The 121896-nt window shown below is 57.1% G+C and overlaps 5 protein-coding genes across 5 annotated transcripts; 3 read left to right on the forward strand and 2 right to left on the reverse strand.

Moving 5' to 3' along the window:
- Positions 1-17068: 17068 nt before the first annotated feature.
- MED11 (mediator complex subunit 11) lies at positions 17069-18521 on the reverse strand. The gene is made up of 3 exons (XM_067553870.1): positions 18316-18521; positions 17724-17854; positions 17069-17629 (listed from the first exon to the last, which is right to left on the reverse strand). The coding sequence occupies exons 1-3, from the start codon at positions 18398-18400 to the stop codon at positions 17492-17494; spliced, it is 354 nt and encodes a 117-aa protein (XP_067409971.1). The 5' UTR covers positions 18401-18521; the 3' UTR covers positions 17069-17491.
- A 22800-nt stretch (positions 18522-41321) lies between these two features.
- On the forward strand, positions 41322-80011 carry KIF1C (kinesin family member 1C). Its single transcript, XM_067555046.1, has 22 exons — positions 41322-41537; positions 65033-65192; positions 70794-70870; positions 71224-71403; positions 71589-71654; positions 71776-71954; positions 72058-72169; positions 72663-72740; positions 73149-73214; positions 73698-73776; positions 74038-74116; positions 74242-74381; positions 74595-74758; positions 75145-75224; positions 75583-75658; positions 75938-76017; positions 76105-76199; positions 76888-76971; positions 77084-77264; positions 77391-77463; positions 77659-78264; positions 78817-80011. Exons 2-22 carry the CDS (start codon positions 65087-65089, stop codon positions 79540-79542), a joined length of 3327 nt encoding a protein of 1108 aa, XP_067411147.1. The 5' UTR covers positions 41322-41537; positions 65033-65086; the 3' UTR covers positions 79543-80011.
- A 1846-nt stretch (positions 80012-81857) lies between these two features.
- Positions 81858-89158, forward strand: PCOLCE (procollagen C-endopeptidase enhancer). Its single transcript, XM_067555054.1, has 9 exons — positions 81858-82060; positions 83282-83390; positions 83718-83976; positions 86476-86600; positions 86673-86809; positions 87153-87418; positions 87584-87655; positions 87760-87930; positions 88121-89158. Exons 1-9 carry the CDS (start codon positions 81951-81953, stop codon positions 88273-88275), a joined length of 1404 nt encoding a protein of 467 aa, XP_067411155.1. The 5' UTR covers positions 81858-81950; the 3' UTR covers positions 88276-89158.
- A 24-nt stretch (positions 89159-89182) lies between these two features.
- FBXO24 (F-box protein 24) lies at positions 89183-94362 on the reverse strand. Its single transcript, XM_067561694.1, has 9 exons — positions 94276-94362; positions 93480-93666; positions 92949-93187; positions 92165-92393; positions 91460-91618; positions 91026-91147; positions 90619-90750; positions 89909-90079; positions 89183-89516 (listed from the first exon to the last, which is right to left on the reverse strand). The coding sequence occupies exons 1-9, from the start codon at positions 94360-94362 to the stop codon at positions 89196-89198; spliced, it is 1647 nt and encodes a 548-aa protein (XP_067417795.1). The 3' UTR covers positions 89183-89195.
- A 1306-nt stretch (positions 94363-95668) lies between these two features.
- On the forward strand, positions 95669-121591 carry LRCH4 (leucine rich repeats and calponin homology domain containing 4). The gene is given in 20 exon segments (XM_067555068.1): positions 95669-96099; positions 112113-112257; positions 112433-112559; positions 112817-112922; positions 113280-113416; positions 113805-113923; positions 114365-114461; positions 114656-114743; positions 115307-115389; positions 116651-116718; positions 117112-117231; positions 117339-117398; positions 117775-117823; positions 117922-117985; positions 118228-118255; positions 118258-118340; positions 118502-118602; positions 118935-119072; positions 119311-119388; positions 120150-121591. Coding segments are annotated over 20 exon segments (2085 nt in total). The 5' UTR covers positions 95669-95918; the 3' UTR covers positions 120363-121591.
- Positions 121592-121896: the final 305 nt, after the last annotated feature.

The raw sequence follows: 121896 nt of genomic DNA on the forward strand, positions 1-121896 counted from the left end.
CGCAATGCCGCGCCAATGGGAAATGCGTATCCATCAACGCAGCACTGCGTCTTTTTTGGAGGTGGTCTTATTAAATCGACTTCTGGGTCGATTTATCCGGCTCGATTGAGAGGAAGTGAAAACCGGCTCAATCGATCTGACGGCAAAGTGAAGACGTACCCTAAGGCCAGAGGTGCCCACTATGATCATCTAGTCCAGGGGTTGGCAAACTGCGGCGTGCATGCCAAAGGTGGCACACGCAACAACTTTGAGTGGTGCCCTGGCCGGAGCCATGCTGCTCCCGGCCCCAAGCAGTGCCACCACTGCTGACAGGAACAGGGCCACCGACCCCCACCCCCCACCCCCGCTGCTGCCACTGGGCCTGCAGACACACACACCCCACTGCTGCTGTGGTACTGGGGGGAGGGCCGTAGATTTGGCATGACCCTTGCTGAAGGTTACCCTACTTCAGAACAGGATTATAAAGAGTACACTAATTAAAATGAATGTCATAACTAGAATTGTACAGATAACTGATTTTTTTTTCTTGGTTTGCTGGCCATTCCAAAAAAATGGTTGGGGGGGGATTAATTTTGGGCTGAAACAAGAATGACGAACTGAACAGTGGAGGGGGGTGGAATCTCTCTTTTTAAAAAAAAGAAGGGGGAAAAAAAAAAGTTTAATTTAACCCAAATTGTAACACTTTGATTTTTTTTTTTTTTTTTTCAGCAATTCAAACATGCAGTAAAGTTTGGAACAACATAATTTAGAATCGAAACCTTTCATGTTTTTGGAAAGGTCAAAACAAACAGTTTTAGAATTGGTTTCAGGAGTCGTCTTTCACCAATGTGTGGCGACAGTATAATATCTAGTGACCGGCACTCGCCCCCGCTCACCCCCTCCCGCTCGGCAATTACAGTAGACCTGAGACCTGACCTTATCGGGACCTTTACTGACTGACACACCTAAGATAGCACGTCTGAAATGGCAAACAATGGGACGTTGCAAAAAGCCCAGGGGCAGCCATCGGCTGTTACAAATACTGCACACCTCTCACGAACAGGGGCAGCCATCGGCTGTTAGAATATTGCACACCACTCATGTACCAAGCATAGCCCGAGTGCATAATAACTGCTGCATTTCGGCGGGCCTGGCAGAAGAGCTGTCGGCCCGCCAGACTGATCCCCTGGAGCTGCTACCTCTTCCCGCCCCCGAGTCCTCTGCTGGGCGAGAGTCGAGTCGAGTGTAACCGGTCCGAGTTTTGAACCCGAGCTTTTCTCGTGTCCCCCATTGGTCAGGCGTCATGACCCTGTTCCTCGTGGTGGTAAGATTTTAAATAGTATTCTTGTTATAGTTTTCGGGTATTAGTAACATTAATTTGATTATACTTTTGAAACTCATATAATCGTTATCTAGTGTACTCTGTGTCTTGTTCTTCTAATCTGCTTAAATCCCCCTGTTAAGGAAAGTAGATAGTTCTGTTATATGTATTGTTCCTTTTTCCCTTGTAAAACCCCACATCCCCTTTGCCCCAAATAAACTTGTAAATAGTTAAGAAACTGTTTCCTCCGCGTGGTGCTTGGTAATCAGGGGATCCCTTTACCTGTCAGCAACACAATGTTGCAGTGGACCCTAATCTGCATTTGTCGTCTTTGGCCAAATATTTCAGACAGAAAAATTTTACCCAGCTCTCATAGTGCCAGTTTGGCATCTACACGTGACAGCCGCGCATGGTCCCTGGTTAACCCGGTTCAGCTTGACCATCTTCTTCCCGGCAGCTCTGTCGACTCATACTTCTTCTGATCTTAAAATGATCCCTTGACATGTGGTTTTCAGATCGAGACCGTGGCCCTACTCACCTAGACGTGCTCTTCTCCTTTGTCACCTCCGAGGGTGTGATACTGAGCCTAGAGTAGTTTTTTGGTGGCATCTTCTAGCCTGCGGCCCAGAGCAACACACGGGGCAGCAGATCTGTGATTGTGTGTGTATATGGCTCTGTGGCTATTTGGTCCTGAGTTAGATAGGGCTGAGACTGAAATGAAGGCCCTATCACCTCTCAGGCCTGAAAGGGTGAGTGAGGTTTGTTTTCCTAATTACCCCAAATTACAGAAGGGGAAACTCCCTCCCTCCTGAGGCTTGCTGTGGATGGGGGCTATAATTGCCCAAGATGGGGAGATGAGTGACACCCCCAAGGCAGATTGAAACTTGACCGGTCCTTGGAGATCCCGACTGGCTAATGGGCCCCTCATGACCGATTATGGCTGCTTGTGCTTTGTGCCTGACAGGAAACAAATCTAGAATAAAAATAAACAGGGATGTGGACTTTTTTTTTTTTTTTTAATTTTTTAAAGAAAGAAAAAGGAATGACCCAATTTGGGGAGCTTGTGAAGTGGATTTTTTTTTCCATCTGTGGCCTTCTCACAAGAAGGCGTAAGTAGGTTGAAGACCAGAAGGGGCTGTCAGATCATTTAGTCTGACCTTTGGCAGAGCATGGGTGTGACTTTCCCCCACCCCCCTGCAATCTGGACTGGTGTGTAGCTGTCACCCCAATTCTGCACTCCTGGGCCCCGACTTACCCCACTTCGCTGTGTGAACTGCCCACTCGGGTCGGCTCACGCCCTGCATGTAATCGGTCCCTCACCTAGCAAAGGAGTGCTCTGGCCAGCCGCTCATGGGATAGACCCCCAGCAAATGCCCCCAGTTCCAGGTGCAACCCCGGGAACACTGCACCCTGCAAGCTCGTTTACACTTGTCCGTCAATTTATCAAAGAAATTGATATGCACCAGCTCTGCCACTCTTAAGTGAGCTCTGCACACACTCAATCCACTTGCACTGTTTTAGATAAATAAGTTTATTGACTACAGCAAGATTTTAAGTGAATCTAAGTCAGATTATGAATAAGTCAAGGAGTTAATCACAATTAACTAAAAGATAACTCGCGTATTAACCTAAGACTAACGTGTCAGTCTGTATTCAGCTTACCACACAGGCTGGTTGCGATGCCTCTTACAACCCAGCCCCACCTCCCGGGGGGGTAGATTCTCAGTCTTTGGTGTTGCTTAGAAGATGGATTCCAGGGGGGATCTCCCAGACAAAGACGCCTCAGCTTTTAACAAGTTTCCCCAACATCCCCTGGGGTCAGGTGATCGGCCCTGTCCTGCCATGGGAATGATTTCTTCTGCTTGACCCGAAGCGCTCACAGGTGCTTAGGCCTGTCCATGGTGCCTGTATGCCTGCCTCTGCGGGGCGTGGAAACACAGCCTTGTGTTGGTCTGCATCTATTCAAACCACGTGAGACACACTTCAGGATATGACACAGCAGAGTTTCATATCTATACCTCTGCATGACGTTGCAGGAAACATGCCACCATAACAAAAATGTTCAGTATGCCATGAGCATTCCAGAAAGCCCTTACACGGCATGCTTTGTGTCAGACCGTGCACAGTTACACTGTAAGGGTGGACATGAATGATACGCAGATCACACCATAAGGGTGTACATGGGACACAGTGTGTCACAACGGGCCAGTCGATTTCACCCAGCTGCTGCAATGTTGAGCCCACTGATTTCAGTTAGACCCAGGCATGTCAGCATGATGCTAAACTGGCAGAGAGTGAGAGACACCCAGGTGTCACCAAAACCCAGGTTCCCCTGCCATGGCAGGGAATTGACCACAAAAACTATCCGGCGCAACCATCCCCATGCACAGGCCTCAGAAGCTGGCTTAAAACGTACCTTTCACAAAACGAATCTTGTCATAAAGGCTCCAACAAGGGAGAGTCCATTGAAATTTCACCCTCTCTGGTATTTGCCTCCCAGCTCATGGGAAGAAACCACTGCTTCTCTAGCTATTGCTGGAGATTTCGTGCCTTAACCTGCTGGCTTCAATAAGGTGGCGTCTCATACAGAAGAGCCTCAGGCCTGTGCACTGCATTTCACCTACATTCCTAACAGGAGGAGGCTGTTTTCTGATCAAAGAATGTAGGCTATATTTACATGCTGGAGGACTCTACCCCAGAAAGCAAGGACTCTGAAAAAGATTTGGGTTTTGTGGTGCATAATCAGCTGAACCATGAACTCTGCACGCAATGCTGTGACCGAAACGGCCAGTGCAATGCCTGGATGCGTAAGCAGGAGCAGCATGGGTAGCAGTAGAGAGGTTGTTTTACCTCTATATTTGGGATGGGTGTGACTGCTGCTGGAATGCTGTGTCCAGCCCTGGCATCCACAGTTCAGAAAGAATGTTGATAAACTGAAGAAGGTTCAGAGAAGAGCCACAAGAAGGATTACAGGGTTAGGAAACCTGCCTTCTAGTGAGAGACTCAATCTATGTAGTTTAACAAAGAGCAGGATGAGGGGTGAGTTGATTGCAGTCTATAATTATGAACACGGGGAACAAATATTTAATAATGGGTTCTTCAATCTAGCAGAGAAAGGCAGAACATGCTCCTGTGGCCGGAAATAAAAGCTAGACAAATTCGGACTGGAAATAAGGTGTAAAATATTAACAGTGAGTGCAGTTCATCATAGGAACAACTTACCAAAGGGCATGGTGTATTTTCGATCACTGACCAGTTTAAAATCAAGATTCAGTGTTTTTCTAACTTCCGTAGAAATCGCTGGGAAGTTAGGTGCTTAAATACCTCTGAAGATCTGAGCCTACATTTCATTGACTTCCAATGGTTCCTAATTCACTTCTAAGCTGTTCAGAAGTTCCTTGTGCTGAGAAGTTTGGCCAACTAGCCCTGCTTGAGAGAGAGGTGTCAGAAAGGAGGGAGTTGAACGGAAAACACAGCCTCAGTGAAGCTATAAAAATCCACCCGTGTGGCGCTGTGTGACATGCATAAAAGAAGTACGTGCATAAAAGAGCAGTGTAACTAGGTCAGATTTCAGCTCACAGAGGCTAAGCAGAGGGAAAGAGAGCTGCGTGCCATCCACAATAATTCCATCGCTCAGGTCTCTTGCTGTTATAACATGGACTTGTATATTATAATACCAGGCGGGACCATGGTGGTCATATTCTGTATAACATGCTGGATTCTGATGGGTGAGAAGCCTCCATCTCTTTTCCTGGGCTCTATTTATTGTATGCATTTTAGATTTAAAATCAGAAAGATGCTTTTCTCAGTCTCTGATGCACCTTAGCATCATATCATTCAATTAAATCTGAGCAGTGTTAAAATCATTGCTTCACAGGATCTCGGCTAGCCAGCCACCTACCCCTTCATCATCCAGGAAGCCATCTCTAGAGATCCTACCCAACAAAGGTCTTTTGCAGCAACCCTGGACAGTCACTGAATTTAGGCTATTCCAGATCTTCTTGGGCTGTCTCTGAACCAGGAGTAAATAAGTATTTGAGTACAAGCAGATAGATAGAAACACTCAGCATTAAAGAGCTTGAAGGACGTTTAAAAGGAAAGAAATGACAAACTTCTCCCAGCTCTCTGGTGTCTAAGAATAGGCAGCCGTGCCCGTTCCTGCCCCTTTCATCAGGCGCTGGAAGACGTCGTCTTCTTGCCCCCTTTCCATCAATACAGCTAGTCCTAGCTCTTGCTCTCTCTATGTTGTCTCAATTAAGATCTTTAGGTGCAAATTTTCCCATCTAAAGGTAGACCCCCCCAAGTCCATATGTACGCACTGTAACCAGAAATCAATGGAAGGTACAGGACTCTGAACATTACACCAGTTGTTTTTGTCGCTAGTTGTGCCCTGAAGTGCCTGGTTTTAGGTACCCAAAATGTTGACTTTTTGCCTCGGTTTCAGATTTCCCCATCTGTAATATGGGACCAGCGATGCAAGAGTTAATTAGGAAGACATAGGCTAAGCCCTACTGGAGCTAAAGCAGCCTGCCATCTCATCCCTGTGACGAAGAATTTCCCACTGTAGGTAGATATGAGATAATCTATCCCTCACATTCCCTTCGGATTCTTTTAGGGAGAGTTTGGTTTAAACCCTAAAGCGTGAGGCATAAGATCTCTTACAACAGTGAAAGTGAATCAGCTGTGGAACTCTGAATATTCTTATTATCTATATGAATGTCCAAACCTTCCTTGAATCGTGCCATGTTTTGGGGCTCAGTTAGTACCTGAGCCAAGTTTTGAGGGAGTTCAGAGGTAAAATTTTAGAGCAGGGAGATGCCCTGACAGTAACCAATGCAGCAATGCTGCCTGAGTATGCAAAGAGCCCGTTCCGATTGCTCTGAGATGGGGGAACTTTCCCATTCATATCAATTACCCCCAGAGTTTGGGGATACTTATGACTTTGGGTGGTAACTTCAACACTGTGTGGTGTTTTTCCAGGCAAAACCATGAGAGCCAGTGGGAAATGTTTCCACAAGTTTTCTTTGGAAAATGTCAAAAGCAAAATTTTGTGGGAAAGGCTCCGTTTGGACAAATTTCTCGATGCGAAACACTTTTTTTAAAAGTTCTGAATTTTTCAAAACCGAAAAATGTTGTCTTTCTGGTTTGAAATGGCTTTTTCATTTTGAAATTCAAGCTAATTAGAATACACAATATATATATTGTGTATTCTAATTAGCCTAAATTTCAAATTATATATGGTTGGAATTGAAGTGAAACGTTTATAAATGTTTCAATTGACAAACTAAATTATTTGGATTTTTAGTTTGCAAAACTATTCAAGTTTTGTTTTTTTTCCCCCTGATTTGGAACTGGAAAAATTTCCAAACTCTCACAAATGTTCACAGACCACAAAAAGCATTTCCAACCCAACTCTTAAAACTGCCTGTAACTTGGTAGCTTTGCCTGAGTTTCCTCAAAATGTAAAGTGAATCTCAAACTCAAAAATAAACTCCTCTGAGCCACACCAGTCACGTTTCTCAAGCATGATGATTTCCCAGAAGCATTCCCTCTGAAGCATCTGGCATTGACCGCTCTCGGAAGACAGGATGCTGGGCTAGATGGACCATTGATCTGATCCCATATGGCTGTTCTTCTGTATGTGTATTTTTGGAAGCACACACATTTCTATTTTGAATCCTATTTAGCTGTCTTTATAAGCACCCCAAACATTTGCTAAACATTTTACTGTCGTGCAATAAAGCAAACCTCTTAGCTGTTTAGAGGTTACTTGGTTAGAAGCCGTATTTAAAGACCAGCAAGCTCAGAATTATACAATAAAATCTGTGTTAGCGATGGATCAGCCAAAATCAGCAGCTGTAGCAGAGTTGAGCACGTGTCTAAACATCCGATGTCTCTATATTGGTAAACAGATAGGAATATTTTAAAAGATGTTGGCACTTAGCTCATCCTATTTCAAAGGACTGTGCAACGGAATCAAATAAATGTCTTTCTTCGCTCAGTTCCTCTCTGCCACCTAGTGGGTAAGTAGACACATTAATTATTTATAAGCGTTATTTTTTTAAGTGTTTTTCGATTCGCTTTATTATTTTTGTAGTGTATAGGTTCTAAAGCCAGGCGGCCCCACTGCGATCACCTCCTCTGACCTGAATTAATCCCTGATGGAACTAGAGCCGATCCTTTAGAAAAACATCGCATCTTCATTGGAAAAAGTGCCACCGATGGAGAATCGACCACAGCCCTTGGTCAGTCATTCCAAATGGTTAAGTCCCCCTTGCTGTTAAAAATGTGCACCTGGTTTCCAGCCTGAATCCGTCTGGGTTCAAATTCCAGCCATTCGATCTTGTTAGACCTTTGTCTGCTTAAAGGGCCTTCTGTTTCCCCACGTAGGTACTGAAATTTCTGTTTCCCTACGTAGGTACTGACAGACTGGGATCGATTCACCCCTTAATCTTTGCTTTGTTAAGATGAACATAGTGTGCTTCTGGAGTCTCTCGCTATAGGGCATGTCTTCCAATCCCTCAGTCATCCTTGTGGCTATTCTCTGACCCTTTTCCAATGTATTCATAGCCTTCTTCAACTGTGTATGCCAGAACTGGACACACGATTCCAGCGACGATTGCACCATTGCCAGATGCAGAGGTACTAGAACCTGTCCACTCCTACACGAGGCATTAAGCAATTCTGGCCACATTGTTGCATTGGGAACCTCCTTTGACAAGTGTTTTTCATATCAGTTCTAAAATCCACAGGCTGGCCAGGATTGTCTTGTAAAACGTTATACCTCACGGGGACATAAAGTTTAGTAATCCTAATTTGAGATCATTTGAGAAAGGGGTTCCTGAGATACAACCACAAATCACGGGACATCAAGATGTTGCACTTCTGTTTTGAATGAACTGGGGCTCAACCCATGATTCTGGATGTCTCTACGGTGATTTAACCTGCTCAGTGTTGATCCCTCAGGCCAGGCCAGGCCACCATAGACGGGTATATAAGAAAAAGCCTGGGACTATCTCTGCGCTAGTGGGACATCTGGTCTCCCTTCTCCTTCCCAGCAGATCTTGCCGATTTTTTCCTGTCCCCCCCTCAGGTTTTCCCACCTTTTCCCAGCCCTCAGGCTTGCGCACTCTGAAGTGAGGAGAAGCCCCCACCCCGCAGCTGCTGGCTGCCCGTGTGAGCCCCCCCACACACACCCTGTCCCCATGGCCGTGCCTGAGGGGTGAAGGTGTGGGGGACAGGGGCAGCCCCCCTCATAACGACACCCAGCCCTGGTCCCCCCCATACAGCGAAGGGACTCAAAGGACTTGATCCCCTGACCCTCCCCCCACAGGTGCCCCTGAGGTGTCGTGGAGGGGGTGTTAATGGCGTGGGAGGCACACAGAGGGGGTATTAGTGAGGTGGGGGTACCACAGAGGGGGTATTAATGGGGCCAGGGGTACCGTGGAGGTACAGTCATAAAGGGGGCAGGCGCCACTCAGTCCCCCTCTGTCCTAGGGCCCCTGTGTCAGGGCAAGGGGCCTTGTGAAAAGTGGGGTGTGACCCCCGGCACAGGATGACCCACGGCGCAGGGTGACCCATGGCGGAGGGTGACCCATGGCACAGGGTGTTTTATCGGGTCTCAGCAGGGGAACATTCTCTAGGGAGGAACATGGCAGGGTCGGGGTGACTTACAGGGCTGCCCTTATACACAGCTGTGGGGCACCCCAGAGAAGGGTCAGTAAGGGCTGGGGAGGTGACCGGGTGGCCCCTGGAGTCTGCTGCCAGCCTCCACGTACGCGTGACCCCGTGTTATTGTTTTCCACCCTGCAGGTTTAAGGGGACCCCCAGCGTGGTAGCGGGGTGCGCTCGTGACTTGGGAGATAAAGGAAAACCCTGAAGGTAACCCCAGCAGCCACCAGGCATGGAGGAGGAGACCTGCGCGTCCCTCGTCCCATTTGCTAAGTACGTCCATTAATGACCACACAATGGATTCGAGTCAACAACAGTAGATCTGATAACGAAGCTTTTAATGTTGTAACCTAGATATTTAACTTAGTTTTGTGTGTTTGCTCTCAGACACGCTCATGGGATAGATAGATAGATGGGGCGTGTATGGGGATAGCTAGCTAGCTAGCCAGATATTGTGCGGGATGAATGGATGCATATGGAGATGGAGAGAGAGATGTATGGAAAGAAGGGATGGATAGATGGATGGATCAATTTATATGTATTTGGGGATGGAAAGATAGATTGGTAGATGCGTATGGGGATTGATGGATCGATCTGTCTGTCTGTCTCTACACACCCCTCTCTTTTTATCTGTGTCCTGCATGTCCGTCTGTCTAGGTGAATGATTGTCTGTCTACCTAGACAAATATCTGGACATCTGAGAAAGTATTTAAGAAAAAAAGTTGTTCACATTTTCAATGGGAAATATTTCCACCAGGTGGCAGAACGAGTTATGTCCGGAAAGCAGACTGGGATTTTTTGCAGTGAAATACAGGGCTGTCAGTGCTAAGAGTCACCCGCTTTCAGTGTCACTAACTCTAGCTTAACAACCTGATTCTCATTTCTGCATCTAGGGTGACCAGATGTCACGATTTTATAGGGACAGTCCCAATATTCAGGGCTTTGTATTATATAGGCACCTCTTACGCCCCACCCCTAGTGCTGATTTTTCACACCCTACCTGCATGTTTTCTTTTGTCCAGCAGTAGAAGGTTCATAGATTCAAAGGCCAGAAGGGAGGGACCGTTATCTGATCTAGTCTGGCCCTCTCTATAACACAGCACACAGAATTCAACCTACTTCCCTCTGTATAGAATCCAATCACTTGTGTTAGACTCAGACATGTCCCAGACAAGCTCCATTCTGGATTAAAAGACATCATGTGTTAGAGAATCCATCACTGCCCTGGGGAGTTCGTTGCACTCGTTAACCTTCCTGTCTGTGAAAGAATTGTCCCTTGTTTCTAATTTTAATTTGTCTGGATTTAACGCCCACGCCAGGTCCACACCAGAAAACCTTTGCTGGTATAGTAATGTAGCGTAGGAGTGTGATTTTTTTTACAACATGTCTATACTGGCACGAAGCCTAGTGTACATTCAACGAGCATAGAAGCGTTTTTGCTGATATAGCTTATTTAATAGAATCATAGAAGATGAGGGTTGGAAGGGACCTCAGGAGATATCTAGTCCAATCCCCCTGCTCAAAGCAGGACTAACCTCAGCTAAATCATCCCAGCCAGGGCTTTGTCAAGCCGGGCTTAAAAACCTCTAAAGATGGAGATTCCACGACCTCCTAGATAACCCATTCCAGTGCTTCACCACCCTCCTAGGGAAAAATTTTGCCTAATATCCAACCTAAACCTCCCCCTCTGCAACTTGAGACCATTGCTCCTTGTTCTGTCATCTGCCACCACTGAGAACAGCCTAGCTCCATCCTCCCTGGAACCCCACTTGAGGTAGTTAAAGGCCGCTATCAAATCCCCCCTCATTCTTCTCTTCGGCCGACTAAACAAGCCCAGTTCCCTCAGCCTCTCCTCATAAGTCTTGTGCTCCAGCCCCCTCATCATTTTCCTTGCCCTCCACTGAACTCTCTCCAATTTGTCCACATCCTTCCGGTAGTGGGGGGCCCAAAACTGGACACAATACTCCAAATGCGGTCTCACCAATGCCGAATAGAGGGAAATAATCACTTCCCTCAATCTGCTGGCAATGCTCCTCCTAATGCAGCCCAATATGCCGTTAGCATTCTTGGCAACCAGGGCACACTGCTGACTCATATCCAGTTTCTTATCCCTAGATCCTTTTCTGCAGAACTGCTGCCTAGCTCGTCGGTCCCCAGTCTGTAGCCGTGCATGGGATTCTTCTGTCCTAAGTGCAGGATTCTGCACTTGTCCTTGTTGAACCTCATCCGATTTCTTTTGACCCAATCCTCCAATTTGTCTAAGTCACTTTGCATCCTATCCCTGCCCTCCAGCGTATCTACCACTGCCCCCAGCTTAGTGTCATCTGCAAACTTGCTGAGGGTGCAATCTACCCCATTTTCCAGATCATTAATAAAGATGTTGAACAAAACCAGTCCCAGGACCGACCCCTGTGGCACTCCGCTTGTTACCGGCTGCCAGCTAGACATGGAGCCATTGATCAGTACCCGTTGAGCTCAATGATCTAGCCAGCTCTCTATCCATTTTATAGTCCATTCATCCAACCCATACTTCTTTAACTTGCTAATAAGAATACAGTGGGAGACAGTATCAAAAGCTTTGCTAAAGTCAAGGTATATCACATCCACCGCCTTCCCTACATCCACAGAGCCAGTCACCTCTTCATCGAAGGCAAATCAGGTTGGTCAGGCATGACTTTCCCTTGGTGAATGCATGTTGACTGTTCCTGATCACCTTCCTCTCCTCCAAGTGCCTTAAAATGGATTTTTTGAGGAGCTGCTCCATGATTTTTCCAGGGATTGCGGTGAGGCTGACCGGTCTGTAGTTCCCTGGATCCTCTTTCCTCCCTTTTTTGAAGACGGGCACTATATTTGCTTTTTTCCAGTCCTCAGGGACCTCCCCCAACTGCCACGAGCTTTCAAAGATAATAGCCAATGGCTCTGAAATCACCTCAGCCAACTCCCTCAGCACCCTTGGGTGCATTGCATCCGGCCCCATGGACTTGTGTATGTCTAAGCCTTTTAAATAGTCTTGGACCTGTTCCTTCAGCACTGCGGGATGTTCGCTTCCTTCCCATTCTGTGCCACCCAGTACAGCTGTCTGGGAGCTGACCTTGTCTGTGAAGACAGAGGCAGAAAAGGCATTGAGTACCTCAGCTTTCTCCACACCCTCTGTCACTAGGTTGCCGCCCCCATTCAGTAAGGGACCCACACTTTCCCTGACCTTCTTCTTGTTACTAACATACCTGTAGAGACCCTTCTTGTTCCCCCTCACCTCCCTTGCTAGCTGCAACTCCAATTGTGCTTTGGCCTTCCTGATTTCACTCCTGCATCCTCGAGCAGTGTTTTTATAATCCTCCCTAGTCATCTGACCAAGCTTCCACTTCTTGTAGCTTCTTTTTTGTGCTTGTCACCAAAGATTTCTATGTTAAGCCAAGCTGGTCACCTGCCATATTTGCTATTCTTTCTGCACATCGGGATGGTTTGTTCCTGCGCCCTCAATAAGGTTTATTTAAAATACAGCCAGCTCTCTTGGATTCGTTTCCCCCTCATATTAGCCTCCCAGGGGATCCTGCCCGTCAGCTCCCTGAGGGAGTCCAAGTCTGCTTTTCTGAAGTCCATGGTCCGTATCCTGCTGTTCTTCTTTCTTCCTTTTGTCAGGATCCTGAACTCGACCATCCCAGGGTCACTGCTGCCGTTTCATTCAGGAAACTGGTAAAAGTAGTTCTTGGAGTGTTTGCTCATGTCCATTCCATTATAGGTGAGTGCACGCCTCCGTGCATGGCTACCGGAACTTTTTTCCCCTTAGCAGACCCCATAGGGCTGGCTTCGGCACCCCTTGGAGCCCCGTGCACATGCTGCGGTATATGAGGTGCTGCCAGCCCTACGCCCTCTCAGTTCCTTCTTTCTGCCCGGGGCAGTCGCTGGAACTGCCTGTTCTTGCATCGCAAATGCTTAATTCCCCTTGTTTTGAACTTTAAGCCTGGTTGTTTGTGTTAATTAGTTAGTTAGCTAAGTAACTGTTATTAGTGGTCGTTAGATACTTAGAGAGAGTCCCAGCTGGGACTTTGCCGGGAGCGAGGTATGCCGCTCCCGGGAGCCATCACAGCGCACTCAACCAGAGCTCAAGCCTTCTCTATAGCTTTCCCAGCGAGAATGCCCGTGCAAGACATCTGCAGAGCCGCCACCTGGTCGTCGGTGCATACCTTCACGTCCCACTACGCCATCGTCCAGCAGACGCGGGATGACGCATGTTTCAGCAGAGCTGGGCTGCGGGCAGCCGATCGGTAACTCCGACCCACCTCCAAGGCATTGCTCATGAGTCACCTACAGTGGAATGCACATGAGCAAGCACTTGAAGAAGAGAACGAGGTTACTTACCAGTAACTGCTGTTCTTCCAGATGTGTTGCTCATGTCCATTCCATAACCCACCCCCCGACCCTGCCGCCAGAGTTGGCGGAAAGAAGGGACTGAGGGGGCGTAGGGCCAGCCGCACCTCACATACTACGGCATGTGTGTGGGGATCTGGGGGGCGCCAGAGCCGGCCCTACGGAATCTGTTAAGGGGAAAAAAGTTCCGGTAGCCGTGCACGGAGGCGTGCACTCACCTACAGTGGAATGGACATGAGCAGCACATCTCGAAGAACAGCAGTTACGGGTCAGTCACCTTGTTTTACATGGGGACCCCTCGCCCAGCGCCGAGGTGCGGCTAACTCGAGTGGGGCAGCTGGTTATATGGGGATCTCTCACCCAGTGGTGAGATGCGGCCAGCACTGGGGCGGGGTGGCTGGTTATTGGTTACAAGGGGCCCCTATCCGGCGCTGAGATCTGGCCAGCTCAGGGGTGGGGTGGCTGGCTATATGGGGACCCCTCGCCCGGTGCTGTGATGCGGCCACCTCTGGGGTGGGACAACTAGTTATTGGTTATTCGGGGACCCGGCACCAAGATGCGGCCAGCTCTGGGACAGGGCCAGTGGTTATTGGTCACATGAGGACTCTTCGCCCGGCACCAAGATATGGCCACCTCTGGGACGGGGTATCTGGTTACACAGGTATCCCTTTCCTGGTTCCGTGATGTGGCCACCTCTGTGGTGGGGTGGCTGGTTATACAGGGACCCCACGCTTGGTTCCGTGATGCAGCTACCTCAGGGTGAGGTAGTTAGTTATTGGTTACGCGGGGATCCCTATCCCGGTGCCGAGATCTGGCCACCTCTGGGGCCGGGAGGCTGTTTATTGGTTACACAGGGACCTCTGCCTGGTGTCAAGATCCGGCCAGCTCTGGGGTGGGGCAGCTGGTTATACGGGGACTTCTCGCTTGGTGCCGAGAGCTAAGCAGTTACTTAGAAGGCTGTGTACAGGAATGGCTTTTTTTAGAGGCCCTGCCAGGGAGTTTGTTGATGTTTTGGTCTGACTGGCAGCCCTTTTTGCAGAGTTAGGTGTTGATGGAGCGTGCTTTTTAGTTTAAATAATGAGCTTTTATATTTTTTTATAAATAATTTGTATTTAATTATTTTTTATTTATTATTATATATGCTAATTACTTACATTGGGTTTTAATTTTTAATTACATTTTATTTTTATTATGATAATTGGAGTAATCAAAACAGCATCTGTGATAGGAGGGGTGGTGTAAAAATATGTCCCTTGGCAATAAAACAGTATACCCCCAGACGTTCAAGGATAACTTCTTGTTCCCATCACCATTATCTATGTGCAGCTGCAAGCACACGTTGTGTATTTCATCTTGTTACGTGCTGAGGTATGCAGAAACTGAGACATCCACACGGTTACTCAGTCGTCTTATTCATCTCTGTCACCTGGAAGATGTCATGCGACAGGGGTCAGAATAGCCAAGCAAGTCACTGAAGCTACGCTAGCTATGCTATGGTCAGGCAATGAAATTGTACGGGGCCTCCAACAGTCCCCTCCTTGGTGGCCACAAAAGCATGACTGGCCACCACGACAACTCCTTGATACACACCTCCGACTATAGCACAAGGCACCCCAGCCAGGGTCCGAACAATTAGCGGGTATATTGGCAGCAGGGTATATTGCAGAGCGCCGCCTTACTTGTATACGGGATTTTTTTTAGTTTTTTGCGTTGCTTTAGGGATCTTTTAGTCCACCAAGAGAGTCTCACTGCAGCCATTATAGAAACTGTTTGCAACACACATAGGATCACAATGGGATGCAATGCCAGATTTAAAATTTTAGTAGGGTTCTTTAACCGGTTGTGCTTTATGGTAGCTTTTGCAGCATTTACGACTTGGATTATTTTAGTTTTATTATGTTTGATTATTAAATTTACGGGTTTTCATTGTTTTTGAATGTGTGTAAGCAGGCTATTATGCTTGAGTGCACTAGCATGCAGTATATTAATTAGTATTGATTTTTAATATTATGGGTTGAACGTACTTTATAATATGAATATTTATTATTAATAACAGAAATATATTTTTCGATATTTTATCAATTATATTCTATCATTTTAATACAGCAACATTGCAATGACATTTGTTTTGGGCAGGATTAATTTTTTTAATAAATGGTTTTAATTATAATTTGGGTACATTGCGTGCGTACACAAAAACAACTTTGTTCAATGTACACAATGGTAGAATGAATGCTATTAATGGGTACTAAAGCATATTGATAATTTGATATATTTAATTTTTTTTTTTTATAAGGGGATGTAAATTGTGGTTTTTCCCCGTCTAGCTTTCTCTTTGTTTCCCTCTGCATCGCGCTGAGCGTTAGAGAGCAAATTAGCCCGCGTGAGCAGTGGAACGCTGAAGATTCATCCTCTATTTTTAGTTTGGTACTTGACCATGGCATGCTATTGTTCATGCAGCTCCTTGGGGTTTTTTGGCTCCTTTCCCTAACTCTTCAGTAAGGGTTTTAGATACTAAAACGAGCCCATGGAAAGCAGCCAAGCACTTTTTCTTACGAGCAGGCTTTTTCTCTGTGAATTGTTCCCACTGGAGCATTAAGTCTGCATGTGCTGCTTTACCCTTAAATGCTCCTCCAGACCATGGGTCTTTTCCCAGGTCATCCACAAAAGCTTCCATATCCGAGACTGGTTCTAGCGAAAGGAAGGCAGGAGGGGCAACCCCTCGACCGCTTGACTCACAACAGGTTCCTTCCCAGGCCTGTGGGGCAGAGAGGCCTGGACGCTGCCCCCCCACTTGTGACGCTCTCAGACCCCCTGTCCTGTCCCCGGGAGTCTGGACCCTGGCCCAGCCCGGGAGCTGGTTTACAGCCGCGGTTTGGCTCCCACCTGACCCGGGCTCAGCTCGGTTGTTTATCACAGTGATTTCCGGCTGCTGCTTGGAGTGGTTCAGAACCGGGCGTGGAAGATTTAAATCAATGCAGGGGGTGGGGTCTGGCTGGACCATGAATTATTTTGCCGTGACGGGCTGAGGTGCAGCTAAGCAGGACCCCGGTTTCTCTAAACACTCTGAGGTCCCACCGGAAGTTCTCTGAGCCCAAACTCCAGGCCACAGCCCGAGCTCAGAGCGGCCCGACCTCAACGCCCGGCCAAGCACATCATGCAGAAGCTGAAGCCCCCAGATGACCTGATCCCACCCGGCCCCCAGGAGACGTTTGTCTGCCCCATGGGGAGCGGGGAGTGTTGGCCACTCAGCGGGTGGGTCTGGTTGGGTGATTGTTAATCAACAGAGAGCAGGGACGCTGCTGTGCGAGGCTCCTTCGCTGGGAAAAGATCCAGCAAACGCACGGGGACGGGGCGGGTGGGACACTGGGCGCTGGGGATCTCAGCGCCACCCCCAGCTCGGCAGACAGCTCCACTTCGCCGGCCACTGCAGTTCCCCCCCGCAACCATCGTGGGCACGATTCCCCCCCCCTTCCCCGCTGGGCTGCCAGCTGCCTCCTCCGGCACCCCCACCTCCCTCTGGACCCCCTCTTCGCCATGGCACCTCCAGCCCTCACATACAGCCCGACCCTCTGCCCCCCCCCCCCCCCCCCTGCTGGCCACCTTCCGCCTGACAGAGGCAATTTGGGGTTTTACACTTTTATTTAATACACAGTAGAAAAGCAACATGTGCCCCCCCCCCCCCCCATCAGCTGCCCCTCCTCCCACACTGTCCCCGCCCTGCCCAGAGTAAGCCATGGGGAGCCTGCGTCTCCCACACAGAGCCGGGAGCCTGGGGCCATGCATGTTGGAGCGTGTTCCCGTGACAGGGAGGCCAGGTGCCCAGCACAGCTGGTGGGGGGGCGAGGTCTCCCTGTCGGAGCCTGGCCTGGACGACGTGCAGATCCCACACGGCACCATGCGGGGTCGAGAGCCCGTGTCCACGTGTCCTGGCATGTCGGGGCCAGACACCCAGTGCAGACAGCGCAGCACGTCCCGGGAAGACAGGGAGCTGCAGGTCCCGCTGGATCCCGGCTCGTGTCTCTCACGTAACCGGCCACCGGCACAGAGACCCTCTGCCCAGGCGTGTCACGACGCGTCCCATCCACGGGCCGGTGCGTGGCAGAGCGTGGCCCGTGGCCGGCGGGGTCCGTGGCGGGGTGCAAGCGGCCCCTACTGCTCCAGGGTCTGCTCGCAGGTGTAGGCCAGTTCACCCAGCTTGACGCGGGCATAGTCGATCCGGTTCAGCGCCATCTGGCAGCCCTTGCGGGCTGAGTAGCTGGAGCCCTCATGGGGCTGCCCCGTCGCCACCTGCAAGGAGGGCAGAAAGAGGGGGTGAGTCTGAGCGACCCCAGCCCCCCCACACACACCCCACCCCGCCCGCCACCCCCTCCCCCCCACCCACCTGGGTGAGGTAGCGGATCTGGGCCGACAGCTCCGACTCCACCTTCTGCACCGAGGCGCTGAACTGGGCGGCCTGGCGCTCCAGTAGCCGCTCGCTGGGCTTCTCCTTCGACAGCTCCAGGGTCACGGTCCCTGGGGGGGAGGGTGGAGAGTGAGGGAGGGGCCCCCAGAATCCCTCCCCCCCCCCCGTGGGAGCCTCACCCGTGCGCGGGATCCCGCTCAGCCCCTGCCTCCGCCCCAGCGCCCCACCCCCGCCCAGCCGCTGCAACCTGCCCCCGGTGCCCCACCGGTGCCCCTCCCCCAGCTTCACACCCTCCCCCCAGGATCCCCTCGGCCCCACCTAACTTACCACGCCCTCCCCCCAGGAGTTCTGCCTCCCCACGCACCCCTCCCCCCGAACCTCCCACGCCCCCCATCGCCCCTCCCCCATCGCCACAACCCCGAGACTCCCCGGGATCCGCCCCAGGAGCGCCCCCGAACCTGCCACGCCCCCACCAGGAGCCCCCCCGACGCCCAAGCAGGAAAAGGGTCCTTGCCCGGGCCCCGCCCCGAACGCCTGGAGGCCCCGCCCCCGGACGCTGGCCCCGCCCTACCCGCGCTCTGCAGCGAGGCGCCGATCTCGCGCTCCAGCTCCTCCAGCACCCGCAGCCGCTCGTTGGCGCCGCTGTAAGTGGCCATGTGGCCCCGCACGGCCGCCGTCCGGGACCGAACCGCGCGCGCTGAACCCGGGCCGGCACCTCTCTCCTCCTCCCTCCTTGCTCTCTCCGCGCGTGCGCCGCGTCCGGCCCCGCCCCTTCCGGCCTCTCTTTTGCGCCTGCGCCAGACTCCGGCCCCCGCCACCGCCCGCCTGGCGCCGCGTCCGGGCCCTAGACTACAACTCCCGGCGGACCGCGCGCGCCCTGTCCCCGACGCACGTGACCCAGAAGCGATGGCGGGGCTGGCCCCCCCGCGCTGGAGGCGACCTGTGCGTCGGGAGCGCGAGACGAGGGGGCGGGGCCTGGCGCTGGGCGGGGCCTGTCGCGACATGGGGTGATTTCCCAGAGCTGCTATCGCGATACCGGCCATGGCCCCGCCCCTGTCGCAATAAGTGGGGGGGGGCCTGACACCGAGCCCCTGGCCTGGGCCCTGCCCCCACCTGGGACCCACTGGCTGTGCTTCTCTCTAAGGCCCGGCCATACGCCCGGTGCGTGGTTCTCTGTAGGGCCTGGCCCCGTGGAGCACAGTACATGGCTCTGTATGGGGCCTGGCCCCGTGGACCCACAGTACTGGCTCTGTATGGGCCCTGGCCCCGTGGACCCACAGTACTGGCTCTGTATGGGGCCTGGCCCCGTGGACCCACAGTACATGGCTCTGTATGGGGCCTGGCCCCGTGGACCCACAGTACATGGCTCTGTATGGGGCCTGGCCCCGTGGAGCACAGTACATGGCTCTGTATGGGGCCTGGCCCCGTGGACCCACAGTAGATCGTTTTCTACATGACCTGCAGGAGACGGTCCTTTATAGGGCCTCAGGATACGGCTGACTGCATGGTTTTTCACAGGGCTCGTTCCTTTAGCTTCCACAATGTGGTCCCCTATGGGGCCTGCCTATATGGCCCCACTGTACACCATTTCCTACAGGTCCCATCACTGTGGCTTCCACCCTATGGTTCTCATATGGCCCGCAGTTCTCTGTAGTGACCAGCCATATGGCCTGCAGCGTACTCTAACACACCCAGACTGATTCCCCGCCCATCCACGGGCCTCGTCTCACCGCTTTCGCCCAGACCAGGCCAACACAAAGGGCTAACGCACCGGTTCCATTGTACAGCCGCTCGGCCCGTATGTGAGTCACGGGCGACCCAAGGCTCCAGGCAGTGAGGAATCGGAGCCAGTCGCCCCAGAGTCTCCGGTGCTCTGTTTCTGGGACGGGGGCAGAGATGGGATGTGGTGTGCGCTCTCTGCATTCGGTCTGTCCCTGGGTGTCAGCGAGAGCACCCACAGGGCTGCTCTAGCACACACAGAACACTCCAGTCTCCGCCGTGCTGTGCTCTGGGAGCAGGGTCGGAGCAGAGTCCTGGAACCCCCCTGCACTGGGGTGTCTGGTACATATCCCACAATTCCCCACAAGAAAAGCCCCAGAATGCACAGAGCCTCAGCAGAACATTGCACTGCGGGATTTCTGCCCAGAAGGCCATGTGCTTCTTTCAGAGAAGCAGAGCGCTTTGCGGATGGGAAGGGACCCCTGGGTTCTCTTCCTGGCGCAGCTGCTGGGTGACCTGGGGCAAGTCAAGTCCCCGCCTCGCACCTTGGTTACCCCATCTGGGAAATAGGGATGAGGAGACACTGGCGCTCTTTTTGGCCGAGGTGCAAATGCTGCTGGAATCCCGTGCCGGTTCTAGTGCCTTCAATTCAGGCCGGATCAGGATCGATTGGAGAAGGGTCAGAGAAGAGCCACAAAAGAATGAAGGAAGGGTTAGAAAACCTGCCTTAGAGAGAGAGACTCCAGGAACTCAGTCTCTTTCTCTAACACAGAGAGGGTTAAGGGAAGGGGTGACCTGACCACAGTCCATAAATGGGGAACAAATATTTAACAACGGGCTCTCCGGTCCAGCCAAGAAAGGCATAACACGATCCAATGGCTGGAAACTGATGCTAGACAAATTCAGACGGAAAATAAGGCATACAGTTTTGATGGTGAGAGAAATTAACTGTTGGAACAACTTACCCAGGGTCGTGGTGGATTCTCCATCACTGACAATGTTTAAATCGAGGTGGGATGTTTTTCTAACAGATGTGGCCACCTCTGGGGCGGTGTGGCTGGTTATACAGGGACCCCTTGCCTGGTGCCAAAATGTGGCCACCTTTATAGTGGGGCAGCTGGTTACATGGGGATCCCTCACCCAGCACCGAGGTGCAGCCACCTCTGGGATGGACGCTTTGTTATACAGGGACCCCTTGCCCAGTGCTGATGTGTGGCCACCTTTGGGGCGGGGTGGCTGGTTATTGGTTACACAGGGACCCCTCACCCAGCGCATTACTTAAACCTTCAAATCAGAGCTGAAGTGCCAGCTCCTCTGCGAAGGAGTGACTCAGACCCTGAAAAGCAGTCAGCAAGAGCGGTGAGAAATGCTGGATAAGAGGCAGTGTGGTCTAGTGGGCTGGAAGTTTGCCATTGAACTGCTGTGATGCCTTGGATAAGTCACTTTCCCTCTATTTCCCTTCTCAGCCATTGTCTGTTCAGCCTGGAAGCTCCTCAGCGCAGATTCAGTCTCTCGCTATGTGGCCGTGCAGCACCTGTCACAAGGGGGCCCGAGAAGTGCTACCCTGACAATAATTTGGCTCTGGAATATTTATCACTTATTTACACAAAGCTCTTTTGGTAGGAATAAAATGTAAACACTGCAAAGTGTTTCCACTTTGTTTAATGGTGCAGATAACAAACAAGAGGGAACATTAAGATACATTTTCCATAACTAGTACAGGATAGTACAACAACTGTCTAAATAACCTTTTGAGACAAGTTGAGCTAAATCTTCGTCACCAGAAAGGAGCAAAATCTATACAAGAATTCTACAACAAATTTGGCATAGGGTCATTCTATAGTGAGATTAAACTAAGGAATTGTCCTCACCGGGAGAATAACTCTTTAGGGTCACTTATCCTCATATATTTGAACAACAGAGCTCTCTCGATCCCCGTTGTTAACTGTTACTGAACTTCCAAAGGTCAAAAAGTATACATTACATTTAATGGAACAGTAAAAACATGAATCATTTGGGTCTCGATTCAGCTAGGTACTTACACGCTTTGCTGAACATCGATCGGCTTCAGCACATGCTTAAAACTAAGCATGTTCTTTACTGAACTGGCACCTCAGGTATTATTGTACAACATAGGCCCAGACTGCAATACCCTGACTCAAACAGATGTGCAGCTATTCACACGGTCGCCGACCCTCTGATATTTCAAGATACTTGTAATGGAGCACAAGCAGAATTTCAAAACCTCTCCAAAAGTAAGTTACCTGCAATACAGAGATGTCCCAGTGCAACTAGAATAGTCAGGGCACGCTATTGTGCAATGCCTTCAAAACCTAATGCTTATTATTTTGCAGTGACGATATATGTTATATTTAAATATTGCCAAGAACCGGTGCTCTTATAATATATAGCATGGGGTCAGATGCAATTGCGGAAATAGGCAGGGATGAAACTCAGCCGCAATCCTTGCTGAAAGATGCAGCACAGTTCTAGGGAGGGAGAACTTTCTCAGGCCCTGGTTAAAAAAGAATATGGGCTTGTTTTCGTTAAAAAAAAATAGAGAGAGATTTTGTATTATTAAAAATTTGCAGTGGGGTTTTCAAAATTACCTGCATTCCTTTGGAAAAAACAGCCTAAGAATCCTGGTTGTTCTGTTTGGGAAATTCACCCCCATTCAGAAGGGCCACAGGACTGAATTTCACCCTCGCTGTTTTCATTCACATCGGCCTTCCAAAATGAGCCAGGAGGGCTTGTGTTTTCAGAAGAGGATTGGAGGGTCAGACGTTGGACTCCTATTGATTGGCTCAAGGTGGAAGTCGAGGGTGGCCACTGGTATTTCTGAATTTATAATTCATTACTGTGAAACTAGGGACAGGTGAATTGCGGGAATAGAATAAGAACTGGTCCAAATTTCCATCCCTCTTCCTGACATGATGTTTTGAGGAAATCCAGCTGTATGGCCCCACTCCATGCTCCTCTCTACACTTACCTCTCCTGGATGGATCTTGTTGGGGAGAAGAGAGGTATATCCAAGTGTCCGGGATCCTGCTATCCATGGCTTTTGCCTTTCCCGCAGGAAAAGGGGAGCGCAAGCTGTCTCCCACCAAACCAGTGCATCAGAGGGTAGTTCTCACCACCAACACAGACTTCCACCAGGCACAGACAGATCTGTAGATGAAAGTCTGAGGAGAGAGGTTCCAAACTGCATCTCAGATTCTGACAAGCACCCAGGTTGGAGGGCTTCTTTGAATTTTTTTGGAGTGGGATGGCGGCCGAGGGAGATTTCTCTGACACAGCTTCAGCATTTGTTTCATTGAGTGTCAAAGCAGCGCATCGTTTCACGGTCATCAGACACAGTTGCCTGGGTTGGTTTGCTCTCTAAGTGTTGGATAACTGAAGCGCACCGCCAATATGTGGTGGGGAGGGGAAATACAGACAGTCTCCTCTTCTATTCAACTCCTGTGACATCACTATGGAAACAATCCTGAAGTCTCTGCTGGTGTTTTTCTGTCTACAAAGCGCAGACTGAAAACACAGAGAGCATCAAGAACTAAGCAGCTGCTTCCTTGAAAAAACAAGGCACAAAATAACCAGGAACCAAAGAGGCTCAGGGAGTCCGTTTCCCCTTCACCAATGTCAGAAGAGGAGATGGAATCCACTCAACATTTGGCTGCGAAAGGGTCGGGGGATAGCCACTTCCCTCCCACGCTAACACTTAGCACTTTGAAAAAGCTTGCTCTCCGATGATGGACAGGGCTGCCGCTGGGATCATTCCTCCGGCTGGTGTCCAAAGCCCCAGAAGACGTCCTGAGGCAGGCACCTGGCTGGCGGCTGATGTCTGTCTGCCGTAGCCACACGGCTTTCCGGGGGCTCTCCCACGCTGGGGCTCCACTGAGGGTAATGGAAACAGAAAGGGTTGCCAGTGTTCTTTCAGAGGGCCCCTGAGGGGCAACAGACACCTCAATTATCCTTTATGAGGAAGCATCTTGCACAGGTGTACAAAGGCACAGTCAGAGTTTGCAGCCTACATAGGCCAGACAGGCCAAGGGGGGTGGAAAAATCAGGATTATGATACAGATGGGGAATCGAAAACAGACAGATGCAGGGACTTGCTCAGGGTCAATTCCTAGCCCAGAAGGTCTAAGGCCAAGTCCAGTCTCTTATCCATCATGCCACACCTCCACTGAGGGTAGACAGATAGTCCACCCCCCCTTCCCTCCCTGAATTGCAACCCCCTTTGGGGTGGAACACGGCTGCTGTGTCTCTGCTCACATCTACACTCCAGAACATCCCTGCCCATCTTCCCTAGGACTTCCAAATTATTATAAAGCTGGCCTTCTCCCACGTGTTGCTGTACAGGTTAGGGCCCAGTTCACAGAATCATAGAAATGTAGGTCTGAAAGGGATCTCCACAGGTCATCTAGTCCAGTGTTTCCCAATGACTGGTCCGTGGACTGGTGCCGGTCCCCGAGATCTCCCTGGTACAGTTTAGAAAGGCAGCAAGCCGTTCCCTGTTACCAAAAAGATTGAGAAACACTGGTCTAGTCCATCCCCCCACGCTGAAATGAAAGCCAAACTCCTATTTACTTTGTACAAGGATCAGATTTCCAGAGATTGCCTGGATCTGAAAACCCAGCTAGGTTTGTTCTGCTTCTGACATCATCAGAATGAAGATTTGCCAATTGGGATTGAGCTGGCGGTTTTGTCGGCGATGTCAGAGGCAGAACAGGATGCAGCTTGCGCTCTCCTAGCCGCGCTGGCGCTGCAGTTCTAAGAGGAGTGAGAGCTTGAGTGTTGCTGAAGTTGTCCACAGAGGAGAGACCATAGGTGTGCATACTGGGTGTGCCGGGTGTGCCCAGGCACCCCCTAATGTAGGGGTGTCAAACATTCGGCTCGCGAACCTTTTTGATGAGACATGTGGTGCCATCTCGCTGGAGGGTAGAGCTGCCGTCGAAAGAGTGGAAGGTGCACGATTTTTCGGCGGACAGCAAGACACAGCGAGCTGCTGCCGAAAAAGAAGGAGCTGCGAGATTTTGCGGCGGATGGGAACATGCTGCCAAAATATTCCTCGCGATATTTCTCGGTGGAGACTAGGACACGGCGAGAATTCCACCGGCAGGTAATTCAAATGTGGCCAGCCGGTGGAATTGAGTTTGACACCCCTGATAAAAAACATGAAAAGTCCCTGGGTGCACACCCTAATGAAAAGTCCCTGGGTGCACACCCTAATGAAATGTGCTGCGCACACCTATGGGAGAGACAGGGCTATAGTTACAAAACCACTTGAAAAGATCATGGGAGGAATAAGAAGGGACGTGATTACAGCTGGCTGATGAAATTTTTGTTTTTGTTTTGTTTTGGTTGGTTGGTTTGTTGGTTGGAAAATGCCAGATCATCAGAATCAAAACTTTTTGCAGGTTTCAACAAATTTCCCATTTTGAAAAAATTGGGGAAAAAAGTTTTTAAATTGTGAAAAACCCATTTGGACATGTTCCAAATGAAGGTTCAAAATTACTTTTTATTTTGAAGTTAATTTATAATTTAAAATATGTTAAAAAAAAACCCACACAAATAGTGAAAATCAAAATGAAAGATTTCAAAATTAGCGAAACAACACATTTCAATTGAACCAATTGTTTGGGTTTTTTTTCACATGTTCAGTTTGCAAAAATGTTTGAGATTTTGATTTTTCATCCTGATTTAGGACAGGGAAAATTTTCAAAATCTTAAAAATTCTCACTGGACTGGAAAACCATTTCCCGCCTTGCGCTAGAGGTAATAAAGGTATACAAAATGATGAATGGGAAATAGATTGAGCCTTTCCATTCATTTATCCATAATACAAAAACAAGGGGCTCTTCAATTAAAAGGTGGCCAATTAAAACTGATCAGAGGGAAAATTTGGCTACACAACGCACAATGAAGTCTGTGGAACTCACTGCCACAATATCTCATTGAGGACAAGAGCTTATTATTGTCTGTAAGACACGGGAGGTAATTGCTCTGGTCTATATGGCACTGCGGAGGCCTCAGCTGTCCAGTTTTGAGCATGACATGTTAAGAAAAATGTGGACAAATTGGAGAGAGAGTCCAGAACAGAGCAACAAAAACGATATACGTTTTAGAAAACCTGACCTATGAGGAAAAGTGCCAAGAACGGGGCATGTTTAGTTTGGAGACCATAAGGCTGAAGGGAGTGGACCCAATAACAGTTTTCAAATATGTTGTTAGTTGTTATAAAGAGGACAGAGATCAATTGTTCTCCATGCCCACAGAGATCAGGACGAGGAGGATTCGGCTCAGTTTTCAGCAAAGGAGATGTACTTTAGATTTTAGGAAGAACTTACTAAGTATAAGGATATTAAGCACAGGGTACATAGGGAGGTTGTGCTTGTGGAATCACCATCACTGGAGGTTACTGAGAACAGGTTAGACAAACACTTGTCAGCAAAATGATCTAGGTTTACTTATTCTTGCGTCAGCGCAGGGGGCTGGACTAGATGATCTCTTCAGGTCCCGCACAGCCCTATACTTCTATGGTTAACAGGATTTGGGTGGATAATGAGAACATTTTTGAATAATCAGGATTTCAAAGTAAACAAGAGGTTTGGATGGGTATGAACCCTCCAGCTTCGAGGCACGAGTTGATACCCAAGTAATTCGGGGTTAGGAATATGGTTTCTATGGGGTTTCTTGTTTCACCATTGGAAAGAGGTTGTGGGACTGGCTGGACCACAAGCCTATTTCTCTATGTTCTGAGCGTGACAACACTGTTGATTGTCACCATTTTCCATCTGAACAAAAATTGATACGTCCACATCACACAGTGGACGGGAGAGTTTTTTTTTTTTTAAAACCCAATCCTTCACCCAGATTTGTGATCCAACATCCCACGCACCTGCCCGTTGCTGCTGCTGCTAAGAAAAGAGTCCTCTTCACAGAGACACCAAGGTCTTGGCTTGGTCAAGTGGTTCAGCAGATCTCTTCCACATTGCATTTCTTCTTCTAGAGAGATAGGTGCGCCTTCTAGTCCTTCAGAGTAGGCTGGGGATCCGTATCCACCCCATTTCAGCCTCTTCAACCTGTAGCGCACCATGCACACGCAGGAGACAGCACAGCATTTGCAAACACTTGAATATGCCCCAGAAATCGCAGTAGCACCTAGAGGCCTGAACTGAGACTGGGGGCCCTGTTGTGCTGAGTGCCATACAACACAGCCAGAGACAGTTTCTTCCCAGAAGAAATATGTTTAAATAGCAAGACAGACAAATCATGGGAGAAGGGAGAATTGTCATTCCCAATTTACAGATGAGGAACAGAGAGAGGCAATGGTTTGCCCAAGCCTGATGTAATGCTGAGAATTGGGAATGCAGATCTTAAAATCCTAGTCCTAGTCCGTGCATTACCACAGACCATCCGTTCTTTCCTCTCCCTTACAGCTAATTCCAGCTAGCTTTAAAGAGCCAGAATCCCTGGCAAACTCAGGATTATAAAACACTACCAAAGCCTCTCTGTGTTTCATGAAATGATGGTTTCATAGATTCCAAGGCCGGCAGAGACCATTGTGATCACCTAGTCTGAACTCCTGTACAACACAGGCCAGAGAACTGCCCCAACTATTTCCCAGAGCAGATCATTTAGGAAAACATCCAAACTGGATTTAAAAATTCACAGTGATGGAGAATCCACCACGACCCTTGGTAAATTGTCCCAATGGTTAATCACTCTCACAGTTAAAAATTTATGCCTTATTTCCAGTCTGAATTTGTCTAGCTTCTGCTTCCAGCCGTGGGATCGTGTTAGACCTTTCTCAGCTAGCTGAAGAGTCTGTTATTAAATATTTGTTGCCCCTCGTAAGTACTTATAGACTGTGATCAAGTCACCCCATAACTTTAATTACTCAGGTTAGAATTTGGCCGGGACAATGGGGTTCACACGGAACTTAAAAACAAATGGATTATGTAATGATTCCAAACACCTGGGAAGCCAATTCTGACACAGCACACTTCCATGTAGCATACGCTGGAGGGAGGGAGGAGATTACAGTCAGCACTAACTGCAAGGGGAGACAGCCCCTGCTGACCCCCCACTCTGCCCCTTAGCAGCACATGGCAGAGAGCACCGCCATAGCTTTCCGCAGTATTATAAATGCTAGTTGAAGTCCTCCCACCCAAACCGGGCTAAATCTGCATAGCTTGCAAGATTTAAGACACATAGCAGTCGATATTTAGCAAGTAAAACGCCATCATAACGTTTTATTGAGGAAAAAAAGAAAAACACGACAGCCTTGAAATCAACAGCGACAAATGTACCTTGCCAGCTGCAGAAAGGAGGCTTTGAGATTTCTGACGGAAAGAGATTCAGTCCTACCAACCTTTCTGCCCCTCTGTTTAGGTAGCTTAGGTGAAAGTGTTATGGAACACGTTCTTTTGGGAACTTGCAAGGGTCATGGGGTACCACAGCAACATTTTAAACTCTAGTATGACCGGGGAGTCTGAATGCTACAGTGCGAAGCAACTGCAAACAACTCAACTTCTCCCCTCATTAATGCATGTCCATGGATCAACTAGCATAGCTGACACACTGCCAAGTAGTGAGCCAGTAGGAAGTTATCGTATCTAATCCACCAGACCCCACTTCCGTCCCACAGCCGGGGAGGGAACCCAGGACTCCTGGCTCCCAACCCCTGCTGTTCTAACCCACCAGACCCCACTCTCCTCCCACAACCAGGGAGGGAACCCTGGAGTCCCCACTGTCAGACCCACAGCTTCAACTGCTGGACAAAACACTGGCTCACTGGGAGTTGGTGAAAACAAAGATGAAAAATAATCAAGGAAATTTTGATCCTATATTTTTGTTTAAAGCCACGGGGAGAATTTTTATTCCTTTTTAAAGACCCTCTGCTCCACACTGGTAAAGTGTGATTGATTGATTGATTGATTGATTATTTTTGCTGATATATTTACACTGGTTTGACCTCTATGGTTGATATCCTGACGCCTACACCTGTAGTTTTCTTCTCAGTATAACTATGCTGGTAAAGAGTGTGATTGATTGATTGATTGATTGATTATTTTTGCTGATATATTTACACTGGTTTGACCTCTATGGTTGATATCCTGACGCCATCCTAGATAGCTGATACTGGCATAAGCACTTTTTTACCACTATGATGACCTCTGCACGAAAGGTTCAAGGGGTTGTACTACTTTAACTTATGGTTTAATGTATAGTGAGAGACTCCAGGAGCTCAACCTATTTACTTTAACAAAGAGATGATTCATGGGGCACAGAAATTTGATACTGGGTGCTTCCGTTTATCAGAGAAAGGTCTAACGTGATCCAATGGCTGGAAAGTGAAGCTAGACAAATTCAGACTGGAAATAAGGTGCACATTTTTGACAGGGAGAGCAACTGACAATTGGAACAGCCTCCCAGGAACTGTGCTGGATTCTCTGTCACGAGCAGCATTGGTGAGGCCGCATTTAGAATACTGTGTCCAGTTTTGGGCCCCCCACTACAAAAAAGATGTGGACAATTTGGAGAGAGTGCAGCGGAGGGCAACCAAAATGATGAGGGGGCTGGAGCACAGGACTTATGAGGAGAGGCTGAGGGAACTGGGCTTGTTTTTTTTAAATCAATTCTATGATCAGAGAAAGGTCTAACGTGATCCAATGGCTGGAAAGTGAAGCTAGTAGGATATTTTTCTGTATGATGCTCTAATTCAACCAGGAATTAATTCAGGGAAGTCGCCTGGCCTGTGTTATACAGGAAGTCAGGTGCCATGGTCCCTTCTAGCCTTCCAGGCTATGACTCCATGAAACTATAGCTAAACTTTTGTGCATTCACAAGGCCTTGTAGTTTTATCACTTTACTCAGATTTGTGGGCACCCCTCACTTTTAATGCCCTTAGGGTTTTGCTGCAAATATGTTGATTTATCGAAACTGTGCAATGCATAAATATAGAAACAAAACAAGTCCCACTCGTTCCCCGACCACATACACATGAGATCGGCTCCATACTCATCAATGCTGCTTTGCCTTTTCTTCAGGTCCTCCAGGTGGTAACAGACCGACATCACGCTACTGTTCTCCAGTCTCTTTCGTTTCAGCTGCCCCCGTCTCCTCCTGCACAGCTCCTGAGGAGAGGGGAGTGTCTGCAGGATGGGGAGCACCTGCCAGGAGCCTGCATCTTTCTGAGCATCGGGCCTGTGGATTGTAGAGCTGGACATCTAGGAGGTGAAGAGAACATAGGAATTGCCAGACTGGGTCAGACCCCAGTATCCTCTTTCAGAGGAAGGTACAAGAACCTCTCGGTGGGCGAATGTAGGTCTCATGCTGGTCTCTGATAGTTAGAGATTGGCTTAAACCCTGGAACATGAGGTCTAATATCGCTCAGCATTAGCTATCTGGATATTCTCATCCACATAAATGGCCAGCCCCTCTTTGAATCTTGCTCCTTTCTCTGCCCCGGTAATGCCTAGTGGCAAGCTGCTCCACACGCGAGTAGTGCGTTGTCTGGCACATTATTTCCTTTGATCCATTTTGAATCCACCCTTTTTCTGTTTCCTTGCATGTCCCTTCATTCTTGTGTTGTGAGACAGAGAGAACAAGCCGCACCCTTCTCTAAACCTTTCATGGTTTAGTAAATCCCCACTTCTTCACCTTCTTTCGACGGTGAACAGTTCCAATCTTTTCTGTCTCTCTTCGTAGGAGATTTTTTTCCAGGCTTTAACCAGCATCATGCCTAGACCTGGGCAGGAAATGTTTTTCCCATCTTAGGAAGATTTTCGAGATTTCAAAAGTTTTCCCATTCGGAGACTTTTTTAAATGTTTCTCTCTCTCTCTCACACACACACACACACATGAGAGAGAGACCTCAGGGTGTTTCTGATCTGAGTCGGGCAAAGCCAGGATTTAACCTGGGTCTCCCACAAGGTTCTGCTGAAACCACCAGGCTATTCTGGGGTCTCTCTCTCACCTCTGAGCCCCCACCAACATCTGCCATTGGCTCCTACACCTTAAAACCGGAAACCAGCTGGAAATTGAAACTATTAATAAACATTTAAGTTATGGGCGCTCCTTGAAGCAAGTCAGGCGGGAGCCCTGTGGTGCTAGGCACTGTACAAACAGAGTCCCTGCCCCCAAGCTAACAGACACCACAGGTGGATGGTGTGAAAAAGCAGGCCCTGGTGGGAGGCAGTGTAACAAAAATAATACGATGCATGCATTTCTTGGCCGGCCAGGAGCAGCATTTTCAGGCTGCTGTGTTCTGTTACGGAAGGGGTGAGTTTCGAGGAGGGACTTTCATCTTGGCACATGGAGGATCTGTCTGCCAGGGATTCAACCAGCACTCCATGAGCAGCACTGTCTGTACCATTGGGCCTACGTCAGTACAACGACATCCATCGGTGGTATCCACACATCCCTGAGTGACGTCGTTATACTGACCTAACAGGATGCACTGCACTCAAAACAGTGTCAGATCCCAGGAAGCTGTGGGAAAATTAGGTTTGCAGAAAGCTTTACCAGTCAGGATATATTCTATTTGTATGTTCCTATTTTTACACAGTTTATTAGTTCCACTGGAGTTGAGCAACTAATTAAAAACCCTGGTGCATATGTGAAAACGTACCAGCAGGGGTGATGCTTCCCTGTATTCTTCCATCCAGTGCGGGCTGAAAGATAAATATGCAGCTTCAGCTGTGCATTAGCTGTTACTTCATGGTTCCTAAAAGAGGTTCGTTAGCAGCATGGAGAGAAAATACATTCATTAGCCATCGGCACATGATGCAAAATAACCAGTGGGTTTGGACAAAAGTGGCTGCTCACATCTTGGCATATGCTTTTTAAACACCCACTGTGATTCATTCCAGCATCTGTAGAACTCCGGGGTGTTCAAACGTCGCAAACTAAGGGCACACAACCGGTGCCTAATTTGCACTGAATTTTGCATAACTCCTATGCCATTGGGCTAATGACACCTAACGTGAGAACAAACAGGAGCGTGAATATACATGGCATATAGAGAGCGATAATAAAGAGACATAGTCCCTGCTCCAGACAGCTTCCAAACTCTGTCTTTTTCTTCTGTGACGCCCCATCTGAATTCAGTGTCCCATTGTGCTGGGCATTGTACGTACACGGAGCCAGAGGCAGTGCCTGCCCCAGAAAGATTTGGCAACAGAGACAAATTGCTGAGAGGGGAAACTGAGGCATGGGGCGTGGCAGCAACTTGCCAAAGCAGCAGCAGAGCTGGAGTAGATCTCAGGCTGGGCTGATGAGAGAACGGAAAGACGGGACAACAGAACTGGGGCCCTGAGCTCAGGGGCCTCCCACAAATCATCTGTAACATCTGGGTAAATAAAGTGAAATGGGACAGGGTGGGGCCTCAAATTTCTCTCTGCAGGCCTGAACCCAGGTGTCCTCCCATGGCATAGCCACTTGCCTGCAGTCTCTCCAGACTGCAGTCTCCATTTCCATTTCGTGGAGACTGTACTTATAAACAAGCAAGGCCAATTAGCCCTGACATGTTTAATTTAAGAGTGCTATTTCATAAGGGACGGGGTTTAAAAAGCGAACCCACAACAACCCTGCAGCGATGCTATTGTTAGAATCCACCCAAGTGCTGCTGTATCATAGCAAGAGACATGCATAAAAAGGGCTGTGTAACGGGGCTCACTAGGCATGGATTCAGCTATCACCATCATAGAACAAGGTTGCGCGGAGTGATGGAAAGCTACGTAGTGTGTAGTCAATGTATCGTTCCGGACCTTGGCCGCTGGCTAAGCCTGTTCCAGAACTCATCATCATCATTACACGGGTCTTGCTGATGGCGGGGCAGCTCCGTGGCAGCAGTTTCTGGTTTATATCTGCTTACCATCCTGGACTGTCTAAAAGCAAGCAAGCATGTAAACAGGAAGAAATAAATAGAAGCAAATAGGGGAAAAGACTGGGAGTACGGTGCATTCGACAGGAAAAAGTCTCAAGATAAACTTAATCTATTTAAAGAAATCCAAAATAACTCCTTATCTGTGTCACTCATTAGGGCCCTGATTAGATAGATAGCTCCATCCACATCGATTGATCCAGCCCCATATATATCTATTGATCTATCATCTGCATATACATCCATCCATCCCATGCACCCATCTATCTGTTTAGCCACTTCCATACACATCCAACCATACCTACCAATCTGGCTTCGGACAGATGGATAATGCACGTGCATAAGAACCCTGGTGAATTGGCACCTGAAGCTTCCACACATTTGTGAGTTAGTATTATTCATAGATATAAAGCACAGAGAGGAGAGAAGTGATTTGCCTCTGCATCACAGAGCAAGAGGATCAGAGCTCAGGGGTTCTAGATACCAGCAGACGGCACTCACTTGCCAGAGCTGGGGGCAGAACCCAGGAGTCCTGGCTCTCAGACCCCCCTGCTCTAACCACTAGACATCACTCCCCTTCCAGAGCTGGGGATAGATTCTGTCTCGATTCCAACCACTCTTCAGGGAGGCCAGGTGTTGTGAGGCAGACCTGACTACTGAGAGTGTGGCGCATGAATATCAACACCAACAGGATCTTTCTCCTACTAGTCCTCACTCTGTAATAGGGGACCCGGCCCAACTTCATCACGATTGGGTGGTTTTCAGATGATGAAACCGTGGCTCAGTGGAGAGAGGACCAGATACAGATGACTTTTGTTCCACGTCTCTAGTTAATGCAACGTGAGTTTCTTCCTCTTCTGCGCTGTGAGAAAATTAATCTCATGCTGTTTCATCCTCTTTGGCCAACTACTTGTCCCAGTCAGTTACTATAAGCACCACCAGCCCTCCGTCCATGCCAAGTTAGATCCACATCCATTTACAGAAAGAAGACACTTAAAAAGGGCAGTCAGACCAGACATTCCCTGAAATTGGTTCTTCTTTGCCAACCGACAAACATGGCATTATCACAGAGGGGAAATCATTGAGCCAATAACAATGATTGTAATTAACTGCCCAGGTTCTTTCTTGTCAGAATGGCAGTGCTAAGCGCGCATCCCTAATTAACAGAACTGCAAAGGAGATGGCACAGAATAACACACAGGCAGTGGCAATCAGTGTGAAAATCTGGAAGCGGCCTCAGTTTCCCCACTTATAAAATGGGGTGGTGTCAGTGATACCTCCCTCACAGTGCAGGATTAATTAACTAATGCTTGTCAAGTGCTCTGAAATTCTTAAATGCTGATTCACTTTTCCAGCAGAAGTTGCAACTGCTTCAATCTAGTGGAAAAAGGCGTGACAAGAAGCAGTGTCTGGGGCCTAGTCTACAAAAGGTTTGCCAACGTAGTTACACTGGCAAATTCGTCTAGTGTACATACCTCTTACGCTGGCAAAAACGACTCTTACCAATTTCCTGTGTGAAATAAGCTATAGCAGCAAAAACGCTTCTATGCACATTGAATGTACACTAGGCTTCGTGCCAGTATAGACATGTTGTAAAAAAAAACCACACTCCTACTCTACATTACTATACCAGCAAAGGTTTTCTGGTGTGGACCTGGCGTGGGCGTTAAATCCAGACAAATTAAAATTAGAAACAAGAGACAATTCTTTCACAGACAGGAAGGTTAACGAGTGCAACAAACTCCCCAGGGCAGTGGTGGATTCTCTATCATTTGATGTCTTTTAATCCAGAATGGAGCTTGTCTGGGACATGTCTAAGTCTAACACAAGTGATTGGGTTCAATGCAGAGGGAAGTAGGTTGAATTCTGTGTGCTGTGTTATAGAGAGGGCCAGACTAGATCAGATAACGGTCCCTCTCTTCTGGCCTTTAACTCTATAAATCTTCTACTGCTGGATAAAAGAAAACATGCAGATAGGGTGACCAGATGCAAGTGTGAAAAATTGGGACTAGGGGTGGGGCGTAAGAGGTGCCTGTATAATACAAAGCCCTGAATATTGGGACTGTCCCTATAAAATCGGGACATCTGGTCACCCTACATGCAGAAATGAGAATCAGGTTGTTAAGCCAGGTAGAGGAAGGAATTTAAAATGTAGCTAAACCGACTTACAGTATCACCCATCCACTTCTAAGTATAAAGGCATAGCTGTGGCAGGAAGCCAAGAAGATAACTTTACTTAGGTCATACAGCCTTGTAACGCTACTTCTTCACTTCCTGTATTATTTTATCCAATCATTACATTTAATAATGCAAAATCATTAAACAAAAAGGGCCTTCCTACAGCACCACGTGGCAACGGTGGACCCTGCTTTATGCTGTCCAGTTCCATTTTTTAAAACGTTGGTTTTGCAGGTGGCTTCATAAATGCTGGAACTAGGGGTGCTGGGGATGCTGCTGCACCCTCCCCACCCCCCGGCTTGAAGTGGTTTCCATCCTATGCTCTCAGCATCCCTGCTATACAAATTGTTCTAGCATCCCTGTGTGGCTTCCACTATTCTGTGAACAGACAAATTAAGTCCATGCACTTTGCATGAGCATCTCCTAGCACGGCTTACTCGCAGTAGTGTTCCTCCACAGCTGGAGGGGAATGGGAAGATAGGCCTGCTTGCTGACATATGACGAATGGAGCTGGAAAAAGAAAGATGGTCAGGATTCAGGAGGGACCCAGTTGGGTGGGACACCCAGGGTTCAGCAACACAAGTTGGGTCGATGCTTCTAACACCCAAACTCCGGCGCCTCGTGTAAAACTGGTGACTTCACTTCATGGGTCTTTCTGATGGGGTCTGGCTTAGCATATTTAACAAAGATATCGTGTCGTTAATGCAACATGGGGAAAGTGGGATTTGCACCCCCCCATCTCTGAAGTGACCCTCAGCGTGTAACACTAGCACCTCACCAGGGTCCCACTTCTTTTATTGCTAACTGACACTGGCCCCGGCTGACTTCATCTTTCTTGAACATGGGTCACCAGAACTATACACCGTATCCCTGATGGGGTCTGGTCATTTATCATCTAGTTAGAAGCTGTGCTTGATCAGCTACCACAACAAATAACAAAAGCTCTGTCTTAAGCAACTAACCTACAGACCAGCAAAAATCAGGTGCTTAGCGGAGTTATGTGTCTAAGCAAAAGAGTGAATGAATCTATACTGGAAGCTACACGGAGATAATTTTAAAGTGCTTGAACGGAACAGGCAGTGTTGCCACCCCAAAGTGTTAATAAAAGGCATCAGTCAGGCCCAAAAAATCATGAGATTGGCTTAAAAATCATGAGATTTTAAAAGTATATTGATAAACTTTAGGACTTTTCATCTCATATCTGTTTTTTGAACCTTTAGGGTTCAGGTTTTCCAGCTGTTTTCTGCAACCATGAGGACCATAAATTGCCTTTAAAAAAAATGAAAGCTGAGCTTTGTGTGTTATAACATGACTCCAGGAACTGGAGCTGTAAAAAGAATATCAAACGTTGTGAGACTCATGGTAAGCTACCGAGAGTTAGTGACACTGAAAGCGGGTGACTCTTAGCACTGACAGCCCTGTATTTCACTGCAAAAAAACCCAGTCTGCTTTCCGGACATAACTCGTTCTGCCACCTGGTGGAAATATTTCCCATTGAAAATGTGAACAACTTTTTTTCTTAAATACTTTCTCAGATGTCCAGATATTTGTCTAGGTAGACAGACAATCATTCACCTAGACAGACGGACATGCAGGACACAGATAAAAAGAGAGGGGTGTGTAGAGACAGACAGACAGATCGATCCATCAATCCCCATACGCATCTACCAATCTATCTTTCCGTCCCCAAATACATATAAATTGATCCATCCATCTATCCATCCCTTCTTTCCATACATCTCTCTCTCCATCTCCATATGCATCCATTCATCCCGCACAATATCTAGCTAGCTAGCTAGCTATCCCCATACACGCCCCATCTATCTATCTATCCCATGAGCGCGTCTGAGAGCAAACACACAAAACTAAGTTAAATATCTAGGTTACAACATTAAAAAGCTTCGTTATCAGATCTACTGTCGTTGACTCGAATCCATTGTATGGTCATTAATGGACGTACTTAGCAAATGGGACGAGGGACGCGCAGGTCTCCTCCTCCATGCCTGGTGGCTGCTGGGGTTACCTTCAGGGTTTTCCTTTATCTCCCAAGTCACGAGCGCACCCCGCTACCACGCTGGGGGTCCCCTTAAACCTGCAGAGTGGAAAACAATAACATGGGGTCACGCGTACGTGCAGGCTGGCAGCAGACTCCAGGGGCCACCCGGTCACCCCCCGGCTCTTACTGACCCTTCTCTGGGGTGCCCCACAGCTGTGTATAAGGGCAGCCCTGTAAGTCACCCCGACCCTGCCATGTTCCTCCCTAGAGAATGTTCCCCTGCTGAGACCCCTGATATAACACCCTGTGCCATGGGTCACCCTGTGCCGTGAGTCACCTTCTGCCGTGGGTCACCTGCGCTGTGGGTCACCCTCTACCACAGGTCACCCTACACTGTGGTTTACCCTGCACCATGGGCCACCCTGCGCCGTGGGTCACCCTCTGCCGTGGGTCACCCTGCGCCGTGGGTCACCCTGCGCTGTGGGTCACACTCTGCTACGGGTCACCCTGCGCCGTGGGTCACCCTGCGCTGTGGGTCACGCCCTGCTCCTCACAAGGCCTCTTGCCCTGACACGGGCCCTAGGACAGAGGGGGACTGAGTGGCGCCTGCCCCCTTTATGACTGTATCTCTGCAGTACCCCTGGCCCCATTAATACCCCTTCTGTGGTACCCCCACCTCACTAATACCCCCTCTGTGTGCCTCCCACGCCATTAACACCCCCTCCACGCCCCCCACGACACCTCAGGGACACCTGCGGAGGGAGGGTCGGGGGGTCAAGTCCTGTGAGTCCCCTCGCTGTATGGGGGGACCAGGGCTGGGTGTCGTTATGGGGGGGCTGCCCCTGTCCCCCACACCTTCACTCCTCAGGCACTGCCAATGGGGACAGGGTGCGGGGGGGGCTCACACGGGCAGCCAGTGGCTGGGGGATGGGGGAGGGAACTTCCCCTCACTTCAGACCCCGCAAGCCTGAGGGCTGGAAAAAGGCGGGAAAAACCGTTGGGGGGGGGGGGGGGGAAAGGCGGGAAAAACCGTTGGAGGCCAGAGGGACTGTTGGGGGTGGGGAAAAGGCACAAAATACCATTGGGGGGGGCTGGACAAAGGCGGGTAAAACCTTTGGGGGGTGGAGAAAGGCAGAAAAACCTGGGGGGGGGGCTGGGAAACGGTGGGGAAAACAGCTAATGGGGGGCTGGGGAAAGATGGGACAATCCCTCACGCGCTGCCTGGTGCTCGGATGCTGTGGGGCCTGTGGTGGCTGTGGGGTTTTGCACCCTCCGGGAGCCAGCCCCGCTATTTGTACTGCGCCCGGCAGGGGCCGGGGCATAGGGTTAGGGTTAGTAGCCACTGCTGGGCTCATGGGTCGGCAGCCGGGCTCAGAGCAGTTGCAAGGCTTGAAAGCAGGGGAGGAGAGTCCGGGTCAGCGTCGGGCCGGGGTCAGAAACCGACAGTCAGGAGTAGCTACCTGGCTGGAGTCAGGACGCAGCGTGTTCACACACAGAATCACAGCAGAGGAGGGGTGGAAGGGACCTCAGGGGGTATCTAGTCCAACCCCTGCTCAAAGCAGGACCAACCCCGACTAAACCATCCCAGCCAGGGCTTTGTCAAGCCGCACACGCAGGTAATCAGGAGCAATGCTGTGTGCAGAGGCGTTCAGCCAACTAGTGTAAACGAGATCAGGGTCAGACCCAGATAGGTTAGCAGCTAGCCCAAGCTGCCAATGTCAGGCAGTGGCAGAACCAGGAGTCCTGACTCCAACCACTAGACCCCACTTCTTCCCCAGGACTGGTAAAAGAACCCAGGAGTCCTGAGTCTGTCTCACAGCTTGCTTGAAAGTATCTTGTTCAACACGTGATCTTTCGCCAACTTCGCAACACCTCCTAACCTATGATTACAGCATGTAAGATGAAGCTGTTCTTGACTTTTTAGGAAGGAGAGGCCTGTGGCCCAGGAGATCCAGGCTGGATTTCTGTCTCTGCCACAGACTCCCTGTACAACCTTGGTCAAGTCACTTAATTTCTCTGCGCCTCCATCCCCACCCTCTGTCAAGGGACAGCATTATTATTTTTTATCTGTATTGCAGTCGCACCTCAGAATCACGGTCCAGGACACCCACTGCACAAACACAGAACAAAAAGACGCTCCCTGGCCCAAAGAGGTCATAGTCTAAATCTCTCTTTTCCTTCCTAGGAAGAAGATATGTGACATGATATTTGCAGGGAATGAGTCAGGAAGAGATCAGAAATTCAGCATGCCAGTGCCAAAGAGAAGGTAGGAGCTGAGTCTCAGCACGTCTTATCCACATGGTAAATGTCATTCAAGGGCATTCTGCTCTGCTCTGCACCGGTGAGCCCGCAGCTGGAGCGCTCCGTCCAGTTTTAGGGGCCGCGCTTTAAGCCAGATGTGGCCAAATTGGAGGTGAGCAACAAAAATTATCAAAGATTTAGAAAGCCCAGCCTAGGCAGAAAGGTAAAAAAAACCCAAAAAACGCTGGGTGCATTTAACCTTGAGAAAAGAAAACGGAAGGCGGACCTGATCATTTCAAGGGCTGCTATAAAGAGGATGGTGATCAACTGTTCGTGCCTTACCTTCCGGAGACGTAATCAGCGTAATCAGCAGCCAGGGAGATTTAGTTTTGATATTAGGAAACCCTTGCTAGCTCTAAGAATAGTTAAGCACAGGGACAGGTGACCAAGAGAGGTTGAGGAATCTCCCTCATTGAAGGTTTCTAAGAACAAGTTAGACAAACCTTTGTCCAGGATGCTTTAGGTTTACATGCTTCCAGCTTCGCACAAGGGGTGGCCTAAATAACCTCTCGAGGTCTCTTCCAGCCCTCCGTGTCTATCATTGCGTCTACACTGACACTAAATCGATTTAACAAATTTGAACTAGGCGCTATGCCACTTGCAGACAGAGGTGGTTTTATTAAATCGATTTTACAGGCGCCTTAATTCAAATTAACAGTGGTGTCAGTGTAGATGTGGGTGTAATTAAATCGAATTAAGGGAGTTTAAATCAACCTAAGTCGCCACTGTAGACCAGGCGGATCCGTTTCATTCTGCGCACAGCGCAGAGGCCTTGGGCAAGCTCTAGGCTCAGGTTTACTGGGATAGCTGTGTCAGTTAGGGGCGTGATGTCAGACCCAGTGATATTAGGATCCAAGTGCTTTTGCCAGTTCCCTGAACCAGCATGGGCACTTTTGTATGGTTAGGACTGTTTCTCCTTCTTGCTTTCTCCCGTGGTGCCCTTCCTGCTTGGGAGGCGACCCCAGCAAACATCCACGAAGCTGCCTCATGATCCACTCTCAAAACCTGAAAACTCTCCTTTGCCGTGATGCTGAAGGTGAGGCTGCCGGCATTCTGTGACCCCTGCCCATCACGCTGACCCCGTGATTCCCCCATCTGTCTCCACTTATTGTCTCTTGTTCTAGACATAGCTTGGAAGCGCTGGGGGGCAGTGTCTCTCTTTTGGGTCTGTGTTTGCATAGTGGCTGGCGCAGCAGGGTCCTGGTTGGAAGGGTCTGCAGGCTTGATGGCAAAGCAAATAATAAAATGAATAATAAATAAGACAAACAATAAAATTATATGTTAATAATGGCCACAAGATCTATTAAATAGCACAGGGTAGAGTCTCCGGGCCCCGTTTTTCACAGCCCGCGTGCAACACATCAGGACAACACCAGATGGCAGCCTGTCTCTAACACAACAGCTGACACCTTATCTATTCCAAGCACTTTACAAACCCTTCCTGACTTCCATTGTATTTTTCCATACTAGGAACATTTTCGACTGGCCCATAGCTGTGTTGTCCAGGATGAAAGTGGGCAGATCAAACCCCCATAAAAAAAATTATTTAGGTCGTTATGGGGGTGCTAAAATTGTGAATCATGGAAAAAGCAATAAAACTCCTAAAGAGGCGGCTGGCTTCCTATAAATACAGATATTCTTCCTCATTTCTTCCGGAGGCGCGAAGAGTTGTATGCTGGCTGCAGCGCGAGACTGGCGTTGCTTTAATAAGGCCACCCCATGAAACGTCCCTCCTCCACCCCCCATCCCAGCTAGTCCTTTGGGGCTGTGCCGCCATGCTGCGGGAAACACTGGGGCATCCCCATAACACGACGCTTCCTCCCCTTTCTAATGGGCTTGGACGAGCAGCGAAGTAGCGCTGACGTTTAAAGACTTGTCATTGGTGTGAGTGAGCGCGGGTCGAAAGGAACGGGGCCGCTCCCCCCTTTCAGAGCAATGGGTTGCAGGCTCTCGGCAGACTCAGGCAATCGGTCCCGGCTCTCAGCAGACTCAGGCAGCCCGGGTCAGTTTCCCTCCTTTTGGAGCCAGGGGCTGGGCTCTCTGCAGAGGTGGCTGTTGCTCTCACACGCACCCAAGGGCGTTGTCTGCGCTGGAAACGTGGCCGCGGTGCGCCCCGGAGGGGATCAAGCCGTGGCTGGGTAACCTCCCTCCCAGAGAGGTGGTAGCTGGGTCGACAGAAGAATTCTTCCATCCAACTAACCTGGCTGGGTCTCCCCTTCTTCCACCCCCTGCATCACCCGTGGGGGGGGGGCTCCCCTAATTCCGCCCCCTGCATCACCCGTGGGGGGGGGGCTCCCCTAATTCCGCCCCTTGCATCCCACCCGGCTGGGTGCTACCTAGGGCCCCCTCCCCACAGACTGAGCCGGGGGACCCCCCCTTGCCTTGCCCCTTTAAGGGCTGCTCAGCTCCCAGGGTGGGGCCCGGAGTTTTCCCGTCTCGCGACATTGCACTGCCCCCCTCCCCTTCACCCAGCCCAGCCCGGCCGGCGCCGGCCGCCCCAGCTGCTTTGCTGCTTTCCCTGTGCCCCAGAGCCAGGCTGGGGCGGCCCCCCCCCCCCATCCTCCCCCAGTTCCCTGCAGGGATTGCACGGGCCCGGCCAGGATGCAACAGTTCTGCTGGAAGCAAAAAGGGAGGGGGTAGGAAATTGCAACTCGACTGCCTCCCCCCCCCCATCGCACCCATGGTGTGGGGGGGGCCGTTGGAAGGAGAGGTAAGTAGTTGGGGGAGGGGCCGTGCATGGGGGAGGGGGACCCCTTGCTGGGCAGTGCATGGGGGAGGGGGACCCCCTTGCTGGGTATTACAGAGGGACGGGGGGCCCCTTGCTGGGCAATGCCTGGGATGGGGGGGCAGTGCATGGGGGGAGAGGGGGACCCCTTGCTGGGCAATACTTTGTGGGGCCCAGGGTTGTCTGTTGTGCCGTGTGCGGGGAAGGAGGGCACGGGAATGCATGTAGCTGGGGAAGGGTGGTGGGAGGGGGATTCCCTTGTAGGGACTGGGGGGGCCTTGACTGGGAAGAGTGGCAGATTGAGGAATGGAGGGAGAGGTCGTGTGCTGTTCACACGCTGCTCCAGGAGCAGATAGGGCAGGTGAGCGGGGGTGCGGGAAAAGTGGTTAACTCCCTTTGAACGCTGCTTTAGGCGAGTCTGTAATGGGATCTGCGAGGGACAAGGCTGTCTGTGGGTGTGGAGGCGGGGCTGGGCATGGGCCATGTATCCCGTAGGGATACAGGTGAAAAAGGTGCATGGGCTGTGATTGTGAGCATCAAATCCTCCCCTATTGGGGGAGCCGTGTGGACGCTTTGTTGGGGACGTGAGGTTGCACCCTGCGTCTGGCGGCGGCTTTCAGGAGAGAACTCGGGGTTTTTGGGGAACATACGGTTACATTATCAAGGATTATTTTTAGAAGTGTGAAGTGAGTGCACCCCCCCCTTGCCCTGTGATTCACAAAGCCGGAAATGTGTCATCTAGAGAGAGGGACACAACTCAACCTTGCCGTGCTTCTTACACTGCCACAGCGGCGGGGGAGATCGCTGAGTTCGGACGACTCTGGTGGTACAGAGCGGTGGTTTTCAGCTTTTTTTTTTATTTGAGGACCCCTACAAAACTTGGAATGGAGGCACAGACGGGCCCCTTTGGAAATCTTAGACATACTTGGCAGGCACCAGGGGTCCGCGGACCACAGGTTGAAAATCACTTTTCTGTAGTAGTAACAACCTTCCGCAGACCCCTTAGACATCGTCTGCTAACTCCCAGGGGTCCGCGGACCACAGGTTGAAACTACTGGTACAGTGCTTAATTTGTAATGAAAGGGGCCGGGGCTCAGCCCTGGCACAAATTAAGCACTGCAGTGATCTAGAATGAGATCCAATGGCTGGAAACAGAAGCTAGGTGAATTCTGGTTAGAAATAGGACACCCATTTTTAATAGGGAGGGTAATTAACCATGGAGATGTGGTGGATTCTCTGTTGCTTGGAGTATTTAATCAAGACCGGTTAATGCCTTTGTAAAAAAATCTGCTTCCACTCAAGGAGAAGTGGCTAGAATGGTGCAGGAAGACTAGGGGAAATTCTCTGGCCTGTGCCTTATAGGGTAGGAGAAGGATCCAATTGTCTCTTCTGGCCTTTAAACTCTACGAAACTTTGTGCCAGCTGATATTTTTTTTTAAATGGCAGCGATTTACTAATTCTCAACAGCTTCAATTTCCAAAAGCAATTTAGCAATGTAAAAAATAAATACTTTTCTTTTTTTTATTTGAGTCACCATTGAGGGACTGGGTTTTTTTCAGAAAATACTTCGCACTTGACCTCTGAAAATTGGATCCTTGTGAAAGTGTCTCAGAAAACCGACACAGCAAGGATCTGTCATCACTTCGGGAATTTTAACATGAAAAAGTAGGATGTGACTGGTGGGAAATCTTATAACCATTGGTCAAGCTTTTAGAGATCAAACACGCTTCTTTTATCCTGCCCTCATAGAAGTGAGTCCTTTTTAAAAACCCAGTGCGTCTTATAGTGTGCATGCACTATTGCTAATTGGTGTGTTGTTGTTGTTCTGACCTCTGTCTAGTTAGGGAGAGAGGCTACTTCAGATTTCCATGCTAGGAAATTTCCCCTGATCTTTAACCTCTCCTTTCATCCTAGCGCTGCACTTCACACAGAGAACACACCAGAAGGGGAGTCCCCCTGACCCCACGCCACCCTCTGATTTTTGTTTTTAACTGCTGATGCTCTTTGCAGACTCACTGCGTTCTTGTTATCCCCATTTTACAGATGCAGAAACTGAGGCAGATAGAGGCTAAGGCCATGTCTACACTACAGACCTTACAGCGGTACTGCTGCAGCTGCGCTGCTGTAAGATCTCCCATGTAGCCGCTTTATCCTGATGGGAGAGAGCTGTCCCGCCAGCGTAATTAAACCACCCCCAACGAGTGGCGGTATTTTTTTTGGTGGGAGACCATCTCCTGCCTACACAGCGCTGTCCACACTGTGGCAGCTTTTGAGGGTGAAACTTACGTCGGTTAAGGGTGTGGTGTTTTTTTCCCCACACCCCTGACCGACAAAAGTTTTAGTATAGACAAAGCCTAAGAGGAGGAGGGAAAAAATGCATTACTTAAATTAATCACTTTCAGTCCAGGAATTCTCCATGTCGCTTTCCCATTTCTCAGCCAGCTTTCCAGGGCGAGCTTTGTATTATTGTTCTGCCCTTAGCAAAGTGCTGTTCTGTTTCTCCCTTCGTTTCCACCCTGACTTTTGCTTACAAGAATGTGTTATCAGGTTGACTGTTTTGTTTGTTTTTGAGTAGGCTGGTGAGTTAATATAACTTTGAAACAAACTCTTTCTGTTTCTCTTTTCCAAGCGGTTTCCAGTCAACTTTGATTTGTGGCTTTAAGCAAGAGGGTGGCGGCGTGTTTTATCTGCGCTGCGTTTTCCATGTTTCTTATCACCTCTCCTTTTTGTCAGGCATTCTTGTCTAACACTGCTGGTTTACTCTGAGCATGTCTGATCCTCCTCTCGTGACTGGTTTTGAGACTGCAGCAGCTGTTCAGATAACTCCTGCTTTGCCAGAAAACTTCAGGATGGTATAAACAGTGACAACCTATAAATGTGGCATGTTGTGCTGATTTGAAGAAGGATTTCAGATTTGCCATGGAAAGCACAGCGATCCTCAAATGTAGGAAATCTCCATCTTTCTTTCTAGCTTGCCTTTATTGTATCAAATCCAAGGAGTGTAGAATGTGATTTAGAATGCAACGCCATGATAGCTCTATTTTTATTTCACAAATTAGTAATGGCGTTCGGTCCTTGGCACGGTTGTCTTCTGAGCTCTTTGTTACATGTCCCATTTATGTTTTGGGTGGAAATTTTCAAAGACGCTCTGCATTCATGGATCAGAAGGTATCACTGTGACCATCTAGTTCAGTGCTTCTCAAAGACCGGTCTGTGGACCGGCGCTGGTCCCTGAGATCTCCCGTGCACAGTTTAGGAAGGCAGCAAGCCAGTCCTAGTATCAAAAAGGTTGTGATTTTGGTCTGACCTCCTGTAATAAAGCAGGGCAAAGACCTGCCCTGAATTAATTCCTGGCTGAACTAGAACAGATTTTTAAGAAAAACATCCCATCTCGATTTAAAAATGGTCAGTGATGGAGAATCCACCACGACCTTTGGCAAGTTGTTCCAACTGTTAATTACTCTGACTGTTAAAAATGTGTACCTTTTTCCAGTTCAAATTTGTCTCGCTTTGGCTTCTGGCTACTGTTCTTGTTAGACCTGTCTCTGCTAGATTGAAGAACCCCCTCTATTATGAAATTTCTGTGCCCCATGTAGGTTTTTACAGTTTGTGACTGAGTCACTTCTTAACCTTTTCTTTGGTAAGCTAAATATGTTGCGCTCTCGAGGCTGTCATCAGAAGGTGTGTTTTCCGTTCCCTCAGTCGTTCTCTTGGCTCTTCTCTGAACCGTGTCCAGTTTATCAACCTCCTTCTTGAATTGCAGACGCCAGAACTGGACACAGTACTCCAGCAGTGAGTGTTGCACCGGGAGCTCCTTTTTTACCTAGTCTAGAAAAACCCAAAGTGTGTTAGCTGCCATGTTTTCGCTAACACCAGCCTTTCCCGGGTATGGATGTAGGCTTCTATGCTCAATTTTAGCTGTTGCTAAGGAAAAGGTAAATCGTGTTAACTAACCTCAACCTAATCTTGACACCTCCCCCCACTTTTCCTATTGACTTCTGTGGGTTTATCACTTAAAAGTGATCAAGGTTAATTCACTAACCATTGGCATCATTAGGAGCGGTTAGGCCAACAATAAATGTTTTTATCTGTCCACCAAACTTCTTCAAATTGCTCTCGCCTTTCTCCCATGGCGTGTCTGAACCTCAAAAACCACATGGTCCATAGGTCTGTGAACATTCTTTGCATGACTGTAACGTGAGATCAGTGCCCCATGGTTGTGGGCACCGTATAAAGATAGTAAGAGACAGTCTCTGCCCCAGGAGAGCTTGTCTACACTAGTGCTTATGCTGGCAAAAATTTTGTTGCTCAGGGATGTGGGGAAAAAAAACAAACCCCCGGAGTGACATAAGTTTTGCCAGCATAAACGCTTGTGTGGACAGCGCTATGTCGGCGGGAGAACGTCTCCCGCCCATCTAGCTCCCACTGCTCGCTTAGGTGGCTTCATTATGTCGGCAGGAGAGCGCTCTCCTGTCAACATAACACGGCTACGCAAGTGGTCTTACAGCAGCACAGCTGTACGGATGCAGCTGTAAATTTAAAGCGTAGACTAGCCCGGAGGCCTTGTCTAAACACAGCAGTTGTGCTTCTTTAGCTATCGCAGTATGGTAAAAGCAGTGCAGCACTCGAATGTGGACACTGGTATGCTGGTATAAAGGTGCCTTGGGGCTTGTCTATACAGATACGCTCAGGAAATTTAATTTGAATTCACTTTCAAAGTGGCTTAAACTAAACTGAATTAAGGCCACGTTAATTCTGAATCCAAGCCTCCACCCAGGGTTTTATCTAATTCACTCTAAATTCACACCTTTTATTTAAGTTGTATTAAAAGTGAGTTAGTTAAAAGGGGTTTAATGCAGTTTAACTAATCCACTTATAACACAAATTAAATAAAGCTGTGAATTTAGGGTGCATTAGATAATTGCATTAAACCCCTGTAAGGACGCTCTGATTAAGTATTAAAGTGGCCTTAATTCAGTTTAGTTTAAGCCACTTTGAAAATTAATTCAAATTCACTTTTGTGAATGTCCCTGTGTAAACAAGTCCTTATATCTGTTTGGGAAAAGGAATAAACTATAGAAATATAACTCTGTGTCTACACGAGGGGCACAGTACCAGTAAAGTGCTCCTTGTGTAGACTCCCCTTATGCTGTCAAAGCTGCAGTTTTTTGGGTATAATTAATTCCTCCACCCCCTGAACAAAACAAACTGTACTAGGGAAAGCAGTTTTGCCGGTATAGCCATGTCTACACTACATTGCGTCATTCAGGGATCATGCCTCTTCAGATGACTAAGCTCTGTAGACTATTGCACCGGCACAGCTACTCCTGTACAAAATCTGTGCGCCAACCAGGCCTTCATAGACAGTCTAGAGAAAGGAATGCTCGTTAACACTCATCTACATATATAGGGAAACTGAGGCACTCAGTGATGATGTGATTTGCCCAAGGTCAGATGGGGTATCTGGGGTGAGTGGAGCTGAGAATTGGAACCTGATCTCTTGAATCCTGGTGCTTTGTGCCCAAGACCCCCATTATTTGCCGTTATGAGCCCTGCTGGGTGCTAGCTGACTATGGGGATGGCAGGCAGCAGTAACTGGTTCGCGGGAGCAGCGCTCAGATGGCACGCGTGCTTGTCAGCGTGAGAGCATTTGGCTAGGCGAAGGTGGAAAGCAAGCGCCGATGCATTTGTTTAGGGGTAAAAGGAGCGCTGATAAATGTAAACAGGTCGGGTTTTGCAGAAGTCAAAGACAGCATGCTTTCACTTGCACAACTCAGTGATAACGTGTGACTCTCCCAAAGAAGGGAACAGGCTCGTTGTTTTTTCTGGCTGCCTTGCCAATGTGTAGGTTCCCCCACCTTCTGTGAATAGAGTACCAAGCCAAAACCCCCCAGGGGAGCTCAGCCATCTGATCAGCTGTTCTCTTCTTTGCACCCCTCCTTGCCTGGCAAGACGGAGATCTGGTTTCTGTTTCATAACCGTTATCCTCACGTCTGCTTTCGGTGCGTGGATTCTGCCCCCTGCCAACTCCCAGATCTCTCTGCTTGGGGGTTTGCAAAACTTGACAGCTCCAATTTCCCCTGAAACGCTGATGAATTCTGATGAATTTCCCCCTCCCCCAAATACCTGCAAAATAGCCAGATCCTTCAGTTTCAAAGCACCCTTTCGGCCAAGCCTCTCCGCAGTGATTTATAATTAACAATGTTGACACTCAACCGTCATAATTGAGCTTTGGAAATGTTCTTGATGCTATTGTCTCAGCCTGTCTGGCTGCGGAGCGATAATTAAACGCAGGAGGTGATCCCAAAATTTCCTAAACCTCTGATGTGTGACAGTCCCCATGTGCACTAGACTGTCTCTGTTGGAATAAAAGTTGCTTTAAGCTGTGTTGTTACAGTGAGGCACCAGGCCTGGTAGTGTGGGTTCTGAATCTTGTTCCCTGTCTATAGCATGTCACCATACTGCCTGGGAGCCCCAGGCGTGGACCAGCACCCTGTCGTGCTGAGTATAGTACAAACAGCATAAAAAGAGGGGCCCTGTCCCAACGAGCTTCCAGTCTAGGTATAAGACACAGCAGACAGATACAGACGGGAGCATGAGGAAACATGAAAGGCTGGGCTGTCAGCACACCAGCGGCCTAACGATTGTCAAGTTTTTTTGTTGGCATCATGGCAAAGGAGGGTTTGGAGGAGGAGCGTGAGGTAGATTTGCTGATATTTATCTCTCGGAGATGCTCCCTGTAACGTTCACTCTGTGTGTGTCTGAATTACGTCTGGGCTGAATACAGAAGTGTGCTCTTTGATATCTCTGCTTTATCCAAGAAGAAGGCTGCCTCTGAACCAGACAAGCTATATGATGCGGAGCTCCGGTTCTTGTTGCAAAGATTTGAGCAATGTTAACTGACTTTTTGGTTTGAAAACTGTCTCTGCTGTTCCCGATGGGATTTAAAGGTGCACAAAACTATTTTGTGACTTTAAAAAAAAAAAAAAAAAAAAGTCTCCTCCATCCCTTGTAGCAGTTGGAGCAGCAATTGTGAAGCGGTGTGTGTAATTGGAGTAAGACGCAGACAGGCTGGGAGCAGAGCTGAAACAGCAAATGTTTTAAACACACAGGTCTCTGCTGCTGTGGAGCTGGGTGAGGGGTGGGAAAGACGATTCCAGTGTGCAGTGAGCTGAAGGGGGCAGATGCTGAATGTTAAATACAAAGACACTTTCAAAGCAAATTCCAAATTGCTTCTACCTGCCAAGAGCAGAATTCAGGTCCTGCAAGAGGTGAGAGCTTATACGCCTGAGCCTGTCTTCTGCTGATTTCGGCTGTAGCAAGAGAGAGATTTTTAAGGCCGGAAAGGACTGTTGTGATTGTCAAAAGGTGAGATTTTAAAAAACACTGAAGTCACTTTTGAAAATGGGATGCAGGTTCCTAAATCACTTCAGTTCTTTTGAAAATTTTCCCCTAAATCTGACCTCTTGTATAACATGGGCCAGGGAATTTTATCTAGGTATTCCTGTTTGTTTCCTGTCTGACCCTTTCTGTCTTGAATCCATCACTTCTGGTTGAGCTACAGGATGCATTTTAGAAAGACTAATCTTGACAAGAAAGAATGAAGAATCTGCCACTGTCCTTGGTAAGCCAGCTCTTTGGTTAAATAGCCTCCCTGTTTAAAATAAGGTGCAATTTTTATTTACTATAATTCAGTTCTGTCATGTAAAACAGGGAAATAATTTCACGTCCTTAACTTAAAAAAATCCTGTGTTTGTAATTTCTACTTCCGCCCCTGTAGGCCGAGATTTCCGAAAGTGACTACCGATTAGAAAGACAAAGGATGATGCAGAATTTAAGGCGCATTCCCAGGGAGACCTGGGTTTAAGTTCCTGCTTTACCACGGATTATGAGAGAAGATTATAAGCGAGAGAAACTTGGGGAACCTGGTACAATTGTCTTCCTTCTTGTCAACTTTGCTTAGATGCTATGGAAATGGGAGCCCTATAAATATGTTGGGTAGATCTTTGAGTGCTCAATTGAGTGCAGAAATTACTGGGTGAAATTCTCTGGCCTGCGCTGTGTAGGAATTTAGGCTACCCGAGCAAACGTACCAGGGGAAAGTGCTTCCCTTTCCATCCAGAGGGCAGTGAGCGAAGCACATCTGTTTAAACAGTCCAGTCAAAGTGCCTTGTTGTTTTCCATGAGCTTCAGCTAAAGTAGAAAAGTCTGCTGCTTGCAAGGCAGAGGGGAGGTTGTGTCGATCTGAGTTGAGGTTGGAGCCACATATGAATAGGGAAAGTGGGATTAGTCCTACGCTGTTGTTTACACGGCATTGCGAAGCTGGAATCATACTCTTGTAAGAGATCATCGCAGCCCAGGAGAGACGTGAAGGCTTTTGTCGACCCTAGGCAAAAAGATGTTGAAACGGTGCGTGTCCTCCAGTGCAGAGGCCACTGGATGGACAGTCAGGAGACCTGGCTTCCACTTCTGTCTCGGCTGCGTGCTGGCCTTGGTCAAGATGCTTCATTTTGTTTCCTGTCCAACCCTTTCTGTCTTGCGTCTTTTGATTGTCAGCCTTTTGGAGCCGGGACCGTCTCTGGCGTGTTGTGCAGTGTAGTGGCCCTGATCTTGGTTGTGGCCTCCGAGTGGAAAACACCAGTGTTGTTTACTGATTTGCATCGCGGTGGACCCTAGGCCTCCCGGCCACGGATCAGGACGCTGCTGCGCTAAGCGCTGTACGAACACAGAGCAGACAGACGGTCCCTGCCCCAAAAGGCTTATGGCTGATTGTAACAAAGCTTGCTGCAGCGCCTGGAGATCCCAGGTGCTAGCAATGTGGGTCTAAGGTCTGCGGAGGGAATGGGGCAAAGAGCAGATGTCTTCTCTCCAAGGAAAATAGCCGGCCCCATGGGTTGCCGGGTCAATGGAGTTGCCTGGGCTTGGGGCACTTCCGGTCAGGACGACTCTTTCTAGGAAGCAGGCTGGCTCTTTTCCGTAATGCCACACTTTCCAAGAAAGGAGCAGCAGTTAGTCGTGCAAGGCTGGGTGGCTATGTGGTCTCTGTGCTTTTTAAAATAGGGTCTCCAGAAAAGAAGACGTGTTTTGCCAGTACGTCCAACGAAAGTGGGCTCTGCTGTCCCTGATCTGGTTTAATTAAGTCCTCATGGTAGAGCTTGGATTTTACTGAACTAAATGGGACCTGAGACGTCCTCGAGAGGCTGCTTTAAACTGGTCCCTGTGGGTGACCAAGTCGTCCTTCTGAGGAGAAGGGGGCAGGAGCAGAGCTGGGGCATGGACCGGTCCCTCGTCCCGTGCTAGAAGAGCGCCAGCCAGTAGGCGCGGTGCCAAAGGTGCCTGTGTCTGGTCCCTTTCTTCCACCCCTTGTCTGTCTGCTCAGGGGGTGCATTGACTTCACAAAGGTGCCTTTGCCTGCAGCTATGGGTACTCGGCTCCGCTCAACAACTTTAGTGGCACCGACAGGCAGCAGAATTTAGGGGTCTTAACAGATTTATCTTCTCCTGGTTTCTGTCACTGTTTATAAAGCACAGACACTGTCAGGGAGAGGGCATGGGGTGGGTGAGTTTAAACATACAGTTGCCAAGCACTACATTGCCCCAATCTCCGTTGAGGCCGCTTTGACAGCAGCGCAGGACGAAACGTGAGCTCCTGGTGAGAGTCCTCCAAAGCGTGGCCGGGGAACCCAGTTGCTTGGTAGGGTGCTGGGCCGGCGATCTGTTCTGTTTTCGTTCTGCTCGCTCGCTGCCGCCCGCCTGCCTGAGGAAACCAACTCCCCTGTTTTCTGCAGGGGAAGTCGTCCTTCTGGGAAGGCAGGCTTTTCCGGCACAGCCACACCTGCTTTCAGTGTTGTCATCCCTCTGTGCGGGTGAGAGTGCGCGTGCCATAGGAAACCCACTGTGCTCCAGGCTTTTCCATAAAGCATAAGAGCAGGTTACATGGACACCTGTCGGGGATGGGCTAAGAGGTATACTTAATGCGATCTCAGCGCAGGGGGCTGGATGAGACAACCTCTTGCGGTCCCTTCCAGCGGGACTTTTTCTGGACATGTTCCAGCCTCACCCAGTGATTCCTGTTTGAGCGATAGCATCTCATCCTGTCCTGATTTAAAAACCTCTGCAAATCCTCAAGTGGCAGCTGGCTAATACAGTATCATTGGCTGGCTCTGTAGGTCTGTTGGATCAGGGATGGAAGTCAGGACACCTGGGTTCTCTGCCGGTTTGCCTCCTTTCAGGTTAGTTTGTGTCTCTAAAATTATTTGTGGCGCTGTTGGTGACCCCTGACTGAGATTAGGGTGGTGATCTGAGGGCATCTCCCCAGGGGCTGCACACCTCTGGCAGAGATCGGGGTGGGGGGACCCCAGTGTGCCAGGCTCACTGAAGAGCTGGTGCTTTAAGTAGACAAAGGGTGGCCAGAAGGATTGTTCTATTTTACCGCTGGAAATTGAACCCCACTGTCCCGGGTTCCCCTCTAGTGCCTTCACCACAAGACGGTCCTTCATTCCCACATGAGGATACATGCCTCCCCCCTGGGGCTGACTCTCCCGCAGCTCCCAGGTGAACGTGCAGCGCTTGGAGAAAATCAGTGCCCTCGGAGACTGCGCGGCTTCCTCACATCATGGGTTTGTTGCAGGAATTTGAAGGGGAGGCGATTCACGCAGGAGTTCAGATTATATGGTCCCCGTGGTCCTTTGGCTTCGCATCTACAAATAACTGAAAGTGCAAAGGGTATGCAGATGAGAGGAGGGGGAGAATTGTGCTTCCTGCAGTCGCTTTATGACGCAACTGTTTGCTCTTGGTTTAAAGACCTTTGCTCTGCTTACACTCAATGCCCAGATGTCTGTCTTTCCAGCCAGCCCGGCCCCCCCTTCTTCAGGAGGCGATGGTAAAAGTCATGCCCTCTGGCAGATCGGGCTTTCTTTGTAAATTGAATGTTTGCAAAACCTGATGTGGAAACCTTTTTGGGGGAGTTTAAAAAAAAATGTTGGGGGGGGCAGCTTTTTATTTAGGTTTTAAGTGTTTGTCCCCTGCAAAGCAGACGCAGCCACACATTTCGTACGGGAATCTATTTATCACAGGGTTATATGCTGCTGCCACCCATTTCCAGTGTAGTATGAGTGTAAAACTTGTAGCAGTGTCCTTAGTGGATTTCATGGAGTGTCTGGCATTCTTGAGATTTTTAAGACTGGAAGGGATCCTTAGATCCTCTAGTCTGAGCCCCTATAAAATATAGGAACGTAAGCGTCAGACCAGGGTCCGTCTTGCCCAGATCCTCTCTCCAACAGTGGCCCGTACCCGAGCTTCAGGGAAGTGTGCAGAACAGAGCAGTGACGGAGTGACCCACCCTTGTCTTCCACTCTGAGCTTGTGGTTGTCAGAGGTTTAGTGTTGCTCTGAGCACAGGTTGCATCCCTGACTTTGTTGGCTAATAGCCATTGATAGACCTGTCCTCTTTGGAACCCAGTTATGCTTTTTGGCCATCACAATAGTCCATGGCAATGAGTTCCACAGATTACTTGTGCGTGGTGTGACCACGTATTTCCTCTTGTTTGTATTAAACCTGCTGCCTATTCATTTCACCAGCTGACCTCTCATCTTTGTAGTGCGTGAAAGCATAAATAACACTTCTCTATTCACTTTCCCCACACCGGTTATGATTTTGTAGATCTCTGTCATATCCTTCTTAATTGGGGCCGTTCAGCTTGGAAAAGAGACGGTCTTTTTGGTCTCTCCTTGTACAGGAGCCATTCCATGCCCTTGATCATCTTTGCGGCCCTTCCGTGAACCGTTTCCAGTGCCACTGTATCCTTTTTGAGAGAGGGCAGCCAGAACCTGAGCATAGTATTCACGGGGAGGGTGCACCATGGGTTTATATAGCGGCGTTATGATATTTCCTGTCTTACTTTCTAGCCCTTTCCTAACAAACTGTTGTCAGCCTTTTTGACCGCTGCTGCCCACTGAGTGGAAGTTTTCATAAAACTATCCACAGTGACTCCAAGATCTGTCTCGAGTGGTGACCGCTAATTTAGACCCCTTGTTGTATATGGCTAGCTGGGATTCTGTTTTCCAGCGTGCGTTACTTTGGACTTATCAACATTGAATGTCATCTGCCATTTAGTTTCCCAGTCAGTTTTGTGGGATACCCTCTGTAATTCCTTCCCATGAGCTTTGGACCTAATTATCTTGACTAAAAAAAACAAGAATCCTGTAGCACCTTAAAGACTAATAAATTTCTGCAGGCGTAAGCTTTCGTGGGCTGCATCCCACTTCGTCAGATGCATGAAGCGGAAACCACAGATAGGAGGTATATATATACATCTGAGGGTAAGAAACATAACAATGGGGAGGGTAAGTGTTAGCAAAGTCCATTCAGTTAGAGTAGATGAGGCCTATTCACAACCGTTGATTAGAAGGTGAGAATGTGTGAACAGTGACCATAACTGTGATACCCTTGATTCATCCAACAATATTGTAAATCTATCCAGCTATCCACTTAACCCAGCAGAAGAGTCTGTCTTGTCTTGGGGACTCTCTTTCTGCCCCACACACAAGATACAGTTCTGCGGTGATCCGGAACTCATTACAAGAAATAATTGTCACTGTTCACACATTGGTCCCCGTACAGATCCTTGGGGGACCTTGTTTGTCTCTCCCCACTGTGAAAACTGACCATTTGTTCCTATGCTTTGTTTCCTATCTGTCAACCAGTTAGTGATCCATAAGGGGACCTTCCCTCTTACCCCATGGCTGCTTAGGAAACGTCTACATTGTGCAAAACCCCTCCAAATACACAGCGCAAATTTCAGCGCCTGGATCAGTTGACTCGGGTTCCTGCTACAGGGCTGAAAATAACAGGGTAGACGTTGCCTCTCGGGGTGGGACCCTGGTTCATTCTATAGCGATCATGCTTCCTGCGTGACCTTGCGCAAGTTACTCAACTTTTGTGCTTCAGTTCCCTTCCTGTACAGTGGGATAGCAGCACTTCCGTGCCTCACAGGGGGTTGTGAGGATAAATTCATGGAAAATTGTGAGGCTTTCAGATACTGCAGTGATGGGGACCGGATGAATATCTTCCCTAAATAATGCAGAAAATAAACAGAGAGCAGAAATTATGGAAAATTAAGCTAGACTTCTAATGTATCTAAGGTTGTTAATAACACGGGGGAGAGAGAAGAATATTTTTTCTTAACTGTTTTCTTTTATCTTGCCTAAAAGAAAAGGTTGTGCTGCTAAAGTGGTGTATCCCCCCAGTGTAGACACAGTTACAAGTGTATAATTTATTCCTGTATGGGAATGAGCTATACCAGTAAGTACAGAGCTGGCAGAACTGAATTTTTATTTTTTATAATTTCAATGGATACTATCAATGTTTATTTTTAAGCATTTTTTTTTTCAGTTTTTATCAATTTAGCGTTTGACAGTCGTGCAAAATTATGGGTTTTGAGCATTCTGGACTATCTATTGATTTTAAATTAGCACAGTCAGGAAATTAAGGGATGGGGTCAAACAATCATTAATGACAGTAGATGCTGATATTCAAAACGTTAAAGCTTTATAACTTTAAAAACACAAATTGTCAACATCACATGTAAAAATATATGAAGTAAATATCCTTAGATCAAATTCCAATTTCTGAAGCTCCCTTTTTATGGTTCTTCTGCCTATCTGGAAATTTCAGTTATTATTGATAGAATTTTTTCCCTTTAGTTTTGTGTGACTACAGTGAAATTTAACATTTACCGACAAAAATATAATCCTTCCAAAGCTAAGTCTATGTCACCTTTTGTACCAGTCTAATAGCTTCCATGCTGGGATTATCTGGTATAACTATTGGTTAAAAAACCACACCCTTAACAGACATAGTTATGCTGGTACAAACCTACTTTGTAGGTCAAGTCCTGGTTGCACATGCAGTTTGCACATGCTCATAGAGACTGCTTAGTGTTCAACAGCTAAATTTTAGCCCTGATCTTGGGTGGCATGCTACTGGGACATAGGACTGAATGTCCAGTCCCTTGCTGTCACAGGCAACCCTACCCGTAATGCCATTAATAAATTTATCAAGCCCCATCTTCAGACAAGTTATTTTGTAGACAGATGATAAGGGCGTGTCAGAATTCCCCTGAATTAAAACCCTATAATGGAGTGGAGTGCACGTGACTTGAAAAACAGTGAGAGCTGGCGCTAATGCTCTAAGCTGGTACCTGATATAAAGAACAAAGCTTTAAAGGAACTTGGTTGGAAGGGAAGGAATTCAAGTCTACACAATAACTCGAAACCATCCCTAAGGATGTTTACAAATCGTGGCCGTGTGGGGTCAGAGATGACTGATCTTTGCAGGGTGGTGTGGGTAACTGTGCATGCTATTTTGTACCTGTCTGGAGGTACAAAACCCTACTTTGTTCTGCTGGACTGTCAACCCGTTGTTAAATTTGCATGAAAACTATTGTAAGATGGCTCTAAATACATATTTAGCTGTGAGATCCACGTGTGTCTGGTGGTGTGTTTTTCTCTTTGGTCCCCCACACCCACCCCGTTCTACACTGAGAACAGCTGTATAACTAAAAATAATTTCTCTAGATGTCATCCTTCAGCATGTGTGCTAATGATTTTCTCTGCCCCATCCCTGGGCCGCTGAACGTCCTTGGAGTCACATTCAACCAGGCAGTGCAAATCTGTGTGAAAGTAACTTAGAAACTTCATGGGGATTTTACAAAATAATCTCCAGTTTTGGAAGGACATTGACTTTTGATTTCTTAGCTTGGCCGGTGCTGCTGCTAAGCCTGTCTTTACTGGAGGGCGGGGGAGGTGTTCGTAATTTAACTTAGCTAAAATCCCAGTGAAGGCCAAGGCAATGTGTGGCTTCTTTTCATACTAGGATTTCACTTCGTGTTAGCTGCCTCCAGTTAAGAATGCACCTTTTCCCGCCCTGCTACAGACAAGACCTAAAGAAGACCTGGTCAAAGTTAAGGCGAGGACGTAGTCCTAAGTGGAGTCTCAGTTCGAAATGAGTTAAGTGATTCTCTAGCTTGCTACTCACGGGCTGTGTTTATAGGGGCAGAGTAGTCCAGATCTGGGGTTCAGGTTGAGATCACCATTGTCACCGGAGCATCCTTCTCTCTGTTCGTGCTTATCTTTGCAGCACGGCTGTTGATCCAAAGGCAGGAAGCTGAAGCTAGATAAATTCAGGCTAGGACCACGGGGCAGATTTTTAACAGAGAGGGGTACTAACCACTGGACCAGACCCCCTGAGGACACGGTGAATTCTCCATTGCTTGGAGTCTTTACATCCAATTTGGCTGTTGTGTGCTAGCTCAGCCATCAGATATGGGCTGGAAAGGGGGGTTACTGAGAGCAGTTCTCGCACCTGTGCTATATGAGCATAATTTATTGTAAACTCCTTGTGGCAGGGGCTATCTCGTTGGTCTGTGTTTGTACAGCACCCAGCACAGTGGGGCCCTGGGCCATGGCTGGGGCTCCCAAGTGCTTCAGTAATACAGATGGGGGACACTGAGGCAGAGAGATGAAGTGAATTGTGCCACTGAGCCAGATACTGAATCCAGATCTCTCGAGTCCCCCGCTTGGCGCCTTAGCCCCGAGACCGCCGTCCTTCTCAGTTCCCAGGCAGCCCAGCGCTCCGCCGGGGCGCATGGGATTCTCTGAAAGTCACTTCTGGGTCTGGGAGGGGGCAGCCGCAGCACGTCCGTGCGGAGCGAGGTGACTCATGGCTTTTGTTCTCCCAGCCCTCGGCACGCTCTGCCGTCGGGCGCACCTATTCCAGGCAGCCCTCGAGATGCAATTCCAGCCCGGGCCTCCCACCACGTGGCTGGGTGGTTGCCTTAAGCTGTCTTGCATCAACCTCGCTATGGGAAGGGTATTCGTTTAACTGGGGATCCCGCCAACGTACGACGACAGTGCACGCTTGACGGAAGCAGGTTGACACAGCGTCAGCGCAGACCAAGCCTTGTTCACGTTGGAAGCCCCAGTGGTGCCAGGGAAATTGCTGGATTATGGGCCCCCCGTCCTCTATGATCTGGCGTGGAATTTGGTCCAGGACATAGGCTGGCTGTGTGCAGTGCATGGAGCCCGCGGAGATTTATCCGGATTGCAGCAAGGAGCATGCGTCCTGTTCCCGGGGCACCGTTTTTTTTCTTCTTTTGCATGTGATCAAGCAGCAAGATGCCGGATGGCTCCCTGGTCCGTCCCCTTATGGCAGTTCCTCTGACCTGACCCCGCCCAGCCGATCGGACCCTTCAGTTCCCAGAGCTGGCGCGAGGCCCCTTCTGTCAGGGTCTCTGCTCGGCTGTTTGAACTTGTGAAAACTCTCTGCTGCCCGAGGGAGTCCGGGTGCAGACAACACAGCCTGGCTCCCTTCGAGCGCTGAGTCCGAGGCGCTGCTGAGCAGAGAGGCTAAACATCACAACAAATGGAGGCTTCAGTCATCAGCAGCGAGGGCAGTGAGACCCGCAGCACCTAGCACAGGGGGGTCCTGGCCCGTGACGAGGGCTCCTAGGCCCTATAAATAACAATAATCCTTGTCTGACCTTGTGCCGTCACGGGAGCCCTCCCGTAAACCCAGCTGGCTCAGAGTGCAGAACATTGCATTCTGCCTCTGAGCTAGACGGCTCAACAAACCAAGCCACCTTCTATGCGGCTGCAGGGCTGTGGAATGAGCTGCCTTGAACTCTTGCACCAGTCACAGCTGAGACGCCGCTCTGCGCAGGGGGGATGAGCTGACAATCCCGCAGTAGTGGCTTTTCACCGAGGATTTCTCCTTTCCTTGTTGTGCTCGGTGCTGTACAAACACAACTGGGAACAACCGGTGTAGCCCGAACATACAGGACGGGGGACTCTCTCCTTGGAAGCCGGGACTCTGAAAGGGATTTGGGAGTTGTCGGGGAATAATCAGCTAAACGCAGACGCCCGATGTGACGCAATGGCCAAAAAGACTAACGTGACCCTGGGATGTGTGAACAGGGGAATCTCCTGGGGGCGGAGAGGTGATTTTTACCTCTGCGTTTGGCACCGGTGTGAATACCGCTGCCAGAATGCTGTGTCCAGTTCTGGGGCCCTCAATTCAAGCAGGGGATTGATAAATTGGAGAGTGGTCAGAGAAGAGCTGCAGGGGAGACCTAAAGGATTAGAAAACCTGCCTTATAGCGAGAGACTGAAGGCTCTCAATCTACTTAGCTTAACAAAGCAGGTAAAGGGTGACTTGATCACAGTCTGCAAGTACCGACACGGAGCACAAATATTTAACAATGGGCTCGTCGATCTAGCAGAGAAGGTCTAACCCGATCCAATGGCTGGAAGCTTGAAGCTAGACCAACTCGGCCTGGAAAGAAGGCGTAACTGTTCAACAGCTACCGTAATTGGAACAAGTGACAAGGGTCGTGGCGGATTCTCCATCGGTGACCATTCTTAAATCAAGATGGGCTGTTTTCCTAAAAGCTGTGCTCTAGGAATTGCTGGGGGTGGGGCAGTTCTCCAGCCGGTGCTACCCAGGAGTTCAGACTAGTTGATCACAATGATCCTCTCTGGCCTTGGTACCTGGACGGGGCAGAAGGAAAGAACAAAAAGACAGTTCCTGCATGAAGGCTTTTACAAGCCACGTCTCCAACAAGAGATGACCAGCGAGCCCGACGGACTGACGGGGGAGAGGGGTACAAAGAAGGAATGAGACGATATTGGTCAGCAGTCTGCCAATACGTTAAGGGCTGTTATAAAGCCGACGGGAGAGGAGGGGGTCAAGGGTTCTCCATGTCCCCCGGAGGTAGGACAAGCAGTGATGGGCTTAATCTGCAGCCAGGGAGATTGAGGTTAGATGTTAGGAAAAATTCTCGACCTAGAAGGGTCACTAAGCTCCGGAACTGGCTTCCAAGGAAGGTTGAGGAATCCCCATCATCGGAGGTTTTTATGCACAGGTCGGACAAACGCCTGTCGGGAGTGGTCTAGGTTTACCTGGTCCTGTCTCAGGGCAGGTGGCTGGCCTGGACGTCCCCTCCAGGTCTCTTCCAATCCGAAATTTCTGTGTTAGTCAGTGGTCTTAGCACACTCCTGGCCTAAAGGGGGGCAGGGGAAGCTGCTATCATGGGGCGCTGGGAGCTGGAAATCAGCCATGTATTTCTCGTGAGTGCATACATCTGTACTGGTATTAGAAAGGCCCCTTGATCTGAGCCAATGCAAAACTGACCACTGCAGCGGGTTCAGCTTTTCTAATGGATCTGGTGCAAATCTCCAATATAAACACACTTCAGCTGGTTTTAAGCTTTGCTGGAATTTGCTGTAGCTTGCCTCAGGAAATGAACTAAACTGTATTGCTGCCTGACCATCAGCTGGTGCAAGGATTGAGTCTGAATGCCTGTACAAGAAACACAGGCCAGAGGAGGTGTGCTAGGTTAAAGGATCTTCCAGAAAGGCTCCGGTCTAGACTGGAAGACACCAAGAGATGGAGAAGTTTGGTCCAATGATTAAATCCACACTGTGAAACATCTGCCTTATTTCTCATTGGAATGTGCCTGGCTTGAACTTCCAGCCGCTGGTTCTTGTTCTGCCTTTCGCCACTAAATTAAAGAGCCATTTAGTACCTGGTGTTTTCTCCCCGGAAACGTGCTTCTACACCGTAATCCAGTTCTCTGTCTCTCACTATCTCCACCCTCGAATCATTTTTGTAGGTGTTTTTTTTTTTTGTTTTTTTTTCCCCCCCTACACGCTCTTTGTTGGTTTGTTTGGTTTTTTTAATGCACTTATTTACACTGGTGTAATGCTGGCGAATTGTCGGTGGAGTCACTCCTGACTAATGCTAGTGTCAGAGGAGAGCTGGTGGTGTAGAGTATTTTAGATGCCTTTCTCTAGCGCCAGGAGTCCGTCCTCTGCAATTATCTCTAAACAGGCAAGAGGCAGGTGAATTACATCAACTCTTAACTGGGTTGGGGCTGGAACTCCCTGTTTGCCCTGGTTTGTGATGGCTGATGGTGAAGAGACAGACTATTTAATAGGTCTGGGTAAAATCTAGCCAGCTGCTTCTGATGACATCTGTAGAAACTGAAGAGGTAGGAGTGTTCTGCCTAAGCAAGCTTTGAAAGTGTGGGTCTGTAGAAGAATAAAGATCAGTTGAGGGAAATGATAAAGGAGGAAACCACGTCCGTTTTGATTGGGGGGAGGAGGGGGCTATAAAGTGAGGTTTTGGAGTGGGTTCAGTAGCAAAGTTTGTTGAGAAGTTTCATAGAGTTTTAAGGCTAGAAGCGATCATTAGACCTAGTCTGACCTCCAGTATGGTACGGGCCAGAGCACTTCACCCCAGTATTCCTGCTCTGACCCCGTGGATCTCTTAGACCAAGACGCCCAATTTCAATGCAGAAGGATTCCCAAGTGAGAGAGCAGAGAGCCCAGCCTATAGCTATTAATGCTTTTTGGTCTGGTGATTTGTACGGCTTCCATCCCTCTGGTATCTGGACTCCTCGCATTGCTTCTAGGTCGTTGGGTTAAATGACTGGCCCAAAGCTACCTAGACAAGTTAGCCTGGGGAGGGCTCGGCTGTAGAAGCTAGCTCGAGTGTAGCTTTTCTGGCCCCCCAGCCTGTGCTAAGATGCAGCTCTGTGTCGTATTTGAGGGGCCTGTTGTGAGAAGAGGTGCGTTGTACAGACAATCAGCCCTTTCTCGTTATTACGCGTGCACAACCAAAAGCATGTTGAAAAAGCGTTAGTGAGGTCGCAAAGCCACACTCTCAAAAGTTAGGAAAGGCCTGAATTAGGATGATTTGTGCAACCTTAATTTGGTCCCCTGGTGCGTATGCATTGTGACACCGTCTTTAATTCTATGACCCATACTGACTCCTCTCCTTTCTCCCCACTGGAGCATGCCCAGTGCCGGCTGACTCTTTGGAGACTTTAGCAGCTAAACGCTACGCTCTCTCTACCAAACATGTGCAAACTGCAATTCTTCAAAGGCTTATAACTCGTCCCAATTTGAGCGGATTTTTACAAGGCTGGGAAAGGGACATCCTGAGACCAAGGCCACCTTCCCTGCTGAATTCCAAAGCATGGAGGTGCTTGAGCTAGTCAAGAAAAAACTATCCTCTTTCTCAGAAACGGCTGAACCGTTATGGTTGAAATTTTCCAGAAAAATGCATCCTAAGGTGGACTCCTGGCATGGAAAACTTCAGCAAAGACCATTAACATTTGGCACCGTTATAGTCACCTGAAAACAGAATCTTATACTGGGAAATGTTAAGTAATCTTAGGAACAGGTGGCGCTTCTGGGCTTGTTACTTATTTGCCATAGTTTCTCACTATGTGCTAGGCACATTTTGAACACCCAAGGACCGTCCCTACTCAGAGCAGATTGTGACGGAGATAGACACCAGGGGATTAGCAGTAAATAAGTTGCATGAAGGCCAGAGACCAATGCACAAGGTTCTGCATAGGCAGCGTTGTAGGGGGATCGAAAGAGGGACGGAAACAAAGCGGGTGTAAGGGTCTTGGAGATGCTGTTGTACCAGGTGGGGCAGCTGCGTGAAAGGAGTCCAGGCGTTGGGAAACGTATGAGGGGGCGGATGGATGAAATGCAGGCTGCAGCGCCTCGACAAACGCAGCCTTTCTGCACTCTTCTCCACTGAGAAGGCTGCTGCAAAGATCATTCTGCTAGCCTGTAGCTTTGGCTGGGTCCCCCGTCTCTTTGCATCGCTCCGCTGGCTCTTCCTTCTCCGGTGCATCCAGCGTAAGCTGTTTGTTTTCCAGGCCATTCCTGGCCTGTCCCCGCCCCTTCTGTCCTCTCTCATTTGATTGACTCCCGCCTCCACGTGCTAAAAATGTGTGCGTGTTTCTCCCACCCTGCCACTCGTGGCTGGGAGGTGCTCCCTGCAAACCTCCACAAACTGGCCTCCTCATCTTTCTTCAGCACCCGCCTTCGTTGTGATGCCTGCGAAAAACATGACAAGAGCGAGGCTGTCGGTGTGGTGAAACCACTACCTGCCATGCCGAGCAGCACTGTCCGGTCGTTTCCTCGTACGCGCCGGTCTGTCTGTCTGTCTCTTGCCTTGTACTAGGCTGTCAGCTTTTCCGGGTGGGACCTTGGTTCTGTGTTTGTGCAGCAGCTGGCACATACTGGAACTCCTGGGTGCTCTGATAACGCAAATAAATAGTACTTGGGGAAACTGCCCGGAACAGCTATTGCACAGTAAAAGTCCCCAGGGGAAGCTGCCCTGGCCACTTTCCCAGTGGAAACAAGTGCTACGATGCGTGCTTCTCTGGAGTGGCTTGCCGGGATCTAGAGGAAGATGCTTCCCCCTCCATGAAGAACCTGCAAAAGCACTGAACCTGGGAAGACTTGCATCCGAGCATCCGTCCCGGGCAGTGCCGCTGGTTCTTTCTAGCCAGTGTCCCGCCTCCAATGCCAGCTGCTTCAGAGCAGGGTGTCAGAACCCCACAGTCACCCCGGGTGGATATTGTGTCTGTCCCCACGTAGGTCTCCTCCTGCTCTTGAACGGTTAGACAGCGGCTCCAGCCCTGAACATGTGGTCTAATCTCCCTCAGCATTAACTGTCCCAGCTCTGGAAATCCTCATTATACAGATCAACCTCCGATCCCCTGCTCAGTGGTATCCTGAGGCAGTGAGTTCCACAGGCCAATGACGCGCTGTCGAGATAGTACTGCCTTTAATTACAGCTATGAAGTCCCTACCTTTTTCAGTTCTGGGTGAAAGTCCCCTTGCTCTTGTGTTCAGAGACAGGGAGACCAGAAGCTCCCAGTCCACCTCTTCTATCCCAGTCGGTCTCCTGTCTCCTCTGCAAGGCAGATGCCCTCAATCTCTCCCCACAGAGTTTGTCCTGGCCCCTAATCATTCTCTGAAGCCTCGTTAATTCTGCTGGCTCCTGTTTGACGGGCGGTGATGCCAAATTATTCAGAGCAGGTGGCATCTCAGTGCGCTCAGGTGCAGAGAAGGGGTCCTAGGCCGCCAAGGGGGATGGGAGCTGATCTTGCCAGAGGAGAGTTTGTCTGCTTTAGCTGGCAAAATGCCGGCAGAGAGGGGAGGTGGTTGTTCTCTATAAACGTGGCAGGTGGTGGGGACCCCCAGGGTCGGGGGGGGGTCTATTGAAGCGAAAGGTTTGAGGGTGAAACTGGATCAGTTTGTGAAGGGGATGATGTGATGGGACAGCCTGCGACAGCAGAGGGCCATTCCAGGCCTGTGACTCCTCTGTCCATGCAGGCGGATCCTTTGCTGTCTTTAAAAACAACGCCCGAGCAGACAGACTGATTTCCCTTCTGGACTGTGCATCGCACACAGCAATGACATGGCGCTTTGCCTCGCGTAGACACAGATTAAACCCCTGGGAGGAAGGAGTGTGCATTCGTTTCGCATCCTGGGAAAGCGTGGAAGGCTGCAGTGGGAGAATTGGTGTTTGCAGTGGGATTAGAAGCCAGATGTTTCCAGTTCCCATGGGAGGGCAAGACACCCACTTACAGAGACACACCTGCCTTTTTCTCTCGCTAGCTTCGGCTGGTGGATTTCCGTAAGGGGGTCATCGCACTCTGGGATTGCTCATAGAAGAGGAGCCCGTCACAGTTATTTACCTTCCTGACTGCAGCATCCCCTGCTGACAGGACATTGAGGGTGACCATGGTAACCTGAGGAATCTGAAGAGCTGGGAGGGGAGTGAGGTCTACTGGGTTAGAGCAGGGGTGGCTGGGAGCCATCACTCCTGGGTCCTCTCCCCGGCTCTGGGAGGGGAGTGGGGTCTGGTGGGTTAGAGCAGGGGCTGGGGCCAGGACTCCTGGGTTCTCTCAATGGCTCTGCGTTGGAAAATGGGGGTACCTCAGGAACTGGGCGGTGTGGGATATGGTGACAGCTTTTGACCCGGCCTCTGTGGAAGCCGCGTGTCCGCTGGCAGGGTGTTGTGTCAGCGGGAATTTGCTCTCCTTGGATATTCTGTCCTGTATTGTGCCGGGTTTCCTGTGCTGCAGACATAGCGCCATTGTCCCGTGCTGCTGCCCTGCTGCTTTTACACCCCGCCCTCCCACAGTCTCGAGACGCTCCGGAACGGCAGGCCTGGGCTGGACATGAGTTTGCGGGGTGGGGGGCGTCCCCTTCCTAACAGGTTTACTGGTAGCACCACAGTGGGGCCTGGACGAGCCCCGTCTAGCTCCACAGAACCACTCCCTGCTTGGGTTTGAGGTCCGCTCCATTTGCTGTAGCGAGCCACCATTGTTGGGGTGAACTCCGTGGTGACAGTCCCTCTCTCTGAGGCAGCATCGAGGTACAGGTGGGGAAACTGAGGCACAGGGCAGGAGCGGGACTAGCCCAGGGTCACCTTGCTGGAGAGCCAGCAGTAGCTGTGAGGAGAGCTTTGGTGAGGAAGCCGTGGAGAGAAGTCACTGTTACTTGGAGAGCAAAGTCTTTGCAGCGGGGACCGGTTGGTTTATTCATACACCGCCTTGTGCAGTGGGGCCTCGAGCCGGGCTAACATTTTGCATCCCTTCTCCAACAGGACACTGCCACGATCTCCCGCTGCAAACGCCAAGGGTGACTGAGAGCTGCCGTGATGGCCGGCGCCTCTGTCAAAGTGGCCGTGAGGGTCCGGCCTTTCAACTCCCGGGAAATAAGCCGGGACGCTAAATGTGTGATCCAGATGCAAGGGAAAACCACCTGTAAGTACCCCTGCGCCTTGGGAGGGTGGATTGAACTCGAGCCCTCTTGGACAGGTGGAGGGGCCAGCAGGGTGCTTTCTCCGGCTGAAAGGAGGAGGTGCGCCGTGGCTAAAATACAAGGTGGGGCAGCAGGGTCTCACCTGGTGTCGGAACCTGCCTCAGTTTCCCCAGAGCTGTCACAACTTGCTGCTTTGAGAATCACTCTCTTGGGCACCGGCGTATTTACCATAAAGAGCTCAACTAGAAATTTCCAGCCCCCTTGTCCTGGTGAATCTCCCCCTGCACAATTGCCCAGCTATCCCGGAGGGTTCTTCGCCTTCCTCTGACGCAGCAGAATTGCTCACAGCGGGAGCTGGGAATGCTGGCCGGGCTGGGCCTGGGGCGGGACAGAGGGGCCCCTCTGGCTGGGGGTCAGGCTCCCCTGCTCGGGGTCTAACCAATCACTAGATTTGGGGCGGGGAAGGTATCGTCCCCAGGTCAGACTGGCAGGGATCTGGGGGTGTTTTTCCCCTTCCTCTGCAGCGCGGGGCACGGCTCACCCAATCGATTCCCTGCCACCTCTCCGGTTATGCCAGGCCTGGTTCGCAGCCACTGGGCTGCTCCCACCTGCCCTGCTCTCTGTGGGGCCGGGGAAGCCAAGAATGAACACCCTTGCCTTTCCAGAGCAGAGTCGGGAGCTGCCCTGATGCTGCGGTGACGGGCACCGATGGGAGGAAAGCCTTGATCCGGCATTAGCCCTGCATGGCCATTCCTCCCCAGCTCAGCGGAGCTCTCTGCTTCTCACCTGAGTTTAGCCCAGAGCTGGCCCGAGAGCCCAATGGGGGTGGGAAGTCGGGTCACGGTGTCTGTGAGGGGTGGGGTGGGTAAGTCTGGCAATCTCCCCTCTCCGCCCCTCAGCACAATTCATTTTTCCCACTCCCTGGGAGGAGGGAAGGTGTTTTATTTTTTCTGTTACGCCCCCCCACCCGCCCTGCACGCCCCGCAGAGCAACTTCAAAGCCACAGATATGAGAGCTATGCCTGGAATGAGCAGAGGCCTCCACGGAAAGAGAAGCGCCTCTCTCTGTGGGGCGCTAGGAGCGGCTGCAGAGGGGTCGAGTGGCGTGGCCTGACCGGGGTGTGGGTTTCTGGTTAACGCAAACCAAGATTGGGGTGGGTGGAGGGGGCATTGGGCCGGGCACCGCCCAGAACCCCTCTTCCACCCTGACTGAGATCGGGGGGGCCCCTATTGTGCCAGATGCTTCACAGACCCCTACTTGAAGAGCTTCGTCTATTGCTGTATGGCTTTGCATATGATCTCTGTCGGGGAGGTCTGTGCACTGGCCCCCTGGCACAGTGGGGGCCCCGATCTCTTTTTAGTCCTTCTGCAATACCAAAAACACTGGCGCTCTTAATGCCCGGTTGTGGGGCGAGTGGGCCGCAGCCAAATCACAGTGCGAGTCCCTTGCGGCTGGGGCAGGATCAGACAGGAACAACGGACTGTGGCAACACGTTGCCATCTGTATCGCCATCTGGCTGCATGCCCAGCCCTCGATGAATGCGGCTGGTGTGTGCTCCGGCCTCTTTGTGGAACGAACGAAAGGCATGCCGCAGGCTTTGTGCAGCCTGGGGAACCCACGCTTTAACGCATGCTCTGGGCCTCTGCCTCTGGTTAACCCCCGGCCTGCTGCTGCAGCGTCTCTGGTTGCAGCAGGGCCCTCGTAAATTACAGCGACTTGCATAGGAGAGATCAAAGCGGGGAGCTGACTCCTCCTGCTTGCAACAGCGCCACCCCAAGGAACGTAAATCAGTCGCAAGTTGGCGCTGTTGCATAGTCTTACAGATTCTCGGTGTGTGAGCAAGTGTTCAGTGCTTGAAGACATTCTTGCACTGTTGTTAAGTGAGGGTTTTTTTTTTTTTTTTTTTTTTTTTTAGCAGTGTGAGTTATTTGGCCAGCTCTGTTGTAAGCAGCATGAATGTTTGCTTTATGTCCTAATCTCTCCGTTCTCCAGAATCTGAAGGAGATGGTGTCATGTCTGAACCCCAAACAATTTCCACTCCTTGAAAGGCACAACAGAGCAGGGGGAAGCCGGCAGGTGGGGGTGGCAAATACAACATGGGCATGGTCATTAGCCGAGCAGGGGTGTCGATCGTAGCTCCCCATTGGCTCCCGGGGGCCCTGAGGTCTGGTAACAATCCTCTCTCTAGCTCAGGCAGAAGTGATCAGCTCAGTACGGCATTCCTGGGCGAGGTTCTCTGACCTGGGTTGTACAGGAAGCCAGACCTGATGATCAAATGGTTCCTTCTGGCCTCAGACTCAATCACTTACCCCTGTTCTATATCTGGGGAAATGGAGGCCCAGAGGCACTGTGAGGGCGTCCCCCAGGGATCGTGCTCTGAATGCCTCTCAACACAGCCAGACAGGACTCTAGTGCTTCGGAGTCTGCCCCCCAAGTCTCCACACTCCGGAGCAGTCGTCTCCCCCTGAGCTGCCCCTATGAGCCTCCTTCACTGGGACTCCAGAGAGCCCCATGCCCCCCGCCAAGGGGCCACGCCCCTCCCCCCACAGTCAGCAGCGATTCCCAGCCCACGTGGGAGGGCATCAGACAGGTTCCTTAGTTCTCGGGGTCACGGCGCAGAAGCACTTTGCTAGCAGCTTCGTGAGGAGTTATAGCAACGACCACCTGGAGAGCCCCATTCCTGGGGCTCCCTCCCTGCCAGCCCCCCGCAGGGGACAGCCACCCGTAGCCCCTCCCTGTCCTTTGTCTGCTTCCAGGGCGTGGTGCCCACTTCTCTGGGTGTCAACCTGTTGCAGTGGGTTGGGCCAGGGCAGGGGATCCCGGCCAAGTCTGCCTATATAGCTGGGGAAGGGCCATCTGTCCTCTCGTGGTCTCTGCAATGATCACACCCCCGGGTCCCATCACCAACGTGCATGAGTAACAGACGGGGGGGGGAAATTGAGGCACACACCCAGCACTCAGAGAAAGCCCCAGGAATATCTCCACCTCGTCACAGGGGCAGGGTCACAGAAGGAGTCTGGCAGAGCACAATAACTAGTAATACAGAGGATAATGATTGGATCCATCATGCTTTGCGTTCCTCCTTCGTGGTGGGCCGATAGCATATTCCCCACCCCAGATATTCCCAAAGCCCGAGTCCGGCCCGCAACGTCCCCTGGAATCTGAGGGGAGGGCCATCAGGAGAGTGGATGGCACGCGGGACCAGCTGCCGTGACAGACTCCTCCGCTAACGGGACGAGCTCCCAGTTAATTGGGGGATTTTTTTTTTATCTGCCTTTTTCCTCCTGGGCCTTTTAGCTTTGTTCTGCAACCATGAGAACTAGAAACCCGTGTCCTCTTTGCTAACACAAAAGCTGAGATTGCCCCGTCATTCCCATGACTCCGGCAGCTGGAGCTTCGACCAACAACCGGCCAGCCAGCACCGGGATAGGAATAAAGAGGGTCATAGCTGGTCGCTGTGGAGGCGTAAAGGTGCAGCGCAGAGCGCGTTTATAGGGGCGGTGAGGGTGGGAGCTCTTGGCGGGGGTGCAAGGAATATCTTTGAGTGGGGAGCATCCCCAGTTGTCTGATTGGGAGAGGAGGTGGGTGGCGTGGAAATACCCCTGCAGACAAAGCCGCTGCGCGCACCTCTCTGTTCCTGGCTTTGAGGACTCCCGAACGGTGCGATCTGTGCTGCCTGGCTGCCGGCCGGGGCTGGGAAATGGTTTTGAAAGTGGCTGGAGGGGAAACGGGAGGTGACTGAATGAGAGGTGACAAGATATTTCCTTTCCCTTGAGGGAAGGGGGGAGACTTGGGAGAAATGGAAGCACAAGAACTAATTCCATTAGCCGGCTAATTGCGCTGGCTAAGTGCGTCCTTGGGCTGCTAATTAGCTAAGGATCGACTAAAACTCAGAACAGGAGCAGCTCGCTCTCCCCTCCTCCCACGTTAGAGATGGACACGCTTACGCAGAGCAATTAATTGCCCTCCTGGGGTGTTCAAAGCCAGGGAGAGAACCCAGGAGTCCTGACTCGCAGCCCCCGGCTCTGACCCACCAGACACTGTGTATGCCGGTGAAATTGCTTCTCTCTCCTCTTTGTACGTCCAAGGATCCCGGTTTAGCTTGTGCCGCGGCGTTGTGCTGGGAGCTCGGCTTCAAAGGCTTGTTCACCAGAAAAAGCTCAGGAGCTGCGTGGGGCAGGGGAGGGTCAAACGGCGGCGCGTGCGGTGCTGCTCTCCACTGGTGGGGGTGTGTGTGTGGGGCGGGTCAGGGTTTCCACGCCACCTGTGTGCACTGCAGGCTTCCTCTCTGTGTTGTGGCATCTGGAAGGAACACAGGCTCGGGCTCGAGGCGGCCGTCTTGGGCGCAAAGACCCGGGAGAGCCGCAAGCAGCCGCCCCAGGTCACGGTTGTGGCTCTAACCAAATGGTTTGTGTCTTTGCCGAGCCAGTTTTACAACCGAAAGGGATGCGGACGTTTTCAATTGCTGGGCCTGTCGGGCTCTTCAGGCTGGGCCCGCTGTTCTCGCTCCCTTGTGACGTGCGCCCCGGAGCCCACTGCCTGGGTGGGGTTGGCGAGGGGTGGGACGACCCAAGCAGGGGGCTGAGATTCAGCGCCACCCACTGAGAGGCTGGAGGCAGCGTCCCCTCTCTTGGTGCAATCAGTTGGGCTCTCTGCAAACTCAGGCAGCATCGGAGCATTGGTCACCCCCCCCCCCCCAGCGCCGGGCTTGGGCTCTCTGCAAACTCAGGCAGGCATCCGGTCCCATTCTGATACTTTTCCTCCCACCCTCGAGGGCCAGAGCCACTTCCTTGAAGACAGGCGCCCGCCGGGTGTCCAGACTCCCGGAGCCGGGGCTTGTAGCACCAGGGCCCCTGGAGCCGGGCTGGCACCTCAGAGCCCCCAGCCCAGGCTGGCATTGTGCAGGACCAGCTGCCGTGCGGCTGGACGCCGGCTAAATATAGCTGGAGTGTCCTCGGCTTGTTACGGCCCCAGGGGCTGCCAAGACGTCACTCAGCCGGCCCCAGCCCAGGGAGCTGGGAGGCCTTTTAAAGGCAGCAATGTCCTGGCGAGATCCCGCCAGGCATCAGAGCCGGGGCCTGGCCGGCTTAAAGGGGAGATGCCAGGTTCTGGAGGCAGCCGGGCCCCACTGCGTGAACCCGAGCCGGGCGTGAGGGGCCTGGGCTGTGACACCGTACGACAGGCTGCACTCGGCTCCCCGTTCGCTACTCAGCCGCTGGCGGGTTTGGCTTAGACCCCACTGCCCTCCCACAGCCGGGAGAGAACCCAGGCGTCCTGGCTCCCAGCCCCCCATCTCTAACCCACCGGACCCTACAGCCTTCCCCGAGCCAGGAGAGAACCCTGGAGTCCTGGCTCCCAGCCCCCCTGCTCTCTCCCAGTTGAAAACTGGGACTGTTTATATACATGATCATCTCAGAGCAGAGGCCGTCTCTTCTCTGGCATGACGGGGGCTCCTGATCCCGGGCAGGGGCCTGTCCTGCCCCTGGCATGGGGGGGCTGTGATCTCGGGGGGCTGGGACCCGTGGGGCGCTGCTGTGCCATGTCGTGGCTGGCGCTCAGTGTGTCCCCGTGGGCTGGCTGCCCCGCACTCTGTCTCCCTGCAGGTATCACCAACCCCAAACCATCCAGAGACGCTCCCAAGAGCTTCACCTTCGATTATTCCTACTGGTCCCACACCTCGGTGAGTCCTCGCGAGAGGGGGAAGGGCGGACATGGGGTCCCGGGGCCAGCCTGGAGCTGGGGTAACGTCCTGGGTCCCATCCCCGCAGGGCGCCTGCGTCTTAATATCCTGGGAACGGCCGACACAGCATGAAACCGTCCCGGGACCTTTAACCATGGCCCGGCCCAGTTTGTCAGGCAGCGCGGACGGCTCCTTTTCATCCCCCCCTCTCTGTAAACAGCGGAGGCATTTCCCCCCCCACACACACTCCCTAGCCCTAGCCCCAGCCCCGCAGCCAGGACCCAGGAGCGGCTGTTGCTATGGCTGGGGCGGGGGTGCTCTTCTGACCGTGCCCCTGATGCTCCCCCCAGCAGGAGGAGGACCCCAGTTTCGCCTCCCAGCGGCAGGTGTACCAGGACATCGGGGAGGAGATGCTGCTTCATGCCTTCGAGGGTTACAACGTCTGTATCTTCGCCTACGGCCAGACCGGCGCCGGCAAGTCCTACACCATGATGGGCAGGCAGGAGGCGGGCCAGCAGGGGATCATCCCCCAGGTGGGTGCTGGGCGGGGGTAGCAATAGGGGTGAGAGGGCCAGCGGGGAGTCAGGGGGTGCCGAGCTGCACAGAGGGACGGTGGGGACCGTGCTGGGTGGGGGGCACGGGGCTGTGGGGGCACCGTGCTGGAAGGCGGGTCTGGGCCCCCCCGTTCCTGAGCTGCTGCCCTTGCTTCTCACTCCAGCTGTGCGAGGATCTCTTCGCCCGGGTCGCCGAGAACCGCTGCCCCAGCCTGTCCTACTCCGTGGAGGTGAGCTCCCCCCCACCCTCGGACCTCTCCGGCACCCCCCAGCCAGGGCAGTCCGAGTCCCCCCACCCCCTGGCTGGGTCTGCCCTCATGCGCCCCCCCTCCTCCCCCCGCTCCCTTCCAGGTGAGCTACATGGAGATCTACTGCGAGCGGGTGCGGGACCTGCTGAACCCCAAGAGCCGGGGCGGCCTGCGGGTACGGGAACACCCCCTCCTGGGCCCCTACGTGCAGGACCTGTCCAAGCTGGCCATCACCTCCTTCGCCGACGTCGCCGACCTCATGGACTGCGGGAATAAGGCCAGGTGAGGAGTCCTGGCGCGGGAGCTGCTGGCCGGGGGGAGGCTGGGAGCCAGGACGCCTGGGCCCCCCCTCACCACGCCTCCCCCCGTCTGTCACCCCTCCCAGGACCGTAGCCGCCACCAATATGAACGAGACCAGCAGCCGCTCGCACGCCGTGTTCACCATCGTCTTCACGCAGAGGAGACATGATGAGCTGACGGGCCTAGACGCCGAGAAGGTAATGGGGGTCGGGGGAGAATGCGGCACACAGCTGGGAGGGTGCCTGGCAGGGGTGTCTGGTTCTGCTCCTCTGGGGGCAGGATCAGGTCAGTCGTGGGGCGCGGTGCCCTGTGACCTATAGCGGGCCCAGCTGGGCTGGGAGTGGACGGGGCCAGGCATGGAATGAGTTTGCCAGGTCTCAGCTTCGTTCAGTGCAGCCCCCTGGAGAGCTGGGGGAGAGGGGACCAGGGCAGGCCATTGAGGGGGGCACCCCAGCAGGAGTGGTTGGGGGGCTGCCCTCATGCAGCGGGGAAGGCTTTGGGGGTGCCGAAGGGATCCATGCCCCGCAGTGGGGTTTGCTGGCAGAGCGATGGTGGGGGCAGGGTGGGAACAGAGGTGCAGGAGGGTTTGGGGTGGTGCTAACGTGTCCTTGCTGTGGGAGGCACTGGTGTGGAGATGGGGGGGGTGTCTACAGCCCCCCCTCCAGTCCCGCTCTCCTGCCCCACCCCCAGGTCAGCAAGATCAGCCTGGTGGATCTGGCTGGCAGCGAGAGAGCCGACTCCTCCGGGGCACAGGGCATGCGGCTCAAGGTGAGGGGGGGTTTCCGGGACCGGGCCTGGGGGCGGCGCTGGCTGACAATTGGCCTTGGGATTGTCCCAAGGGATCGCCCTTCCCCCCCATTCCCCCACACGCGCCCCCCCCCCCCAAGTGCTGCGCACACTGTGTCGGGTCTCAGCATCATGCCCCCGCCTGGGTGCAGAACGTCCCTGTGTTTCACATGGGGAACAAGTGCGAATCCTCCCACCCCTCACAAGGGCTCTCCGGGGCCAAGACCTCACACTTAGGGGGCCCGAGGGTGCTAAGACCCACCCAAGTAGGGGGTCTCCCGAGGGGGCGGCCGGCAGAGGCCCTGCGGGAGCGAAGGCTCATTATCCATGGGGCGTGGGGGGGGATGTCTCGGGTGCCCCTGTGATCCCCTTGCGCTCTCCCCTCCGCAGGAAGGCGCCAACATCAACAAGTCCCTGACCACGCTGGGGAAGGTGATCTCCGCCCTGGCCGAGATGGTGAGTGCAGCTGGGGGCCGTGGCCTCCCCCTGGGTCTCTGTGGGGACCGGTCCCTCTGGGGCCTGGCATCCAGCGGGGCCCCGGCGCTGGCCAGACCCACCAGCCCCCATGGCCGAGATCAGGGCCCCATTGGGCCAGGCGCTGACTTCAGCTGCCCTTTGCCCATGCTCCTCTCATGATCTCGGGGGGTGGAGGGAGGCGTCTGTCTCCGGCTCCGTCCGTCCATGGGGAGGGTGCCCGGGTCTCTGTCCCTGCCCCGGACCGTCGCAGCTGAGCCCTTGGGCCCCCGGGATCACTTCCGGCCGGCCCGTTAGCCAGCCACTAGTTCCAGTCCGCACGGCCCTGGCACTGCTCCAAAAAGCAGCTGTTTTTAACCCTGTCGGGCGGCAGTGCGGGGCACAGAGGGAAACTGAGGCACGCCTGGTCTTGGATGAATGACTACAGACAATCCCAGCCCTCACCTTCCCTTCCTCCCACCCCAGCAAAGCAACAAGAAGAGGAAATCGGATTTCATCCCCTACCGCGACTCCGTGCTCACCTGGCTCCTCAAGGAGAACCTGGGTAATGACCCCTCGTTCTGCAGTGGGGGGGCAGGACAGTGCTGGCCGGGGGCGTGGGGTAGGATGTGGAGGGGGCAGGACAGTGCTGGCCGGGGGCGTGGGGTAGGATGTGGAGGGGGCAGGACAGTGCTGGCCGGGGGTAGGATATAGGGTGGGGGAGGAAATGGGGGGAGAGGGGGAGCGTCCCTTGGAGAGGTGCGTGGGAAAACAGGGGAAAGATGGAGGCAGGGGGCCCCCCACTAACCTCCCCGCTCCCCCCCAGGGGGCAATTCCCGCACTGCCATGATCGCGGCCCTGAGCCCAGCCGACAGCAGCTACGAGGAGACACTCAGCACCCTGCGGTGAGCGCCCGCGGGGGGGCAGGTCGGGGGGTGGGGGGAGCAGGGAGGGGTGGCCGGGAAAGGGACGGGAGTCTGGGGGCGTCGGGGGCGTGCTGACCGGCCCCCGGCGCTCTCTGCCCCCCCAGCTATGCGGACCGCACCAAGCAGATCCGGTGCAATGCGGTGATCAACGAGGACCCCAACGCCCGGCTCATCCGGGAGCTGAAGGAGGAGGTGGCCCGGCTGCGGGAGCTGCTCTTCACCCAGGGCCTCGCCAGCACGCCCCCCCCGGCCGTGAGTGGGCCTGCCCCAGCGGGCAGAGAGAAGGGGGTTGGGGGGAGGCCGGGGTGCCCCCATTCAATCCTGGGAGTTCGTCCCCCATTCCGTGGGGCCGGGGCAGGCCACGGGTTACAGAGGGGGCTGTCCCGGGGGCCCTGGGGGGGAGGGAAAAAGGGGGGGCTTTGGGGGAGCTGAGGGCGTGACCCCCTAACCGCAACATTCCCACCAGGCTTGAAGGCGGAGGAGGCCCCCAGCTGCCCCCCCGCTCTGCCCTTGGACCCCACTGCCAAGCCCCAGCCCCCCACCCTCAATGGCGGCTCCGAGCCCTTCCCCGCCCTGGGGGGCCAACTCATCTGCACGGAGGATGCCATGGAGAGACTGCAGGTAGGGCTGCCGCTTGGGGGAGGGGGGGCTTAACAGCCTCCCCTCCCCCCCAGTCTTCAACCATCCCCCCTCCATCCCCCACCCTGCGCCAGCCGCCAACCTTGCTTCTCTAGCTCAGATTGTACCAGCATGGGGAGAGAACCCAGGAGTCCGGGCTCCCAGCCCCACCCCAACCTAAGCCACCAGACCCCTCCCAGAGCTGTGGAGGGAACCCAGGTGTCCCTGAACTGTCTCCCCACACACACCCCAGTCTCCTGCTTGGGGTAGAGGGTGGAAGGTGATGGGTGGCGAGACCTGGCTTGGGGGAGGCAGCGCTAGGGCCCCAGGGGCCCCGGGCCCCGTGTGCCGGGGGCAGCCTGAGCCCAGCTGCTCTTCGGCCTTGACAGGAGACTGAGAAAATCATCGCGGAGCTGAACGAGACGTGGGAGGAGAAGCTGCGGAAAACCGAGGCCCTTCGCATGGAGAGGTGAGTGTCGGGGGCGGTCGCAGCCCTGCCGTCGCCCACAGCTGGCTGCATCTCGGCGCTGGGCGAGGGGTCGCCATGTAACCAGCCGCCTCGTCCCAGAGGTAGCCGCATCTCAGCGTCAGGCGAGGGGTCATGGTATATCCAGCCACCCTGCCCCAGAGGTGGCCGCATCTTGGTGCCGGGCGAGGGGTCATGGTATATCCAGCTGCTCCATCCCAGAGGTGGCCGCATCTTGGTGCCAGGCGAGGGGTCGTGGTATATCCAGCCGCCCCACCCCAAAGGTGGCCGCATCTCGGTGGAAGTTTGTCCATGAGCCCTGTGGGGCGAGCTGGGGCGTGACGTGGGTCTCTCTCTGCAGGGAGGCGCTGCTGGCTGAGATGGGCGTGGCCGTGCGGGAAGACGGCGGCACGGTGGGGGTCTTTTCCCCTAAAAAGGCAAGTGTAGGGGCTGGGGGACTCCCCGTGGGGCTGCACCGCAGGTAGGGACGGTCCGGCCAGCCCTGCCCCAGCTTGGGTTGGGGTGGCGCAGCTACCCCCAAAGCGAGATCGGGGCTGCTGCCGAGCCGGGCGCTGCATGAACCCACATGCTCCCCGCTCTGCTCCCTGTCCCACATCCACCTCTGTACCCAGGCCCTTGGGGGCGCAGCCCTTCTCCGTGGGGCACGGCCCTTCTCTGACTCCTGCCACATTTCACCATCCCTCTGCCCCCCACAGACCCCGCACCTGGTGAATTTGAACGAGGACCCGCTGATGTCGGAGTGCCTGCTGTACCACATCAAGGAGGGTGTGACCAGGTAGGAGGCGTGGGGCGGCTGGGGGAGGGGGCACCAAAGGTTGGGGGGCCTGACCCGCTGCCCTCACGCGCCCCCCTCTCCCCGCAGGGTGGGCCAGGTGGACGTGGAGATCAAGCTGACGGGCCAGTTCATCAGGGAGCAGCACTGCGTCTTCCGGAGCTGCACCAACCCCGCCGGGGAAGGTGGGGGGCACGGGGCAGAGCTGGGGGGGTGGGACCCAGCGTCGCCCCTGCTGCCCCATACGCTGCACCCCACAAGGAGCCATTCTGCCCCAGATCCTCTCGGGGTGGGCAGGGAACGGCCCCTCAGCCCCCCAAATCCTTTGGGGTGCGGCCCGTCTCAGGGGGGTCTTTGGGCCCCTCGTTCCCAGGATGCCTAAGATGGGCTCCCCCCTCCCCTGCCCCACAAGGGGGAGCCTGGGTGTGGGGGGTGTGGGTCCCCCGGCTCCCCACCCACAGGCAGCGCTCACCCTAATGTCTCTTTCCCCCTCTCTTGTGCTGGCGGGAGGTGACCGAGATGCAGAGCCTCCCAGGTACTGATCGCGGGTGTGTCCGTCCGTCCCCTGACGGTATCCATGGGTCGCCCCCACCCCCGTCCGCGGGTGGCTGCTTCCCCCCCGCCACACACACAGCCACATGGGAATTGTGGGCTGAGCCCGACTGCACGTCTATCCGGCCCCCCATGCACCAGGATTCACTCCGAGTTCTCCCCCCAGCACACCCCTCAGGCCCCCCCATGTGCCTGGGACTGTGCCCTCACCCCCCTGGGTGTGACCACCCCTACCTCCTCCCCATGGATGGTGCTTCTAACCCCTTGGTTCCCCGTCCCCCCCCATGGGCACGGCTCACCAGGGCTCCCCCCTCCCCACAGCCATCGTCACGCTGGAGCCGTACGAGGGAGCCGAGACCTACGTCAATGGAAAACAGGTGACGGAGCCGCTGGTCCTGAGGTCAGGTAGGGGCAGCTCCTCGGACTCCTGGGTTCTCTCCCCGGCTCTGGGAGAGGAGGGGGGGCTGGGAGCCATGACTCCCGGGTTCTATTCCTGCGTCGGCCCTTCCCCCCTCAGGTAACCGCATCGTGATGGGCAAGAACCATGTTTTCCGCTTCAACCACCCGGAGCAGGCGCGGCTGGAGCGGGAACGCAACCTCCCCGCAGAGCCGGCGGCTGAGCCCGTGGACTGGAGCTTCGCCCAGCGGGAGCTGCTGGAGCAGCAGGGCATCGACATCAAGCTGGAGATGGAGAAGAGGTGAGGGGGGGCGGGGAGGAGGCCCGGCTCCCCTAGCGCGCCCTGCGGGGAAGCCGGAGATACCCCGAGGGGGGATCCGGGGCAGCGGGAGGCGGCTGCCCAGTCTCACGGCGTCTCTGCCCCCAGGCTGCAGGACCTGGAGAACCAGTACCGGCGGGAGAAGGAGGAAGCTGATCTGCTCCTGGAGCAGCACCGGCTGGTGAGGGGGCAGCGGGGGGCGGGTGTGCGGGGGGCAGGGGCTAAGGGGTCTCAGGTGTGCTGGGTATAGTCCTGGGGTTCTGACAGCCCAGCGCCTTTCTCTGTCGGCGGAGATGGACGAGCACTGGGGGGGGGGCCTAGAACCGGGGGAGGGCGCGGCCAGCGGCGCTGACCCCTGCCCTCTCCCGCCGAGCAGTACGCGGACTCGGACAGCGGCGACGACTCGGACAAGCGCTCCTGCGAGGAGAGCTGGCGCCTGATCTCGGCCCTGCGGGACAAGCTGCCGGCCACCAAGGTGCAGAGCATCGTCAAGCGGTGCGGGCTGCCCAGCAGCGGCAAGCGGCGCGAGCCCCGCCAGGTCTACCAGATCCCGCAGCGCCGGCGCCTGGGCAAGGACCCCAGCTGGGTCACCCTGGCCGACCTGAAGATGCAGGCGGTGAAGGAGATCTGCTACGAGGTGGCCCTGAACGACTTCCGCCAGGGCCGGCCGGAGATCGACGCCATGAGCATCGTCAAGATGAAGGAGCTGTGCCGGCTCTATGGCAAGCGGGACCCCGGCGAGAAGGAGACCTGGCGGGCCGTGGCCCGGGACGTCTGGGACACCGTGGGGGTCGGCGAGGAGCGGGCCGAGGAGGGGGGCCGGGGGGGCCCCCCCGCCGACGTGCACGACCTGCGGGCGCACATCGACAAGCTGACCGACATCCTGCAGGAGGTGAAGATCCAGAACAACATGAAGGACGAGGAGATCCGGGCCCTGCGCGACCGCATGGTGAAGATGGAGAGGGTCATCCCCATCTCCCAGGTGAGGGGAGAACCCAGGAGTCCTGGGTCCCGGCCCCCGCCCTGCTCTGACCCACTGGGTCCCCCTCCCAGAGCCGGGGTGAGAACCCGGCCACTGGCCACATCTCACCAGGAGGGGGAGCCCCGGCATTTACCTTGGTTCCCTTCATTGGACCCAGGTGTCGGCGCCATCTGGACCCAAACCGGATCAAGCTGCAAACTAGCAGGGGCTGCAGGTCGGGGGTGAGGGGCACGGGCCGGGCTGGCAGGGACTGTGGATCGGGAGTGAGGGGGCTGGTCGGGGACCTGGTTGTGTCCTGTGCTGAAGTCACAACCCATCCCCCCGCTGTGAATGGCTCTGGCCGGTCCTATGGGGCAGCTGCTCATTCCTGCTTCGCACACAGAGGGGCACCGGAGGCAGGCGGGGGGCAGCGGGCTGGGGAATGACCCCCCTGAGTCCCAGGTCTGAGCTCACTGGCTTCCCCTCTGGGCTCTGTGGATATAGAACCCAGGAGTCCTGGCCCCCCGCCCTCCGCGCGTGCTCCCCCTAACGCCCCCGTGGGTTTGCCGGCAGGATGACGGGACGGACGAGGACCTGGAGAGCGAGTGGGGCTCCCGGCTGCTCGAGGAGGGGCTGCAGGACGACGTGGGGAGCCCGGCCTCGCCTGGTGCCCAGGAGGGGCCGGAGGCCTCCAGCTACGCCCGCGTGTGCCGGCTGATGGAGCAGGACCCGGCCTTCCGGCGCGGGCGCCTGCGCTGGCTGAGGCAGGAGCAGGTCCGGCTCCAGAGCCTCCAGCAGCAGCCCCAGCAGCAGCTTGGCAGGTGCCCCCGGCGTCAGCCCCACGGCCCCGGCAAGTTCGTGCCCCCCCACGACTGCACCCTCCGCTTCCCCTTCAAGAGCAACCCGCAGCACCGCTACTCCTGGGGCCCCAGCACGGCCTTCATGCTGGGTGGGGGCGAGGAGGCGGCGCCGGAGGGCCAGGGGGTCCAGGCGGTGCCGGGGGACTCGCCCGGGCCGCCCCGGCATCGGCGCGGCGCCCCGCACAGACTAGGCGGCCGCCAGCAGCAGCCGCAGCAGCCGCCCCACCCACGCCGGCGCAGCTCCCTGGATGGGGGCAGCCGGGACAAGGCCTCCCACCCGGGTGCCCGGGAGTCGCCCCCGCCCCGCAGGCTCAACTACCAGCCGTACCCGCAGCACCGCCCGGGTCCGCCCGCCGGCCAGCGCCCCTGCCCCACGCCGCCTCGCGTGCGCCGCCAGCACTCAGCCCCCGATCTGCAGGAGCAGGGGAGTCCCCTGTGATGGCACCCCTTCCCCCCCACAGTGGGCTCGCGGGAAAAGTGGCAGCGGGGGAGGAGCGTGGGAACGGGGGGGGGGGGTTGAGCAGGGGAGGGGTCTGGGAACAGCAGGCAGTGGAGGATCATGGGAAAGCAGGGAGGAGGAGGGTGCGTGGCTGCAGAGGGTCTTGGGAAAGTCGGGCGTGGGTGGGGAAGGGTGCTGCAGAGGATGATGGGAAGGGACAAGTGGCAGAGGATTGTGGGAAGGAGGAGGGGACAGGCTGGTAAGACACAGAGGATTGTGGGAAATCAGGGACAGCCTCTCCCCCCTGGGGAGGGGGGGTATAGCTCCTGGGCGCGGGGGAGCCCCCTTCCTGTCTGCCCGCCCGCCGGCTCCGGCCATCACTGAGCGCGGCTCCCTGGCTGCGGGAAGGGCTGGGGGGATGTCTGGCCCCCCAGGAGTGCATTGGCCCGGCCAGGGGCACACAAGGACAATCGGCTTGTTTGTACCCCCCCCCGTCTCACCGGGGGGGGGGGGCTGATTACTGCCCCCCACAGAAAGCTGCTAGTGTTGGGGTGTGTGGGATGGGGATCCCCCCAGAGAGGAAGGATTGGCGGGGGCTAAGGAGGGCTATGGCGGGATGCAAGGGGGCAGGGGGTGCTGGAGGTCAGATGTTGTTAGGGCTGGAGGGGCTGGATCACTGTCCCCCCCAGCAAAGTGGAAGGGGGGGACCCTGTGTGCGTGTGTCTCACCCTCGTGGGGCTGGGAGCCAGGACTCCTGGGTTCTCTTCAGGGCTGTGGCGGGGGGGCCTGGCTCTGTCCTAGTTGGGGGGGGGGGGGCTATCTCAGGGGGGATGCCAGAGATGCCCCCCCCCAGAAACCAGCCCCTCCCCCTAGACTCCAGCCCCCTGCCCAGAAGTTCCTCTCCCCCCCCCACACACACGTTGTGGCCTGTGTGTTGTGTGTTTTGTGCAGACTGCCCCCCCACTTCTCTGGTGTTTGGATTTATTCTTTTCTTGGGGGGGCACCTGGTGGGGGAGGGGGGCTGGCCCGGGGTTTATGATATTGTGTCTCTCCCCCCCCCCCCCCCTTAAACATGTAAACTGCCTCTGTTCGTCTGCTCTCGGCATTCTCGGGGGGGGGGCCCAGGGCTAGGCTGGCGGGAATGAGGGGCATGGGCAGGGCTGGGGGGCCTTTACCGAGTCCGTTTGTTTTCCTTCCGAGCACCCCCACCACCCTGGGGCCGAGGCCGGAGCCTGCCCCGTGCCATGGGGCGCAGGACCACGGCCGTTCGGGGCAGGTGACGGAGCAGCTCCAGCCACTGTCCTGCGTTGGGGCCAGGCAGGGCCTGGGGAACTCTCTGCCACTGGACACGGGGTAGGGCAGGATCCGAACCCCTCACCCGCCGGGGGGGCTGGGATGGCTGAGTGGGGGGGGCAGCCACGTGTGGGGCAGCAGAGCCATGCGGGGGAACGAGGAGACTTTTGGGTGAAGGCACCTGATACCCCCATCCCAGAAGTGGTCCCCTCCCCCACCGTGCTGCTTGTGGCCGGGCCGGCCCAGCTGGGGGTTCTGCCTCCTGGATCCAGTGAGCGTGGGGGAGGGGGAGGGGGGAGACTTTACAATAACTCAACCTCAAGGCTTAATAGGAATGGGGGCCCCAGCCCCACAGGCTTCCCCAGTGCAGGTCTGGGGGGGGGGAGGGGGAGCTGCAGCCAGCTCTGGGGTGCAGCCTGGCAGCTGTTTATAAAGCGCTGACCACCTCCCTTCCCAGGGTCAGCGGGGGGGGGGGGGAGAAGGGGGATCAGAGCCCGCAGTGGGGGGCGGTGGAAGACGCCATCTTCCCCTGCCTGCCCCCATGCACCCCTCCCTCCCCAGCCCTCCCTCCGCACCGAGGGAGACCCCCCCAAGCTCCTCCTGCCGACAGCCCCCCAGGTCTCTCTACATGGCCCCCCTGAGTCCCGCCTTGCAGCGCCTAGAGCTGCCGACTCCCCATTGGCTCCGCCCCGCCCCGCAGGGGGCTGGCCCCGCCCTATATGCCGCCCCGGCCGCTGATTGGCCGCCGGCCCCCCATGCCACGTCAGCACCGCCCCACGGGAATAGGCTCCGCCCCCAAGACAGCTAACTCCGCCCCCAGGGGAATCCCCCACCTGGCCCCTCCCCCTGCAGACCCCTCCTCACAAACTCCGCCCCCCAAGGAGCCCCCCCATAGAATCCCCCCACTCAGCCCCTCCCCCAACGAATCCATCCCCCGACAGGTCCCCCTCCCCCTGGGGATCCCCCCCGGGGGAATCCTCGCCCCTTTGCCCCCCAGCCCGCCCCCTCCCTCCGCCCCGCCCCCTCCCCGCTTAAGGCTGCGCCGAGCCCGAGCCGCCGCGTCCTCCCGGCCCGTCCGCGCAGGGACCAGACCCAGACCCAGACCCAGACCCAACATGACCCCGGCCCGGAGCCTGCTGCTGCCGCTGCTGCTTTGGGGCTGCGCCATGGGGCAGAACGACCCGGACCCCGCCTCTGCCCCTGCTCCCGCCCCCAACGCCACCAGGTACCGCAGCCCCCGATCTCTGACCCCCATCTCCCCCCAACTCCGTCCCAGGGCCGGGGCTGTGGGTCGGGAGTGAGGGGCACTGGGCATGGCTGGGGTAGGCAGGGCCGGGCTTGGAGGGGGCTGTGGGTCGGGAGTGAGGGGCATCAGGCCTGGCCCAGCTGCGGGGCGCCCGGGGCTCTGGGGGGCTCCGGGATGTGGCTGCCCTGGGCGCCTCCAGCTGCGCGCCCTGCCCCGGCACATCTGGAAAGGTTTAGCCCCGCGGCGCTGGAACTGTCAGAAGCGGGGCTGAGCCAAGAGCTGCGGATTCTCCGAATTCCCCGGGCAGGGGCTGGGGGGGCCGGGCTGGGCCCTCAGGGGCGGCGGGGGGAAAAGGCGACAACTGGAGCTTTAGGGTCTCCAAACCTGGAGGGGGCGGGGGCAGAGGCGGACATACGGACAGAGGCGGACGCACGGACCCAGGGGGACCAGCTGCCCCAAGATCCGGGGTTTGTCTCCCACACCCGAGTTACCACCCCCCCACCGCACCCTTCTCCCCACGTGTCCTGGTTTTTCACTCCTGCCCCGCGTCCATCTGTCTGGCCGCCAGCGATTAGATGCTGCCCATCCATTTCACACGCGTGTGCAAGGCTGGGACCGGCCCTTCACCCTGTCCGCGCCTGGGCCTGGGGGAGGTTGCGTGGGGGGGTGATGGAGGGTTGCAGGCCGTGGGGGGGCTGTCACAGGCCATGGGGTGGACCAGGCGTTTCCATCTCAGCCCCCACTGGTGGCAGCGGGGAGGACTCTAGCTGCTCTGATCTCCAGAGCCCCCCCGCGACTGCCCCCAGCCTGGGCAGCCTCCCAGCCCCAGACTCCCAGGCCAGGACAAACAGATGCTGGATCCTGGACGCTGACATCAGCTGGTTCCTGTGGCTTCACCGCAGTGGGGCCAGGGCTGGGCTAGCAGGGGCTGCGGGTCAGGAGTGAGGGGCACCGGCAGAGCTGGGGAGCCCAGGGCCGGGCTGGTGGGGGCTGCGGGTCAGGAGTGAGGGGCACCGGCAGAGCTGTCATGGGGGGGTAATGGGGCCCCTCACTCCCGACCCACAGGCTAGGCTCTGGGTCCAGGCTGTGTTTCGGCAGGGACCGGCCTTGGGCCATATATTGGGGGGAGCATCTCAGCCCTGCACCCCCAGCCCTGGCGGCTCCGGGGCCCTGGCTGACCCCTGTGTGGGTTTCTCTCAGGCCTGTGTTCCTGTGCGGTGGGGTGCACACGGGAGACTCGGGGTACATCGCCAGCGAGGCTTTCCCCAACCACTACCCCTCTGGCAAGACATGCACCTGGACCATCACGGTATGGGGGGACTGGGAGGCGAGACATGGGAGTTACAAGGGGGTGGGGGGTATACAAACAAAAGGGAGGTGAGCCCTAACCTGGCTCCCTCCCCCACACCTCTCTGGCAGACCCCCCCCCCACCTCACAGCCCCCTCCCCATCTTCTAGTGCCCCACAGCTCGCTTCCCCACACAGATGTCCTCAGACCCACTGTGCCCCCTCTGCCTCCCCGCTGCCCTGCCAGCGCCCCGCTCCCCACAGCCATATGCCCCCCAGCCCCGCCCATCACCCAGCCTGGCCCCCCGCGCCCCAGCCTGCCCCCCGCTAACCCCAGCCCTGCCCCCAGGTGCCAGAGGGCCAGGTGGTGATGCTCTCCTTCCGGGTCTTTGACCTGGAGCCGGACTCGGCCTGCCGCTTCGACTACCTGGACGTCTACAACGGCCACTCGGTGAGCGCCCAGCGGCTGGGCCGCTTCTGCGGCACCTTCCGGCCTGGTGCAGTACTCTCCACCGGCAACCGCATGATGCTGCAGATGGTGACGGACGAGGGCACCGGGGGCCGTGGCTTCCTGGTGTGGTTCAGCGGCGGCCTGCCCCACGTCAACGGTGAGGGACCCCCCCGCCCGCGGCCCCCCCGGTGCATGGCCAGGGCTGGGATCGTGGGGCCCTGCCCAGCCGCCAGGGCAGAGAGGATCTTGGGTGCTCATTACCCACAATGCACCCTGCCCTGATGCCCAGGGCAGAGAGGATTCTGGGAGCATGTTACCCACAATGCACTCTGCCCTGATGCCCAGGGCAGAGAAGATTCTGAGAGGACATTACCCACAATGCACCCTGCCCTGACGCCCAGGGCAGAGAGGATTCTGGGAGCACGTTACCCACAATGCACTCTGCCTGACTGCCCAGGGCAGAGAGGATTCTGGGAATGTTGTTCACACGATGCACCCTGCATTGACGCCCAGGGCAGAGAGGATTCTGGGAGCAAGTTACCCACAATGCACTCTGCCCGGCTGCCCAGGGCAGAGAGGATTCTGGGAATGTTGTTCACACGATGCACCCTGCATTGATGCCCAGGGCAGAGAGGATTCTGGGAGCATGTTGCCCACAATGCACCCTGCCGAGCGTCCCGTGTCTCCGGCTTGCATGGCCCCCCCACCCGTCCCAACCTGCAGGACCTTTTGCAGGCCGGCCGCGCGGACGGCAGAGGTGGGGCGCCGCCCGGCACATAGACTCCCGCTTAGCCGGGGAGCCCTGGGCCTATTGGGATGGTGAGTACCCAGCTGCCGCGCCGCGCCCCGCGCTGGCAACGGCGCCCCCCCCGCAGGCCGCAGACCATCTCGTCTGGGTCCTGCTCCCTGGGGGGGGCCCATTGCGGTCGGATCACAGCCCGGGGCAAAGGGCTGGAGGGGCAGAGAGGATGCTGGGAGCCCCGGCGGTGGGCAGATTGGGGGGTCTCCCTCCATCTTGTGCACCCCAAAACCAGCTGCCTTCTCCCCCCAGTCCCTTTGCCCCAACCTGGGATCTGGCCCCGCATCGCCGTGGCTGCTGGAGGGGGGGGGCTTGGCTGCTGGCCAGGGTGAGAACCTGCCCCCCAGCCCCTTGCTTCCACCATAGGGCCACGGTGCGGCCCCCCCGGCTCCCCCCACCCTGTAATTAGCCGCCTGCGGCCGGCCTGAGGCCTGCGCCAGCAGCCGGGAAATTGCTGGGTTGCAAAAGTCTGGTTCTCCCTTTCCCCGCCCCACCCCCTCCCTGCTGCTGCCCTTCCCCCCCTCACGCTTCTAACCCCTCCTCCAACCCCCCCCCCCCCCCCGGGGCCATGGCCCCCACAGCCGGGAGCTGAGCAAACCTGGGCACAGATGTGTTGATGCCAGCTGTGTCAGGCACCGCGGGACATTGCCTGGCTCCCGGCTGCACCCCAGAGCTGATCGCCCCCAAGGCAGGGCTCAGGGCATGTGTGTGGGGGGGGATCTGAGTGGGGGTGGGGCCCAGTGGGACATGTAGAAGTGAGCAGGGGGGAGAGGGTCACACCCAGAAAGGCCAGCGTGGTGCTAGTGCGGGGATATGCACAGGGCAAGCGGCAAGCAGGCAAGGGGAGTTGCACGCTCACCAGTGCTGGTTTGCACACGCACCAATGCAGGTCTGAGGCGATGCACGCTCAGTTGGGGGTTTGCACGTGGGCAGGCAGTTTGCACGCTCCCCTAGAAGTTTGCACCACTACGTGTACATGTTGCACCCTTGCACGTCCAGGCAGAGATGTGTGTACTGCCAGGTGGTGGCGAGGCACGGATTTGCCCACTCACACAATGATGTCTGTCCCCTTGCACGAGCAGGAAGAGGTTTTCACTAGTGCTTGTGCAGGCAAAGATTGTACATTTGTACGTTCACTGGCTTGCACACTCACTGGGATTCACACACACCTATACCACGCCTGCATACACCCTGCCAGGAGCTCTTGCACACCCAGCCCCTGTGCAGCCGTCTTACACACAGAGATGACTTCCGTGCAGAATGCACCTTTCCCCATGTGCGTTCACGCATTGGCACACTTGCTAGCTTGACTGCACGCTTCCTTGCACACTCACACCCTTCCCCCTGCACGCTTCTGCCCAGCCGGGCGCACGCTTCCATTTGTACAGCGCCCTGTATCATTGCACACTCAGGGATACGCATGCACGCTGATGTATATCTTGCACACCTCTCGTGCACACTCACTCACATGCCTTTGCAAACTTCTCTGTGCACACTCACCTATATCCTCGCACAGCACTCATGCACACTTCACATGCAAGCACACCTATGTTTCCACACACATTTTCAAATTTCCCCATACACACCCCCCAGCCTTGCACAACCCATGCACACTCTCACTTATTTGCACACTTGTCCATGTGGGGCACCTCTACTCATCCCAGGCACAGCCCCCCATCCCTGCACACTCACGCTGGCACACTTGCCCGGCACACTCACCTCTCTCTCTGCACACCTCTGTGCACGCTCACACGCCACCCCACGGCCTCGCCTCGAGTGCCCGCGGGTGCCCAGAAGCTCTGGGGCACCCCAGGCCCTGGGTCTGCCCCGCTGACCCCACCGGGCCGTGTCTTGCAGAGCACCAGTTCTGTGGGGGGAAGCTGGAGAAGCCCCAGGGCAGCCTGAAAACTCCAAACTGGCCCGAGAGCGACTACCCAGCCGGCATCAGCTGCTCCTGGCACATCATCGCCCCCCAGGGCCAGGTATGGGGGCGGGGTGGGGGGCGGGGCGGCAGGGCCGCGTGAGGGGCTGGATTCACCCCATCTCGCCCCCAGGTGATCGAGTTGGCCTTCGGCAAGTTTGACGTGGAGGCCGACAGCTATTGTCGCTATGACTACGTGGCTGTCTTCAACGGCGGATCCAGCGACCAGTCCCGGCGTGTGGGCCGCTTCTGCGGGGACACGGCCCCCGGGTGAGCCCCTGCCCCTCCCCCACCACCCCTCCCCCACCGCCACTCCCGGTGCATGGGCCACTTCTGCAAGGACCCTGGGTGAGCCCCCACCCCTCCCCTCCCGCTCCCGGCACATGGACTGCTTCTGTGGGGACATAGCCCCCGAGTGAGCCCCGGCCCCTCCCCCCACCTGCCCCTCCCCCACCACCCCACTTCCCCTGCTGCCAGCCCCTTCCTCGGGTGAGCCCCTGCCCCACCCCCATCCCCCGCCCTTCTCCTGGGTGAGGCCCAGCCCTGCCCCACCCCTCCCCCACATTCCTGCCCTGGCGCCCTGGGGGGCTGTTCTGACCCGTCTCCCCCGCAGCACCATCTACTCAGAGGGCAACGAGCTCTTGGTCCAGTTCGTTTCGGATCTCAGCGTCACGGCCGACGGCTTCGCCCCCCCCTACACCATCCGCAGCCGCTCGGAGCTGCCCGACAAGGCCTCCAAGCCCAGCGCCGGCGTCTTCCCCGGCTCCAAACCGGGCCGGGCTGGCACCAAGCCCGCCGGGAAACCGAAACCAGCGCCTGAGCCCAAGCCCACCACCAGGGCCCTGCCCGAGGCTGAGCCACCCAGCGCCCCGACGCTGGGTAAGATGGGCCCGTGCAGACCAGAGCCACACACAGCCCTGCCGGCGCCCCTCGCTCCCCACCCGCAGCCCCCCATTCTAATTCCCAGCTGTGTTGGGGGGTTTTTGGGGGGGCCGGCGCCGCTGCCTCCCCCAGTCTGAGCACTGACCCCCGTCTTCCCCACAGCTAAGGCTCCGTGCCCCCAGAAGTGCCGCCGCACAGGGAGTCTGCAGAGCAACTTCTGCGCCAATGACTTTGGTAAGGGACCCAGGAGGCTGGGGAGGGCGGAGGAGGTGGGGGCTCCCCTGGCTCTGGGACAAGTGCCCGAAGGCCAAGGATTCATCCCCTCTCCCGTCCCCCAGTGATCACCGGCACCGTGAAAACCGCAGTGCGAGGGGCTGGTAACCAGGGCACAGCCACCATCTCACTCATGAACACGTACAAAGCCGGCGCCCTCAGCCTGCCCCAGGCCGGGAAAGGGGCCACCGTGCGCCTGGAGGTGCCTTGCCACCAGTGCCCCGTCCTGAAGAAAGGTGAGTCAGCCGGGGCCCCGCCCCAGACCTGGGAGCATCTCAGTGCTGGGAGAGGGGTCCCCATATAATCAGCCGCCCCACCCCAGAGGTGGCCGCATCTCAGTGCTGGGAGAGGGGTTCCTGTATAACCAGCCGCTCCGCCCCAGAGGTGGCCGCATCTCCCACTTCTCCTGATTCTCTTCCCCGCCAGGCTCCAGCTATATCTTCATGGGCCGGGTGGACGCCGAGGGGGCAGGGCAGCTGCCGGCCGAGAGCTTCGTGGTCCCGTATCGACAGCAGCAGCACCAGATCCTCACCAGCCTCAGCAAGCGGCCGTGCACCGGGGCGCCCCGTGCGAAGAGCTGAGCCCCAGGGGGCCCTGCAGCTCCGACCTCCTGCCCCCGGCTCCTGCGCCTGCAGGGCCGAGTGTGTGCCGGGGGCTGGGCCGCTCTGTGTATCCCAATAAAGGAGCCGACCGGCCCTGCCGCCTGCCCCTAGATCGCGCCCCCCTGTGCAAATCGCGCCAGCGCGGGAACGTGGAGCAGCCCCCGCGGGCCAGGGCGGGTGGGGGGAGCTGGAGCTGGCTCCAGTGCCGCCCTCCCAGCCCAGCCCTGGGCATGCCTCAACCCACCCCCTCCCCCATGCTACCCCTCCCCCACCCTCCCCACCCCCACTCCCATGGGCTCCTTCCCAGCCAGGCCTCAGCTCTGGGCGTCGGTGGGCCCCACATGCACAGCAGCTCCCAGCCCCCCCCATAGCCGGGGAGAGAACCCAGGCATCCTGGCTCCCAGGACAGCCCCAGCCTTCAGTGGCTTCCATGTGCCCCTGGCAGCTGTCACGGGGCCACAGCCCCCCATCGCCCCCCCTTGCCATAAATAACCCCAGGGACGGGACTGGCACAGCTGGGCGGGAGCCTGCAGGTTGGGAGTGAGGGGCGCTGACAGATCTGGCTGGGCCGTGGGTCTGAACTGGGAGGCGCTGGGGTCCAGCCAGATGGGCCGTGGGTCTGACCTGGGGGGTTCCGGGGAGTCCTGGCTAGCTGGGCCGTGGGTCTGATGTGAGGGGCTCCAAGGTGCCGACCGGCCGGGCCATGGCTCTGATCTGGGGGGGCTGCGGCAGTCCCGGCTGTCCTGGCCGTGGGTCTGACGTGAGGGGCTCCGGGGGGTCCTGGCCCCCCAGACCAGGCTGTCGGCTCCGCTTCTGGCGCTTTATTAATACCCAGTCGCAGCTTCGGCGTCGGGTCAATTGTGCTCCATGATCGGGGGATGGGAGGGGCCAGGGGGGCCCTAGCTGCCGGCGGGGGGGCTCCGGGGCCGGGCCACATGTTGGATGAGCTCCAGCGCCCCCCACAGGAAATCCTTCTGGCAGGCCAGCAGGGGCAGGGCGCCCACAGCCTCCTTCAGCGCGGCCAGGCGCCCGGCCAGCGTGGGGCAGCCCTGCAGTTGGCTCAGGTACCGCTCGCAGGCCTGGGCCCCCGGGCTCTCGGGCGGGGGGGCCGCGCGGCGGGGGGGCAGCTCGCGGTAGGACGGCAGCCCCTCGATGTCGTGGCTTGACAGCAGGTAGAGGCACTCGCGGGTGGAGCACAGGCTGCGGGCGCCGAGCGGGACCTGCCGGGGAGCCGGAGGGCGTGAGAGTGCGGCTGCCTCTGGGGCGGGGCAGCCGATTACACGGGACTCCTCCCCTGGTGCTGAGATGCGGCCAGCTCTGGGGCAGAGCAGCTGGTTATACAGGGACCCCTTGGCCAGCACCAAGATGCGGCCACCTCTGGGGTGGGGCGGCTGGTTGTCCGGGACCCCTTGGTCGGTGCCGAGATGCGGCCACCTCTGGGGCGGGGTGGCCGGTTATACGGGGACCCCTCGCCTGAAGGCAAGATGCGGCCACCTCTGGGATGGGGGTGTCTGTTGGCCCCAGGCTGTGGCACCCCGATGCAGCTGATTCTGGGGTGGGGCGGCTCCATGGCCAGCCCCACTGAGGGCCGAGCCCCACCTCCGCCCCTCACCTTGACATGCAGCTTGACGAAGGCGGCGCTGCCCTTGGGCCAGCCCGGCAGCCGCCCACCGGCCCCGCAGCCGCAGCCCAGCACGTCCTGGCCCAGGGCCCCGCCACCCATCAGCACCAGCGAGTGGTTGAGCCCGCACCAGACGTCCAGGGGGCGCTTCAGGCCATGAACCTGCCAGGGGGATGGAGACACCGGGTTGACGGCGGGACGGAGATCATGGCGGGCGTGGGGGGGGGGGGCCCGAGATGGGGAGGAGTCGTAGGAGGTGGGGGGCGTATCTGGGGAATGTGGGGGTGTCTGAGAAAAGATGGATGGAGGGGCATCTGGGGTTAGGGGCTGTGGGGGGCTGGGGGTGCCCAACAGGACCAGGGGAGCACAGGGGACGTGGAGCCAGAGCCGGTGCTCAGGGGGTTCCCAGGGTTGTGGGGGGGCACGGGGGCTGCCCAGGGGTCACAGGAGCTGCCTGGGGAACACAGGGGCTGCAGAGGGGGCTCAGGGCTCACCTGGGCGGGCTCCACGCAGTCGATCTTGTCCCCAGTGCACAGGGGATCTGGGGGCACAGGGGGGCACAGGGGCTGCCAGGGGGCACAGGGGGGCACAGAGGATCTGGGGGCACAGGGGTCACAGGGGCTGCCGGGGGGGGCACAGAGGATCTGGGGGCACAGGGGGGCAGAGGGGCTGCCAGGCGGCTCAGGGGGCTCGGGGCTCACCTGGGCGGGCTCCGCGCGGTCGATCTTGTCCCCGGTGCCCAGCTGCCCGAAGCGGTTGTTTCCCTGCATGAAGATGCGGCCGAACTCGTCCACCAGCCCCAGGTGGTTGTAGCCGAGGGCACAGGACAGGACCTGGGGGGCAGGGTGGGGTGGGGGATGGGCCGGGGGGGGTTGGGAAAATCAGAGCCCGTCCCTGCCCCCCAGACAGGACGCCCCACCTCCCCCCCGGGGTCAGCCCCTCTAACCCCCCATCCAGAGCTGGCTGCAATCACCCCAAAGCAGGACCCCCCCCCACCCGGAGGGGAAGCCCCTCCGATGCCCGACACCAAGCCCTGCCCCCCGAGCCTGCAGCCCCCCACTTGGACTCTCCGAACCCCCCTGCCTGGCCGGCTCCTGGCGGGGCTCACCTTAGCGGGCAGGGACAGCGCCAGCGGCATCTGCACGTCCAGCGGATCGAAGGCCTGCAGGGTCCCAAAGAGGTCGCGATAGACGCCCGGCGCATGCACCTCGAAATACACGGCCCCCTTCTCTGGGGGGCAGCGGGGGTCAGAGCGGAGAGACGCCCCCCAGGCGGGATCAAAGCAGGGGGGCTGCAGGGCGGGAGTGAGGGGCGTGGGCAGAGCTGAGGGGTAGGAGTGAGGGGTATGGGCAGGGCCGTGGGGCGGGAGTGAGGGGCACCAGTGGGGCTGGGGGGGTTGCGGGGTGGGAGTGAGGGGCACTGGGGGGGCTGCGGGGTGGGAGTGAGGGGCGCCGGCAAGGGCTGTGGGGCAGACGTGAGGGGCACTGGCAGGCTGGGGGCCCAGGGGCTGGAGCCGGGGGGCCGTGGGGCAGCACCCCGTACCGGTGAGGTAGGCGGCGCTGCTGCGGTTGGAGGCCATGGCGCGCACGGCGACGTGGGGCAGGCTGCGGGACACCTTGCGCAGGGCCAGCTGCACCGTGTAGGCGCGCGGCTGCTCCAGCTGCGCCTCGTTCACCGTCAGGCTGTAAATCTTGCCGTGCTCTGCGGAGAGACGCGGCCCCGAACGCGGAGGTCAGGCAGCCCGTGGGATGCGCAGGGTGGGGCAGGGGATCGGGGCAGGATCCCGGCCGTGGGGCAGGCAGGTGATGTGGGTAGTCCGGGTCGTGGGGCAGGTTTCAACGTGGGGAGCCCAGGCCGTGGGGCAGGCGGGCAACGTGGGGAGCCAAGGCAGTGGGGGCAGGTGGCACCATGGGGAGCCCAGGCCGTGGGGCAGGTGGCATCGTGGGGAACCCAGGCTGTGGGGCAGGAGAGATCGCAGACATGGGGCAGGTGGGCACCGTGGGGAGCCCAGGCTGTGGGGAAGGTGGCACCATGGGAAACCCAGGCCATGGGGCAGGTGGCACCGTGGGGCGCCCAGGCTGGGGGGCAGGTGGCACTGTGGGGAGCCCAGGCCATGGGGCAGGCAGGTGCCATGGGGAGCTGACCCTCCAGAGCAGAGCACCCCGCCCTGCCCGCAGCCTGGCCGACAGAGAGAGACCCCCTCCGTCTTTGTCCCCCCAGCCCTTCGCTATGGGGCCCGCCGCTCACCTGTCAGCAGCAGCAGCGACCGCTCGGTCTCCTGCCCCACGAGCACCAGCTGCTTGAAGGCCATGGCGGCGTGGAAGGTCATGCGGAAGACGCGCTGCCCGCTGGCCTGCAGATACACCTCCACGCAGTCACACAGCCGGGCCCCTGGCCCCGCGCCCCCCTGCGCCCGCGCCGCCAGCACGTAGACGTACTTCCGGTAGGCCGTGTCGCTGCGCGGGTCTGTGGTGAACTGTGGGGCACGGGGCACAGGGGTCACAGGGGCACCGCCAAGGGCAGGGCGGGCGGCCTGGAGGGATGCAAGGAAAGGGGCTTGGGGTGGGGGCTGGGTTGTTTGGGGGAGGGCTGAGGAGACTCATTTTGAGGCGTCAAGTCTTGGGGAGCCATTCAAGCAACGGGTACAGCGATGGGGGCAGGAGGGGGTCCCGCTAAGCTGCGAGGGGTCCCGCTCTGGCCCCATGGCGGGGACTGGCTGGCTTGGGGGGCAGGTGTGACGACATGGAAATGTTCCTGGGGCTTTCTCTGGGTGTGTGCCTCAGTTCCCCCCCATGTGTTACTTGTGCATGTCGGTGATTGGACCCATGGAGGTGCAAGGAGGGCCATGGCACAGGGACAAGGGTGCACGAGGGGCCGCGGTGCGAGGAGGGGCCAGGGCGCACGAGGAGCTGCAGCGCGAGGAGGGCCGTGGCACAGGGACAAGGGCGCACGAGGGGCCGCAGTGTGGGGGCCAGAGCGCACGAGGAGCTGCAGCGCGAGGAGGGCCGTGGCGCGGGGATGGGGCACTCACGTCCTTGGCCCCACGGCACAGCACCCCGCAGCGGCAGGCCCGTCGCCACTGCAGCTGGCCCAGCGGCGAGGCCACCAGGGCGCTGCGGAGGAAGAAGAGGGTCCCGCCGTGGTCCAGGACGAAGACGTGCTCCTTGGCCGGCAAGAACTTGCGGTAGCCGTGGGCCAGCAGCGGCGCCACCGACTTGCCGAGGCAGCGCCGGCGCCCCCCGAAGGTCTGGAAGTACAAGCCCTTGGTGTCTGGGGGGGGCGGGGACAGAAATGGGGGGTGGGGTCAGGTGTAAGCCCCGCCCTTCTGTAAGCCCCACCCTTCCGTAGCCCCTCTCTTCTGTAAACCCTGCCCAAGCCTTCTCTGAGCCCTGCCTTGCACGAAGCCCTCCTCTTGTGCAAGCCCCGCCCTCCCTCTAGTGAAGCCCCACCCCTCTCGTGTGCGAGTCCCACCCTCCCTTGTGGAAGCCCAACCCCTCCCTTGTGGAAGCCCCACCCCTCTCTCGTGCGAGCCCCACCCCGCCCCGCAGCGGCTGGTACTGACAGTTGAGGATGGCGGCTCTCTTCCAGGGGCGGGCACCGGCCGTGCCCTCCCGGCGCAGGCGTGGGCACAGCCGGCGGCAGACCCGGCGCCAGACGCCCTCGCTGTCGCACACCTGGCGGAAGTAGCGGCACGTCTGGCCCAGGGCCACCGCATCCCGCACGGGCAGGAAGGAGACGATGTGATCCAGCTGGGGGAGGGGAGGCTGAGATGAGGGGGCGGGACCCACAGCCTGACCCCCGGCTTGGGACCCTGTCAGCCTATAGGGACCCATTCGCCACCCGGCTCTAGGGTCCGCTGGGCTGTGTGGAGCTAGGGACCCATTGACCGAGCCCCCCACCCCGGCCCTGGGCTGCGACTCACCAGCTCCGGGGGAGGCGCTGGAGGGAGGCTGAGCCCCCGGCTCCTTCCTGCCCTCAGGGCCCTCCAGCCCGGGGGTGCAGCGCAGGCGCTTGGCCTGTGGGGAGAGAGCGGTCCTGTGCCAGCCCCGGTGCTGAGCAGCTGCCCCACGGCTGCCTGCCTGCCCCATGGCACCCCCCTGTGCCACCTGCCTGCCCCATACGCCTCCAGGCCGCCCACCTAATCCACAGCAACCCCCATACCACCCACCTGTCCCACGGCACCCCTCTCCCCGTGCCGCCCACCTGCCCCATACGCCTCCAGGCCGCCCACCTGCCCCACAGCAACCCCCGTACCACCCACCTGCCCCACGGCACCCCCCCATGCTGCCTGCCTGCCCCCCAGCACACAGGTCCACGCCACCCCAGCTCCGTGCCCAGGATCCCCCCGCGCCGCTCACCCCCACAGCCTCCTCGCCCCCCGAGAGCCGGGAGAAGCGCTGGAGCCGTCTCCGCCGCAGCCGCCGCGCTGCCCGCCTGTCGCCCATCCCCGCCTGCGCCCGGCTCCGGCTCCGGCTCCGGCCCCTGGGCAGAGGCTGGAGCGAGGAGCGAGGGGCAGGGCCTGGCCCAGCCCGGCCGGGCCCGTCTCCCCGGGACGCGGCTCTGTGAGCTGGCACCGCCCCCCCGCCTCACAGAGCCGGGCGCCCCGGTGACGGGCACTGTGACCTTGCGCCCAGGCGGCCGGGCCTGCGTGCGGGAGCTGCTGGGCCCCGCCCCTCCCGGTGACACCCTCCCTGCTCGCCGGGGGGGCGTGGCTCTGGGCCCCGCACGAGAGGGGAACCATTGCCCGCCCCACTGGTGCCTCGCACGAGAGGGGAATCTTCCTCCCCCGGTGCCCCGCACGAGAGGGGAACCATTGCCCGCCCCACCGGTGCCTCGCACGAGAGGGGAACCTTCCTCCCCCAGTGCCTCGCACGAGAGGGGAACCATTGCCCGCCCCACTGGTGCCTCGCACGAGAGGGGAACCTTCCTCCCCCGGTGCCTTGCACGAGAGGGGAACCATTCCTCCACCGGTGCCTTGCACGAGAGGGGAACGATTCCCCCACCCTGGTGCCTTGCACGAGAGGGGGAGGGGCCTGAGGTAGCCATGGTCTCTTCATATTGGGTCCTGCCTTCTTGTCACACCACCTTCATTTCCTATTGGCCAGTTGCGCTGTTAATCTCCCCTCAGCACCCGCCCACCCTGTGTGTTTCTTTCTCTGATTGGCCAAGTGGGCTCCCCCCCCCCCCTTGGTGCTCCCGCCTAACCCTGAGGTGATTAGGCCTCTGATTGGCCAGCGGTCCCTGTCACTCTCGTTTTACGGCGCCTTCGGCCGCTCCTAAGTGAATCTCCCTGTGATTGGCCAAATGGGTTGGCACTCATTTCGTGCGCCTCGTGTGATTGGCTGAGCCGCTGAAACAGCTCCTCCCCCCGTACCTGGCAGTTCAGACATTCAACTGTTGCCGGCTTTTGAGGTAGGTGCGCGCGGAGCCGTGCTCGGAGTGGCAGGTTGCTGCCAATCACACGAAGGCCCCGCCTCTCCTATTGTGATTGACTAAATCAGGTAAGGCGTGCCTGACAAACTCTGAACGGATTGGTTTATAGTGAGCTTGCCTTGTGATTGGGCCGCACTAACCCTATTGCCCCGCCTCCTTGGCTATGATTGACTCCGCCCTTTACACGGCCATTGGATGAAACTGGGCGGCAGACAGGCCCAACCCCCCCCGAAGTGATTGGCTGACCGGTTGAAACGTCACCGCCTTCTGCTATGTGGTTGGTTCGGCTGCCTTAGCTGCCCCGCCCCCACGGCGTGACTGGCCGAGGCGCTGGGATTGGGCGAGGCGAAGGAAGTGGCCACGCCTCTCTGGAGCGCGTCGGCGGCCCGGCTGCATTAGCACGCGCCCTCCTAGGCGCTGATTGGCGGACACGGGCGCTCGGAGACCCGCCACTGGCTGGCTCCCGCCGGCCACACCCCTCCCCGGGGATTGGGCCCGCCCCCTCGGCCGGGTCTCCTCAGTCGGGCAGCGGCGGCCGTGGCGAGCGTAGGCCCCGGCGGGTCCCGGGATGGCAGCGAGCGAGGCGGAGGCGGAGCCGGCGTTACCCGCCTCGCCCTCCCCGCCCGGCACCGAGCGGGCCCTGGAGGAGGCGGCGGCCTCGGGCAGCCTGAGTCTGGCGGGGCGGCGGCTGCGGCTCTTCCCGGGGGGCGCGGCGCGGCGCTGGGACCTGAGCGACACCACCCAGGCCGGTGAGAGCCCGCCCCGCCCCCTTCCAGGCCTGGTCCCGCCCCATCCTCGTAAGCCACGCCCCCAGACCTCCGCCCCTTCGCTACCTACCCCTGCCCTGCGGGAGACACGCCCCCCCGACCCTGCCTCTGCCTCTGCCTCTGCCTCGCCCTCCCTCGCATTGCCCCCAGGCCACGCCCCCTTTGTCTGGGCTACACCCCTCCGGGAACCACGCCCCCCTGCGGGAGACCCCGCCCCCTAGCCCTAGAGTCGGGCCCCTCCATTCTCAGAGCCGACCCTGCCCTTGGCCACGCCCCCTTTATCCCATGGCTCCGCCCCGCCCAGGAGACACCCCCACCCCCAATCCCGGGTGGGTGCCCCCAACCCCTGCACACTGAGAGTGACCCCCCCCCCTCTGCCCCAGGATGTCCCCTACTCATCCCCCCCCAGCATGGCCCTGCCCCTCCCCTGGTGATGGCCTGCGGGTGGGCCCCTCCTTCACCCCACGGGCCCCTGGCTGCCCCAGGCTCTCCCAGCCCCAGCGCTCATCGGTGCCAGCCCCCACCCCGGTTCCCTGCTGTGAGGTGTGGGGCCTGCGGGGAGTGCTGAGGGTCAGGACCGCCTTACCCCCACGTCACCAGGCTGGGGCCGCACGGGTGGCTGTGCCGGGGGGGGGAAGCTGCCGGCCTTCGCTGCCTAAGCCCCCTCCCCTGTGCCCACAGCCTGGGGAAACCCTCTGCCAGTCCCGCCTGCCGCTCGCAGCCTGGCCCGTACAATGCACTTTTGATGGTCTGTTGGCGAGCCGCCGCTCAGACACACGGCCTTTTGTGTGCCAGAGAGCTCCCCGGCGTGGCGTGGCGCTGCGGCAGTGTCCAGGGCTGCCGGTGCCAGGGCTGATTGCCCGCTGCACCACGGGGCATGTGGCAAGCTGTGGCGTCCGTTTCACAGCAGGTGTCTTGCGTTGTTTTCCCCGGGTGCCATCGTTTCTCTCTTGTGGGGGCCTTGACTTTGTTTTGCCGGCGATCTGTGTGACCCCGAGCTCGGTAAGACGAGCCGGAAGCAGATAACCTTGCGAGCGTGGCGTGGCATTGCCGGGAGGTGAAACAGCCCGTAAACGTTGTGACTTTGGGGGGCTGAGTGGGATTGAAGATGGATATTGCACTGGGCCTTCCTGTGCATGTCTGCCCAGGAGGCAATTTGGGTTGGGGAAAGAAGGAATTACCAGCTGGGGAAACTGAGGCAGCATGGGGAAGTGACTTTCCCAAGATCACACAGAAATTGAACCTGCCCCCTGAATTCCCTGTCTCCCCACACTGTCCTTTCTCCTCCTGAGGGCTGACGTTTCGATAGCACTTCCCCTGCGAGAGAGCCAGGGATTACTGAGCTGTAGCATTTTAAGGCCAAAGGGCCCATTAGACCCCAGCACCGGCCAGAGAATTCACCCTGGCCCCCCTGTATCGAGCCGTCACTTGGGCTGGAGTAAAACGTCTCCCAGAAAGGCCCAGCATCGGGCTGGAACTCCCAGCCTCCGGGCCTAGTCCGGCCTTTCTCCACTAGATCAAAGAGCCCTTCAGCGCCCAGGGCTAGCTCCCCATGTACACAGCACGCTCGAGTCTCCACTCCCACTTCCTAGCCCGCAAATTGTTGTCTTTTCTCTGCCCCCTTGACTTTCTCACCGTGCCCCCGAGCTGGTGACGGCTGGTTTGTGGGCAGTTCCCCTTCCTGTGGCGACTTCCCCCTCCAAAAAGGAGGCCCTTTCATTCTGTAATCGCCCGCCGGAGCGGCCCCGTGACCAGAGCAACGGATGAGACGCAGGTTTCAGGGCCCATGTCATTTGCTCTCATCTTTGTTTACGATACTCATGCCAAGACGCTTCCTGTGCTGCTGCTTTGCATGAATCTCTCGCAGCGTGACATGGCTTTCCGGGCGCTGAGCAGCTGCCGGGCCCTGGCCTGTTGCACTGCGCCTGAAAAGAGGCGGGAGCATGGTGGATGGAGGCGGGGTCCTCGGGGGGTGATGGAGTCAAATGTGCTGGGCACAAGTGGCACAATGAGATCCTTGTTTAGCTAATGTCTGGGCACCCGGTCACAGTCATCACATTTCCACCCCCAGCACGAGTAACACCATGGCCTAGTTCACTGGGCTGGGGGCTAGGATGCCTGGGTTCTCTCCCTGACTCAGGAAAGGACAGGGGGTGTGGTGGGTTGGAGCAGAGAGGCTGGGGGCCAGGACTCCTGGGTTCTCACCCCGGCTCAGGGAGAGGAGGAGGTGTGGTGGGTTGGGTTGGAGCAGGGAGGCTGGGAGCCAGGACTCCTGGGTTCTTGCCCTGGTTCTGCCATTGATCTGCTGGACGATCTCCGGCCAGTCACTTCCTCCTGCTGTGTCTTCATGTCTCCTGTCAGAGATAAAGCTGCCCTCTTCCCTTTTCCGAAGCGCGGCTGATGGGCCGATGAGGATGTGTAAAAGCTGCTTATTAATGAAATGGGTGCATGGGGGGGGGCCGTTTCTTGGTCATTTTCTGCTGTGCCTCAGCCCCGCCCTGCGTAGGGCTACTCTGCCCCCAACAGTGTCCTGTTTGTTGTGGGGATCTTGCTCGTTTCCGCTGGAGACAGCAGTATTTGGACCTGGGAAAATGTGATCACCATCCCCCAAACCCTGGCTTGGGGGATTTTGGGGCGCCTTCTGATTCTCCTGGACATAATGGAGTGGGTTCCAGGTTAGATCGACGGAGGCCGCGGTTGCGCTGCAGCAGCAGCTAGGTTGACCACAAAGAAACCCTTGGAATTAATCCCCAGAGAAAATCCAACCCTGGTGGGCTCAGCCCGGCTTTCCCAGCACGTGGCATTACTCCGTGGGGCCTTGGCAGTGAGATGGTCTAGATGATGCCTTGGAGCCCAGACTAGGAGACCTCCGGGGTCCCCTCCAGGCCTGCGATTGTGTCCCTCTCCCAGCGCACTGGCTTGGGCCGGCCTGTGTGTGTGTGACTCGGACACAAACCGGTTGTGACTGTACTTTTGTTCCTCTTGCGCCTCTGCGCTCTCAATGCCGGAGGCCTGTTGCCAAAACAACCCTAAAGCCACAGAGCTTTCTGTGGAGTGGAGAGGTTTGTTCAGCAAATTCCCCAGCTGTCACGGTCTGTAATGCAAGGTCAGTGATTTCATGCTGCAGTTTTTTTATCACGAGCTAGTGCTAGAAAACCCGGAACTGCTTCGGCTGTTGTGGAGAATGACTCCTCTAGCGACCCGAAGGGGACCCAGGCAGCTTCCGAAGGCTGTGATTCGAAGACACCTCAGTTTAGTTTAATCCCAGGTTGTGTTTAAAGATTTCTTTTCTCGCTCTCTGAGTGATGTTTTCGTGCCTTGATTTAGACTCTTCCACTGCAATGTTCCCAAGCTCGGGCAGTGAGATCAGTCCGCTTTCGCCTTTGTTCCACGCTGGGCAGGACTGAGCGTGGGGCGTGTCTGTGCTGCAGGTGCAGAGAGGTGAAGCGCCATCACTCTGCTTTCTCCGGTGCTGGCAGCTGCTCGGCCTTCCTCTGGTGGGGGAACGTGCACTCCCCGAAAGGAGCGGCCGGGCCCTGGTGAACTTTCCCTCACTTCTGACTTCACAACAATATAATCTAGGCTCCGCCCTCAAAATCTCTTCCTTCGGTCTCTGTTGCCCAGATCTAAGACCCTGGCCATCCTGCTCTTCCCAGGTGCATCTTGGCATGCTGCATCCCCTCCTTTCGGCCCCCAGTTGTGCCACCCACGGTTGCAGTTACCTTCCCATGTGGCCCAGCTAGCCGGGGTCCCATCTCTGACACCACCCGCTTCAGAGAAGAATGCCGCCGTGGACAGGAGCTTGGAGCAGGGAGCCGGGGCGCGCAGCCTCCCCCCTTCCCCTCCACGCTGCCCCTCTTAAGTGGATGCAAGTGCTCCTGGTGAACGCACGCACCAGCGACAGAAGGAGGGCAGCACGGACGTGACAGACGGCGGCCATTCCTGCGGTGGCTGTCAGTCAGCTTAAAGCACTGGAAACTTGTAGCGGAGACACACCGGCACGTGCCTGCGAGCAGCTGATCTCCGTCAGCAATCTCATCGCAAAAGCCTTTTCCTGCCGCCACCAAAACACAGGCGCCTCTGGGGTGAGGTGTGCGCTCCCGGGGAGCTGTCAGAGGCCGCTCTGCTGCTGGAGTCTGCACCCCCTGCTAGGTGTGACCCCGCTGACCAGTGGCTAGGCGGATCCAGCCAACTCCTGGGCGTCAGAGCTGCCGCGGAGCTTGCTAATCCTCCGTGGCTAACTTCCCTGGCCTGCAGCAAAGTGGCGTGGGGCGGCTGGCTTGGTGTAGGACGCGGTGATTCAGTGCAGGTGTCGGGCGGGCGGGGAAGTGCCTGCAGGGCTGGGCCTCGCCCTGGCTGTGCCCGGCTGCGGCGGGTGGGAGAGCCGTGGACGCGGCTGGCGATCGGCTGTCGGTCTCGCTGACGTTCAAGAAAAGTCTGCTGGCTCCTCTGCCTCCTTTGATTGCTCCTGGCCCCTGGGAGGCCAGGGGAGGCGTGAGGAAACAGTGGTCTCCGCTGACAGCCCGTGGCTGGGGACTCGGGGACAGGTCGGCTGCCTGTTTCTTGCCTCCCCACTCGTCTTGAGGGCCCCTGAAATGCTAACTGAGTCGTCCACCAGCAGCGTGACCTGACGGGCAGCACAGAGCCACTGGGCAGTGGTGAGAACCCACCCACCTCCCCTCTTGCCCTGATCCCCGACTCGGATCAGCTGCACCCCAAGGCGTCAGGCTCCCCATCGATCTGTCTGTCATCCCCTCACTGGAGTAGCTCTAATGTATTTATCCTCCCGGCAGGGCAGGGCTTTGATCCCCCTGGTATAGTTGGGGAAACTGAGGCACAGCCTGCCTGCCTCCCTCAAGGTCACGCCGGGAGCCTGCCGGAGCCTGAAGTTTCCTTGCCCTGCCCCGGGTCTCAGGGAGAACCACGTAGGATATGGCGAGCTCCCGGACGCTATAACGCCCTTGCTGCACAAGCTGCCGGCTCCCTGCCCTGTCTGAAATAATCCCAGCGAGCGAGACCTTGGCTCAGCCCCAGCTGCGGCCCAGAGCCCCTCCACCTCCCAGCAGGGTGAGTCGGCCCTCTGGTGACGCCAGCTTTTCCTCTGGAAGGGTTGAGCTGTGAGCAAGCAGTCTCCAGGTCACGTGCCCAGAGCCCCGTGCTTTGCGCTAGCCCTGGCATCCAACCCGGGGCTAACCGCTGATGGTTCACAGCTAGTCCGTAGCCAGACTGGCTCTGGTCCTGATCCAAAGACCCCACAACCTGTGGAGCATTACCGCTGTCAAACGGGCAGCATCGAGGGAAACTGAGTCATGGATTGTCTGTGTCACCTTGGGCAAGTCACCTGGAGCGCCTGTTGAGTGCTGTATGTTATTTATTAGGTGTATTACAGTAGCGCCTGGGAACCCCAGTGGGACCAGCATCCCATTACGCTAGGTACTGTACGTTATTTATTAGGTGAGTTACAGTGGCACTCTGGTGCCCCAGCTGGCCGAGGCCCTCTGATGCTAGGTGCTGTACAAACCCAGACCCAGGGATGCTCCCTGCCCCCAACGGCTGGCTCAGAAATGGGATTTCTGGACTGTGGGGAATTCCCAGTCCTGGAAGTTTGGTTTGGCCCCAAGTGAAGACAAACAGCAAATCTTGGAATGGCCTGGGATGTGAAATGTTCGCACGTGTTCCATTCGCAGGAGGCTGGGCTGGGCTGGGCTGGGCAGGCGTAAATGTTTTCTAGAGGACTTCTAGAGGAGTGGAAACGCCTGGATGCCAAGGGTAATCCCTGGCTCTGATCTAGGGCTTTCACCCCTCGATCTCCGGGCCCTTTGTAGAGGAGATGGGGTAGCGAGTCCCCTTTGCGATGACCCATTCGGGTGGAACAGAAATCTGAACAGAACAGAGCCTCTGATGAAAACCTCAGCATGATTAAGCCAAGCCTGCAAAGCCTTTCGATAGTCGAACTGGCGTTTCCCGACAGAAACCTGGGCAGTGGAATGCTTTCCACCTGCTCTGCTTCTAGGCCGGGCACGGCTTTTATCCGTGTATCACTTGGACCAATAATGTCCATGTGTATTTTAAGCTTTTTTTTTTAATTGATTGAAATTTTCACAGTTGCACAAAATTGGGGGTGGGTCACACAGTTCAGTTCCAACAGGAGACGTTGAGATTCCCAAAGAGAGAGCCTCATAACCAGGAAAACACAAACCATGAACATCCCGCCTCCAGATGTCCAGAGTAAATAGCTTCAAATCAACAAACCCGCTTGTCCGGCCGTTCGTAACCAGCGGAGGTCACCGGATCTTGACTCCGTCCCAAACATCATTTTTCTTGCTTCGCTCGTCTGTAAGTTTCCCTTTTTACTGCTGGAAAAGCATTTTCCTCTGTTTGTGAAACTGCCAGTTACTGATGTTTGCCAGGAAAACCGAATCCTGCCAACCCTAGCTACCCGCTTGGCCATCCATCCTCCGAGCCCCGTCGCCGAGTGCCTGAACCAGCCGCACTCCCCCAGCCCACGTCTCAGCACCGGTGCCACCCGGATGGGCAGCGCCTGCATAGGGTTGGAGGGGCCCCACGGGGGCTGAAATGCGCCACAGCCAGGGCGTGCTGCTGCTGAATGCCTTTGCCGGCCCTGCCAAAACCAAAACCCCCCTCGGGGTGCAGTGGGGAGTCGTGGCTGGGACGGTCTGCGCGGACCCCGCGTGCAGGCGTGGGGCTTGTGGCTGTCTAAAGAGACCCCTGTTCTGGCCCAGTCGCTCCCAGACGCAGTCAGTGCACGTGGTTTCCTTTCTGGCGCCTTGTTCCCTTGCTTGATGAGGTTTACAGTCGTCACCAGGTGTTTTAACGGCCCCGGCCCCCAGCCACCCACCCGAGGGCAGGGCATGTGGCTGGCGTAGGCTGCAATCGCCAGCCTTCTCCGAGGGCTGCCCTCCACACTGCAGGGGAAGCGCCCTGTTCCAGCATGTTTGCTGGGACCGCTGGGGAACGGCCCCCAAATAATCCTGGAGCACAGCCGCCACCCCTCGATTTCACGGCACGCAGCGATGGAGGCTCCGCCGCGGCCCTGGGGAAATGGGCCCAGCTTGCTGCTGCTGTGCAGACGGCGAGTCTGTCCTGGGGCACTTGTGGGGAAAGGGGGCAATGTGACGGGGTGACTGTGGGGAGGGTGGTGTGAGCAGCTAATCAGGAGGAGGAAGCTCTGGGTGTCCAGCGGGCCCCACTTGGCGGCTCCGTGGGGCGGGCAGGGCAGGCCCCACAGATCTGACGTCGCTGTGGCACTGCTGGCAGCGCTCTGGTGTGGGAAGACAGAAAGGCTGATCCCACTGCAGGGTTGGGGCAAAGTCGGCCTCGCCAGGGGTGCTGCCCAGCCCTGCACTGTGCCCCAGGCTCCAGGGCTGAGCTGCTCGTCTCCTACTCGGGGGAGAGGCCCGGGGTCCTCGTCACGCGGGAATCGTTCGTGGCATCCCCGATCCTCACTGTATTGCTGCTGCGCCAGGCTGGGCGCCTACAGGATTTCCTATCGCTGCTGCCCTGGGCAGAGATGAGCGGCTGACCTGAGCTTGGGCTGCTTCTTGTTAGCCGAGCGGCAGAGCTTGGCTCTCCCGAGTCAGCCCTGGGTCCCCACACCTATCCTCCACCTCGGCTTTCAGGTCTTGGCGTTTCGGAGATTGCGGCCAGAGCCCCACAACTTGGGCTGGATGGGAATGTCTCCCAGAAAGGCTCTGGCCACCACGAGCTGAGCCCGGGCAGTTTGGTCCCACGGTGAACCACCCGCACCGTGGGGAAAATCGGCACCTCACTTCCCGTGGCTGGCGGCTGGTCCCTGTTCTTCCGGTCGGAGCGGGATTCTCTGCCCTCGTGCAGATCTGTAACAGCCAGCTGCTGGGCTGGACGTTCCTGCTGAAATATTTCCCTGTTTCGTGCCTTTCCATCACCTGAAAATACCCTTTTAGGGGCTTCATTTTGTAGCATCTTCAGGGCCGCAGCATGGAAGGGAACTCGTGAACCTTGCGCAACAAGCGCTGGCCTCGCCAGGGATGGGGTGATGCAACCTCATGTTAATATCGGGAGGGGGGGCCTTCGGGCGGCACCGTCGGGTTGCAGGAAGGGAGAGGAACCGGCTGTGGTGGGGGAGGAACAGATGTGGCGGGCAGGGTCCCTGCACCCCGGCGTCCTCCCGGCATTGAGGGAAGGTGGCGGAGCTGCCTGGGGTTGGCTTGGTCGCCCCGTGGCGCGGCACGCCGAGGGGGAGGCGAGCACTGCCGGAGCGAGCAGCGGTGCAGCGTGCCCCGAGCACGCCAGCAGCTCCAAAGCCACATCCTGCCGGCAGCTCGGAAACCAGAATTGCCCCATCCCCGGTGGGGTGCGGCTTTGCCACGCCCTCCCAGTGGGGCCGGCTGAGACTCTCGGGCGCTGGCCTGGTTGGAGGGGACGTGCAGATTTCATGGGCAGGCGTTGGACAGCGTTGCTGCGGGGCGGGCTCACTATCTGCGGAAATGGGGCGGGTGTGAATGCAGAGGCTGCTGACGCTGCCTGGGCGGGTGCTCGAATGGCAGAACGAGGGGGCCTCCTTCCAGATTGGTTTCATCCCCTGGGAAAAGCCTCCGCGGGAGCAAATGGGGAGTCACTCCTTGTGCGGATGAGCGCGTGGGAATCCCCAGCCTTTCTGCTGCAGGTCACTGGCTCTGTCCCTGTGCGGGCTGGCTCGGGGCAGTCATCCCTCCCCAGCTCCGTCTTCCTGAACACCGGGCGCCCAGAGGGGCGGCTGGCGGGTGAATCTCCAAGCCGGAGCCAGCCTGGGCAAGCCCCCGCTTGGGCTGGGTGCAAGGAGCAGAATGGTGACGGGCCGCCCCCTCACGCTGCTCCATACCCGAGCAAGGTGACGGCTGCGTGGCGCCGATTTCTCCTAGTGGGACGACCCAGCAGGCCCTGGGCATGGACGGCTGCTCACGCCCAGCAAGAGTGTGTGTGGGGCGGAAACTTCTCCCGTGTCTCTCCGCTCCAGAGGCTGTGCGGAAAAGGCGAGGACGCGCCACCAAGGAAAGCCATAACAAACTGTGTCTGCCCCACTGGCGGCCCGGCCAGCGTCCAGTGGTGTCCAGCAAGTAGGGAGGGACCCAGCCCGCCTGCAGCCTTTCTCTCCCAGAAAGCGCAGGGGAAGCTGAGCCAGGAGCCCAATGGAACCGCCAGTCGGTGTGGCGGGCTCGCGTGTGAACCTTCTCCGTGCTCACGGTGGCCCTGGAGGCGGTTGAGAGGCAGATTGCTGCTGCCAGGTGCCGCGGCTGCGTTCCTGAATACCCAGACGGGCCTTTGCGGCGGTGCCCAGCGGTTCTCCCACCCGCTGAAACCCTGTGCGAAGCAGCGTCCTTGTCTGTTACACGGCGCTGAAGGCCACAAGGACCATTAGGCCAGTTAGTGGGACCTGGGCTAGCAAATTCTGCCCGGTTCCCCCGTCCTTCCGTTACTTCCCAGCTACACAAGGGTCGTCTCCTTCTGCTCTCCGGGCCCATCGGCTGTGCAGCGCTGTGGGTTTTGGGGAGGAAACGCAGCTGGTGTTTGGCCTGGCAGTTAATAAGGCGGGGTGCTGCTGCCTTTTGAGGCGTGCCGGGATTCTGCCGTCTGCGGCGGCAGGGACTCAGAGCCGCGGCATGACCTTCGGGGAGCCGCATCCCCGCGGGAACACAGAAAGTCACGCAGGCCTTGGGAGGCTCAGCTGCCTTTCTGGTCAGATGCTTTCCAGTCCGCCGGACTCCGGAGAGCCGGTGCGACACTTCCCAGCGCTAGGTGGGGGGCCAGCGTCAGTCCTGGCGTGCTGGGTCATACATACGCACCGGGAAACGGGCCTGGCTCCAGCAAGGTGCCAAGATCGCGTGGATTGCAACGGGAATGGAGGGCCCCAGTAGCAGCGGAGGGGTTATCTGGCCCTCAGTCCCTGCCCAGGAGACCTCACGAGATGGCAGAGCCCCCATGGCGCTGGGATGTGGGCCTCAGCAGGCCCGCCTGGCCGCGTCTCCGTGCCCCAGGCGTGGGAAAAGGAGCTGCCGTAGCGCGACCAGCTAGGCGGGAGACGTGTACATTCGGTGTGATCCGGCTGCATCACGGAGCCCCGGTCCCGGACCAGCGTCCACTGCGCTCGGTGCTGTCCGAATGTGGCGCGGTAGGTAGGTCTTGGGAGGGCTCTGCACCCCCCCGGTGTGTCCCGCGACCCACAGGCTAGCACAAAGGGGGCCCTGCCCGCCCCGCGAGCAAGTCGTTGGGATCCTCACTGCACAGAAAGGGAAACCGAGGCAAATAACCCAGCAGTCCTGACCTCCAGACCGAGGCGAGCGTCTCCCCTAGCTGGGCGTGTGGGCTGTAGCTCCTGCGGAGATGGGGCCGTGTGTCACCAGCCGTCTGCCAAGGGTTGGCTTCTCTTTTACCGTCTGGCTGAATTGGCTCGACTCGAAGTTACCTGCAGCTTTGGCTGCCCCCCCCCCCCCCCCGGGCTTGTCCAGCCCCTGCCCTGCCCCCTCCCAGCTGCATGAGCCCTCCGGGCCAAGCATCCCTGCAAGCGCCGTGTAGAGGTGGCCCCGCCGAGCACGTGGGCGTGTGTCGAAACCCTGCCAGGGCCCGGCTCGGGACAGGAAATGATCTGTGCGGGAGCTCCCAGCCGCAGCCGCTCTGAGCCGCTCGTAGCCCCACATCTCGGCTTGTGGGGCATGGCCCCGGCCCCCGTAGACAATGTTGAGGGGAGGACTAAATGGGGAAACTGAGGCACGCGGCGGTCGCATGATGGAGTCCTTCTCTCGCGCTCGGACCCGGCCGCAGCCACGCCGCTGAGCTAAACGTAGCTTCTGCTTGCTGCACCGAGCTCTGTACGGCCGGCCGGGGAATTCCTACCCCCCAGGGCTGCGCCCGGCCGCTTTGGGGTTGTGCAGCGAGGCAGACTCGCCGGCCTTGGGATGGTTTTGTGGCTGTGTGCTTGTCGCCTCCACGGCCCTCCCGTCTGCGGGTCTGCCACGGGGCGGGTGGGGGAGCGGCTGGTATTTGCAGGGGGAAACTGAGGCACGGGGAGGAGTAGAACTGAGCCCTCCCCACTCTGAGCCCTCCACCTGCCAGCCGCTGGCATCCCGCCCCTCTCCGCCTCTCAGCAGCCCTTTCAAGGAGCGGCAGGGGAATCTGGGGCAGCAGGAGATGGGGCTGTTTTTAGGCAGCTCAGTTGCTCGGGGGGGCTGCTGGGAGGTGTCACCTCGAGTGCAGAAACACCCCCCCCCCCAGCTGTTCTGGGGCCGGCCTGGGCTGGAAGCAGCTGCTTTAACTGTTTGCTGCCCGCACCGGGGCCACAAACTTCACCCACCCGGGTCAGAGTGCGCGGCTGGTGCGGAGCCCGGAGGGTGCGTGGGGGGGCGGAGGGGGGATCGGAGCCCCGGGAACAGAGGGCCGGATGGGGGCCAACCCCCCGAGTTTGGGGCTAGCTGCGGGAGCTGGAGCAGGCACTGGAGCCGTCCTGCCTTGCACTCGGTGATGGGGCTGGCGTGAGTTTGCGGCGGGTCCCCTCCATCACTCGTCTCCTCCCCGGGGGCGGGCTGGGAGGGCTCTGTTTTGGTAGGGTTGCTCAGTGCGTCCACGCTGCTGGGTGTTGGTGTCCAAGCAGGCGGGGTGGGGGCAGCTGGCGCTTGAGGCCCCCCCCCCCCCCCCCCCCCCCCCCCCCCCCCCCCCAGCGGCGTGTGTGGCGGGATTATTTTCGGCCCAGCAGAGCCTGTCACCTGCGTCTCCTCTTCCAGGAAGGCAGGGAGCTGCCGAGACAGGGAGCAGCTCCTTTGAGTTTTAGCTGGAGTCTGCGAGTGCTGCTCAGGCCCGTTCCAAGCCGTGGGCACCGTTTGCCGGAAAGTTTCCCCTCCTCAGGGAGTCTGGTCCGAAAGAAAAGTGCAGGATCCGCAGAGGTTCAAGCCCAGGGCCCAGCAGGAGTGCAGCCGACGCTCGAAGGTCCTGCCAACGGAGGCCGCCCTTCGGCCGGCAGCGCAGAGAGCAGGCCCAGCGGCGTGGGTCAGGAGTGCCCCGGCTGCTCCAAAAAAGCCAGCGGCGAGAAAGGAAACGGTGCCCAGGGAGCCGCGGCGTCAGCAGCCGTCCCTGGTACCGATTCCCTGGCACTGCCGAAGAGGAGCAGGGACAGGGAGGAGGAGGAGATCCAGAGACATTTGAGGCAGCCAGGCAGCTCATGGAGTAGATGGTTCCACCACCATCTTGTTGCCCCCTGGAGCGTGATCCGGCGCTGAAAAGACCTGCGGTACCAGTCGGGTCGAGATCTCCCCCCCATGGTCGCCGAGGAGCGAGCAGCTCTCATCTGACTGCGAGGCAGAGTCCTACGCCTCGTGGAGGAGCCGGCAGCGCGGTCAGGAGACACAGTGGCAGGTGCCATTGCAGTGGTTGTTTTGGACCCTGGGCGCCTACCACCAGGCCCAAGGGTCCCTCTCGGTGACTTGATTCCCCTCTCTCGGAGCCAGCCAGTGAGAAGGAACTGAGCAGGCAGCGTGGCGGGTCGGCGGGCCCCATCGAGAGCCCCATAGCAGCATGACTCCGGGGCGCCCCAGAGCCGACCCGCGGATACATCGGAGGGGAAACTTTCCGGCGAGCCATGCACGCGGCGCACGCCTGCTTGGCATGGATGGGCGTGGCACATCTCGAAGAACGCCAGTTACAGTCAGTAACCGGCTTCCCCACGCGGCCGCCCTGCTGCTCCCTCGCCACGTGTCTCCACTGGAGCAGCAGGGAGTGGCTGGGGCGGGGACCACGTTCAGCCTGCCCGAGCATCGCTGGAGCAGATGGTGGCACTAGCTCAGGGTAGTTCAGCGCCAGGCGGGATCTCCACCCGGCCGCCCCGTGTCTGTCTGAGCTAGAAGCAAATCCCACCTGTAGCGGAACCGGGACAGCCAGATCCCAGCCCGGACAGACAGCTGCTAGCCGGCAAAGGACAGGCGCGCTAGGTCGGGGGCCGCATGCTTGGCACCTGTTGGCAATCTCGGCTGAGGCATGCTCTGGCTGGGTCCCGGTGCCTGTCTCCATCCATTCCCCAAGGGAATGGGGCGCCCGAGCCCAGTTCCGGGCTGGGTTGCTGGCTCATGTGCCCCCAAGTTCCACCCACCAGGTGTCGGCCCCATGCCATACCCAGAGCCCTTCTGTGCGGAGCGATTGATGCTCCAAGTCCAGCCTCATTTAGTCACAACCCGTCCACACGCAGCCGAAACCCCCTCAGCAGCCTCCCCACGCCTGCCCTCCAGCAGCTTCTGTGCCCAAGAAGCCTGGCCTCTCTGCGGCTCTTACATCTCCTCCTCCAGCCTTCCTGCGTCCCGCAGCCCTAGTGTCTGCCAGTGAAAACACCCCCCCGCCGCTCAGTTCTGCCCTCCCTTGGGCAGTCCCTCCAGTGTTCCCAGCTCTCTGTACCCCCAAAAAGGGCTTAATTGCTCCTTCCTTTCAGCCTGAGACTGAGCCCTTGGCCCGCACCCCATCCTTTCCGCCTGGGGTCTCACAGTCACCAAGAGCCAGGGCCTGAGGGAGGACAGGCTAGTTGGTTGGGTGCTAGCTAGATTTCAGCGCTTTGATTCGTTTTAAACTTCCCCGGTTGCAGGCGAGTCTCAGGGGCTCAGACAGCAGGGCAGTCAGAAACCATTTCGTGATCTTCCGCGCGGATTCAGAAAGCGAAACAAGCTGTCGGCGTCACACGTCAAACCAGGCAGCGTAAATAGCCTCCTGGCCAACGCTAATAAATCCTCAAGCCACACTTTTCCTGCATCGATGGCTGGATTCTCGCGTCGGTCTGTGCGTGCAGGCGGTGAAAGGGGCACTTGCCAGCATCAATCAAGTTCTTCTGAGCCGGGGCAGGTGATAGCAATTTGGGAATAAGTCGCCCAGTGGGGCACCCGTTCCGGAGCAGACACAGATGGTCGCGACGGTCCCTTCGGGCCAGGGCGGCCGGGAACTCGTCTGGAATGAAGTCGCGTCCATCGGCACCAAGGCTGTTTCCTTGGCAGAGTCCTTCGATCCAGCGAGGGGCCCACCAGTGGAGGCTGCCTGCGCGGCCTGCCTTGCCCGGCAGCAGCAGCTTTGGGGAGAGCTGTGCGTTCCTGCCACCTGCAACATCCTCCGTGCAAGAGGCCACCGTCGCGCTCGGTGGCCCGTGGTGTCACCCGACGGAAGGAACGGAGCAGCCTGCGCTTCGTCTGGTCTCCGGCCTGCCGTAGGACGAGGGGCTGGTCCAAAGCGGCCCCAGACGGCTCCGGAGACGGAAGGAGAACCTGGGGGCCGTGGCTTGCAGGATGCAGGGAAGGAAAGGGGAATTTGTTTGCCCGGGCTGTGACTGAGCCTGCGATCCTCCGACGCCCGCCTGCCTTTCCTCATGGCTTCGGCGAAATCAGGTCTGTAGTAAACCGGCCTGCCCAGCGAGTCACTTTCCATGCCACAGCTGAGCGGGAGGCCAGTGTGGGGCTGTGGGGTGGCTTTCTCCTAGAGCTCGCCGGGTCCAAGCCCGCCTGGTAGGGTGCTGACGGTGGTCGGGGAGAGGAGGTGCCGTGGGCAGCCGCCTGCTGCGCTGGCACTGGGGATTGGGCTGCCCTGGCGGGGGGCAGGCCAAGCCGGCTGGCACTGAGCGCTTGCTTTCCCAGGAGTCATTCTTTGCCGTGAAGTAGCAATAGTAGGGTGGGCCCTGATCTCACTAATCGTCAGCTACCGGTTTCGTTCGGCTGGTGGCTGGCATGGGCCGGGCTGAGTCGCCCCTGCCAGCGCCCACCAATGCAGCTCCCCTGCTGTTTCGTAGCTGCTGCTGTCCCGTGCTCTGGGATGTCGCTGCGGTCCCGAGGAGCGTGCCGGAGGTGTCCTTCGGAGCTGGGTGCCCGCTCCCCGCCCGTCCGCCTCCTCTGGGCAGACTGGGAGAGTGTGGGCAGCTCCCGGCCCTGCCTGGCGGGTCTTGACTGGCCTCTCGCTCCACTGGGCTGTGAAATCTGCGCTGGGATCCCCTGCGGCGGGGCGTGGGCCCTGCTTCCCCATCTCCGGTGGGCTCACACGGCACCGTTTCTCGGGCTGGAGCAGCGAGTCTCCCAGCCCGGGTTGCACGGGCCAGTTTCACCCCCTGGGTAGAGCTGGGCGCTTGGCTGCAGAAAGGTCCCTGGCGGGACAGGAAGCCGCCGAGAGCCAGCCAATCCGCCCCTGCCCCAGGGAGTTCGTTCAAAAGTTGGTTGCCGGCCCGGTTAAACAGCGGTGCCTTGGGGCCCCCTGGACAGCGTCCGGCTTTATCCTTCCTCCGCCGCCTTCAGCGCCCGCTGTCTCCCCACGCCCCGTGTGATGGGCTTCGGTGAAGGAGAATTCACCGGTTCTGGAGCCAGTCAGACACCTGTGACCCCTGGCGTCTGCACGGGGGCAGCTCTGGGGGCAGCCGGGGGCGGGATCCTGGGCTGTGGGCCCCAATCCCAGCCTGGGCCCTGCCCCTGCACCAACCCGCACTGCTGCGGTGAGGAGGGTTAGGGTGAATAAAGCCCTGAACTGGGACGCCTGGGTTCTGTGGGAGGACAGTGGGGTCGAGTAGTTAGAGCAAGGGTTGGAAGGCAGGTCGTCTGGGTGCACTTCCTGGCTTGGACACTGCCTCAGTTTCCCCTCTAAAACCGAGAGTCTTTGCCCAGCTCCTCCTCCCCGCAGCAGCTGCAGGGACGTCTTCTCGTTTTGTTCCGCAGCCCCCAAACCTTTCTCGGTGTGAGCTGCAGCTGGGCGGAAACGCCAGCCCGTGCCGGGGCTCAGGACCGATCAGAGGGGGGTGCACCCTCCCGAGCCATTCTGCAGCTGCCCCCAGCCAGCCACTGCTTTCCAGCTGCTCCCCGGCTCCGCCGCTCTCTGCCCCGCTGCTGGGAGGGCCGGGTGGGAGGCAGGTGGAGGAAATCCTGCGTTGGTGTGGGGGGGGGGGGACGCCTTTCGGGGAGCCTGGCTGGCGGAGCTGCCCGGGGCAGGGGGCATCTGACGGGCTCTCTCTCTCCCGGCCCCAGATCTCTCCCGGAACCGCTTTGCCGAGGTGCCTGAGGACGCCTGCCAGCTCGTCGCACTGGAGGGGCTGAGCTTGTACCACAACTGCCTGCGGAGCATCCCGCCTGCCATCGCCAACCTGCAGGCCCTCACCTACCTCAACCTCAGGTGCCGGCCACAGGCGGGCGTCACTCAGGCCAGTGGGGGGCGGGGGGTCTGAATGGTGCCCCCGGCAGACGCACGGGGCTGCAGCCGGGGCTCTGGCCTGGCACCCCCGTGGGGCCTGCCCTGCCAGGGCGTCGGTGGCCCCGGGCACGGCTCTAACGGCACCTTCTCCCCGCAGCCGGAACCAGCTCACCTCCCTGCCCGCCTGCCTCTGCCGGCTGCCCCTCAAAGTCCTCATTGCCAGCAACAACAAGCTGGGCGCTCTGCCCGAGGAGACGGGCTCGCTCGGCAACCTGCGCCAGCTGGTGAGTGGGGGCTGGCACCGTGGGGCCCGCATGGCGCTGGGGGCCAGCTTAGGTCCCCCTCCGGGGCTAGGGGCCTGCCAGGTTAGGGGCTCAGGGGCGCTTCCCCAGCAGCTGTTGTCCCTTTGGGGGCAGGGGAGGGGGGGCAGGCCAGCCCTTGACCCCGAAAGCCCCTCAGTTGCTCCTGCATCTGGGCGAACCCAGGCGTCCGGGCTCGGCCCCGCCCCCCTTCACTGTGCATGCGCCGTTAAACCCCCCAGGACGTGAGCTGCAACGAGCTGCAGGCCCTGCCGGCCAGCGTGGGCCAGCTGCTATCCCTGCGCGACCTCAACGTGCGGCGGAACCAGCTCAGCACCTTGCCCGAAGGTCAGTGTGTCCACGCGCCGCGCTGGGCCAGGCTGGGAAGGGTTAAACCCCCCTCTGGCCAATCGAGTGGGGGGGGCGGGAAGGGAACCCGCCAATCCCCTGAGCCTCTGGGACCGGATTTAAAGGAGCGGAGTGTGAATCCCTGCTGGGCTGGGGGCGGCCGCTCTCACCTCTGGGCGCGGATCCCCTGGGCCCAGGCCGGGCTGGCGCTGGCAGAGCCGGAGCCAAGGGAAGCTAGGAGCCAAGACCTCCGGCCCCACGACACTCTGCCCCCCGCCGGCTGTGGGGCGGCTGGATCACTTGCCATGGCAGCTCTGCCTGGCCCCGCGCGCTCACCGGTCCCCTCTGTCGCCCCAGAGCTGTCAGAGCTGCCCCTGGTCCGCTTGGACTTCTCCTGCAACCGGGTCACCCGCATCCCCGTCTGCTACCGGCGCCTGCGGCACCTGCAGACCGTCCTCCTGGACAACAACCCCCTCCAGTCACCACCCGCACAGGTGAGCTGCCAAACTGACTCCTGATGGAGGGCGGGGCCTGGGTCCAGACCTCTCAATCAGGAATTGCTGGGGAGCCTCCCAGCTGGCTGGTCATGTCTGCTGGCTCCCCAGCCACCGAGGCAAAGCCCCTCCCCCCCCCCCCTGAGAATCGGGCCCCACAGCTCAGACCGCAGAGGTCAGCAGGCGGCTCGTCCAGCTACTGGAGCAAGGCAGGACAAGCCCCGCAGGCAGGCGTCAGCACCGGGGGAAACCTGGCTGGGAGCATCTGAGCCTGGCTGGGAGCTGCCTTAGCCCAGCGCCAGGGACAGGCAGTGAATGGGGCCCCTCCCCATCTCCCCCCCCCCCCCAACCAAGATCTAACAAGCGCCTCTCCCCGTCTCGCCCACAGATCTGTCTGAAAGGCAAAATCCACATCTTCAAATACCTCAATGTTGAAGCCTGCAGCAAAACGGTGCCCGACCTGGCCGAGCTCGCCAGGGCCAGCCGGCCCACCGGCTTCAGCACGTGGTAAGGGGCTTGGGCCGGGGCGGGGGCTGACCAGGAACCAACCCAGCTCATCCAGCTCTGGTGCGGCTGGGCCCAGCACCCGCCCCTGCAGCCCCAGGCAGCCTGACAGCTATGCGTCCCACCCCCTGCGCCTCCAGTGCTACGACCCCCCAGACCCCTCCCCCGGGCGGCAGCAGGGAACAACCTAGGCAGGAGGGCTGGGAGCCAGGACTCCTGGGTTCTCTCCCGTGGCTCTGGGAGGGGAAGGGGGCGGGTGGGTCAGAGCGGGGATCTTGGGTTCCGCTTCTGGATCTGCCTCTTCCTTGAACCCTGCGCTGCCTGGCCCCTCTCTGGGCCAAGCTGGGCTGACCTGTGGATCCTGGGCTTGGCGCTGGCTTGCGAGCACCTTTCCCCCGAGGATCTCAAAACACCGCTGCTCCTCGCCCCCCCTCTGCCCCGCAGCCTCTCGGACGAGTTCTTCCCCCTGCGGCAGTATGGCGGCCTGGACTCCGGCTTCAACAGCGTGGACAGCGGCAGCAAGCGATGGTCGGGGAACGAGGTACGGGGCCCGGACGGCTACCTCAGGGCAGGAGCGGAGTCCCTGGGTGATGGCAGGGTTGCGGGTGAGCAGGCAGACCGGCCCCGGGGGTGCTGGCTTGTTCGCGGCTGCCCTGGCTCGGCGCCCAGGCTGGTACCCGCGGTCAGTCCCTCTCCCCCGCCCCGGTGCCCTCAGTCCCCCCCCTCTGCTCTCAGTCCACAGACGAGTTCTCCGACCTGTCCTTCCGCATCGCGGAGCTGGTCCGTGAGCCGCGCCAGCCCCAGGAGAAGCAGGACAGGGCAGGTGAGTGGTTGGGGGAGTTCCTGCCGGGGGCCCCCAGGGGAAATGCGGGACAGGCGCCCCCAGGACCCTGCGTGGCCACTGCACGCCCCGGCGCTGATGGTGCAAGCGGGTGCTGAGCCGGCAGGAGCTGGGCTCCACATTCCCCTGGGCAGCTGAGACAGCTCCGCTCCTGGGGGGTGGTCACGGGTAGAGATTCCTGGCCAGAGGGGGCCCCCCCCCCCGTGTTCCCCGCAGCCGGCCCAGAGACCCACCCCCAGCCCTTCCTGCCTCGGCAGGAGCCAATCCGCTGCAAGCCTTGGGCTGATTTCGCGTTGCCGGGGACGGAGGATGTGCCACAGCCCTGGGGCTCGTCCCCCCTGGTGAAAACGCGCGCCGTGTTTCCGGGCCCTTTGTCTGGCTCCAGCATCTGGCCCTCGGCTCGCTCGTCTGAGCAGCCCAGCTCCCAGATTTGTTCCCCCAACTGACGAATGCCTGGCCGCCCCGGTGTGAACTGGGCCTGGCCCCGCTCAGAGAACCCGGCCGTTCCCCGGAGCCGGTGCCCGGCTGACCCTTTCCTCCCACAGCCAACGGAGACCCGGAGCAGATCGACTTCATCAACAGCAGCGTGGAGGAGGAGGCCAAGCCCGAGGGCGGCTCGCAGGCTGAGGTGCGGGGGGGGGGGGGGACTACAACTCCCAGGATGCAGCGCTCTGCTCGGGGCCTGCTGGCTCTTCCCGCAGGAGGCAGAGCCGGTCTGGGGGTGGGGGATCACACTCCATCCCCCCACATGGGGTCGTGGCCTCCCCCCCGAGCCAGGAGCGTTCCGGGTTCCAATAACAAAACACCCGGCTGGCGCCGCGCTGCCGCATGGGAGCCGTGGTTTGCTGGCCTCTCGCGTCCCATTCCCCTCTAGGGTCTGGCTCCGCCTCGTACTGCATCTCCCATGGTGCTCCAGGCTCCAGCTTCAGGATGGGGCAGTTGCATGCTGGGAGTCCCTGGCCGTGCTGCATCCTGGGACACGTAGTTTTGAGGTGTCATGGAAAGAATCACACTGCTACATTTTAGAGTTGGATCGGGTGCAGCTTTAATTGTGACACACACACTCACATAACCATAGCTATGGGGAATACTATAGCCATAGGGAAAACCCAGGTGGCTATAGGGAAGTCAAGCAGCATGTCTGGATGCTGGGCAAATGTACTTCCCCTGGCTACCAGATACAAAAGGCTTATATAGGGGTTGCTTAGGTTCATTTCCATGTTGATCGTATAGTGGAATTGGATTAACAGTTTACACTTAACAGGAAAGACAATCACAATGCGCAGTGGGGCACACCAGACGCCCTCACAGGAACGCCCAATGAGTCACTTGAGTATACAATCAGGTTTTCAGGGACCCTGGCTATCACCCGAAGATGGGTGGTGACACAATACCTGTTCAAATGCTAGTTTCTATGGAGTAAGTTTCTATGGGGCCAGTAAGACAAAGGGGGGCAGGTACTGGTACTTATCAAAACAGGTGAAGTCTGTTCAGACTTCAATTAAGGCTCATAACAGAGACTTGCCTCTCGGGTGTGGTTCAAAGATCTCTTGTGGGGTTTTAACATCTTTATCCTAATTTCAGCTGAGGCATTCTTTGAATGGTTTAGCCTGGGCCTTCTAGTTCAGTTCCAGGCTACAACTTCAGGCCAGGCCTTCCATGACCAGTTTCAGACCAGGCATTCTATTAATCAATTCTATGATGAATTCTTTGATTCCACAGAGGGATGGTTTCGGCCCCAGCCCCCTCTGCTCCCACTGGCTGGGAATTGCACTCTGCCGCCAGGCGTGGCAAAGGAGTCTGGGCATGGAGGGGTGGAAGGGGGGAGCTGGCAGCCAGGACTCCTGGGTTCTCTCCCTAACCCTTCCCCCCTTGCCTACTGTCCCCAGGAGAAGCGGAAAGCCGAGGGGAGCCTTCCCCAGATGGCCGACGTTGGGGACAAGGCACCGAACAGCAGGTGAGCAGTAGTGGGTAGGGCCTGTCCTATGACGATCACGGGCTCCCCGAATAACCAGCTGCCCCGCCCCAGAGGTGGCCGCATCTCGGCGCTGGGCGAGGGTCCCTTTTTAACCAGCCGCCCCGCCCCAGAGCTGGCTGCATCTCAGCGCTGGGTGAGGGGTCCCCGTGTGACCAGCATGCGCCACCGAGGGGCACCTCGTCTCGTTCCTGAATAACGAGCCCCTCGCTTGGTTCATGGGCAGGGTTTGAACCCGGAGCCTGCAGCACTAAAGCCCTGAGGGGAAGGGGAGGCGCTTCACTCAGCGGTAGTAGGTTATTATCCTCTCACCTGAGCCACGGCCCGCTGGCCTGGCTTAGCCCCACAGCCCACCCATCCCCGCTCTCTCTCCAGGCTGTCTGTGGGGCCCAGCCCCCCGCGGGAGGAGCCCCCCGGCGAGGAGCGCCGGCGCCCCGAGACGCTGCAGATCTGGCGGGAGCGGGAACGGCAGCAGGCGCTGGAGAAGCGGGACAGGTACGGGGGGGGGGGGGCTGGGGTGCAGCCTCGTGGGCCTCTCGTCCCCTGGGCTGGGGAGGGCATCTCGGCCCTGGGCCCCCCTGACCTCTGTGCCTCTCTTCCAGCCTGCGGAGGGTGGCGGCTCGAGGGGGCCCTGGCGACGCACAGGGCCCGGCAAACAGCAAGTAAGAGCCCGACCCCCCCTAAGGAGAGGCCCCCCCCCACGGCCCCACCCCTAGGCCGTTCCCCCCCCCCCCCCCCAAGGAAAGACCTCCCCCCAGGAGAAAGCCGTGCCCCCCCACGGTCCCTACCCCCAGCACAGGTGCTTCCCGACCTCTCCTCCCCCCACCACGAGAGCCCGGCTCCTCCATGCCTTCCCCCACTCCCTGCGCTGGGGCTCAGAGGCCATTTGAAGCCCGGGGGGGGGCTGCTGGGGTTCATCCCCCCCCCCCGCTGACCCTCGTCCTCCCCCACGTGCCCTGATCCCTCTCCCCCTTCCCAGCGTGGGGGGGCCCCGGAGCCCCCCCCCCCCCAAGACTGACCCGGCTCTGTCTCCCCCAGCGGCCGGTTGGAGAACAGCAGCCGGGCCCCCAGGAAGCAGAGGGCGCAGGTGAGGGGGCCGGGCGGGTGTGTATGTGTGAGGGGGGGGGAGGGGGGAATGAACTGGACAGGACTGAGCCAGGTTCCCCCTCCCCCCGTCTGTTTCAGGCCACGGAGCCGCCGCCTAGTGCCCCCAGCCCCACGTCCCCTGGCCAGAGACTCCGGCAGCTGGGTGAGTGGTTAATGCTGGGGGGCTGGAGACACCCGCAGGGAGGGGCGTGGGGGCTAGTGGTCAGAGCAGGGGGCCAGGAGCAAGGACACCTGGGTTCTCTCCCCGGCTCTGGGAGGGGAGGGGGACTGCCAGGACGCCTGTCCCCCAGGGTAGGAGCTGGTCCTGGCCGAAGGGTCCAGAGGCCCCAGCTGTGCCGCCGGGGGGGGGGAGGGGACCTGATCTCACCTGCCCTCTCCCCCCAGAGCCCCTCCCCTCCCAGGTCTGCAGCCCCCGGGGCGGGAGCCCGGCTCGGTCCAGAAGCCCAGCAGCTTCCTCTTCCGCTCCTCCTCGCGCAGCGCTGTGAAGCCCAGCTCCGGTAGGTGGCTCTGTCCCCCTCCCCAGGCGAGCCGGGGTATTACGGCGACGCCCGTCGGATCTGCAGGGCCTGGGTTTGAATCCTGCCTGCAGATCCTGGCGGGCCGCACGCTGTCCCGCTCTGCGCCTGTCTACATCCCCTGAGCGTTGTCCTCTCCACAGCCCCAGCCGGGCCCCCCCCAGAGTCCCCCCTGGACCCCCTGCGGCTGCGGAGCGGCTCCCACGACCTGGATGAGAGAGAGTTAACAGCCCAGCTACGCAAGGTACGGCCCCGCCCCCAACAGCTGCACAGGGGGCGGGGACTAGTGGTTAGAGCAGGGGGGCGCTGGGAGCCAGGACTCCTGGGTTCTCTCCCTGGCTCTGGGAGGGGAGTGGGGGCTAGTGGTTAGAGGGGGGAGACTGGGAGCCAGGATGCCTGGGTTCTCTCCCCGGCTTTGTCCATGATTCACTGGGCAGTAACTTGACCTTCCCCTAGACATGCGCCTTAGGTCCAGGTTCCCTGCGGTGAGAGTGTGGGGGGGGGAGGTTTTTTCTCTTGCTGCCCCCCCCCCCCCCCCCCCCCCGCTGCCCCCACCGCACGCCCGTCTCTCCCCAGGCCATCGAGTCGCGGCTGAGCGTCCGGCTGGCGGAGGATCTCGGCGAGGCCCTGGCGGACGGGGCCGTGCTGTGCCAGCTGGCGAACCACCTGCGGCCCCGCTCGGTGCCCTTCATCTACGTCCCCTCCCCCGCCGTGGTGAGTGGCCGCTGCCTGCCTCGGATGCCTGGGTTCTCTCCCGGCTCGGAGGGGTGGGGCAGGACTCCTGGGTTCTCCCCCAGCTCCGGGTCTGTCTCCTTTACGGTGACAGCTGGAGTCTGTCCCTCCGTCTTGAAATGAAACCTGAGCAAGACGGCAGCACCGGAGGGAGCCTCAGGGCCCCCCCGCCTCCCCCCCCCCAGCTGCGGTGTCTCACCCTCCTCTGCTCTGCCCACAGCCAAAGCTGAGTGCGCCGAAACGCCGGAAGAATGTGGAGAACTTCCTGGAGGCCTGTCGCCACATGGGGGTCCCCGAGGTAACGGGGGGGCTACGGGCCAACTGGGGGGGGTAACCCTGCATGTGGGATCCCAGCCTGTGCCATGCAGCTCAGAGCCGAGATTCACCTCTGAAAGGCGCCCCACTCTGCTGCACTAGTGCAAAGCCCCGCCCCTCTCGTGCAATACCTTGCCCCCTAGTGCAATGCACGACCCTGTGCAAAGCCCCGCCCCTCTTACACAGCCTCGCCCCATCCCCTAGTTCAATACATGACCCTGTGCAAAGCCCCGCCCCTCATACAAACCCCACCCCTTGTGCACAGCCAGTGGTGCGTCCAGCTCCAGTCACCCGGCCCTGGCTCGGCCCAGAGGCCGTAGCGGGACCTAGCCTCTCAGGCGCCGGCTGCCCTCTTCTCCCAGCATGCCTTGGGCCCAGCCTCGAGCTCCCAGCCTCCTCCAGTGCGGCCAGCTCCTGTCACCCCTACGTACTGCGGCAGTCGGGGCTGGGCCAGGTGCTGCACAGACCCCGCCTGGCATACAGCACCGAGCGCCTCCAGACTGGGCGCACTTGGGGAAGGGAGGGGAAACTGAGGCATGGAGCGAGAGAAGGGTCTTGCCCAACGTCGGCGGCAGAGCTGGGGAAGAAAACCCAGGCACCCAGCCGCCCCTGCTCAGCCCCCCACTTCCCCGGCTCGCTCGGGCAGGCTCCGGCTGTTGGCGGCAGGGCGCCCGCGGGGAGGGTCCCTGGGCGCTGTCTCTTCCTTAACGTGTCTCCTGTGTTTGTCTCCTTGGCCGGGCCCAGGTCGCCCTCTGCTCCGCCTCCGACGTGCTCCAGGGGGACGCCCGGCGGCTCCAGGACACCCTGCGGGCACTGCTGTGCCCCGGAGCCGAGGAGGGGCCCGCTTGCCCCTGTGCTGCGCCCGCCCTGTCCGGGCACCTCGCCGGCTTCGCCCTCTTCTATGTCTCCGTCATGTCGCTGCTTTTCCTGGCCTACGGCAAGCTCTGCGGCCTCTGAGCAGCTGCCCGTGGGGCGCAGCTGCACGGCACTTGGGGGGCACTCAGAAGCTCTAGTGCCTTAGAGAGACCCAGGGCGGGCCCCTGCCCCCTACGGGCACGGCTGGATCAGTCCCTTTTTCCCATGCTGCAGCTGTGGGCCGGGGCCACTGGATCCTGCCGGGCCGAGCTGCCCCGGCCCCATGGCCTCCGGCCGCTCGCTCTGCCCCGCTGCTTGCCTGGTGCTGCTTCTGCAGCTGGGGGGGGCACCCGGCCCCGCCTGCTGTGTGCTTCGCCCTCCGTCTGCCGCCGTGGGGTGGGGAACCCTGAGCCCACCCGGCATCTTGTCCACGGTGCCCCAGGCCTCAGGGTGGCCGGCAACTCGGGGGCCACCGGCCCGTTCCCAGCCTGACCCCCCGGCCCCAGCTGGCGCGCCCCACGCATCAGGGCTAGAGCCACCTGTCTCTGAAAGTGCCTCTGCCGGGGCCATCCCGCGTCCCCCTGGCGGGCGGCCTCGACTCCCTCGGGGGTGTTGGGGCCAGCGGTCTCCTGCCCCCCCCAGCTCTCCAGTGCCTCCTGCTGGCCGCGGGCCGTACTGCAGCGAAACGCCGCGGCTCCCAGCGCCCCATGCGTGCCCTGCATTCGCCTCTGTGCCTTGCTGGCCCCGCCCCGGAGCCACCCCCCCACGCCTTACCCACCCCCTGGGGGCAGCGCCGTCTCCATTCTGTTCCCCCCTGCAGCCCCTTCTGCTGCCTTAACCGTGATTAAATTATAGTCCCTAGATGTGATTTCTGGCGGGGGGGGGGAGCCAGGGAAACGCGTGTGCGCAGCTGGAAAGAGCCCGTGCGTGTGCGAGCCCCACGGCCCGACTCCCTCCGCCCTCGGGCACTTTTCTGGTGTGAACGCGCTCGGTGTCGCCCGCTGCCCGCGTGCGCCCGGCGCTGTGGCGCCTGCTGACAAATGGAGCTTTCCAACCACTGCCTGCCTTCTGTCTTGTTTGCGTCTGTCTGTCCCGTGCTTCAGCGCTGCTGGGCGCCCTCCTGTGTGCCCGCTGCCCCACCGGACTTGGGGGGAGGGAGGGCCTGCCGCGCCAGGCGCTGTACGGAACCGGGGTCCCGTCAGCTGCTGTCAAAACCCAGCCGCACCAGCTCAGGCTGGGTTGGGCAAAGGGCGAAGAGCCAAGGCGTGGTGCCAGTGTCAGTGGGGCTCCCGGACCCCCATGTCCCTGCAGGGCCAGGCCCCAGGCTGAAAGCAGCCCCCCCAAGTCCCACACCCCATGGGGCTGACCCACAGCAGAAGGTGTCTGGCCCGGTGTCCCCCCTGTGGTGAAATCTCCCTCGTGCCCCCTTGTGCGTCATGGGGGGGCTCGTTGCAGTGGGGCACCCCTGTGGTGTAGGGCTGGGAGGCCCCCCCTTGCCCCCGCCCCCCCGTCTAACTTCTCCTCTCTCCTGCCAGGAGACCCTGTGCCAGCCCCAGCACGTCCTGAGCGACGAGAGCTTGGCCCCGCTGGCGCTGACGCTCCGCGCCCTGCTCCGCGCCGCCCAGCCGCAGACGAT

Source organism: Emydura macquarii, unplaced genomic scaffold (assembly GCF_026122565.2).
Source record: "Emydura macquarii macquarii isolate MOO-44397 ecotype Brisbane River unplaced genomic scaffold, CSIRO-AGI_Emac_v2 contig_306, whole genome shotgun sequence".
In the NCBI taxonomy this organism is placed as follows: Eukaryota; Metazoa; Chordata; order Testudines; family Chelidae; genus Emydura; species Emydura macquarii.

What these genes read in the sequence shown, in the direction of transcription:
- KIF1C (XM_067555046.1), top strand. Translation starts at nt 65,087, where the DNA reads ATGGCCGGCGCCTCTGTCAAAGTGGCCGTGAGGGTCCGGCCTTTCAAC. An exon ending in CCTACTGGTCCCACACCTCG is followed by an intron (nt 70,871 to 71,223) that starts GTGAGTCCTCGC and finishes TCCCCCCAGCAG; the next exon opens with GAGGAGGACCCCAGTTTCGC. An exon ending in GCCTGTCCTACTCCGTGGAG is followed by an intron (nt 71,655 to 71,775) that starts GTGAGCTCCCCC and finishes GCTCCCTTCCAG; the next exon opens with GTGAGCTACATGGAGATCTA.
- PCOLCE (XM_067555054.1), top strand. Translation starts at nt 81,951, where the DNA reads ATGACCCCGGCCCGGAGCCTGCTGCTGCCGCTGCTGCTTTGGGGCTGC. An exon ending in CCCGCCCCCAACGCCACCAG is followed by an intron (nt 82,061 to 83,281) that starts GTACCGCAGCCC and finishes GGTTTCTCTCAG; the next exon opens with GCCTGTGTTCCTGTGCGGTG. An exon ending in CGGCCTGCCCCACGTCAACG is followed by an intron (nt 83,977 to 86,475) that starts GTGAGGGACCCC and finishes CGTGTCTTGCAG; the next exon opens with AGCACCAGTTCTGTGGGGGG.
- FBXO24 (XM_067561694.1), bottom strand. Translation starts at nt 94,362, where the DNA reads ATGGGCGACAGGCGGGCAGCGCGGCGGCTGCGGCGGAGACGGCTCCAG. An exon ending in GAGAGCCGCCATCCTCAACT is followed by an intron (nt 93,188 to 93,479) that starts GTCAGTACCAGC and finishes CGCCCCCCCCAG; the next exon opens with ACACCAAGGGCTTGTACTTC. An exon ending in ACCGCGCGGAGCCCGCCCAG is followed by an intron (nt 90,080 to 90,618) that starts GTGAGCCCCGAG and finishes TCCCCCTGGCAG; the next exon opens with GTTCATGGCCTGAAGCGCCC.
- MED11 (XM_067553870.1), bottom strand. Translation starts at nt 18,400, where the DNA reads ATGGCCACTTACAGCGGCGCCAACGAGCGGCTGCGGGTGCTGGAGGAG. An exon ending in CGCCTCGCTGCAGAGCGCGG is followed by an intron (nt 17,855 to 18,315) that starts GTAGGGCGGGGC and finishes CCTCCCCCCCAG; the next exon opens with GGACCGTGACCCTGGAGCTG. An exon ending in AGATCCGCTACCTCACCCAG is followed by an intron (nt 17,630 to 17,723) that starts GTGGGTGGGGGG and finishes CCCTCCTTGCAG; the next exon opens with GTGGCGACGGGGCAGCCCCA.